The sequence below is a fragment of the Labrus mixtus genome, chromosome 23 (assembly GCF_963584025.1).
Source record: "Labrus mixtus chromosome 23, fLabMix1.1, whole genome shotgun sequence".
Classification (NCBI taxonomy): domain Eukaryota; kingdom Metazoa; phylum Chordata; class Actinopteri; order Labriformes; family Labridae; genus Labrus; species Labrus mixtus.
Window position 1 is genome coordinate 19,155,854 of NC_083634.1, and position 144,179 is coordinate 19,300,032.

Consider the following 144,179-nt stretch of genomic DNA (forward strand, 5'->3'; position numbering starts at 1 on the left):
ATCGTGGATGAAGAGAGGGCCACCGGCTCTGCGTTGAAAATATAGTGGGTCTGAAAGTATTGGCAGCCGGACAGGGTGAGTAACTTAGGGGCAAGCAGACTTCATAGTTCATGGCTCCTTTTATCGTTTTTCAAGCCAGAGTTCTTTCAGAAACTAAAAAAAAAAATTGCTGGTGTAGCTTTCCAACCATAGTTGCAACATTCAGGTATTCTAAACCAGAGAAAGTAATGTTTGTGGAGGCAGTAGGGATTTAGAGCCACTTTGGGTTTTGAGTTTCTTGCTCAAGGACATTTTCGCAACTTTCAGACAAGCGGTCGAGCCAATATGAGGAGGAACTTTTTAATGAAGTCTGCACGAAAATACCCAAAGTCCAATCCTCCCAGATGAGATCTAAACCACATTCATGGGTCAGCTGAAATGTTTTTCAGATTCTATGTATAAAATATATCTCTTTTTGGACTTTAGGGTCTTATTTATTTGGTTTGTAAACCCTACTGTCATCAGTATATTGTAGTGTGAAGTATATATCCTTTTAAAGACGCAGCTAGGCACCATCAGTGTACTAGGTAATAACTGCAGAAAAACAGATATATTAAGATGAAATGCAAGTTTTAGACACCTGCAACCCTCATACAGCTTCCAGGGACACTATTTAAATCGCCACAAACAGCTAATGTCCTACCAGAACTTCCCTTTGGTGATGTTTACATATATCATGGATAATCTTTCCCCTCACACCGCCCCCCCGGTTGAAAGTCTAGAAAAGTACAGACACCTTTATGTATTTTAGATGTGGCTGGGTCAATAATGCGGCCGTTTGGGAAGTTAAGAGCAAGACGTTCTTCATCGTCAAAGCATAGCTGAGTGCTTATTAGCAAACAATTGCTAGCTAACGTAGCCTAATGATAGTTTCGGCATCACTGTCAGCTGTGACTTTCAGTCAGTGTTCTTGGACACTAATGTCAGTTAAAAGGCAGTAAGATTTGGCTCAAGTTATAACTATATTTCATTCTTGTTGTTAAAAACAGATCCCAATCACAAGGAATAGTACTGCCACCCTCTAAAACTAGAGGGACACTGGGACCTATATCTGAAATGCCTCAAGAGAGAATAATGTAAGGAAAATAGAATTGAGTCTTGCATGCAGGAATCCTTAATGGTTATCCAGGGATTATTAAAACAGTATTATGAGGGTCATGGGTCATCCAAACTGGGCTGGTCTTTTAGGAATAGAGTTGATTTTAGTGACCACATTTGAAAACAAGAATCAGTCAGATAGGAAAATGACTCTCCTGTGATCTCAAACCAGCAAGAAAACATGGTTGAGTTCTTAAGAACTACCTTTCCATCCTAGACTAGCCTTTGATATTTTTCTATTCCTGCACTAAAAAAGAGATCACAGTGCTGGAAAGGTGGACAGACATGATCCTCATAATATTTTTATTGATCATTTTACGGTGCACGCCAGGGCTCAGCGATAGACCTGCAACGTTTGATCCGAGTTTCAAGCGCTTGATATTGAAGATTTTCCGCCTTTAAACTGGAGCGGACAACATCTGTGAAATTAATAGGGTTAATATCTGTGGTATCTCTATGAGAATGAAAAAAAAGGAAAGTAAAATGATGTTACAGATACGGTTCTTGGGCTCAACACAAAGAGTGATACTTTTTTTTAAAATGGAGCCAGTGACATTGTCGTTAAAGAGGTTCAATTCTCACGCTAGGTCCAGGCAATCATTTATCGCGGTTTCCAGGGTTTTGATATTAATTTCAAAGAAACCAGAGCCCCCACATCTGCTCAAAACATAGACATTTCAATTCTTTTCCATTTCCACTTGAAGTACCCGATGTCTGGTCCAGAGACACTTACAGCAAGTGAGAAGGCACTGTTGGTTTCGGAAACTTGCTCAAAAGGCACGTGGATGATGGAGGCGGACAACGAATAACAGCCCTGACCTCTCCTTTGTGGGAAAAATTACGAGGGATACAATAACATTTTATTGAAATCAGTGTTTCACAGCAGTTTATGCTTTACTAACCTGCTGTCTAAGGTGCAGCAAGAGCTTTTTGTAATTGAATGTTTGGTAATAATAATAAAGTAATACTCAAAGCTGTAGTCTGTAGTCTCAAAGAGAGTATATTAAAATAGTCTCTTGTCCGTAAAGGAGTTTAAGTGTCTTGTTCACGAGTGATGTTACGATGGCCCTTGAGATTGCGGAAGAAAACGGATGGATGGATGGATGTTTAATTTGCATACTTCTTGGTGTCGTATTTGATAAGGACAACAATGTCCTAAAACTAAATGTGCCAGTTATCATATCTGATGGCAGCAACATGGCTACCAATAAAATGATTAACAATGAAATAAGCGGTTGTCTACAGCAGTGCTCTCAAACATCTATCTCTGAGTTGTGTAACGCATAAAAGTCTGGCTACTTTCCGTAGTAAACAGACCAATAAAGCAGAAACTCTTTGAAACAAGAATGAATGAATCATAGAAAAGGCTCCATGAGCAGCGTTATGAAATTTATTGATCGCACTGGGGATATTACAACATCTTCCAGGGCTTTGATAATCCTCTTTTGTAATTCTATACAGGAGCCGTGCTCATTGTACTTTGATTTTCTTATAGTTTTCACTTCTCCAGACATTTTTGATTCCTTTTTCTTTTGAGTCCTTTTTTGCTTTTTACATCCGATTTTGGCTGATTTTGACTGAGAGTAGAAAGATGGCTCATATGAGGTCCAAGGATAATGGATCCAACTAACTTACTCAGTATGAAAAGTCACATTGTAATGTAATATTATATTATAATGTCTGCATTTGTGATGTATTATAATGTTTATGTATTCCTTCAAGTATGATGCTTTATGTTTTAACCCAATAGATGTTATTATTTCATGCTTTTTACACTGTAAAGCACTTTGGTCAACCTTGGTTGTTTTAAGCATGCTTCTGTTTTAATCCTTACAGCTTAGCCAGAGACAGGTGTTTCAAATTAGCCATGGCTGGAAACCTCTAAAAAGTAGGTCAAAACTTAATATTTGCATTCAAGAAAAAGCAAGATTTTACACCAATACAAATGGTGTCAACTCATAGTTTGTCTATGAAGATGCTCTCTGACTCTATGGACTCTACAGTATCAGTCAGCTCCTGAAAGCTGAAAAAAAAACCACTCACTAGTAAACAGATCCCAGCAGGAAGGTAGAAATGGGGAGGGTAAACCTGGTGTAATAACACAGGTATGAACCTTTAACCTCATCCTGAGCCATCGCCGCCGCCGCCGGCTCCTTGTATTTTCGAAACACAGGAGGAAGCGCCGGAGTGATTTTCCATGGCATTGGCGAGGAGGCGGCACGGCAGCCACTGAATTTGGCCCTCAGGTCTGCAATGTGACGGTAAAACCATGGGAACAGAACTGTAAAACACTGGCCTGGACACACTACTGACAACACACTGCTATTAAAAAGGACCTTACAGGTGTGTGTGTGTGTGTGTGAGAGCATGTGTGTGGACCCTAAAAGGACGGTGGATGAAAATAAAGGAAATTAAAGAGCTAAAAGGTGGAAATATATATGGAGAAGAGCGATTAAGAATGAAGAAAAGTGTGTGTTGGTGTGTGTGTGTTTGTGCGGCTGTAAAACCCTATACAAGGTGCCAACGGCTGTGACCATTGACCTGTTTTGAATGTTGCTGTATGTTGGAATGTATATTAGCAGGATTTGGTGTTCCGGTGCCCCTGAGGGTGTTCAGTATGTGTGTGTGTGTGACCTCAGACATGTGTTCGTGTTAACTGGCACCATTAAGCCTTGAGGGGATCATTAGTGGGCTCTGGGAGCTGCCTTTACTGTACATGGTAGGGGACCTTTTGAACACACTGAAATGCACATGAATGGACTTACACACACTCACAGGCACACATTTGCTTCTTTGAGTCTGCTTGAAAACGTTAAATGCCTGAAATACGCACACAAACACATACACACACTCATAGTTACCAACATGGCTACCTAAGTGTTTCACCATGTTTAGCCAAATTAAGGTGAATTCCATATTTAACAACCATATGGAGTCATAAACATATTATACATTTTTTTTTTTTTCATACTTGGGTTGAAGGCAACCATCATTGCTTCAACTGGACTGGTCACAAACACCTTGATTTCCCATACATTTGGCAAGCTGAGCTCCAACGGTGGTCTGCCAATTGCTGCGGTATCTCAGAGCAGAGACAGGAAAATGTAATGGTCTTGTTTTACAATGGAACAACTGCAAGCAACACTGGAGGGCTCGTCTGAGGACGGAGGAATTACACTACTGACTTAGATGTCTTTGGGTTCATCTCAGTGAGGAGGACCTGGTGGCTCAAGTGGCCACTTGCCACCCTCAGTACAAACACATCAAACCAAGCAAAATGGAAGTGCATTGGAGAAGGTGAAGCAGGCTCCAAAAGCCAAATTACTCGGGTTGCCAAGGGTGAGTGTGAAATAGCATCCAGAAGGATAAGGCTGGCAGGTCAATGCCTGAGACTATAGGGCCCCCAGTCGGTAAGCTGGTGCTGAGGGAGCCAACACATGTGCATCGCCCACATCCCGTATTAACATTTCTAAATGTTCTTCAGGGAGATGTAGGAGCAGAAAGAATTGGCGAGCCAGCCAGGTGCACAGATGATTGGGACAGAAAACAACACTTGATGGCTCGCCTGAGGACGGAGGAATCATACAACCAAATCAGATGTCTTTGGGTTGTAAACATGCTTCAAAGGGGCCAAGGCCAGAAGTCGAACCTACAGCCGATGAGCCGAGGACTGCCTCAAACCTAAACTTGTTGGCGGCTGTGGTTGGTGGGAGAGTCGGTCATCTCTCAATCAGAAGGTCGAGGGTTAGATCCCCAGCTCCTGCAGCCATATTTCTGATGTGTCCTTCGGCAAGACGCTTAACCCTTAATTGCTCCCACTGCTTCGTCGGCGGTGTGTGAAAGTGTATGAATGGATAAGTTTATACTGATGGACATTTTACATAGCAGCTTGTGCCATCAGTGTGTGAATGGTTAGGTGAAACCTGTGGCCTAAAAGCACTTTGAGTTGTAACCTTTAAACCAGAAAAGCGCTAGTCAAGTCCATTTACCATTTACCATTTAATCCAGTGAGAGATCTTGGCGAGTCGCCGTTACACGGTAGGTTAAGGTAATGTGTTTTAAACAGAATCTAAACTTGATAAGACTCTCAAAAGGTCAGAACTCCAGTACAAAGACAGGAGGCGACAAGAGAAGCACAAAGAAGAAGAAGATGGTCCGAGGACGAGTGTTGTAAGAGACAGATGACCGTAATGAGAAGAGGGGGAGGGGAAGGTTAAACACACTTGCAACAGAGACTCCATTTGGGCAATTTTAAGTGGTCTCTTTGTCCTCCTTCATGGTTCTCTTCCCTCCTTCTCTCTCCGTCCTTTCTTTCGGCCTTTTAACAGTAACCAGAGAGGCCAAGAACAACGCTGGGAGAAAGAGAGAGAGATAGACGGAGACATAGGAGAGAGAGGAGGGGGCTTAAAGAGGGGTAGTTAGGAGATAAAAACTGTCTCCTCACTGTAAGAGAATCCCCTCTTTTTGCTCCTCTTTTTCCAGATAAGGGAAAGAGCAGGTTTATCTATTGATGTTCAATTGAGGCTGGAGACCCAGTGTGTGTGTGTGTGTGTGTGTGTGTGTGTGTGTGTGTGTGTCAGAGACAGACGAGTTTCTCAGACCCCTGACGCCTCTCATCTTCTGCTCCTTTTTTTCGCCAATCCATTCATTCACAGTTTCACAAGACAGGGTCAGTCAGGCTCTTTTGGCACACACACACACACACACACACACACACAAACGGGGTCTTCGTCCCTCAGGTAACGTTGTGTGTATGGGAAACAGGCTGCGCAGGGTTCAGTGGAAGGTTGTCAAGCCTGATGCAACATGGACAAGAGTGAGAGCAGAAGAAAGAAAGTGGAAGAGAGAAGAAGACCTGGAGAAAAAAGAAGAAAGTAAAAAAAAAACTACAGAGGTCACTTGGGCTGTGCTCATCCCGGAGTAAACCCTTGAGAATCTGAGCACGCCTCTCCGAATTCCCCCTTTGATTTTCATTTGTCATTTACTCTACTGTTCATTTTACAAGATCTTTTCTGGCTTCTTTCACTTCATTCATGTTATGCACTGCAACCTTGGTTCTCTCGTTGATTTGTTGTCGTTGTGGGTACAGTACTTTAGATCTGTAACTTTCTGTCATCACTTACGAGAAACAGGTCAAATGTGCAAATCAACATTTACCTGTTGTAATGCTTTAGACCGGGTAATGCTCTTACCAGTATAGGGGCATAACCGTCTAATAACTGATCTATTAACCAGTCTTCTACAATTCTACAATTCACTCAGCAGACGCTTTTATCCAAAGCGACGTACATCAGAGAGTAAGTACAACACAAGCAAGGATCTAGAAGAAAGGGAACAATGTCAGTAAGAGCAAACGATCAGCTTTGAGTCTGATTGGACACACAGGTGCTGACAGGAAGTGACCAGAGGCAAAGCACAACATTGAGGGCAGTTCTTGAGAGCTCTAATCAGTATAGAAACCATCTTATAAGTCGTCGTTATCAAACAAAAACCATCGTCATTACCATCATCATCATCAATAATATGGAGACCATCATCATTAAGTTAGTAGGTGTTCATGAAAGAGCTGGGTCTTTAGCTTTTTCTTAAAGGTGCAGAGGGACTCTGCAGATCCAATGGAGTTTGGAAGTTCATTCCACCACCGGGGTCAAATGTCTCTAGACTTTGGGCAGCATAGTAACAACTAGTATCATCAGACGCAGAGAAAGGTGCTACGTTTTGGACCACTTCGTCTTGGTAAAAGTTACTCCTTGATTTATATTTAGTCCTGTTCCATCGTACCAATGGTAAACAATCTACTTAGTACAGATTGATACAACCCACAAACCCACAACACAAGAAAATCTCCAGCCTTCACAGGGTTGCATTGTGGGAAATGAAGGCATGAGGGTATAACAACCAGAATGGTCACTTGGTCACAAACATGTGACAGCAAATTGTTCATGCTTAGATGATGTCAAAGTATATCATAATGTAAGAATTATTTATTATAATGTACAACTTTTTCAGTATTTCACTGAACAGTTGATTCACAGCGATTGTCCAGGAATTCTCGTGCCATCTCTGAGGCCTCTTTTCTCCGTCTTCCCTTTCTCGTCTCCTTCACCACCCTGTCCTCTTCCTCACCTCTCTCTACTGTAGTACACTTTCTGCTGAGTGGGAAGCTCCAGGCTGACCCAGAACCCCCCACTGTTCCCCTCTCCCCTTGCCCCGGTCAGAGCTACTCTCCTGGGACAAACCGAGGCAGCGAGGTGGGCCTCTCTGGCAGTCTGGACCGGGGATCTGGTTAGTAAGGAGGAATGTGTGGAGTGTAAATGAACACACACACCTACAGTAACAACACATACCTGCACACACACACACACACACACACACACAGTCACAGTCACACTACAAATGGACCCACACAAACACTATGGGTGGAAGCAGACAGGCTGATGAGGAGGGATGACACAGCTCCTCTTGTCTGTCAGCGTTCCCTCCTCATCTCTTTTCTCCTCGGCTCATTCACTGCGTTCATCTCCGGGGACGACGGAGGGATGGACTTTCACTGATAGGACACAAGTGAGAAGGTTTTGTTTACCTCGAAAGGAGGGAAGACACACAAAAGGAGAAAGAGGGGGGAGAAATAGGGTACAGTGGAACGAAAGAAAAGAAGAGTGTATGAACTCTTATCTGCGAGTAATGTTAAATCAGCTGATTCGTCAATTTGTTCCATTATAGCGTTGAAAAAAACAACATGCTAGACTCAATAATATGACCAAAAAGCTACCCCCTAAGTGATAATAAATAAGCACCTCTCTGTAACACTTTCAAAATAAATCGTCCCAAGCAGTTCAAGAGACATAAAAGAATCCATGCCATAGCTGTGTTGGACTGCTTTTTCTCCATTTGTTCACTTGATTGGTGTTTGTGTGTATGTGCATGTGTGGCCTCACATCAGGTGAGTGAGTGACTCAGTCCTCTCATTAACCAGTCTACAACCTCTAGCCATTTCCTCAAATTAACCCTGTGAAAGCACTGTGTAAATGTGTGTGTGTGTGTGTGTGTTTTACTTTCAGTGGCAGTCACGCCCTGCGCCCTGCTTGATCGATCGCCAACCCTTCAGAGCAAACATTCTGGTGAAGTTCACTGTTTATGTGTGCAGACACCTGTTCGACATGGCTTTCCTTCATGAGTCAGTGTGTGTGTGTGTGTGTGTGTGTGTGTGTGTGTGTGTGTGTGTGTGTGTGTGTGTGTGTGTGTGTGTGTGTGTGTGTGTGTGTGTGTGTGGGAGTCGTGTTGCAATGGACTTGGAGTCCTTGGGAAGGGATTTTCTGAGTTTGGAATTTGTGGAAGTGAAATAGAGGAAAACAAAGAGAAATTGGTGAGATAGAAAATGATGAATTGATGTCAGAAGAGAATGATGAATCACATGGACAAAGGTAAGCCCAGTGCCGGTGCTAGAGCAGGGTGGGACCCGAAAGGCAAAAATTCCAACCAGTTCAGTTACTTCCACTGACAAACTTTTTTAACGGCAATAATGCAAGAGATGCTGGGAAGTGTAACCACAGTGAGTGCTGTCAGTTTGGAGCCCCTTGGGGACGTTTCCTACTGTCATTGCAAACTTAACACAATTTAAGCCACTGCTGTTGTTAGAAGTTTGTCAGCCATTATGAACCCCCTACTGGCATGGGACCCCATGGGACCCTTGTCAGTTGACCCTTGCCGACTACAGGACATTATAATGTAAAATTAAATATCCAACAATGTGCATATCAGGTGTTCAAATCTCCCTGCCTGGATTCTAGGTCACAAATTCTGCTACTGACGTTGTAGTCAACTTCCTGTTTCAATCTTTCATTGGGCTTCTTAGACTGCTTCAACTCATCGTAGTTGAGTTTGGCCTCCAGCTCCCTCTAGTGGACAAACCGCGAACAAAGGTGAGACGCCCCTCCAGGTATACATCATCGGTTTATCTCATTCCTGCCCAGTGATTAACTGTACACAGAAAAGTAATCACAGAGGCTGTGGCTTCTCATCCAAGTCTTGAATGGTCTGTAAAGGTTTTAAGTGTTTAACATTCTCCAGCTTTACTTTTTTACTACTGCAACAACAAATTGGTTAAAATAAAAGAGTGTTAATGTTTGTGGGAAAGAGTCTGTATGTGTTTTTTTGTTTGTGCATGAGCTGAATTCTGCGTAATTACAGTAATTCTCAGTGATTAGAGCAAAGCTGTAAATATTAAAGAGGGGCGGGGGAAGGGGGGGACAAGCCAGCTACTGTACAGAGCACACACACTCTCACATACACACACCAGCTCCCAGTCTTATAAAACATAAACACAGCCGTATGGTATTTAAGAGACTTATTCATCACCAGGGGTGTGTGTGTTTTAATGTTTTATAGTCCCATCTTGAAGCAGACCAACACTGTGCTCCACGCTCACAGGCATTTTAATGTTCACGTATTAAAACAGGCAGCAGTAAAACACTCGGCAGTGATGGTAGGGAACACACACACACACACAGGCACATACACACACACATTGAATAATTACATTACATTAATACAGAGCACAAAAATTGAGGATAAAGTGGAGAATTAAGGCAGGGAAACAAAAATTAAACACTTTCCCAGAAAATAAAAAGGTTTTTAAAGCTCAGCGATGAAAAGCATCCAGGTATGCGTGGGCGAAGCCGGCCAGCACACCTCTGCAAGCCGAGGAACCCAACTCTCCGGGTCCTTACAGCAAACTCTGAGGAATGTCTTTACTGTTAACAAAAGTCTGGTTCTTCTCGATGTGTCCGCTGTTAAAAGGCAGTTCTTCCTTGCCACTGTTACTTTGCTAAAGGTTGCAAAGTGCTGTGCTCGTGGTGGATAAATATTGGATATTACGATAAAGAGGACAGTCTACACCTGCTCTTTTTTGTGAAGTGTCTTGTGATAACACACGTTGTGAATTTGGCGCTATGCGGTCCAACAATTTGGTTCAAGTGCATCTTTGTCAACCTGTACATACAAAGTTTGAGATTCAGAAGCGGTGTACCATAGTACGGGTTATTAGGCCGAGGTTTAGAGTACAGTTGGTGATTTTAATGAACGTTAGTCCTTTAAGTCGTCCCAGCCATCACCCGACGCCCAGCCACCACAATCTGACTGTGTCGTCCCTCTAAACCAGGAAGTAGTTCCGAGGCTAAAAACAACACTTTACTTGCGGGCAAAACTAAGTGGCAACCTCTAGTGTTTAAAAATTAAGCCGATGCAGTTCCTTGAGTGTCGTTCAAGGCTCAAAGGCCTGCCTCAACTCTACCTACCTTTCGAAAGGTAGGTGTATTCATCATTTCAAAACTCTGAAACTCCCCTTCAGAAACCGATGCGTGATGTCCCTGAGACTACGTCCATTTTTTTATCTACAGACTATGCATCAGATTGAAAAATAAATGATGGTGGTTGTAATGCCATTTTTTTCATAAATCCTGCCCATCTGGCATCTCAGCAGGTTATAAAAAACGATTTAACCATTTGGTTAAAGAGTGAAGGAAGAAAGGTGTGTTAATGACAGATGGAAGAAGACGTGAATAAACTTGTTAAGACTGACCCTGGCGCTCCTTACACATTGAAACCAGCTGGTACCCACTACATGCCCATAGTTACCTGTGTGTTAAGGGGCCCGTAGCTTGAGGGCAAGAGCCTGGTATGTGTGCAGACAGTGTATGTGTGTATCCCTTATGTGTGTTTTTTGCGTTTATATGAAGATGCATGTTTGAGTAACAGGGTTAGAGGGGGTCCTGTTTGGAGTTAAGGCCCGGAGAGGAGGCCTCTCTGCAGGCCACAGTAGCACTGCAGTGCAGCCTCTGTAAAGCGTAAACCTCCAGGCTGTCACAGAGGTCCTGCAGTGCTGCACTGTTTGTAAAAATGAAACAGAAGCACAGACGCTGCCAAAGTTTACCCATTGTCAAATCAAAAACATGGCGTATACAAATACAAATGCAGGAGTTTTAAAGCAGTTGTGGCTTAAAATATTTGAACTTTGGATGATTTGTAAAACTGCAAATCATACAAAGCTGCAGACCCAGTTGCCCATTATTTGGATGCCATGATTCGAAATGGATCTCCTGGCGATATCCTCTGAAGAGAAGGCGGACTTGTTGGTTCGGTTGGACAGTGGTGACTTCTTAGAAACAGTGTCTGAGGGGGCGTTGGCAAGTGTTGAAGGTGCAAGAAAGCCGTTTGACTAGTCAGCAAAACTCCTTGGTTTTCTTCAAAGCTCACAAGGAAGAGAAATTCAGCCCATATGTGTGGACGCCTACCAAGCTTGTCGGAGTTGGCTGGGTTTGGACATTATTCTCACTCATCGGCTAATCAGATTTCTGTGCTTCATTTCCTCCTGACCAACGTGATTCACAGCAGAGTCTCACCAGGAGTTCCGAATCTGTCTCAAGTGATTTGAAGTAATATTTAACCAATTTATCAATAAATCAAATCAATAATAAGGTCAGGGGTCAGTACTTAAAAGAATAATAAAAAAATTTTTACATGTTGAGCAAAAAGGCGGTAGAGCCCTTTGCACGGTAAAGAACTCTCCTATGACGGTTGTTGCTTCTTATAGCCTGTTTTTAGACTTTGTTTTAAACTGCATCATGTGCAATGACATCACAAGAGGGTCAGTGCTTATTACAAAGTGGAATTGTCATTGGATATCTCAAGCTAAGTGCTGAGTTTGTTGAGGACAAATGATGATCAACATCGTAAATATTACCGTCCAAATATCCTCTACCATCGTCACAATGAGCATGCTTAGGTGCTGATGTCAGCATCGAACCCAATGCATTGCTTACAGCTACTAGGATTACCAGCTTGCGTAGCTGTATCTAACGAGTGGTAGCCAATGTTCTACACGACAACATTAATCAATTACACCAATTTACAAGTCATCTAAATCCAACGTTCAAAGCAGAGCAGACAAAGCTGCAGAGAGTGCATGGTAGTGCTTTCTAGGACACCAACTTTTGAGGTTTTATTGTTTTCAAAGTAACATTTTTCTTTCATTATCCTGTCTCACTAACAGAGTTTAAAACCAAGACCCTTCTTGAGTCCATTATAATGGTACGGTTACTGATCCAAAATAAATGAAGAAGTAGTGCTATTGCTAATGTAATAGTACTATTCACCCAAACATTTTTACATACATAAAATCCTAGTCAAGGGCCTTCTTAATGTGTAGCCTCAAATTGCTTTTCATCAATTGATACAATTCCTATGGCAGATACACAAACTAAACAATATCAGCAGCACGAAGCTTACATGTAAATAATTACATTAAAAACGTGTTTTTTTGCCTGATACCTGAGTTTTCTTCATTCTTTTAAACATTCTTTTTGGACTGCCCCCAATGTTGTGTTCTCCCTGCCATCCCTTTGAAATCCAGTATGTTTGGGATTGTGTTTGTCATGAGCAAAGTGGAATCGAATGTGTCGACGTGTCTTCTAAAGCTGAGAGCTGTAGGGTATGACAGTCGAGTCCCATCAAACGGCTCGGACGGATTCAGAGCGAGGCTTCGGCTTTAGCTCTGATGTGGATGAGCGCATGTGGAACACTGCAGGGTCTCCATGGGTAAACAAACATATACTGTATGTTATCAATAATCGGTGGGATTCTACATCAAACGCTTGGCTTCGACCACTCTAACACCCAATCAATTGTGTGTGTGTGTTTGTGAGCTGTGGGAATTCATATTGTGCAAGTGGCATTTGTTTGTGCTTTCTTTCCTATGTTCTTAGAGTGTTAGGGATGCTACCTCACTTTGCTCATTACCAATTACATCATACTTGATTAAATAATTTAGCTTTTTTTTATTGGTAAAGTGCTTTTGATACTTTTGATAGTTCTTTACAAAATAAATAACAAAATAAACAGGCGCTAACAACTATTTATTTCTGATTTTAAAAAAGTTTAAATTATTGCCAGATACTTTTTTTCAGGTGAGCTGAAAAACCTTAACCTTACAATAAAACAAAAAATCCCATCTGATGATGTGTTTTATATTCTGGAATTTTTAGTTAATTAGCTGAAGCTTATATTTGTAAAATATTACATTGAACTTCCTTATCTTTCGTGGTCCAAATCTTTCAGCAGTCAACCGCCACAAAGAATGCCAAAAAACAATTATTTGAATCACTCTGCAAATATAGATGTTGAATTGTAATCATGTCCTGTAACATTTTGTGAAAAAACTTTTTGAAATAGAAATATGTGTTGTTCTGGTGTAGCACATTGTGAGGACTAATGTATAATTACATCTATATGGGGACCGCGTATTAAACTCAGGACAAAAGCTTTGTCCCCATTTGGGAAAAAAATCAGATATTTTTGCCATTGATTACAGTTGTGATTAGAGTTTGAAAATTAGTAAGTATTACAATGAGGGTGCATGTCCTGAAAATGAGTCAAACTCTGTAATGTCCCCAAAAGTCACCTATTTAAGCGTGTGTGTGTGATGAAGACCAGATTTAGATTTTCTGCAGCACATGGTAAGTTTGTTAAAACATAGTTTTTTATCTCCCATCCAACTAAACATCTACCAGCCAAGTATATCCAACCTCAACACACTAACACACACACACACACACACACACACACACACTCGTACACAGGGGAGTTGTGTAACAGAGTGAATCCGAGTGCATCCCTGTTTCCAGATGGAGAGATTTCTCGAACACATTTAAAGGTGATTGTGTCCCCATGTTTGGTTCAGTGACCCCCCAGTGTAACATCACAACATGTTGCTTCAATATTTCATTCATTCACTGTTGGACACAGCCACTGCATTTCCATCCAAACACATTGCAAAAGATAAAACTTGAAATCAAATTAGTAGCGCTGAACAGAATTTTGGAGATTTTTTCAACATGGCTGTCAAGCTTCAACCCTGACCTGATGTTTTTGTATCACCAGAATACTGGAGTTTTCCATTAGTTAATCAAAATAAAAGTGAGATGTGGTTTTGTGATTTTCAGATGCATTTTCTTGGTATTAATAATAAAAAAGGATAGTCATCTCTATTGTCATCTTAAAGTAGGAAACCAAAGAACAATGGAGATTCAGTTATTGGAATAATTGCCCTCTTTACATGCAGCACATTTAGCCTCGTCAGAACAATATTTAAGATTTTTCAATCTAAGAGCTGCTTTTTACGGTAGATTATTACAATTAATATTACAAGGCAAAGTGAAATCCCACTTTGTATTAGTTATATCCAGAAATATCTCACATTGGTCATAAGATTTGGCAAGATGGAGAAAAAAGGAGCCTTCATCCATCTGCTTCGCTTTTCCTCTCTCACAGTCATCTTGGCCAGACATTGCCGGGTGGCTTCTATACCTACTAATAAACTTGTTACCATCACACACACACACACACACACACACACACACACACACACATCAGGAACATAATGTTGGCTTGTTTTAATTTTGGATCATAAAACTCAAACACACTCACCAAAACATACACTTTGAGGGGGCTGTGTTGAGGCTGTGCCAACCTTGTTCTTTGGCATGGAGTATTCTTGTGTGTGTGATTGATATGCCTAGAGTCTCTGTGATACATCCACTAGATCAGTTGCTATGCCAACCACGATCAACAAACAGGCCACAGGCTTTTTCTCTAGATCATATGTCTCCTTGTTCATGCCAATAGAAATCGATAAAGTTTCTACAAAAGCTAAAAAGGGGAAAAAGGGGAGAAGCCATCGACAACTTTATATGTTTCTCATTCTCTTTCTCCTCGTCCAAAGTTGTAAAAGTATGTGAAATGCTGCCCTTAATCATTTTTATTTTTATTTGCGCGAGGACATGAAGAGACCCTCGCTCCAAAATTTAAAAAATAATAATTATGTCCAACAATGGAAAAAGATTCACACCTTCTCACACAAAGAGTCCGCTGGCATGAAGATGAGAACATTGTGGGATATTATTAAGGTTGTGAGTCATCTCATGGGCCTTGGCTTGCAAAAACGTGATGATTTCTGTATGGACTCGTCTGTTGTTTTGAAATATTGAAGGACAAATCTGGGGTACCAGCACCGAGGAGTGAAAGAATCATCAAAAACCCTGTGAAGTATGCCGCTCTTTAACACCAAACTCCTTGAAGAAAACGTGCAAATTTGTGTAATTGCAGCCGTCAGCTGAAAGAAAATCTTTCTCGTCTTACTCGTTCTGAAAAAATCATGTTTCAATTTTAAGTTCATTCCCAACGATAATGAGTCCCTAAGCCGTCCAAGTTTTTTTCTGGGCTTGATTTTCACATTTCGACGGATGCAGACGGACTAAAAGCTTTTTTTTTCCTCATCAAGTGAAGCCATGTTTCAACCGGACATTTCTTCATCCTTGGAGGGGAAAAAATGGCAGCAATGACATGCCAAGAACATCCTCTTACAATTAAAAGAAAACCACCCTGTTTTGTTTGTCATCTTCTTTCATCCTCTTTTTAATATATTCTGATGCTGTCAGAGCCAATTACAACACAGCTGCAGACGGAGGGCGGGACTTTACAGTAATCAGGAAAATTCACAGATACAATGGGCCCCGACTGTCAAAATCAAATGAAACTGTAGCGCAGATTTAAGGCTTGGAAAGTGTTTTTCCTCCTCTGGGTAATAAACACACTCATTATGGTTTGTGTTTAAAAGCTCCAAAATGATTTAGCAGCTGATGGAGTGCTTCCTTATTTTTGCTTCTAAATTTGTTCTTTGGTAGATTTTGTTCGGTACATTTTTGGGAAATGCACTGAAACGTGTGATATCCTGTGAAATGGACCTGCCTTCTTGTAAAGCCTTCATGTGCTTTTCAGGAGTTGTTACAAATAAAGACTGATTCAAACACGGACGTAGTCTCAGTGACACAGTCCATCGGTTTCTGAAGAGGCGTTCTGAGGCCCAATGATGGTGGTCATCTTATTGGATATGCTGATTTTAAATAATATTCAATTAAAACGGTGGTGTTAGTCAATTCGACCACACTCCTAATTATGCATATCAATGCATAGCTTTTAGCTTTAATACTCTGCTGCTCGCTTTACCTGAACTCTCTCATCCAGGTCTACACTCCCTCCCACCCACTACGCCCTGCCAATGAAAGGCGTCCGATCCAACCTTCACAAGTGTGCCCTAAGTCTCTAGCTAGACTCTGGTCTCCTCTGTCGCCCCCTGGTGGAGGAACTAACTACCAAACTCCATTCGATCTGCAGAGTTCCTCTGCACCTTTAAGAAAAAGCCAAAGACCCAGCTCTTTCCTGAACCCCTACACACTTAATGATATTGATGATGACGAAAGTGATGGTGACGATGGTTTAGTTTGAAAATGACAATTTTAGGATGGTTTTGATACTGATTAGAACTCCCAAGAATAGCTGTCGATGTTGTGCTCTGCCTCACTTCCTGTCCTTGTGTTCGATTTAGACAACGTCTGAAGTAAACCGCTTGTGGTTAACTTTTGGTATGGGAACAAGACTTCCTCTGTTTTACTTGAAGACACTCCTCAGATAACCACTTCCTCATCCTGGAACCCCCACCCTGTTTGAGGTTACCATGGTTACATACAAGGTCAGGACCCCAGCGCGTGCCGCAGTTGACCGACCGCTAAGGGCACGGAGCACGATAGCAGTGTGTATATGTGTGCAGTGTGTAACCATGTTCACTCACAGAAGCTCCTTTATGCTGTCCACAGAATAGAAAGAAGTTGTCAGACAGCTGTGTCTACACACACACACACACACACACACACACACACACACACACAGTCTCTCCCAGTAAAGCTGGTTCCCATTGCCTTGGGTGGAGATAGAGACTGCCAGTTGGACATCACCCAAGTGAAACACTGAAAGAGACATAGACCCTATGTGTGTGTGAGTGTGTGCGTATGTACAGTATGTCTGTGTGGATATGTGTTGTACAGGAAAGTGATGGAATTGAACAACAGAAGTTAAGACTGATCATCTCAGTTGTACGATATATTTCATAGATCTGAATACGCAGTGGTTATTTATTCTCATGAATGTCCTGGGCAGGAGGACAGTTCAAATAAAATAAAACCCAGTGAAAAGTGGATCACATAGACTTAAATTGAGCTAATTTGAAAGATAAAACTGGATCAAATTAAGGCAATAACATTAAGACAAAGCAAGCTTCTTTAAACGGTTATCAAGCATGAATTTTTGAGAGCCACAGTCTCTCAAAGATTGGTCCAAAATTCGTCATGAAAATAATTTTTGCTGACATCGGAGTCAGCATCTAAAAGCACAGTCCATTTAGATTTATTTCAATTTTGTGGTGACACAGTGGGTCACATTGGATCGTGGACCAAGCACCAATACAAAGGGAATCGAGGAAGCTGCAAAAATTTGCCTTTCTAACACATGGTTGATGTAAAAAGATTGCAACTGAATTTTGCATCAGCTAAAAGTAGATGGTCGACTTTCCCCTCCCCCCAAAGGCGTTTTGGTACAAAACCATTTTTACCAAGAGTGAATGTAAATGTTGCAATGAATCATTGCCACTTGCAAAATCAAACAACTAGACAATACATCACAAAAGCTAGAGTCTGGCTGCATGGTTTAAGGAAGTAGTCATTAGGCTGAAACATTCAAAAGCAATGCCATGGTACTTTTATGTCTGTCTGTCAATCATGATAAAGAATTCCTTTTTCTGTTGTGCCGTATTTTGAGTTTGACCTGACTTTGGGGAACAATACAAGCCTGTGTCATGGACTCCTTTGGGATTCCCTGTACGTATATAATGTGCATTTTGCTGTCCTGACTTTATGTTTGCCATAAAAATAAAGGCGACACTGAGGCGAGACAAATGACGGAGTACTTTGATGGTAAAGTTTTTTTTATCTTTTTCATGTAACAGTAACGTACATAGAAATGTGAACATCATCTCATGTGGTTGTCGTGGTTCACAGTCAGGGTGTATTTATCTTTAACCATCCACACCGAGACAGGAAGAGACAGCTGGATCCAGACAGAAAAAAAAACACAGAGGGCGAATTGGAAAATAGAGGGGTGAGATAGAGGTTGGAAAAATATACATGAGAAAATGTCTGTTTGACCCGGTTTGATGGACAGATAAAGGACAGAATACACGACTCAGTTTGAAGGGGATTCCTAAACAGTGTTGGGGAAAAAAAACACAATAAAGAGAATCGGGCGAGTCCATCACAAGGATGGATGAAAGTGAAAGAGGAAAGACCAGATGGGGCGATACCTACAGTATAGACAGTTGGAGCAACACCTGCTGAACAGGACCAGATTGTCAAGACTTTACATCAATTGGCATCACATGCAACAATTTCTTCCAACAAAATTACAAAACAGACTCTTTGTTGGTTCCTTACTAGTCGAGACAAAACCCTGACGATCTGGGACTTAGGGTGAAAACAAACCAAAAGTACTCTTCCCAACCTCAAGACTTAACTACCAGCTGACGGTGATAAAGCCTATGGAGGCTTTATAGGCTTTATAGGCTTTATAGGCAGGGTCCTTCAAAGGGATAAGACACACCTTATGTCTACAACCAGGGTGCTATCTGCATTAAGTCATGTATCAGTTGGTTTCCCATAGTTAGACAACAGAAGAGAGGTTACATGATTGGGTTCTGACCAATTTTTTCTGTCTTTTTTGCCCCCCAGATAGACCTCTAGGGTGTCGGACTTGGGACTAAGCATGAAGGCCAACAAATATACTAGAATGAAGAGCTGTTGATGGGGGTAAGTACATATTGTACTAAGTATAAATCAAGAATTGTGTGCTAGGGCCCTGCGAGGACAGCTGACCAGCATACTACTCTCTCAAACGTGATTAGCCAATATTAGTCTGACTACGAGCAGAATCCTATACGCTTCCAATACCAACTTTTTGTCTTTGCCCACAGAAAATGCATTCATATCCAGATGTGCCAAAATGACCTTACCTGAGAGGTAATCATATACTACACTGAGAGATCTTCAAAGTAATCCAGGAGACAGTTGTAAGTCACTGCCATCGTTGTGAAAGTCCAACCTTTCATATGTAGGCCTGATGTTTCCTTGCCTCTCTTGTGTTCCCGTTTTACCTTTCTTACTTGTGGCTTTTGGTTTCTAAAGATGAGTCCAGCGTGGTTCCTCTGGTAGCCAAGACCGGCACGCATGGCTGGAAGAACACAATCGTTCTCATTAACTCTTCTCTCTTTCTCCATCTTAATTTTTCCCTCTCTGTCTCTCTTCAATGATGTGATAAACAGCCACAGATGTCCTCGGAAACCACAAATACACACACACACGCAAACACACACACACACACATAGAGGACAAGTAGCAGCCTGTTGATGTGTTTTGGGGCTCTTTAATTGGGCCATTTATCTTCATGTTAATATAATGTGGTGGAGTTTGTCAATCCTTCGCTGGATTGATTTCATGTAAGCCTTGGGCATCCTTACATGACGCAATCGAATCTGCCATACATGTACACACACCTTGACATTCGTTTTTTATGTTTGTGTTGGCAATGTCTGATGGTTGCACACTATTTCATCACTCTTCACCCGTGTCTTCCATCTCTGCTTGTCCCTGGATAATCTCTCCATCACCGACACTGTGTCTCTATCTTAATAAATGTACAGTTTTTATCTTTAGACCCCTAAGAGCCTTGTAATCTCCACAATCGTCAGGAGGTAACCATGGCAACCCAGAACTTCCACCACGTGTGCATTGCATGTCCGGTACAGCTCTGTGCGCCCTCGTCCGTCTGAAAATATGCAATTCTACGGCGTCCGACTTCCTGTCCTGCTCGATCTGCTCCGTGGTGAATTGATGCGTCGTGCTCCAGAATCCAGCAAAAATAGAAAGCCTTGCGTATCTGCTGCGGAGGGCTCAGGACTGCCGGAGCTTGAACGTTGAAATATCCAACCCTGATACCCAGACACCACAATCGGACTGTGCCATCTCCAGAACCACCGCTGTCCTCATTAATACAAGGCCCGCTCCGACCTCCGTCCTCCGCGGCAAGGAAGTTTGGACAACATGAGAAATCCTTCCTGCATCTTATCCCATCTGCCCCATCCCATTTTTCTTTTGTAACATAACAATGAGTAAGGTCTTTTACCTGCTCTTTTGTAAATTGCCTCAAGATAACATACAAATAATGCTTGATTGATTGATATATAAAGTAAAAGCCCTCCTGCCATGGTGGAGTGGGGATGGACCGAACACATATCAAGTGGAATTTAGCAGTGAGAGAGCGTATTTGTTCTCGTACAAACTCTATGCTTTATTACTAAAACATGATTGTATTTAATTGTTTGATGACAATGGGCATCAAACAAATGGGACAAACAATGGGCTGAAAATGAAAAGCATGGTTTTGTTACTCAACAGATATCTGAGAGAATATATAAAATCAAAAACAAACGCCCACACATTTAATAAGGATGTTAACTTGTGACCTCTCTCAGAGGTTTCTGATCCAAACATTTGGTAGAAACATGGAAGCCCCATGAACTCTTTCTTGTAATAAAAAAATAACGACTCAAAATCCTGATTTGAACCTTTAACCCCCGAGGATCTGAGGATGTGGGAAGAGACGGGGGGATTAAACATGCAAAGCAGTCACTCGTAAACAAGTTGAAATCAGGTCTTGAACTGGTGACCCCTGTGTGTCTGACCATGTGGAAAACAGTTTATGGGTTTGAATCCCAGCAGCTAAACAGAGCCGCTGAGGCCCATATGGATCCAGTTGTCCATCAAAGGCCCAGAGATGGAAAAATAAACACTTTTTATATGATTTCTCTTTCATGACGACTCTGACTCGTAGCTGGAGTATTACTGGCACAAGCGGCTCTGCTGTTTGCTCGTAATGTCGTTCTGCATGTGTGTTTGTGTGTTAAAAGTCTGTGTGTTTGTGCATCCCTTCCTGTGTATCGATCCTGACTGATGTGGCCTCTCCCAAGTGGTGTTTACTTTCTGCTGTAACGAGAACAGAGAGAGATGAAGGAGTAAATGAGAAACACAAGATAGAGAGAGGGGCGATGGAGGAGACAGATGAAAGGAGGAGGAGTACAGGAGATTATTTTGTTTTTGAATTTCTGTTTGAGGTCAGGGACAGTCAGAAAAGCAGAGGTTGGACTTTGGTAAAATGACATGACATTACAATGGAAGGCAACACGCCCACATGCCACAAGTCCTTCCAAGAACCTGCTTTAAATGTCATCCGTGACAGCAACTTTTTACGACTTTGGCATTTTTATGTTGGATCTGTTGAACCAAGTCAAAGATTTTGAGCTTTTTATTCCTTCATTGAGAAACAAGACAGTGAGTAGAGTTGGGAATCAGGGTGATAGAAAGTGGGGAAGGCAAACATCTGTACTCAGAAAGAACACTGAAGCCGTTTTCACATCTGCACTCCTGAAAATATCTAAATCATTTCAGGAGGACTTCTCCGGATATTCACCTGACCTGGCTGTTCACATATACTCCTCACAGCGGGAGACTATCCCTGTCAGACGGGAGGGCGGGAGGGGCGTCTCCTGAGGTAAGATATGACGTAAAAAAAAAAAAAACCTCGGACGTTGCGGACGTAGCAACAGGTTCCGCTAAACGCTGCTATAATGAGAATATTAGCCTTTATATCAATGCGTTGCTCGGTGGAATCATTTACTAACAATGTAGTGCATTGCAGAAACAAGACCTTCACCTAACGTGCATTTTATTTGAAGCCAAAAAGCAAAAGCTGAACTACTACGGTATCATGAATCCAAACAGTTGCAGGTCCCTTCATTGAAATATGCTTACGTCAATTTTTGAGCAACAGCAATTCTAAGAAGACGTTCCCTGGCAGAAAGGAGCGTAACCGGGTAGACTAAGGTCACAAATGGTAAATAAAATAGATTTTCTATAAAAGTTGTGCACCGTAACACCGGCCTAGATTCTTTAAGTATTGTCCCCGATGAAAAAATGCTGTGTATCTCCAGTCGGCCCCACCGAACCGAACAGGCATCCAGCCATCGCAAACAGTAAATGCAGGAAATTTAAAAAAGACGAGGGCAAAAGGACAGCGGGGACTGCGCATACAAACACAGGAAATACCTGCTTTCTCCTGCGAGAGCTCTTCATGCATAAAACATACGTGAAGGTCACAACTGGGTTTGGCCATTTTGCTCGACAACAAGTAAACAGACTGAAACGCATGCAATGTTGGCAACAAGTTCCATTACAAAAGAAAAACTTTCTAGGGCATAGTTACACAAAAGCAAGTAAACAATACAGAGACAGAAACTCGACAGCCACATGGCAGGAAGGAACCCTAAACCTGACCAGAGACGTTAAAATAAAGTTAGTCTTAAGGTCAACTTGACAACCTTTATAGTTGTGTAAAGCACCTTCATGCCTTTTAATACCATTTTGCAGAGTTGTATTCTGGGACAAAGGTGATGTAGTCATTGGGCCTTTGCGCCGCACTTTACTTTCTAATATTTCCAGTTTTAGAGCCAAAATATTATATTTTAAGTGTCATATTTGCTTCCTCCGCTTGCCACCACAGCTTTGCTCGTCAACCATTTGATTTGTACAGCTTTATGTGACAGGTCAATTGAGAACATTGATGTTTATTGTTTGGTTATCGGGACCCCACAAACTAATTTTTGTTGTACTTGTCATTTTGAAATTCTTTAGTTTATAATCTTTTTGAATTCATCTTCAAAGTTGCTCATGTTAATGTATTTTTCTGTCCTGCGACATTATTCAAGCAGTTGATGTTGGCATGTTATTAATTAAATGCTCTGCATACTCTACACCACTAGGTGGAGTCTGTGAGTGAAAAACAGTGACATGCAGGGGTTCGAAGAAGAAGAGTTGTTGTTGTTGTGATGCTCCAGAGTTAGCAAGAAAGTTTTAGTTATGATTCAGCAGCGGAAGAGACTCGTAGGCAGAGTGAATGAAGGTACTGAGTCTTTGTTAAACGCTTCAATAATGTGAAGACAAGTGAAACAACCTTTCAGCGTCCGCCTGAGTTTCTGGCTGCAACATTTATTTAAAAATCAAAAAAAAATCAGAGACTCCCGGTTTACCACAAGAGGGATCCCGCATACCACCAGTCGTACTCGTAATAGTACGTAGAGTAGTACTGCCGCCTACTCGTCTGTGGGCGGCAGTAGCTCAGTCTGTAGGGACTTGGGTTGGGAATCGGAAGGTCGCCGGTTCAAGTCCCGGCACGGACCAAGTCCAGAAATTGGTCTGGTAGCTGGAGAGGTGCCAGGCCACTTCCTGAGCACTGCCGAGGTGCCCTTGAGCAAGGCACCTAACCCCCCCCCCCCCACAAGCTCAGGAGCGCCCGCCGTAGGGCAGCCCCCTCACTCTGAGACCTCTCCATTAGTGCATGTCCACAGGATCCTGTTTGTGCATGTGTGTGTATTTCAGTTCATGTTTGTGTAGCATGTTTACTAGACAGAGTGTAAAAACGAATTTCCCCTCGCGGGATCAATAAAGTATAAAATTCTTAAATTCTTAACACAGTTTGAGAATGAATGATCTACATTAAGGAAGGCGGCTCTAAGACTAGGAAAGATACTTTAATTGCAGCCTGTTGATCATACGGCATGTGGCCTCCTCAGTATATTTAAATTATTTAGGACTTAACTGACCAAATTACACGAGTTTTGAAGATAAGGAACATAATCCAGTAAACACTGATCACTGCGACCATCAATCCAATCCAATGCAAATCTGAAGCATACAACATGTGAGAATAGTTTTTGGTTACGAGCATTGATGTTAAAGCTCATTATCAAAGATTACAGAAGTGACTTGGAGTTCTGCGTTTCATGGATATTTTGAGTCACTGTTCAGCAGAGAAGACATGGCGTGCCTTGGCGTCAGATCTTTCTTATACAAGCATGGTCGCACGTCTTTGGCTCGCGCTGTACTCGCCACGTTCCCTCTTAATGATAAACAAAAACGCCATAAAACTAATCCTCATGAAAAAGCAGCGACATCAAAATGGGCCCAAACAAGCACCGCTGTGTTTTGCCCCGGGTTTGGAATTTTATCCACATGTTCCCATTTGATCCCTGTTATTGCAGTCGCTGGAACACAAATCCCAGCGACATTCCCACAACCACATGACTGGGACTGCCTCGGGGTCAGATAGAGATCATGTTTGCCAGTTTGCATGCATGTATTAGTGTAAGGCTGTTTCTGTGTGTTTCTCTTCTGCTAGATATCCATAAGATCTGGTCAGCAGCAGGGTCAGAGACTTAGCTTCTCAGAGCGCACCCTCTTGGTGGAGGTCAACCCTGTGGACGAGCAGCAGTGGGCCCTCTGGATGAGTTGGTTTTACCTCAGCTCTGGCTCTGTAGAAGAGCTTTGTAAGACGGCAGACAGGTGGGGTTACCACTGCAGGTCTACCTTCAGATACTACACTGAACACTTACCATAAAATCTGGTGTATTAGACGCACTTTTAATTCCTTTTGGCTGAAATAGTAAAAAATTTGGCTTTGTTCTAAAACCGGTGTGACCACTATACCAGTATAGAACGCTGAGACATGAACCGTCATCACTGCAAGAGCTCTAAAGTGACATATATTGTGTATTTCAAGTTGCCGCATCACTGCTCATAGTGTGCAGGGATACATAATGATGCAAACCAGACTGGCAGAGCCATTTTTAAGCAGCTTTTCTCCTTTGTGAGGTCAAAATTCTGCATTTAAAGAAAAGGTGGTATACTGTTTAGTAAATAAACTTTGTGGAGTGCTGGTTTGATTAAGAAGACCCCTCAATTAAAGATTACAAGTGACCAGTGGAGGTGGAAAGCACGACTCGAGGTATGTGGGTCCGCACTTCTCAAAGAGGTGAATGACATGACTGAAGTTCACCATCAGCAAATCCCTCATGATGTTTATGCTAACATTGGAAAATACTGAAGATTTAACTATCAGTTGTCTTGATTGATCACAGTCCAAGTATTGTACCAAGTAGAAGCAAGTGAAAGCTCTTATTGTGAAAACCATCTATGTGAAAAAGTCAAAATGTCCTAAAAAAACAAAGTTCAAGGTGAACTTTAAGTCACCGAGCAAAGCAAAGAGTAATGACCGAACCAAAGCCAAAACACAAATCTCCGTCCAAGGACCAGACCTTCCCGGACCTTGCTGGGCGAGGGTTTGATGGACCCAGCCAGTCGTCTTGCGTAGGCTGCGGTCAAATCCCAGTCCAGCTTATAGTACACAAGGTGACGCACTTCATTGCCCTGTATGCATGTGAGTGTGTGTTTGTGTAGCTGAATCACATTGTGGTTGTGTAGAGACTTCTGACTTCTAACTTTAACTAAATTCGTCATACAGAGTTTGAATGTGCTGACCTGGGTGGGGTACTGAGGTATAATACAAATTAATGTATGAAAAAAGAGCAAGCCATGTCTTTGCAGACATGTAAGACAAATTATCACACTACACGGCTACAGTATATGGACAAACACGTGATTGTTTGACATCTCAGTCCAACACCATTTCCATTAATCTGCGTCCAACAATCTGCTTGACTCTGCTGGTTTTAGGATGTTCACCAGATTTTTGGAAGCAGGATGTCGGGATTTTCTTCATTCAGCCACAAAAGCATTGGAGGGGTCCAACACTGATGTTTGAAGATAAGACCTAGCTTGCAGTCAGTGTTCCAGTTCATTCCAAATGGCGTATTATGTGGTGGGACCAGTCAAGTGCTGCCACACCAAACTGGGTAAACACATTTCTTTATGGTTCAGGCATTTTGGACGGGGTAATGTTTCATGTTAAAACAGGAAACCATTGTAATGGATTGGATAGGTTTGTCTTCATACTTCTGGTAAAATAGTGTATGTTGGCACATAAACATAACCAAACCAAAGATACATCAATGTTGCCTTAAAGTCAACCCAGTGTCAGATGGTTAACTCTAGAATTCATTCTCTTTTTCCTTCTCCCAAGCCTTGAGTTGTCATCTTTCTTTGGCGTCTTTACGTTAAGGCTTGGTAACACAAGTTTTATAAAGGTGAATATTTTAGCCTGCACTCTTCAAAATAGCATTCAAGTAAGCTGTCTTGATCTTGAAGGACTCACCTTTTTGTAAAACAGGGAATCAATGTCCAACATCGAGCGAGTGTCAATGTAGTCTTTGAAACCAAACCTCTTCTCAAAAAGAGGTTTGGTTTCTAGACTGTTATGAGTCATTTGTACTCTACCGTTGAAAATGTATAAACTGTATGAAAGTGTCTCTTTGTGATTAAAAATAGTCGGAACTCATTGGTTCCTAACACTTTAGAGAGCCATCCAACAGGTATTTTGGATCACATCCAATTATCTAGTGCATTTGAAACCTACATTTTATTTTATTATTTTGCAATCAGAACTTGACCTATCAGTATAGTCCTTACACGGGAACTTAGGACCCTAGGGACACTAAGGTGGCCTTTACAGTAGTAAAGCACGAATGAGCCTCATGAGTAGTCTTGAAACCATCAAGCTTCTAAAACAAAGTATTTCACGCATCACTGAATTTTGCTGTTCCATTTCCTGGTGTAACTGGGCTTTGACTCCCTGTGTGTCCCTTTTCCAAGCATTTTTTTTCCCCATCATGGTCTCTCTCTCCCTTTTCCCTCTCTGGCACCTACAGTAAGAAGTCATCATACTCAATTACGTTGACATGACATGACCAACCGCTGCGCACACACAGACACACCCACACACACTTCATCCAAAAAGCATTACAAAATACAAAGGGATATAGCACTCTTTGTGGACTCTCTCAGACTGTCTGTCTCGTGTACAGTATTACGACAAAATACTCAGGCTTGGTTCACACATGTCGCCGTGATAATTGGGGGGTGAATAAAGACTTTTTTATTAGATTTAATGATGTGTTTGCTCGGAGCAGCTCTCTAATAGTGACACAGAACAGAGAGCTGGCACAGAGATCGGCCTTTAGCTCAGTGACTCACACCTACACACACACAGTGTTACAGTAATGCTGACCCTCTCCTGACTGTCTGTCATTATACAAGTGGGAAAAGTCATGTCTCCCACACTGTTAACACGGACTTCACATCCTCTATTCTTACTTTCACACCCTCTTCACAAGATTGTTAAAAGAACATGCATGAAAAGGCGTATAAAATAGAAAGGGGAACCAGAGGAGACCGCTACAGGAACTGTGACAAACTAATTAACCTGTAACAAGAACAAAATCGTTAGTGAACTCAAGAGCAGAGGACACCAATAAAGTACAGAATTTGGCATCTGGCACCATCATGTAGGTTCAGTGCAATAGGTTGTAGGTATATAACAAAAATAGTCAATTACTGGATAGTTCCATGGAAGCAAGGTGACCTCGTTAAAGTCGCTCGTAGTCAAGTGCGACTTTACACTAAACATGGCGTTCGACAGGCAGGAAGAATTGGCAACCATACTTTTTTTTAACTGAAAATTCAAAAAGAAATATTTTATATTTTAAAAAAAGTTCATTCAATTATTTTTTTCTGGAACTAACAAACTAAGGACAAACTTCCTAGTTAAATCCTGTTTACTTTTGTGGTTTTAAGTATTCTAAAAGTCAAAATGTCCCTAAATATACAAAAAGAAACCCTGTTGATACGATTTAGTTTTCTTAATACTTACAAAAGGCAGGTAAGCCTTGCTGGATTTCTAAGCACACACCAGCGCTAATGTGTCTGTCTCGTTAAGTAAGTCGACCATCCCGGGGGTTAAGGAGCCTCTGTGTTGTTTACTTTAAGGTGCCTGGGAAAAGACCCGGGGTTCATGAGCAGTTCATACGGCCTCTCGTAAGATGCTGCTAAGGGGCCCTTAAGGTATTTATAACATGCTACCATAGAGCCCCCCAACTGCTAAAACAAATCATTAGCATCCTGCAAAAAATCTTATATGACTCTGAAGAGGCAATTTTTGAGGAAATGAGAAAACCTGGCTTATTTTCTCATCCACGCTGCTGCATTTTTGACATTTCAGATGGTGCTGTCAAAGGTCAAGCCTTGGCATAGAGTCGTGGGCTTATGAGAACAACTGACTACCATTTTTTTTGTAAAAATGCTTTTCAAGTAGGGTCATGGCGGCTTTGTTCCCGTGAGTGAAATTAATCTTTTTGTAGAAGTTGTTGGGCTGCCTTAAATATTAATTCAGAAAAAATTGCTTCAGAAATTGGTTAATTACCAACAAATAAGATCACCAAAACATTTGCCCCAGGAAATTATCATGTATAAGACATCTAACGGGTCACAAGTAGGTCAGTTTCTTACTGACTGACCACCAAAGAGATTGAACCCATGACCTTGTAGTCACTGCACAGCTTCCAAACCACAAGACCTATCCTCCATGTGTCGTGGTTTGTTGGGTCGATTTTGGTGTCACTTTGGGTGACAGGAGGGCCTTTGTGTGGTTCTGAGGGCCTGCCTGGGAAATCGTAGTTTAAATAGCGCTTGGGGGCTCGTAAGAGCGTCCTTGATGGGCTCTTGGGGAGTTCACTATGTGGTGGAGAGGGTTTGTAATGTAGTGATGAGGGTTCATAAGGCTGGTGTTACGGGCAAAGGAAGGTCAGGAACTCTGCAACAAGCTTACAATGGGTTCCTACTTTTAACCTCTTTCTGACCTTAGCTGAAGTCAGAGCCAGAAGTCTGTTGTTTTACCTTATCCTTGTGCCTTTCATCGACCGTTTGCCCCACTTTGAGTCATTTATGTCAAATAACAACTGCCTGTTATGGTGGCAATCCACTAATGCAAGATTCCTTTGACCTCATTATTTTCTGATTCATCCACTTAACTCCCTCCACGTTTATTTCATCTTGTCATCCCCTGTTCCCCAGCCACTCTCTTTTTTTTTTTCCTTTTCCTTTCCCACATCACCATCCTCTCTCGATGGGAAGTTTGGGGTCAATGTGTTTAACACACCCCCTCCAAAGGGGGGCCCTCTGTTTCGAGTGAGACCTCAACATGCTTGTTAAAGTCCTCCTATAACGTTTTGGTCGCTTTTTTCTAGCACTCTTCTCCCCATTCCCTCTATTTGCGCCATAATTACTTATTTTCTGTCCTTCTAATGGTGTGTACTTTGTATTCTTTCCTCTCATATATGTTCATTGTCGTTTCTATCCCCTCCTTTATTGCTTGTCTTCAGTCCAGCCTTCCAATTCCCATCCCTCTTTAGACCTTACTCGTTGCCCTTTTCACCTCACCAATCCTGGAGGTGAAGAGTGCACAGGGAAAATGCCTCTGACGTTCCTTTTGTCTTGCACTTTCCTTTTCTCATTTCCTTCCACATACTTTCCTCCCATCATGGCCTGCTTCGCAATTTCTCTTCGTTCTGACTTCTCCGCCTAAAAGCCCAGGGGTGAAGAGTGCAGAGGAAAGTGTTTTTTTTTTTTGCTGTGGGAGTCATGGTCATTACTGAGCTATGGACGATCACCAGAGGGAAGGAGGTGCGGCGGCGAAGAATGAGCTTGGGGGGGGGAACTGGACGCTTAAGCTTCATACTGTACGTCCATTCAACTGTCAACCAAACCTATGAGGATAAGTGAGCTTTTGGATTCTTGGTAAAAGGGCACTTTCCATCAACCTGGTTTCAGCAAAGTAGATGTGATGGATTCAAAAATGTTAGGAGAAATAATCCAATTGGTAAGCCAATCAATGCCTACTTTAGACACCTTGTCTCCGGGGTGATAAGTCCTCGAGTTGTAAGCAGGATGACCAAGAATTAAGTCCTTAAGTTTTTGACAAGTCAGGTCTTGGTCAATTTGGTCAAGCCGCAAATATGGAGACGACTTCTGGTTGGACTGCAGAAACATTATCTAAATACTATCATTATGGTATCGCTTGAAGAATCCGTTGTCCTGGCTCTGAGTCCCAGCGATGTGCACTCCACTCACAATATAATGCCCTCTACTGGCCTGAGGCCCCAAGCAGTTCCCTGCCTTGCCTGTTGAAAAGCTGTGCCTGTATAGCTCCACCATTGAGGATATATTCATCTTGAAGTTAGAACTGCCTCCCACTCAGTTATGCCTGAAATGTTTGATGGTGAATATTCTCCATAGACTGCACCTCAATCACACATGAACCCCTAATTCCCTAAAAGTAGTTATTTAATGTATGTATTTGATAATGGAAGCTTCTCTAAATGCTTGTATTCAATGGATATATGTCAAAGTATTGGCAGTATTCTCATGTAGAACCTGGGAGTGCACTCAGAGAGCACAGAACTCCGCCAGGGCTAGTAGTTCCTGGGAATGGATCTGCCTTTATTGCTTGTTCGTGAGTCGGATTCGGATCCAATCCAAAATGTAATGGGTTCTTCCTTGGCCCATGCTACACCCTTCCACCGAGTCTCATGGAACTCGGGCCAGTAGTCTTTCTGTACTTCTGCAAGTGGACTTTGGGAAATGTAATCAAAAGTGGCAAGTAAAGGAATTCAGTAACTACCCCCCAACGTACCAGGCTCTGCTTCATTATAAAATATTTCCACTTTCATTGCAGGTTTTCATCAATAAATCCCCTCCCCCCCTCTTTACCTTCAAGTTTTTAGATTCCCTTTTCTTTTTTTGGATCGCGCTTCATCCCCATTCTTTGTTACTTTTTCGACTCTTCTTCACTGATGGCTTAAGCAGACATCATGAAATGTCTCCACACGCAGAGAGAGAAAGAGGACTCTGAGGGGTGATCATGGTTCAGAGGCCAAACAAATGTTCTGTCAGATTTACGGGCTGAGCGAGGTTGGTGGCGCTTCGGTACACACACACACACACACACATACACACACACAAAAAGAAATCCTGTGGACAGATTTGGACAAACAGATTATGTCATATAATACACCCACACACAGACTGAACCACTCCCCGTATGACCTCACCACAACACGACCTACCTTGACCTTTTACCTCGACTTTAACTTTAAACAACTCCTTCACATTCACAACTGCATGATGTTTACCCCAACCTGAACCTGACCTAAATTCCTCCCTTGACCGGTCCAAAATGACCAATTTCTACTCCTGTGGGGTCACTGCCTTTCCTGGTAATAAGAGAGAAAGAAAACTGTTTAACACGTACTAAAACATAAAGATCGCTACAGCTTGTTTAGCTCAGTAATAGCAGCAGGAACAAAGCTATTTGGTTGTAGCTTTGTGGGACTGAAGACCTCCGTCCAGAGAGAAGAAGCTGAATAGGATTTTGGAAAGGCGGGGGAATCATCGCTTAAAATCCAAACTCCAAAGTACGCAGGGACGCTGGGCAAGGCTGTAGCTCACCAATCAGCCGACTAGACGATGGCGGCCACTATAATGGAAATGCCCTTAAGCCTCCTGGTAATCAGCTAAATCATGCCACTCAAGTCAGCCAGATAAATCAAACCCCTAATTATGCAAATGTATGAAAAACTTTTCGGACCCTTATACAGTTATTACCAATAAATGAATGATCTTTAAAGACTAAAACCATTTGCACACCTGTAATCATGTTTATTTCTGTTGCAAAAATTGATTTGGGGGATTCCTTGGCTTTTGGAGCAAGCCTCAAGTGGACATTTGAGGCACTGCAGTTTTTGCACTTACATCATTTTTAACATCAGAGGTTGCTGCCCAGGATTTTTTGCACAAAATGTAACCGAACCCGAGCAGTTTCAAGAAGCACGATAGCCCGACTGTTTGACCTTCTACATCCAAGCTATCCAATACCTCAGCTGGTACTGTTTAGCACAAGAGGGTGTAGTTAGACCCTGTGACTGATCTTTCAACACCTTTACTGCACACACACACAAACACAGACACACACAAACTCTCTATCGGCTACAAGGCATTCCTGAGACATGTACATGCTGAGGGCATAGGGTCAAGCTGTATGTGTTTGTGTGTGTGTTTCTCTTCAGTATTGAGGCCACAGTTGGAGCAGTTTGTCCCTATAGCATCAGGAGGGAAGAAACAACTCGAGAGGGAACTCTTTTCCATAGACGTCAGAGAGAAAACACACACATTTACGTGCACACACTCGGGAAAGTCATGGGGGGTGTGGGGGGTGGTGCATGTTTGCGGTCGGCTCTGAGGAGTTACCACGGGCTTATTCCGTCATTTGCCGAAAGCTCAGGGGCTAAGGAGGAATAGTTCCACCGAAAAAAACACCAAAAACCACAATAAAGCTGTTTCTTGTCGGCGAGTGAGAGGGGAGGGATGGAGTGGAAAAGGCGGAGAGGCGGAGAGGGGCCGACAAATGACAAAAACACAACCAGAGTCTGACCCTCGAGGACGGACTGATGGGAGGATGGATGGACGGATGCAGGATGGCAAAGAAGGAAGGGTGCGAGCAGTGGCAACTTAGAAGGTGACAACACGACCTCCAGTGGCTGAGCGAGGTAAAGATTCACAAAAAGCAGAAATCACCTTTTTACAGAACATTCGATTGTTTCAGTTCTAATGCATTTGATTTATTCAGACCAAATAAGTAATCAGTTTGCTTTTTCCTTTCTGATCTGTGGCATTATTCATAATTTGAATATAAAGTTTAGTTAAAGACCCAAGACTACACAGAGGATGTGTATGACTACAAATTCAGCTAATTTATACCCAGCAAACCAAATGTGTTTTAGAAGAAGAAGTTCGGTTTGGTCCACACCGGGATTTGAGCCCGCGACTGTCCGGTTCCCAACCAAAGTCCCTACAGACTGTGCGACTGTCTCCCTCCGTTTGTTTACCCGCTGAAAATAAAACAACCTTTCCTAAATTTGGACTGAGTGTTTTCTTACCTTTGAAGTAGTCAGTTTATCGGAATTAAATTTTCTGTTTAAGGTACTAGGAAATGAGTCCCCTAGGAACATCCCTACAGGGTATGTCACTGTCCTGTTAGCCACTATCGATGCACAGTGACTCTCCAGAAAACAAATATTTCATCACATCTACCAACCTATTGACATCCTGGCTACTGACTGCTTAACTTGATCACAAATAACCAGAATAAAATTTGATGGATAATCAGTCTCAAAGTTTAGATAGAGGAGGAAAAAAATGTGTTTTCCCTACTTTAATAGACGCTGTTGAACTCATCTACAAATATTGTCAAAGATTCATATCAGTGGTAAAAAGCATACACAAACAGAGGGGAATAAATGATGGAGAGATATAAAGTGAAGTCATAGAAGTTAAAGGCCTTTCATCAAGCTTTCACTGTCCTGACAACCAGATTTACTAGTTTGAAACGTGTGCCAAAAACCAGGCAAAAGTTCAAGTCGCTGAAGGACATTTGTGTAAAAGTTCAACTGCTACGACAAGGAAGGCAATTCCTGCCTTTCATGCCAGTGTGCGCCCCCACGGAGGGCAGGTTAATAAAGCAAACCGATCATACGTTTGAAAAAAAAAAAAGGGAACAAATTACTTCTCGGACAGGACAATGGATGAGAAAATGTTAAAATGAAGGTGAGGAGAGATGCGTGACACGACGATGAAAGACCTGAGGGAGAGAAAAAAAGACAAGAGAGACGTGAACAAGCTAAGCGGGCATTTTGTCCTCGTCCTCACCTGACAGTCGAGCAGGTTTTGGGGCGAGAAATGAAAGAGGGATGAGAGACAGAAAAGGATGCGAGCCAGGGATGAGTGACGCACTGATTAAAGATGGAGGAATGCGACGATAATGAAAGCATCTGTCCATCGCACCTGACTCCTTAATACCTACTAATGACATCTATCGGTGTGTGCATCCGTCTTTGAATATCCAGAACAAGCCCTCATCCCTCGCAGAATCCGTCAAGTCTTTCAGCATCTTCCTATTTAGACACCTGGGGGACGACAATAACGGGCTGACCACCTGCAGGAAGATTTTAAAGGACGGACTGACGAGGGCAAACAGCATGCTGAGAGATGGACTAACAGGGAGGTATCTGTGGGACAAGAAAGTATCTTTACTTTGGAGCAACTCAGGATCAATCTACATGACAGCCTATCGAAACTAGAAGCGTATCTCCTTGGTGACAACTTTTTTACTTTAATTACTATGAACAGAACCAATGTGCTAATGTTTTGCTGCAGTAATAGACTTTAATTTAAGAGTTCAGAAACTAGATTCCAGCTTTGGCTGATGTTCCACAAAAACTCTCTGCTCCAAAGTAAGAACTTTTTGATGTTTTTGATGAGATTTCCATACTGCAATATTAAGATAATGTAAAACTTGCAGGTGTTAAAGGTCACATATTTTTCAAAATCCACTTCACCATGTTTCTCTAATAATAACATGTGCCTCTAGTCTGTCTACAAACCCCCCAATGGTGAGAAAAGTCCATCCTCTCCGTGTTTCGCCTGCTCCACTTTTCAGAAAATGTGTGCTCAAACAGGCCGTTTGGAGATTTTACCCTTCATGACATCACAAAGGGCAGTAACCCCTCCCCCAGGTGGGTGACACTCCCACAGCTAGGTGTTTGTTCTGCCCTCTGAGAGTCAGCTTAAGGACATGGTGCGAGAAAGCCCAAGCCACCCAAACCTCTCTAAGGGGGCGTGGTCAGACACAGCTCATTTACATATTTAAAGGTACAGACACAGAAACAGCCTGTTCTGAGCAGGGCTGAAATAGAGGGGTTTATAGACATGATCAAATACAGGATCAGAGTGGATTTAGAACAAGAAACTTCACACACATGTTTTGGGGAGCTCTGAGACTTATTTAAACTGAAGAAGAGGAGGAGAATATGAGACCTTGAAGTTTGCTGTAAGGTATCTCTATGAACGTGCATAATTTGGGTAGTAAGCACTCTATGCAGTGCAGCTGGAGACCTCAAAGGATTCCCAGAGTTCTTGCAGATCCTCCACTGGGTAACATGAATCTTTAAACGTCAAACATTAAGTTTAAGATTCTTAATGATCCCTTTCAATTTTTGGTCAATCCGGTTTATCTTGGGTAAAAAAAACAACTCCAACTCCTCCATCTCTGATTATGACATGATTCATCCAGCACGGTTGGAAAAAACAAGTTTATATGACACACCAGACATCATATCACCAACGTTTATCAAACCTCGTCCATGTGTCCAGACTTTTAACAAAATGTGCCAATTAATAAAACGAAGGGTTATAATTACTGGTCTGACTATTAACGTCCCCATAAACCTCATTTAACTTATGTCCGCAGGTCCTGTTTTCCATTCTGAAATATGACGTTGCCTCCTCTTGAGCGCTCAGTAATGGTAGCCGAGGTAATCCCGGGTAATTCTCCGTATATCAACCCTGCAGGCTGAGTTCACTGCCAGTAATTGCACATGTGGCATCAGGTCTCATCTTAAGGGTGAAGAATAGAGACAACGAAAAGAAAATAGGAGAGATTTACTGTAAGGCTGAGGTCAGTCGGGTCTTAACACACACACACACACACACACACACACACACACACACACACACACACACTCACACACTCACACACTATCAAGCCAGACAGATATGACATCATTGCGGTTTGTGATTCAATCGCCACCGGCGGCAACTGCCAGCCAAGCACATGACCACAACCCTCGTATATCAAGACCCCTGCAGTGTGTGTGTGTGTGTGTGTGTGTGTGTGTGTGTGTGTGTGTGTGTGTGTGTGCGTGTGTGTGTGTGTGTGTGTTTGAAGACACTGGTGTGTTCTCTAATGATGGAGAGGAGGAGGAGGAGGAGGAGGGAGATCTGAGGAGGGAGATCGGTCTGTTAGGCTGACAAGCTGACAGCTCCATCCATTTCTCTGTCCACACACTCGTCTGATTAATCTTTTTTTTTTCTTCTGGTTTGATCCGACTTGATCTCCGTCTTTCAAACGTATTTATTAAAAGTCTGTATCTTTTTTATGCCAACATCAATATGTCAATGAATATTCTGGACGGTGAAAATTAAAAGCTATGGAAACTTCAACAAAAGTAATGGCCCTTTTTGTCATCTTACATCTCAGTATAGTTACCCAAAAGTCAAGGTCAAGGTGTTTTGTTATCGTTTTGATTGAGAGCCCCCTGGTGGTGGAATTTACATAATCTGCCTTTAAATCTAAACAACAGTAGCAAAAAACAAACTGCAGGGGTAGAACAGTAGCTCCTGTGTTCTGAGATCAAATGACTATTTATATCAACGGGGTTTGGTAGTTTTCAGGATTTGTTTTCAAAAAATATTTAAATTGTCAAAACAAAACATCTTACTGTCGAACAAAAAGGACTATCTGTGCAGGGATAATTTCTGTAATTTTGTTCGAGTCAGTGTAAAAAGCGAGGAGTCCTTTTAACGGCTGTACTCTGATCAGACACATTTGTATGATGTCATTATGTCCCATTGGCTCTTTGGCCTCTGATGAGCTGTAAATTACACCAACGAGCTCTCCCCGTGTCCCTCTGCCTCTCAAACCGTGCGATGAATCCATCTCATAAATATCAAATATTGAATAATGAAAGCAGACTCCCAGACTCAGGAGCTGACCCCCGACCTCCACTTAGCCTTTAAATGGCTCCGGTTGATCCATTTCTTTCCTTCCAGTTCATTACGGCCCCGCGGCGCCAGAGGTGACACATGCTCTCTGTGAATCTTGTCGCATGGCGTCACCAGACATAAACCGAGAGGCATCTTAAAACATGTTTTAGGAGACAGGCTTTTTATGACTTGTTTATGGCGTGTCACTTCTAATAAAGCAATAAAAAAAGAATATTCAAGACTTTGCATCAATCCACGTATTGACGTAGTGATATAAGTCAGTCATATTTATGGATCGTTCGGCTAAATGACCACGATGATGTTATGCTCTGGACCCGAGACTTTAATGCGTCCTTAAGTGGCAGGTGTGTTCATAAAAACCAGGGAATGGATTGTCAGCAGAAAGATTTTCACACTTCATCGAAAATGTCAATGGAAAATATTACTCTGGTAATGCGGAAGTGTTATTATCAGCGTTACCTCTTCTGTTTCCTTGCCTCAGCCCTTAAGATGGGCGAACTGGCTGTTTTTTTTTAGCTGAATGCTAACTAGCACCTTAAAGTGACCATTTCCATTTTAAGGTGGAAAAGTATCATATCGTTGCTTTAAGGCCTTGACCGCTATTCTACAAGTTACTATAACCCAGGACTTCCACCGGATACTTGTGCATTGCATGTCCGCTCTCATCCGTTAGTTGCCTGCTCCCTCATCTGTCAACACCCACAAAATAATGAGTAAAATATGCAATTTAAACCATTTTACATTTTCTGGAAGGAATCTTGCGACCCCCCACCCTCTCAGTATCTCATGATCCCCCATGGTGTCCGTACCCCACTTTGGGAACTACAGGTCTAGATACCTTCTTCTCATAGTAGTTGCTAACCTTGCAGGCTGTTTTGTGCAAAAAAAAAGATCACATACAGAGGATAAACTCGAGATTAATTGCAGTTAGCAGCTGCCCGCTAGTTGCTGCAAATTCAGTATATCTGAAACGGGAACATACCGTAATTCTGCCAGAACCCAAACAATGAGGTAAAATGACTGCAGCGCTGCGTGTTGATTTATCCTGTTCACTTTACTCCTCTGTGATTTATTGCTTGTATAAAAAAATATTGATTAGTAAAGCATTAGTGAACAAAACAGTAAATCTCTCCCCGCTGCAGGGCGCTGCTCCACAGCTTAACTCTGACGTTTGACCTCTCCTGGATCAGTAAAGTGTCACCTGATTATCAAAAAGTTGGACGATCCCTCGGCTTCAGCCTCTTCGGCTTTTATCAGGTTTCACACCCCGACAGCTGTTGAGTTTGAAACCAGCAGGGCGTCTGTCTGCTGTGAGTGAGTGTGTGTGTGTGTGTGTGTGTGTGTGTGTGTGTGTGTGTGTGTGTGTGAACAGCACCACAGTGTGTTTTACAGCCTGGGAAGGCAGCGTCCTCGGGGCTCGTGTTGTTAGTGAACCACATTCTTCTCTCTTCTCTTAATCACGCACAGACCCAACAGTTCAGCAGCAGGGCAAGGTTTCAAACAGACACACGCCCGCTTTTATCACAGAAACAAAATCTCCTATTGATATCTTTTTCTCATTACTCCAAGACCTTTTCCTGATTAGCATCTTATACTGTTCAATGGGACATTTCTCTGGACACACGATAGACGTATTATGTGTTTTCTTTGTATATATTCAATGAGATGAAAGCCGTATTTTTGAGTGTTGAGGACTGTTTCAAGTTGTTTTCAGGTGATCATTGAACCAGGGAATTAAAATATCTTTAACCCTTACAGCCTGTCATAACATCACGCCCCACAAGCGAGCGTCAGCAACACAATCAGCCGGATTCTACTGTTATCTATTGGAGTGTCCCAACTACCCACGAGCGATGCAGCGCGACGCCCCGTTTCGACTTCTATTTTCCTCTCTGTCGCTCGTGTCGATGGACGAGAAACGAGGAAGAAGGGGGTACAATTCAGCAATTGGATGCTATAATCATCGTTAGCAGATTAAGCTTGTTCCAAAATGAGGGTGAATCTTTAGTTGGCTTTTAACCTCAGACCAAAGTTGGCCTGCATTCTGTTGAACAGACAGGTGCCAAACACCCGCGGTTAGCTGTGTAGCTTGCAGTGGAGGTACAAACAGTGAACGTTCACTTTGTGTGCACTTCTGGGGGTGATGAGCCCAGGAGGAGGGGCCCAAGCTGCAACATAGAACGCTGCATTTAAGCATCATTTTTGCCATCTTGTTTGCATGAATTGGCAAATTAGCACTTTACCTTAATACAGCGGCGGTCTACAGAAATATATTAAACTGCCAAACACATATACATTTACATATTCATGTAAAAATGTTTTACTGAAAGACATTATAAATCCCAAAAACCCCATAATACCACAGTTAGTCTTGTCGGAACAGTTCTCACAACTACATTCAAGAACTTCTTGGAGGATCACTTTCATGTGTTCGTTTTTTTTTTTTCATTCTCTTAAACAAAAGCAGAAAGGAGATGGAGAAAATACTTTTTGGGCTTCTCACCTTTCCATCGTCTCCCTCGCCTGTCGTCTTTTCTGACGCTGTGAACCTGACAGGTGTGAAATTATACCTCTATCCCCTCTTTTCTCCTTCTCCCTCCATCGTGCTCTCCTGACCTCCACACACCCACATCTGGCAGATGGTAAGTGAGAGTAAGAGGGGGGGGGGGGGACTCGTGCAGGACGGCACACTAGGCTGATATTTGTAGGACTGTGTTTGCAGTTTATGGGTTACCAGACCATCGTCTTTTAGATGAATCTGTTTTGTGCTTTTATGGCTTGAATCAGAGATCTGAATGAGAGAGCAGTCAGAGCGGAGAGTTTTCCTATACTTTGCATTGGTCCATTTCTTTCTGGACTACAAACTCAATAGCCGTCACTCACTTCTCCGCTTTCCCCTTTTGATTGACAGTTAATGGGGGATTAAGTGTAGGTCGTCAGCCGTCTAACGTTACTGGATCAAGTGCATAAAATGCATGAGGCTTAGCGAGCGTGGTGTCCAAACTAAACCTGCGCTAACACTCAATCATGACTGCCAGCATGATTCAGCGGGAACCAATCAGAAGAGTGTTTGCGCTTGCATTAGGAAATATTTATGCATTCATGCGTCATTGTATGTGATTATGTGTATATGTGATCCGTGTTTGTGACCGAGTGCGTCATTGAACAAGCGTTGCATGTGTTCCCATCCTGTTTTCGTGGAAGCAAAGCAGGGGAGGATTTTTAAAAAGTTTCTCCGTCCAATCATGCATCAGCCCTCATTTGGTATCCGCTCTAATCGATGCAAAGACACATTTTTTGACTTTTCTTACGTCTTTTCTCTGGATTCTTTCTACCAGCCGCAAAGTTCAACCGCAACTTTTTCCTCCCCTCGTCCTCCCTTTTCCATCCCTTACACTCTCGCCTAGGTCTAATGTCCTTGTGGTTTGTGTTTTAATTTATTCATGGGCTCCATGTGTCGCACAGCTGCACCACAACTTCACCGAATGCTTGGCCCTCGCCTTGATTTTTGCAGCCGGTGGTGTGGACCGGCTTAAAAGATGAATTTTGCACCATATCGTTAAAAATGTGTTGTTTAAGAAAATGCTACAACCAATCACAGCAAAATAAAAACGTGTTATGTAGCCGTAGGCTGCTAAACAAAGTATGAACATCTTATTCACATGGCTTCCATTTCAACATTATACATGGACATTCGATATTACATGATTCAGAAACAAGCACTTATATTTCATCAGTATATCTGAGTTGAAGGCGGACCAAAGCACCTCCCAGAGAGAATTAAACATATGCTTTTGAGTTGTCTTGTTCCACAGCTACACAGAGGAATCACGTTAAAACCAAAAGTAAGAGGACCCAGTACCAAACCTTGGGGAACACCACCAAACAGATTTTTACACGAGGAGAAAAACACTGCTGCACCTCGTTAGGAACTAGTAAAAATGTAAATGATACCTGATCTATACTAAGCGCTTATACTTTTATTTCACAGACACACACCTGGTCTTTTAATTCACGTCTTTCACAAAAACAAAAAAGAGCATTGATGGTCTTCATTCAATTGTGATAGTAGATTAAACACATTTGTGTGAGCCATCTTGATTGCTATCAAGTTGTCCCAGTCATTACTAAAACAATCCTCATATAAGATAATGGATAAGAATTTAATGGAAACTTTTCTAGAAAGATCTGACACTGAAAATATGACACAAGCCTGCAGAAGCTAGTGAAGTGGAAGCGAAGAATAAAACACCTGAAGACAGCAGAACAATTAGAACATACAGTTTGGATTCAAGGGTGAATGAAACAAACTGACAAATATGCACACACAAGGACAACCATTGATGTATAGATGCTAAATATTGTTCAAATAAGTAAAAAAAAAAACATTTATCAGCTGATGCGATTACTGACACAGTGGTGAGTCTGTGATCCCAAGCAAAATGAATTTAGAAAATAACCGACAAACGTAATACTCAAATAATGAAGAGAACTTTTCAGACAAATTGTATTAGTAGAAACACATGGTGAAGACACACACGCTCTCTCAGACACACACACACACACACACACACACACACGGAGTAATAGCCTCAGCTCATAGGCATTAATATCAGGGGTGATATAATGACTCCCGAGGGGCCCGACCTTTATAAGTGGAATGGAAAACAAAGGCACCGCTTACACACACTCACAAACACACACACACACACACACACACCAGTCCAACTTTTCACTATGATTTATTGTGATAAAAAGGGAGAACCGTGGCCTTGGCAGTCGGCGTTACATTTTTACTAAGAAGGTTTTTTTTTTCTGTTCGGTTATTTGTGTTGGTCCTGGAGCAAGACTCGCTGTGTGTTGTGTGAGTGTGTGTGTGTGTGTGTGTGTGTGTGTTTCTGATGGTCCAGACTGGTGTGTTTGTGTAGCCCTCCAACTAAGGAGTTGATAACTTTCCAGCTACTGAAAACATTTATTTATTCTTTCCTCCCGTTTTATACAAATGGTCTTTAGCAGTAAGTGGGAGTGTGTGTGTGTGTGTGTGTGTGTGTGTGTGTGTGTGTGTGTGTGTGTGTGTGTGTGTGTGTGTGTGTGTGTGTGTGTGTGTGTAGCTGTATATTTTCATGCCTTAAGTATAAAATTGATTTTAAATATATACATTTTTTAAGTGTTTTAAGTGTGTATTTGTAAGACATTTCTGGAGCTTTAGGACTGGTGCGGAGACAGCTCATTTATCAATCATTTAAGAAAAATAAACTTACAGAAAGCGAAGAAATAAAGGGCTGAAAGGAACATTTATAACCATTCAATACCCGTTCTAAAACCAACCACTGAGTGATCACAATTTTGAAGAATCTGCAAGAGTTGGAAACAGAAATACAAATCTGAATTTTAAAGTTTTACTTATTAGTCTTCATTTTCCTGGTAGTCGGTTTGAAGGCTAGACCGACCACACAGAGACGCACATGCACACTAGAAACCTCTTATTTGTCAGCTAATCCCTGTGCTTCTAAAAAAAAAAAAAAAAACACCATCAAGGGGGGGAGGGGTAACATTAAATCAAGCGGCAGGACTGTGATGAAGGCTGCAAGTACAAAACACACACACACTCCTTTAATAGCCCTTGAACTTCTTCTTGGCAGAGCTGCAGTGCTGTTATCTTAATGGGTAAATTTGCAGCAGGGTCAGTGAACGCCACACAGAAAAAAAGGCAGCGGCCTCTGCACACACACACACACACACACACACACACACACACACACACACACACTCACAGCAGCCTGTAAAAGCCATGTTAAACTTTGCGCTCCTCATACCTTCAGCTCTTTCTCACTAATTGGCGGAGGTCTGTGATTGGCTGCTGGACGCCTGCCAACAACCAGTGAGAGGCCTCGGTCTGCTCGATCAAACCGAGGCTCCTAAAACAGCGGGAGAACAGGGTTTGTGTGTGTGTGTGTGTGGGAGTGTGTGTGGTCACATTAGGCAAGAGTACAACCTATTACACTGACTGACTGACTGACACACACACACACACACACACACACACACACACACACACACACACACACACACACACACACGCACACACACACCATTACTGTACCATAGGCTGCACGATTACAGCCTACATTAACTATAACATCTTAAATGAATAAAGTATGTGAAACATCCTGTGTGTGCGTCTGTGTGCGTGTGTGTGTGTGTGTGTGTGTGTGTCTCTGCATGTGTGTGTGTGTGTGTGTGTGTGTGTGTGTGTGTGTGTGTGTGTGTGTGTGTGCATGTGTGTGTGTGTGTCTGCAACAAACATGTGTTAGAGTCATAACACTCACAGTAGGAGGTTTCAAACCCACAATGGTCCTTGTACTGTATCAACTGCTGCACTGTGTACATGAAACAGTGGTAACACCTTCATACAAACTCATACACACAGTCAGAAAACTCACAAATTCTTTATTATGAACTAAAGCTGATGAACTTATTCCTTTGTATTTGTTGTATATTAAAGATTTCTACCACTGAGTGTCAAAATAAGCCTGAAAATCATCCAACTTTGGTGTCATTCGTCTTTTTGCTGAGAACTGAGGATGTGCAGCTTGTTACCGTTTGATCTCCATCCTCAATCAGTTTTTTCTCTTAAAGGCAGAAACTGTGACATGTTCCACATAAATATATCATAAATCAAGTCTGTCCTGTGTAAATGTGTCTCTGAGTCATGACTGTCTACAATGAGGGAGAAGCTCGAGTCCCGCTGGCTGTGTTGTTGTCAGAGCCGTGTTTACATGGACGGGACGGCCGGCTCCTCCCCTTGTGTATAAAAGCTGTTTTAGTCAAGAACTAGAGAGAAGAAGAAGAACATACTCACTGATTATTTGGATGTTAGTAAGAGTTTTTAGATCACGCTCATTCTGTGTCAATTTACATGAAATGTGAAGCTACGAGCTAACTAAAGAGCGCTAACATTAGCATGCTAACACAACAATGCAGCTTGAGATGAGGACAGTTTTGTCTGCCGCTTAGCGCTTAATTATGGTGCGTTACAATTTGATAACTCCTTCGTGCAAACGCGAGTGGAGTGGGGGTTGGTGGTGTGTCTCTGGAGGAGAGCGGAGGCTTCAGTATGGAGGAGGCGTCTCCAAACAGCAGTTTGTTTTGGTTTAGTGCTGGTGCTCAAGGGCGACATCTATTACTTTACATTGATCAACAACAATCATAAATAAAGGTTTGCAGCTCATAAAGAGCGGTCTGAGAGTCTAGTTACTCACATTAAGTATTAGTTTGTATCCTTAATCTAAATTGAAATATGATGGAAACTGCACTGCAGCACATTTGCAAGTGGAAAAAACATGCTAATATTCTCATGTGTCACACGTACGCATACATACACACACACACACACACACACACATGCAAACACTTCCACTGAGTAGGTCAGCAGATTAGAGTAGACTAGGCCTATGCTGAAGTAAGGGAAATAGTTGAAATGTTAAGCGGTGGAAACTGAGCCGAGCTGTGAAGCCGAATTAGCGTGGATGTATAGCTCTATTGTAGCAGACGCCTGCGAGCATGCAAACACACACACTCACACTCACACACACACACACACACACACACACACACACACACACACACACACACACACAGGAGTGCAGACAAATGTCATTAAACTTCAGAAACACACACAGAGATGTTAAAAACAGGTCAGTGATTAAAGGTTGAATCTCTGAGCACACACACACACACACACACACACACACACACACATACTTTTGTACACACAACGTCTGCGCTCATTCAGAAACAGAAACAGGACAAAACAAGCGGTAAACTCGCTTAAAATGGATTTATTTTATGAAATCTAATAATCGCAGCAATAAAAACATATTGGAGTAATGTTTGGGCTGTTTCCTCTCTGACGTCCAAGGCCCCTTTTCCTGCTCACATTTACAGGAGGTGAGTGGAAGGATATGAGGCACTGTGTGTGTGTGTGTGTGTGTGTGTGTGTGTGTGTGTGTGTGCATTAACCGGAGGATGCAAAGAAAGAAAGAAAAGAAAGAGTCCAGGTTACATTCAAATAAAACGATATAAGCCAACAGGATATTACATCATGAAGCTGGCCGGCGTCCCAGTCGTTTGATTGGCCGCTTTGAGTTTAAACATACGTCTACATTGATTTAGTTTCTTGCTGCAACCAAGCTTCAGGAATTACACTTAAACGGGAGATTTAATTAAAAGAAATAGGATGGAGGGAAAGATGGAAAGAAGTAAGAGAGGGAGAATAAAGAACAGTATAAAAATGATCAAGGAGCAGGAAGTCATGGCGGGAACGTTCGCTTAACGAATACAAAAAGAGAGTATGAAATGTTTCACATTAAAGGGGGAAGGAAAGCAGACTGGAGGAAGTGAACCTAAAGAATGAAAATGAACAAAAATAGGGTGAAATAAATGGATTTGGGGACTGTTAGGTGGAGGTTGTTTCTGTATTAAATGTTTGAAACAGACTGTGGATCATCTTAGGATTTATTCAACAACACAGAAACAGAACAAACATGGCCGACAAAGTGCGGACCATCGCTGACCAAGATCGTTCAATCGCTGGCAAAGTGTTCATCTACTCAGTGTTATTTATAGTCTGTAATAAGGTACAGCCCACAAATTCATTTCCATCTGGTGAGACTTCCAATAGCGTTTCTGCAGCATTCTGCACAGCATGTCATGTATTGTATGACATCATCAGCGTATATATACAGCAACATGATGCAGAAGGCTAGAAAGAAGACATTGGCTTGACTTGTAAATGTCAGACATAAACATTTCTAATTATTGTCTCTTACCGACAACCTGCCGTCTTGTGTTTTAAAACGAGATCACACACACACACACACACACACACATATACCCTGGGAAAGTGACCACATGATGAGCGGCTCGTACGACGAGGTCTTTGGTGTTCTGGACGGCAGCTAAAGTATTTTAAAAAGTCACCGACACACACTCTTCTTCTCCAAACAGCACCACAGCTTAGCTTGTAGCGAGTTGTTTTTTTAAAGGTCCAGACGAGGACATAAATGTGACCAAAGCAAGCCTCACTTCAAAATTAGACAATGAACAATGAGCAGCTCGAACAAACAGCGTGTGTGTGTGTGTGTGTGTGTGTGTGTGTGTGTGTACTTAGATTTATAGAGCAATCATCACAGTACGAAACTCACTTTACTATCTGTTCTTTCTCACAACAATACAAGAGGGATATTGTGCAACTGTGACCACCAGAAAGAAAGCTCTGGAAAGAAAAAAAACACACACACACACACACACACACACACACACAAACAAGCGGGCGCAAACAAACAAACACGTTGAGTAAAAGTAAGGCGCACAAACGCAGAGTGAGCAAACACAAGACGTTCAAAAAGATACACAACGCAGCACCACCGAGACAAACAAACATTTCACAGCCAAAAAAAAAAACCCCACCAACAACAACAACAGATTACCACAAACCATGAAGGCAATAACACACACTTCATTTCACTTCATCACTGTTTTTTCACTGTCTGACTCGGAGGTCGTTAAGGGCTTGCCTTTAACGAGCGCGCTGCACAAGAAAACCACCGCCGCATTAACGGCCTGAAATCTTATTAGCACTCATGCTAATTTGTAATCATAACATCCCACTGTTTGGGCTAAAAAAACTTTAAAAATAAATAAATAAATAAAAACTCACAGTGTGAGCAAGAGTGTGTTAGTGGGATGAAGGCCACACACACACACACACACACACACACACACACACACACACACACACACACACACACACACAACAATAGAAGTCAAGAAATACCATGCTAAACAAAGACAGGCATTGTTTTAAAGACGGGGGGTGTGAGACAGGACAAAGTTGGAGCTCCCACACTGCACAACACACACACACACGTACATTAATGTTCTTGATGTGTAAAAAGAGAAAAAAGGTGTTTTTGTTTCACTTCCTGACTGTTAGATGTCACAGGACTCGCCTTGACATTTAGGGACCGCCTGCAAGTGTGTTTTTTGTGACCTTGAAGACGCGCTAAGGTCCGCCTGTGACTGCCTCAACACTTACTGTTCTCCACAATGTCGAAAGCCATTTCCTTAAGGAGTCCCGTCAGAATAAAAGGCTGAAGGACGTCCGCCCTTTTGACTCTCACGCTGCTTCTTCCTCCTTTTGCGATCGGCCTCGCCTCACTCGTAACTTGTCGAAGGGAAGGGTCGTTTGAACTACCCGGCGAAGGTCGTGACATCTGAGGGGACGGACGGGTGAAAAAGTTAGAAAAAAAAAAAAAGGAGCGTCTTGGGAAATTTCAGGAATGTGTTTTGACGGTTTCCTGAGTTTATTTCGAGGTGAGGTTTGGTGAGGAAGTCGGGTTTTTTCCAGTAAAATTAAAAGAAGAAATGACACCTCACACTCCTCATACACTCATCCAAGTACATGATGGACCGTACTAAATAGATCTTCAAGTAGTTTTTAATTCTATCAGAGTATGAAATATACAACTCAAAAAATGGCACCCTTGTTTACCATAAGAGTTTGATTAATGGAGTTAAGTGATGTTTGGAGCCAATAAGGGGTTAACTTGCAGAATACTTATGACATGGAATTAAGAACGTGTAGTTCACTTTCCAGATTTCAATTTTTGTTTAAAAAAAATGGTGTTTAACAAATATAAAAGGTCGGTTTGATTATTTTTTGTGAGTGTGACTTTTTGTTTGTTTCATTTGTTTTGAAAGAAATTCTTGGAACAAATTTTGTTCTGATATGTTTTTATAACCAAACTAGTCGTGTCTTAAATAATAAGATTTGTAACAAGGGTAGGTGTAATAAGCTAAAGCTTCAGCCTACACCTTTTCGGTCAAAATGTTTTTGTTTTTTACTTGTGACTGAAATAAATTCTGAAAAAAATATATGTATATATATATATATATATGCTCTCCCTCAGACATTAGCGACATGTTCTGTTGTGTGGTTTAGTTGAGGGTTGATTAGTTTGCTTTTGGGGGGCAGTATCGGGAGAAACTTTAATTATTTCGTCAAGCTTAGTTTACATTTATTGCAGCATATCCAAGCCAGACATTGACTTCAAAAGATGCATAAACAGCATCGTGTACTGTAGTAAAGTAGTCGTTATTACTGATGTTAAATTGTACTTCTGACTGCTCAAAGCGCACCTACACATTCACACACTGAAGCAGAGGCTGCTATGTAAAGAGTCCTTCAGCATTAACTAACCCATTCACACACCGCTGACTCCAGCAGCTGGAGCATGATGGGGTTAAGTGTCTTGCCCAAGGACACATCCACATGTGCATGCAGGAGCTTGGCATTGAACCCTTGACCTGCTGTTTTAGAGACGACCGACTCAACCACTGAGCCACAGCCGCTAAGGGGAGTAATTTCCTTGTCCGTTTAAGCTAAAAAAACATCCAGTGTTTTTAAAGAAAATGGCTCCTTCTGTCTCCATATCACGTTCCCCTCATGTCAGTGAATCATCAAAAAGCAGAAATGTGGAAAAGCTGCAACTGAAACAACAGTCAGATAAAAGTTCAACTTCAGTCTAAAATGCTGCTGAGGTGAGCACTGACAAACATCCCACCAATTGAGCAGGAAAAATGACTTCCTGGTTCTTCTTTTTCTTTCTTCTTTTCTGATTTAAGTTGGGTGGCAACCAGCTTTCAGGTGCATTACTTCCCCCTACTGTGTTGGAGTTTGGACTCTTCCAGGTTGAAAGGTTGTTGATGTTCCTTTAACACATACAGTAATAATAATCAAAACTGGAATCCTGTAAGGTCTAGAAACATTTTTGTTAAATGTATTTTATCTTTTATACAAAACTTGAGTTTAATAAAAGACACTTAAATCTTTAATGAGGTCAATTAAAATGTCTTTGGGAGGAAACATCTGTAATTTGGGAACCGATAAGAACTATACTGTATATATTTTAGTGCCACTTTATTTTCCAAAGTTTAATATGAAGCCCATTGAATTCACAGGCTGTGACCTCACCCTTTGTTTGGTTTGTGGTCGTCCTTTTTGAAGCCTCCAGTTTGAGTTTTGGCTTTCACCATTTTTTCTGATGGAATAATTCAAGTAAGACGCATAGTTGTTTCTCATAGACTTCTATGAAGTTGGATTTCCTTAAGAAACCAATGGAGTCGCCCCCTGCTGGCTACCCAAAATACATGTTAAGACATCTCGGTTACTTATATCTCCAGCATTTCGATGACTACCCTGCTGTTTATTTGAATGTAAGGATGATTCCTTCTACACAATGAAATAAAGTCAATGTCTGAAAATATATTCACTTTTAAATCACATTATGCCAGTTTTCAAAATAAAGGTCAACATTAACAAATCAACCAGTAATTACTGGGTTATGGGCTGTGTGATGAGCTCACTTTCCCCCCAAAATAAGTCTATAAGACCGTCAGATCTCTGGTGTTTCTGTTATAAGACATTCCCCGAGCACCACATCACTGTGCAGCTGTTGGAAACAGACGAGTGTGAGATGAACCAAAGGATGAGGTAAAGAGCAGACCACCCTCTCGTACCTGAGATCTGGACGACGTCACGTGTAGCATGTAGCTAACGGTGACTCAACTCCCCAGCAATTTGATGATTAGCATCTTGTTAAATTATATTGCTTTTTCCACTGAGCTGTTCAACTGCATTCCTAACTGCTAGTTAACACAACGACTAATGAGAGGAGCATGGCGTGTAAAATGACTTTACAGCCGTGTGTTTGTGGTTCATGAAACAACACAGAAAAAAACGTAACTGCAAAGTCACACAATAGAAATGCATTGTAATCCCTAAGAACGGTGCGTGTAAAATACGGTGATTTTGTTCGGTAGAAGTAAATTGTTGCCAGACATGTCGGATTTCCAAAAAACAAACAAAAAAAAAATATATATATATTCACAAGTTGGATTATCTGTATGAACAGACGACCTGCTATTGATGCAGAATTTTAAGATGGTTTGCTATTGTATGATTTATACCCAAATCATTGTGGTTAGATTTATAGGCTGAGTACTATTAACCAGTCATATTTGATTGGGAACTTGTGTTAAATATTGATTAAGATTTTAAACATGTCTAGTGGGTAGCCAGCCTAACCAAGAAGGCGGGATATGAGTTGCATAAGATTAAATGCAGACATTTCCACACAGGTGACCGCATGGTAAAATCCACCATTTTTTGATTGAATTTTGCCGCAAAGTGTCTGTCTTATTAAAAAAGTCCAACAACTTATTTGACCATGTAAGTTGCATGTTCCCACCACCGAATTCAGTCCACAGGAGCATTTCCCTTAACAAGACGATAGCAGGCAACACTTATTTGTGCACAACATGTTTGTACTAGACGGACAAAAAGGTGGACGTTGTGAAGAAGATGAAGTTGGGTTTTGGTTATACAACAAAATAACTTGGTTATGTGCCTGAAAAAGGTCTTGCCCTTGGTAAAAATGGGGTTGCTTTAACTCCATCCAAATACAAACAGTAGAAACGTTGAATTACTTATTTGGGTTTCCTTGCAAAAGTGCTGTGAAATATATACTCTACTCTCCTTCTCTGTCATTTTTGTTTGGACCATCCATCGTCCCTTTGACCATCGACCCATATGGATTTTTCTTCTTTGTTCTACATCACCTAATATTACCCATTTCCCTTAGAAAAGTCTCTTCAGATACTAGTATTCCGTCGCTACCTAAAAACCAAATACGGCCATATTTTTGGTATCAGAAGTCTTAAAAATGTCAGACAGGCCTAGTTTATTCTGAATTTGTAGCATAGAGATATGATTATTGGGGCACTTGAGGTAGAATATCTATTCTGGGTCTTTATCCATTATCAACTTACTAGTGTTCAAAAAGTCGTTGTTTTTCTTCAAACATCTGGACCTGTTTTTTTCAGTTGATCTACTACAGTGGTGTCAATTATTCATTTTCTTTCAAATATTCACCTCAAAAAGTCGTGAAAACTTTGAGTTAGAAGTGAACATCAGCGCTCACTGACAGGCACCTTCATGGAGTCAAACCTGAGGCCTGGATTTACGCTCTGGACGACCTCCGAGGTGTCAGCACAAGCTGTTTATGCACATCTGTACAAATGTGAGTATCCGTGTGTGTGCTGAGTGTTTGTAAGCTGATATCAGTCTGAACTCTGGCAGTGTGAAGGATAAACTCACAGTTACACATGGGACTACTGTGATTTTATTGTCTTCAACTGTTTGATGTTACACTCCTTTTTCGCCGCCATGTATGTGGATGCTTGAGGTGATAATGATACAACTAGAATCCTGTTTGCCAGCCTGCCCTGAAGCCTTTTTCCATCACATCTGGTGAATGAGACACAGTTTGACCTCCACATGTTTCGAGGTTCCCCGGAAAAACACACACACTCCAAGAATGCACCGATGAACGTATGTTAGCTGTAAACAAAATATTTGCAGAGAAACTGCGTTTATTTCATCAGCGAGTAAGAGAAACATAGCCGAGAGATGAGGATGGGAAGACAAAATAAGTGAGAAGGGTTGTTGATGATGATGTCTATGTGATGAAGGGTCAAGGGTCAAGGAGGATGGTGAGGAAGAAGAACAGAAGAGAAATTAAAGGAGCTAATGATTTTATTCCCACCAATATCTCAAGATCATGTTACTTGCCACCTAAAAAAAAACATTCAAAACCTCAAATTAATCTTTTTCCGCTTCCCTTGTCCTCCGTGTCTTTAACCTTAGAGCATGCCAATAGTCAAAGCACAAAACAAAAATGCACTTTTAATTTTGAATTCTCATGTTGAAATCTCAGGAAAAACCAATAACCTACAGTTTTACTTTTTATAAAATATAAATGGATTTCTACAACATTAGAAAAATAAAGGGTCCCTAATATCAATCCCTGTGGAACGCCAGATTGTTACAAAATACTGCTCTACTGATAAATGTTACCCTATTTAAAAATATAAATATTCATTCACTTTTTTGGACTTTCTTGCTCTAAATTAATTTAATTTATTTGCATTTTTTTGCTCAATGTTCGAATCAGCAGCTTCACAGATCCGAAAAAAATGGTTCGATTTCAATGAGAAAGAAATCAGACTGGGACATTTGCAGCTGCAGTGTGAACAAAGCCAAAGAACACAAAACGTGTGACATAGGAAGAGATAAGGAGTGAAACTACTGGAGGAGTTTCAAACAGAGGGAGGTCAGAGCAGGGTGAGGAGGAGAAGACGTGTGTTTGGAGAGGGGGAAGGAAGAGGAGGAAGACAGTGAAGGTCAAAGAAAATGAGAGGGAGCCGGAGGACCACACACACACTCTCTGTGGTCAGAGGTTCACCTGCAGTTCACGTTGACCGTAACAACACCCCTGAGAAAGAGAGGAGAAGGGGGGAATGAAAGAGCAAAAAAGTGAAGGGAAAAAGTGAGAGATTAGGGGATGGGAGAGATGCGGTATCAGGAAGGAAGGACGAGTGGAAGGAGGAGATGGAGGGAGGAAAAGAGGGAGAGGTGGGAAGGCAAAGTAATAATTTAGGGCTGTTGGAGCTCAGGAGAGGAATCGGTCAAATGAAAGTTTTCAGTTTGACTTCTGCAGACGCAGCAGGTTCGCATCAAGGTCAGTGAATGAAGCACACGTATGCTGGACTTTAATTTGATCTTTTCCATTGATAATAAATCTTTAAATAAAAGTGTTATAATGTATGTTTATGTCCTGATTTTACCGATACTGGTTTCCCATTGAGTTTTTAAGTCAAACTGTTTCACATGGTAGCAAGGACTTAAGGGATAAAGTTTGTCTAAGTCATGCTTTGAAGGTTTGTTTCTAGTCATGCCAGTTTTATCTCGTTTTAAAGCTTTTCTTTTTCTTTTTACCTGGTTATGAAACAGATCGGCGCTTGCCGTGGAAACGGGAGCACTGGCTAAAGTGGTAGGAAACGGCGCTGTAGTGGACAGTGCTGACAGACCACGGCGAGAGCTGACTGTGGAAATTGGCAGTAACAGCACACTGGAGAAGCGAAAATATTGGGGCCTGAGGCAAAAAAAAAGTTCACAGGGAGCCCCTAAACCCAGCATTCATCGCCATTATGTTACAAGTAATCCATCAGTAAAATTATAAGACACACCGCTTTGCCCACAGGGGGCGCCAAAATCGGTTCATCACAGGTGCCTACACTTCTTATCATGAGAAGACAAAAACACCACACATCAGAAATGCAGTTTTATTGATAATACTGACCCATAATGCAGTGCACACAGTATTGCTCTTTGATATGAAGAAACAAGTTTAGAATACATTCAGTCTGTATCTTCCACAAAAACAATATCATCTATACTCCCAGTCATGATCAAAAAAAAAAAACATTCACAGAACAAGGGTGGATTTTGAACCAGTTCCACTGAAACAGAGTCTGAACTTTTTTTTTCCAGTCACTGCAGTTTTTTTTTGGCATCTTGAGTTTATTACAGTCAGCAACAGGAGGATACTTGTGTTTAAAGCCGAAGCACAGTGCAGGATAATCCCAGAGAGCAAACCTTTCTACAAGTTTACACACATAAACCAGCGTTGAAGTCGTCCATTTTTTAGATCCCGTAAAGCAGTGGAAGCCCCCCCTTACATGTATCTAAGAAAAGCTGGGACCCCCATGGATCCAATCAGAAAATAAAATCACATGGCGCTGATAAAAATGAAAAACAATTTTAATTGGATTCGAACCCAAGCAGCACACTTCAAGGACAACAGCCTATGTACATAGGATGGACGCTGGACTACTTCTTGACCAATTGCACCGACTTCCTGGAGTCTCTCCTGCTTAATAAATGAATAAAGCCGAGACAGGCAGGCTAGCTCTTGACCAACGTTTCCAGTCTGTATACTAAGCTAAGCTAACTAGCTTCTGGCTAAAGGCGTGTTATGTTTACTGACCGGACTAATAACAGGGAAACAAAGTGCTAAGTTAAAGCTAATACATCTGCAGTATGAAGGCATCTCAAGGCTTTTTTTTGGGAACAATAAAACAAGAACTGAAACATTCATTGACGGTAGGATTGTCTTAATGTTTTTAAGGCCAGTGTGTTTACATCAGCAGGATGGTTAAAGCGCTTTCAAATACATACAACTATTTCAGATACTAACGCAACATATACTACTGATAATAACACAACAAATAATGTATTTTCTAAATCTGTATACACTTTCAAAAAAAATGGTGATGTAGTGATCAACTCTGGCAATAATCCTGAAATAAATCAAAACCATTTCACCATTTTTAAAATATATTTACAATTTGCATGAAGGCCATGGCTACAATGTTAGCATCCTATGCTATCAGGTATGTCCACTTTATTAGTCGTCTGACTAAAAACTAAGGTACAATTTAACAAGGACAATAAGTTTGTCCTGCCGTATTTTCCAGCGTCTTTTCCTTCAGTGCATTATACATATTTCCTGATCAAGCTGAACCATTGTCGAGTCATACTGCCACATATTGGAGGTTTTAAGTGTGACATACATTTTTTTTAATGCAACCTATTGGAGAGGAGTTTTCTTCCTTTTCATTCTCGGAAATTTTAAACAGCAGTTTTAATTCATATTCTGTGACAGGTGAGAAGGAGGTCTCCAAGCAGGGGCGTGTCCACACTTTTTTTTGAGTGGGGTGGCCCAATGGAGGGCACTGACAATGAATATGGCTATAGTTTAGGGTTTATTTTGGGTTGGCACCTGGGGTGGCCAATGAGATTTCAAGGGGGGCCAATGCCACCCCTCTGGACACGCCCCTGCATCCAAGCAAAAATACGCTGGGATTACTTTGGAGAAACAAGGATACACTTCACTGGAATAAAAAAAACGTAAAAATGCAGCGTTTTTATGGGTACAAGGAGACAAACGTTGTCATCTGAAAGTGAGTAACTTCCCCTTCTTCTTAACAAGTTTTTAAAACTCCAAAGGAGCTACGTCGCTGGGGCTAAACCCTCTCTGACCCGGCAGGATTGCAGGTTTGCCAAAACACCGTCCAATAAATGACCAGCCTCTGAGTCCATGAAACTTTTGTGTTAACAGGGCCTGGGTGGTGAATATAATCGGCCGGTGTGAACTCAAAACTCGACTCAAAACGGGACAAAGTCATCCTTTCCACTGTGGTGCGACGCAAAGCAATTGAACTGAACTTGTGAACGCACCGGACAGCAAACTTACAAACTCATGTCTTCAGACTTCAGAGGAAAAAAAGACGATGCTGACATCAGAGTTCAGTATTCATCTCGCTCTCTTTTTTTTCATCCTTTTTTCCGGTTTAGTTTTTGTTTTCTGTCTCACTCAGCACGAGCTACACAAAGATCAAAAGACCTGAACATACACAATGATGACCCCACAAACACATAGTGTACATCAGGAAATCCTGAAGAGTCTGCGTAAACAGATCCCTCTCCTTTTACCTTTCCTGGTCTGACCTTATCACACTTTTTAACGAATGTCTGCACAAATCTTCTCAAACACACACAGAAAAGGAGTACGCACAGGCTAGCATACATGACTCCAGTTTGTTAGGCACAGTGTGTGTGTGTGTGTGTGTGTGTGTGTGTGTGTGTGTGTGTGTGTGTGTGTGTGTGGGTCCTTATCAGCGAACATCGATCTCTCTAAAAACACACTTTGCACTAATAAAGCTCAACATCAACACGAGCAAATCCTCGACTTAACCCGCTGAACCCTGAGAGAGTGCTGAAAGACTGAGGAGCTGGGGGAGAAGTGGGGGGGGGGGGCGCGATCATGAGGCGGAGGAGAATGAAGGGGAAAATAAAGACTACGAGGAGAACAGGAGGAATATAAGTTAGGATGGAGATATACTTTTTTTTTTTAGTCCGATGTGTACGTGCACGACTGACTGCGTCTTGACTGTATTTGACCACATATGTCAATGCATTAGGTGTGATACTGGAGGATACCACTAGAGGGCACACTGGAGAGCTCAGGCCGTATGAAACTAATACGAGAATTCAAACTTAGCTGTGACACTAGTAAAAATTCAACTCTTTGGATACCATCATGACCAAAATAGAAGTCCTATGAAGCCAACATTGAGTCATTCTCTTGTTATTTACTTCTTAAAAGTTGCACAAATGTGTTGGCAATGTTTCGCTTTTGGTTTCAAATAAAGGAAGGGACAAGATGCAGCATTCATGTGCATGCAAATGTGTAGTCAAAGGGAAGTATGTCTCAAAGCTAAAGGGGAAAAACTGAGGACGAAAACAATGATATGCAGGAGGATGTAAAGAACAGAGTGAAGGGGATGAAGGGGAGGGATGGAGAGAGAAGAAAGTAGATCAGGAAAGATGGAGGAAGAGGAGGAAGGACATAATTTAGCTGGGTCAAGGCGGAGAAATAAGAGGAAGGGGTGGAAGGAAAGAAGAGAGGGAGAAAAAAAGAGGAAGAAGAAAAGTGAAGAGCTAGGTGAGAGGAGGGAACGAGACTGCGGAGAAAAGGAGGAAAGAAGGTGGAAAAGTCGAGTGAAGGAGAGGAAAGGAGGAAGGAGAGAAGGAGGCACATACAGGAAAGGACAAAAGTGGAGGAGCTGAGGCTCAGGAGAAAGAGAAGAAGAAGCTCAACAGAAAGAATATCTGAGCCGTGTAACAATCAATCCTGTCTGAAAACATACAGCTAAGATGTCTGATTGCACTTGAACGCAGCACGGCATGATTGTTAACAGTAAAAGGAGAATCAAAGAGAGCAGACTCGTGCTTTTTTTAAAATTCCTTTTCACAGAGTTTTTTAAAGCGATAAAGTTTTGTAAAGCGCTCCCTCACCGCTGCCTGACCCGCTGCAGACACAGCAGGAGGTAAAGAGATCAGACGACAACATCACAACCTTTGATTCCGCGCTCCCCGCTTGTTCCAACATGGCGGCGGTGGGCGTTTGTTATCCTCCCTTCTTCTCTGCATGAGGGCGGACGAGACGGAGAGAGGGATGAAAGGGGTGACGCAGGGATGACGACGAGACGGGCGACAACCTGCTGAGATCTGATGGTGAGTTCATGTTCGCGCTTCGCTACGGTAAAAACAGGAGTTTGTGATGAGTGGAGACGCACAGAGCTGACGGGGAAAGGCACAAAATGGACACAACACACACAAATTTGAGGCGTTTGTGAACCTCGGGCGCCAAAGCGAGTAGACTTATCTTCACACACGCAGTCTGAGGGAGGTCACAAGTTCACCGCTGCGGCAGAGCACTCTGAACGACCTCAGCAGCGTGATGTAAATCATAAAAAAAAAAAAAAAAAAGACTTAAAGGGAGAGTATCGGTTAAATTTGGCCTCGTTTGATTGGTAGAACTCGACGTCATTTGTCTTTTTTTTCAGCTTCTTTTTGGTTTCTTTCCTTCCCCCCGTTTCCTCCGTCATCACTCGGATGCCTTCGCTGGTCCGAATGGTCCGACCATTTTCATGGCTGCGTAGTTCTGTAAGGGTAGAAGAAAGAAAACGTCAGAAAAAATCAAAGAAGAAGACATAATCGAACATTTCATTCCTCTTATATAACATTTCAAACATGCATTTTTCTTTTTTCTTAATCCTTCTCCTCTGACTTTTGTTTTATGACTGATATTGTACTTTCAAAATGATCAGGCCAAACCTTTTCCACTTGTCCAAATCAAAACCTTGCAATTTTTTTTACTTTATTTATTTTGTCATTTTCATTTAACTTTAAGTTTTACACGTTTTAGTCCGCCTTGCACTGTCTTTGCTGCTCCTGTTTTGTTTTTCATGTTACTGCTCTATGTGCCTTTGAAATGCACCTCATAAGTTATTTGAATTTGAAACGTCTTTCTCTGATTTTTAAAGCTTCCAGCTGTTTGATAAACGATAAAATTAATTACTAAACTGTTCATGTAAAATTCCTCTAAAGGCCAAAAATATGCAAACAATAGAAAAGTTAGAAACGTTTAATTGTGGAAGCAAAAAAACAAATAAGTCAATTTTAATCTTTCCCTCCGTCCACACACTGTGGCAGTTTCAAACACACACACACACACGCACACAAAAAGACAAAAACTTGCCGGGAAGGAGTACAGGAAGACGCCGAGGAAGAGGAAGATGAAGAAGAGGATGATGAAGAGGATGATGAACCACTTGAACCTCCTCCACAGGATGAACCGGAGGGTTTTATAAGGAGAGGAGAACCACAGGAAGGAGGTGTCCGGACGTCTGGGAGGACAGAGGAGGGTAAGGAACAGTGTATTTTATGTATATGTGTGTGTGTCTGTGTGTGTTTGTTTGTATGACTTACTGGGGCTCCTCCAGGTGAGGGTTCATGTTGGGTTCGTCTCTGCCGTTTCCAGCCGGTCTCTCCTCATTCTCCTGCTCCGTCACAATCTCCAGAGACATCTCCACTTTGCCCTGAAACACACCAAGAAGAAATCAAATATGAGCTAGAAGTTTGTTGACATTGTGTGTTAGCTGTAAAGCTAACTGCTAATAATACCTCACCAGGAAAGTCTATTTCTAGTCAGTCAGTCGTCTCTCATTGTCACTCTTAACTTTTTGTTGTATAATCCTTGCATTTTATTGAAAATTAAAAGAGCAATATGTAACTGACCCCTAGTGTTTAAAATGGGTACTGCAGTCTAAATTCTAAACATCATAGAGAGCTGTCTCCCCCCCCCCCCCCCCCCCCCCCTCCTCTCTAGAGTCCATGCTCACACAGGTCACCATGTGGTGGACTCTGAAGCTTCAGTGTTTATCCAGCTCTGCATGGGTCTGTAAACCTTTCTGTGTTCTAACCTCTCTCCATTTTTCAAAAGCATCTCCAATATTGATCCTAGTTTGAGCACGTTTCTGCTCGTGGAGCTTATTAGAAACATGCAGAGGCTTTTTAGGTCGGGTACAATCACTTCTATCTGAACCACTTCCCTTGCCTGCTTCTATCTTGGGGGAATTTAACACTTCAAATTAGAGCAGATTTAGACTGTATCTGTTTGTGTGTAAAGCATGTTTGTGTTTCCTCACAGCGATGATCTTCTCTCCGTTCTGCTCACACATGCAGGGCCACCATCCTTTGACCGTCTTCTGTTCAAACAGAGACACCAGCTTGTCCGTCGGCTGATCCAGCAGCTGCAGGGTGCATTTCTCTGGAGACTTGGCTGGACGCAGCATGTGGTTCAGGTCCATCACCAGGTGACCTGGAGACACATTAAGAGAACATTTACACACTGCAGGGTCGTCGGATAAGAAACATGCATTTGTCAGCCACTAAAGTGTAAAGCTTACTGCAAAAAAACAGTTTCTGTATTGATGTATGAGGTTGCGCACCTCAAAGGCAGGGAGGAAGGAGCAGCTGTCTACATCATTTAAGAAATCTCCAACCTTCCTGATCAGCGCCTTGGGGGCCACAACCATGAGCTCAGTTTTAGTGTTGTTTAGCTCAAGAAATTGATTGACATCCAGGGATTGATGTCATTCAGGCAGTTGACCAGGCATGGAAATTAAGACTGTGTTGGAGGAGGATCTGACAGAAGGGGAGTATGTAAATGATGAAGAAGAGGGGTCCAAGCATGGAGCCTTGAGGCACACCATGATGGCTGGGACTGAGGGGGAGCGGGAGTTGCCAATGGCGAAGGACTGATTTCTGTTTGGGGGTTGGGGCAGGTCACTGAAGTGGGAAGGGGCCTGGTTGTTGAAGGACTTTGAAAGTAAGGAGAAGGACTTTGAGTTGTATTTGTTGGAGAACTGGGAGCCAGTGGAGGATCCGGAGGACAGGGGTGATAGTGGTCGCGGGAGTGGATCTGTGTAAGTGAACAAGCAGCAGCGTTTTGGATGGATGGAAGTTTATTGAGGACTTTGGATGATGAACCATGTAGAAGGATGTTGGAGTAGGGGGCTAGGCAGCAGAGAAGCAACAGGTTGAGACTGAATACTAGAGCGGCCATATCAGGCTAAAAGAGGGATTTATTGTAGGTTGTTGAATATTAGTCTTAAGTTACGTTTGGGAAACCCGGTCTAAGTAAAGCAGCATTATGGAGAATCCTGCTGTGAAGTTTGGTGGGTTAAACATTGATCTTTGTTGACATTCAGTATGGACGGGTTGTGTATAAGTGAGAGTCTAAATGTCCACATGAAGTGTTTTTCCAGAGTTTTCCTCAGTCTGACAGTCTGACAGTCTGACGGAAGAAAAAAACGGCTCGTGTCTGACCCAGGAACATTAACAGTCAGCGGTCCGAGCTGACGAGCTGAAGACAGGCAGGAATGGAAGAAATGCTTTGAGGCGGCCACTCGCCCGCCGACTGCACGAGGCGAGAGAAACCCTCGAGGTGAGGGAAAAAAAACGCCGCGGCCGAGCGAGACGGTGACAGACAGGAACGGATCAGAGTCTGGATTCCTCATCTTCCTCCTCCTGCTCTCACACCGCAAGCTGCGAGCCTGCAGACGGTCACCCTCCCGTCATTGGCGAGGAAAGAGAAGGTGAAATGAGGCAGGAGGGGAGAGAAAGAGGAGAGGCGCGGTGAGTTATTTCAGGGGACGAGGCCGGCCGGGGCAGCGTCAGGGGTGAAGGAGAGGCAGAATTTTGACAGCTTGAGCTCAGGAGAAGAAAAAATATAACGGAGCCCTTCCTCTCTCTGAAATGTGCCAACACAGCGGAAATGAAAGAGTGTTAATTCTAAAGATAAATGTTATCGCAGTAGTTTGTCTCGACGCACATCGCACATGTGGTTCTGGATGGATTTACCACCGAAACACAGGCCAAAGTGCAAAGTGAAAAACTGTCTGAGTGTCAGCAACACAGTTGAATTAACTGAATCTCTACACCTAAAGGCTTTTATGTACACCTCTGACTTACTTCAGGAGGTATTAATCTTGGGAAATATGGCTCCATTTCCAGTAAGCCTTTTGTTTCTCCAGTGTAAATTTAGATTGAAGACAGTTCTCTGGGCCTTTTCTGTTGACCTGAACTGTTATTGTAGTAAATTTTATGAAAAGTTTTACATGTTTTTGTTAAAGATTTAACTCGACAGCTCAAACATCTAGTCAAACACGGTCCAAAAAATCTACTTTTATTGTATTTTTCTGGGAAATACTGTAACCAAACCTGTGAAAATACATTTATTAGCCAATGAAATTATCATTGATGTTGTGAGACATTTTCTAACCCCACCAGAGAAGCTGCATTTCTTACCTTAAGAACTGGTCTACACACAGAGTTTTTGAAAAAGTAACATTTTCTGTGCATTTTGGCCTTTTGTACAAAAACTGCGTTTTAGGTCACTGAAAACGTACATTTTAGAAAACTCATTCCAGAGTGACATTTCCAGAGACTCTGTTTGCAACGTCACACTTCTGCGCAGGTATCTCCTCCATTTGACATCATTGTGCGACGCTGTCACTGTTGCTTACTTGAGATTAGTGCGACGGCAGACGTAACCAAACTAGTGCTGGTGCTAACGTTGCTAACTGGAATCTTTACACGCTCACACATACATACACGGTTACTTTCCCACTAAGTTGACGAGCAGAGACGTCTGAATGGACTACAGAGGTCACTGCTGCTTCAAACAACACTCCAACGACAAAAACCCAGCCGCCAACGTTGATGATTTTGGCCGACACCCGCTCTGACTTGGGTTGGGTTGGTCGGAGAACTTCAAAAATTAAAATGGTCATTGCAGAAGAATGGGGAGAAAACCTTCACATGTCAAGGACATTGATGTTGACTTGGCGTGCTCATGACAACAGAGGAGGAAAACCTCCAAACCCTCCAAAAAATACCAGCCTATAGGCCTATGACTGCATGGAGTCAGTGCATTGATTTACCAACACTGTTAAAATGAAGAAAGTAAACGAATGGAAAACTTTACAAGAGTCTAAAGAGACACATCATGAAACACACGCTCGGAGCTCAGTGTTTTACCGAGGTAGTCGTCGAAGGAGAACTTGTCGTTGTCCCAGACCTGGATGGTGAGTCGAGGAGCAACTTTAGTCTCGGCTTTATCCAAACTCCAGAAGTTTTCCTGCAGACACACACAGAGGGAAATAAAAATGATAAATTATAAAATAGAAAAGTTTTGGTTTTGCAGTCTTTCTAGGGGGTCAGCCCTATGTTCCCTCATTGGATATTTGACAATCTTAACAACTCCTAAAAAACAGAAACTATTCCACAAACGAGCACGACCTTTTCGAAATACAAAAGTTATTCCAACGGCAAAAGCCTATGAGGACACAGGCGATGTTGTAGTTCAAGATTTGAGCTAAGATGTTTACCTGCGTTTTATACCGTTTCAGTACCCTCTGAGACTCATGCACATTAACAGGCAACCCATTTGGCCCTGCTGCTTGTGAACCGCTTATCTGACTGACTTTAAACTGGACACTGAGCTCCCTTAGGACATCAGTCAAACACCCACCAAATGCTGAGTCAATCGAGCACTTTAGGGTCTGATACCGTCCTCAAATATGCAGGCAGTGAAAGAGACACAAAAGACGAAAGAGGATCTTAAGATTGTGTTTTGAGTCTCTTCTCAGTGCAGACTTTTACCACTCTGCAGCTGTGTGTGTGTGTGTGTTCGTACACACACATCTATGTAAGTGTAACTGTGTGTGTGTGTGTTAGCCCTATTATCACCTCTGGTAGACTCGCACCAGTTTGGCAGACAGTATCTGATCCTGTCTCACCTCTGTGCTAATGCTCTCTCTCTCTCTCTCTTTCCATTCTCTCACTCGTCCTTTCTATCTTACTGTCACACTCTCCAGCTGCTGTTGTTGCTAAAAATTTAGCGTTTTTTTTTTGGGGGGGGGTGGGGGTTTACACCTGAAATAAAATGGTTTCCCTGGAATTCGTAGCAAATGTCAATAAATCTCTGTAACTTTTCTAGAAACACTTGACGAGGGGATTTTCCACAAGACTAGAAGCTACAAGTCAAACTTCACACCGCAGACGCCTGAATTTCCCTTTTTCTGACTTCTGTGGACGTTGCTTCGAAATCCATCATCACCGCTTCATAAGGAAAGTGAGGAGAGAAAGAACCTTTGGAGACACTTTCAAATGTCTTTTTTGGGGGCGCTGGTGGCGCAGTGGTTAGTGCGCGCACCCCATGTATGGAGGCTGTCGTCTCAAGCGGGCGGCCCGGGCTCACATCCCACCTGTGGCCTCTTTCCCGCATGTCGTTCCCCACTCTCTCTCTTCCTGATTTCCGACTCTATCCACTGTCCTATCTCTCCATTAAAGGCACAAAAAGCCCAAAAATAAATCTTAAAAAAAAAAAAACGTCATTTTTGTTATTACTGCCTTTTCGCTCTACTTCTTCTTCGTTTTTCTTTTAGTGATATCAAAATATCTGCTCATGTCCGTTGGATGAATCTTAAGCGTAGTGATTATTAATCTTGTCTTTTCCTCTTGGGATCGGTCTCATCCATCCATTTCCCAATATTTTCCACCATTTCCACCAAGAGGTCCAGTTCTGTTCAGTTCGGTCCAGTACACGATTATTGGTGTTTCCATTGTCAAAAGTTGGGAATGGTACCATAACAACTGATCCGTAATGTCCTCCTTTGTTGCTACCCTTCTATTGGGGTGCCAAGTCTACCAAACCGACCCTAAAGGGTGGAGCTATGGTATTTTGGCTTCACTTTGGAACAACAGAAGGAGATGGAGTCTCGTTGTCCATCTTTTTGTACACTCAATGATTGGGAGTGAGAACAGACCGATGCTTCATGCGCTGCGTTGTCCTTTTGATGCACCCGAGACTTTTTCCACAGAAGTCTGGGACTCGGTTTTTTCCCGATCTTCCTCTGAATATTGCTTTCAAAACGTCAGTGATATTTGGGGGAACAAAAACTCTTTTCACAGACTGTCAGGTTTGGCTCGACGACACATCACGTTACAACCAAATGACAAACGACTCGTCTCTGTTGTCACCGTTATGACTTCACACCGACTCTCTACATCTGAGTCTAAATCCTCACCATGCTCTCACACTTCATAACAACACACTCAAACAATGACGGTAAACACACAAAACCCTCTGTGTGTGTGTGTGTGTGTGTGTGTGTGTGTGTGTGTGTGTGTGTGTGTGTGTGTGTGTCTGCTAGAGCACGTACACATGTCAGTGAGAGTGTTTCTGGCTCACTTTATCCACAAACTCTGTCCAAGCACATTAAGATATCACTCCACAGCTGTCACAAGCCGGGGCGTGTTAGACGAGTGTGTGCTTATGTGTGTGTGTGTAACCGCTCTCTGTAATATCTAACGACATCAATCAGCTTCCTTTTTGTTGCCAGCGTGCTAAGTAGAGAGTCCTGTTCGGTCCTCTACTTCATTTCCTCCCTCCCTCCCTTACTCACTCCAGAGGCGTTGCTGCTTGGGCCCCCAGGCCAGTACGGGCCCCCCCCCCCCCCCCCCCCCCCCCCAAAAGGCTGACAAACCTTATACCACAGCATGGGCTCAAACAGCGAGCGGGTTCCTGGTTCGATTCCCCGTCTGACAGGAGACATGCTCGTTAGGTTAACTGGTGACTCTACAATACCCGTTGGTGTAAAAGTGAGTGTGGCTGGTTGTCTGTCTCTATTAGCCCTCTGATTGGCTGGTGAACAGTCAAGGGTGTGACCACGCCTCTCGCCCAATGACAGCTGGGATCGGCTCCCGCAACCCCCGAACGAGAAAAGTGGTATGGAAGATGGATGGATGCTCTGAACTTGCTTTTAAAAATCTTCTGTCTGATCTTCCGAGCTGGTTACGAGTTGGTGTCAAAATAACAAAAAAATGGAGCCCAAAGAAAGTGAAAATAATTCCTCAAAAGTTTTCAAAATGATGGTTTCCAAACCCTGAGATGCCTTTTATTTTTTTTTATAAAATATGTACGAATACGCCTAAAAAAACACGACTGTCTGAGGATCAAAGTAAGAAGAAAAGTAAAAGCATCATTAAAATAAAAAAGAAGACGTCTGAATTCTGGGCTGGATCCAAACCAATAAAGACAACAAGTGCGAGTGTTGATAGAGCCGTTGATCAGTCGCTGCCGTGACTCAGTCATTATATCACCAACCACGAAGTCTTCTGGCGTCATAAACTCCGTATCTGGCCGCTGCTCTGTGCTGGGAGAGAAACTTCTCCGCCCGGCAGCAGAAGTTTTTATTTTATTTTTTTAATTTAAAACTCCCCCTCGTCTTCTTTCGGCCGCTCGCTGATTGAGGATGCTGCTACGAGGAGCGGGACGCCGTCGTAAAACATGTCGGCCGCAGGCGGCTAAAGAGGCCCGCTTTCACGCCAAGGAAAGCAAATGACAGCCGTGTTGTTATTCCAGTTTTCTTCGGCGTGATGTTGTTTTATGGTTCTTCACATCAGACTGAGGGAAATTAAAAACAACCCGTGCACTCCTCTTCCCTGTAAAAACTTCACTTCTCTTTTTTTTTTTTTTGGTTAATCGCCGCTGTAGATCAGTCTCCCGACGTCTTTATTCTCTCTACTCTCTGACATGATCTGTTCATTTAGAAATCAATATTTTACTCCAGGAATAAGAGACGCATGCTAAATGACATTCGGTTTATAAACCGGCAGCTTTTATATAATAATTATCTGTGTGTTGATTTGAGGGATTGAAGGGTTTGAGTCAAAGACAATGGAGCACATTTTGTGGGGTGCAATGAAGAGTGTTTTTAAAGTCAGGGTTGGTCATTTTCCTCCAGATCTGCTTTCTAAGATTTTGGTTGAAGTTGTCTTTAGGTCCTGACAGAAATTAATAACTCAGGTTCTCTGAAAAAGGAACAAAGAGAATCCATCATCTGTATCAGTTGTAAGTCTGAAAAAACTTCCACCAATGTCTGCCACGAGGTAGCAATCTGATGAACCAATCAGACGCCTCCCTGTCTCCCTGCTCGCTCTCTACCTCTTAGCGTGCACTAGCTCACACTCGTCACCGATGACTTTAGGAGTTTATACTGTGAGGTTACTGACCGCTGAATGAGACATGAGACGACGTAGTTTCTACACAATGCAAGCGATGAGCCGAGGTCCACTTCCGGAGCGACGGCGCTCGTGCATGTGAGTGAGGGGGCGTGGCTTTAGAGGGAGCACAGAGGGGATTGGGGTGCAGACGGAGCACTGAGGGAATGCTGCTTTTAAAAATCATGCTAGTTTTCGAAAATGACCAACCCTGCCTTTAAGGCTCTGAAGTTCCCTAAATATCTGAAAATTAAGTATTTTTAAAAGGGGGACTATTTTTAGCGGCGGATTAATGCAGCTAACATATTGAGGAGCAGGATCATTTATTTGTGTGTGAGATTTAAAGTAAGTATAGTGTCTGGGTTTGATGACACACATGGCAACATCTTGTGCTGAAAAAAAAAATATTTACGTTGCAGTTCCTAAATAGGCCACTAGAGGCTGGCTCCCAAAAGGAGTCAATCCCCATAGAGTTCCATGTTGAAGTGTTTAACTTTAAGAGCAGATTTAAACATGCTGAAAAACTGCTTCGGCCCATTTCGGTTATTTTTCTTTTCATTACAATTACAGGGTTGATTTCTGATATAACAAACCCATCGAAGACTTCTCGACGCAAATGTCTTGCGAGGCTCAAATTAGCAACCCACCGCACCGGCGCCCGACCCATTAATTGAGAAAGGCAGCCAGCCTTAGCTCCATGTTGCTGCTGTAGAGTTACTGATCGTGTACGTATCCTCACCTTCCTGTCGACCACACAGAGCTGCTCGGCTGGTAAATAGTGGAACGGGAACAGGAATCTGTAGTTGAAGTTTCCCTCGCCGCCCAGCGAGCGGTAGTGGACGTCCGTCTTCAGCTTGTTGTGTTCGTGTCCGTCGAGCCATCTGACAGAGTTTCAAATTCAAACAAGACACTCAGGTTTCTTTGCTCTGCGTCAAAGCACCAGTCATGAGAATCAAGCTGCTCGTACCCTTTCACGTAGATGTCGCTCATTTTCTCGCCGGTGATGCTGACGTCGTCCAGGATGACATCACTGGTGTTCCAGATGATGCAGCGCAGGAAGAACCTGAACGAGAATATTCATCACTGCTTTTGATGATTGATGTTTATTTTAATGATTCATCGCACGGGATTATTATCTGTCGTCGTACTTCTTAGCTTTGCGCGGTGTGACGTTGAACGGGGGTCCCGGCGGTCCCAGGGACTTGGGGAACAGGTCCACCCACATCATCAGACGCCCCTGACGGACAGCAAGAACAACCAATCAGAAGGCAGAAATGTAGACAGAAGAAAATCAACCTAAAAAGTGCTTAAAAACTTCTCTTTTGTTTATGTGTATGTTACCTGCTCTATTTCCGGCTGCAGAGGGCTGTACAGAGTTCTGGTCTCAACGTGTTCAGGTACTAATCCTGTTTTCCTCAAGATGTGGAGCGACAGACGCTCCTTGATGGGACCGAGGTGACGCTTGCAAACGTTTTTGTCCTCTGAAAACACACAGAGACACACACCGACGGAGGTTTTAGTGAAGGTCAGAAAACGTTTAAATGACTCAAAGCTGAGAGAGTGAAGGATGGAGGACTACTGGGTGGACTGGGAGGAGAATACACAGGAATCATTTATTATTCACACACACACACACACACACACACACACACACACACACACACACACACACACACACACACACACACACACACACACTCACACACTCACACACACACTGTAAACTGCTCATTGATCTCTGCATAACATCTGAGTGAGGAAAATCAATATACCTGTGAGAGGAGAGGAAGAGGAGTGGAGGGTAAGACTTAGGGAGAAGGAAAAGGAGGAGAGGAGGGAAGGGAGAGACTTAGGAGAGGAGGAAAGGAGGAGAGGAGGGAAGGGGAAGATGTAGGAGATGAGGAAAGGAGGAGAGGAGGGAAGGGGAAGATGTAGGAGATGAGGAAAGGAGGAGAGGAGGGAAGGGGAAGATGTAGGAAATGAGGAAAGGAGGAGAGGAGGGAAGGGGAAGATGTAGGAGATGAGGAAAATGAGGAGAGGAGGGAAAGGGAAGATGTAGGAGATGAGGAAAATGATAAGAGGAGGGAAAGGGAAGATGTAGGAGATGAGGAAAAGGAGGAGAGGAGGGAAGGGGAAGATGTAGGAGATGAGGAAAAGGAGGAGAGGGAGACTTAGGAGAGGAGGAAAGGAGGAGAGGACGGGAGGGTAACACTTAGGAAGGTGGAAAAGGAGGAGAGGAGGGGAGAGGAAGATGTAGGAGATAAGGAAAAGGAGGAGAGGAGGGGAGAGGGAGACTTAGGAGAGGAGGAAAGGAGGAGAGGAGGGAAGGGGAACATGTAGGAGAGGAGGAAAAGGAGGAGAGGAGGGAAGGGGAAGATGTAGGAGATGAGGAAAAGGAGGAGAGGAGGGAAGGGGAAGATGTAGGAGATGAGGGAAAGGAGGAGAGGAGGGAAGGGGAACATGTAGGAGAGGAGGAAAAGGAGGAGAGGAGGGAAGGGGAAGATGTAGGAGATTAGGAAAAGGAGGAGAGGAGGGAAGGGGAAGATGTAGGAGATGAGGAAAAGGAGGAGAGGAGGGAAGGGGCAGATGTAGGAGATGAGGAAAAGGAGGAGAGGAGGGGAGAGGGAGACTTAGGAGAGGAGGAGAGGAGGGAAGGGGAAGATGTAGGAGATGAGGAAAAGGAGGAGAGGAGGGGAGAGGGAGACTTAGGAGAGGAGGAAAGGAGGAGAGGAGGGAAGGGGAAGATGTAGGAGATGAGGAAAAGGAGGAGAGATGGGGAGGGGAAGAATTGGGGAGGAGGTAAGGAGGGAGGGAAATTAGAGAATGAAAGAGGAAAGAGGTGAAGGCAAAGAGAGGTGAGGAGATAAAGAAGGAGCGAGGAGTGAGGAAGAGATGAGGGAGAGATTGGAAAAAAGAGAGAGTGGCTATAAAGAAGAGAATACAGAAAGGATCAAACATACATTCAGAGAAACTAAAGAAGAGGAAGATATAGGAAAAAGGAGAGAGGAGCAGAAGATACAAGTCGAGGAGGCTGATTGAAAGAAGGGAGAGAAGGGAAAGCAGAAAGAGACAAAAAGAGGAGAAAAGAAGAAGGGAGAGAAAAAACTCAGAGATAGAGGAGAAAACTTGGAGGTAGAGGAGGAAGAGGAGCGTGTCCTCTCGGCCAATTAGCATCCTTGTTTTGACGGACAGCGTGGCTGACGCATGGTAACCGCGGCAACTGTGGAAAGAGAACGCTGCAGTGCTTCACGCTGAGCGAGAAGGCGACCACGATGTTGACGTTGGCTCGCACATACGCACATACACACATAAAGTCTTTTAAAAGGACAACTATGACCTTCATCTACGGAACATATCTGTGTGTGTGTGTGTGTGTGTGTGTGTGTGTGTGTGTGTGTGTGTGTGTGTGTGTGTGTGTGTGTGTGTGTGTGTGTGTGTGAATCTTTTCAGGGTGTCCTGAAGTTCAACTCGCTTTTTAGGTCGGGTACAATCACTTCTATCTGAACCACTTCTCTTGCCCGCTTCCATCGCTGCAACACCTGTTGACCTGATAACTGCTCTCATATCTGACAAACCGAGGGGCGTCCAAAACGGCCGTGTGGGGGGTCGCCTTAAAACCGCCTACCTTCTCTGGTCCAAACAAATCCAGAGCATTCAGGAGCAGAATCTAAAGTTAGAAGGAGGACATACTGGCTGCTGCATTGTGCTTTACAGGTGAGCTTTTCAAGGAATGTTTTACCTACCCCCCCCCCCCCCCCCCCCCCCCCCCCCCCCCTCCACCCCCCTAAACCCCAACCATCTGTCACTCACCGAGGTCTGCAGCGGTGTACTGGTCTCCTCTGAAGTGAACCACGTCTTCCTGGTAGACAGGCTTTGGCAGGTTTCTCCGCTCACACACTCTCATCAGCAGCTGTCGAGGTGTCAGCTGGTCTCTCCACTGGTTTACTCCGGATCTGATGGGCGAGCGACATAGAAAGAGAGTGTGAGAGAGAGAGAGGGACTTCAGTACTCAGAAAACTGGTTTAACTTGCTAACTAAGTAGAAACAAGTTGAATTTGTTTCCAACATAAAAAAACATACTTTTGAGGGAGCACAGAGGGGAGGGGGTGCAGACGGAGCACTGAGGGAATGCTACTTTCAAAAAATCATGCTAGTTTTCCAAAATGACCAACCCTGCCTTTTAAGGCTCTGTAGTTCCCTAAATATCTGAAAATTAAGTATTTTTAAAAGGGGGACTATTTTTAGCGGCGGATTAATGCAGCTAACATATTGAGGAGCAGGATCATTTATTTGTGTGTGAGATTTAAAGTAAGTATAGTGTCTGGGTTTGATGACACACACAAAAAAGAATATGTGCAGAAAATGTGCAATTTCTCAATAGGCCACTAGAGGCTGGCTCCCAAAAGGAGTCAATCCCCATAGAGTTCCATGTTGAAGTGTTTAACTTTAAGAGCAGATTTAAACATGCTGAAAAACTGGTTTAACTTGCTAACTAAGTAGAAACAAGTTGAATTTGTTTCCAACATAAAAAAACATACTTAAAACAATATTATAATATTATATAAGTGTAAGCCACTCCTCCATCTGATGCAATGTTTGGAATAATTGAACCGTCATAAACAGGATACATAGTAGGATTTATGTTTAAATATTTTACTGACACGCAGTAGGACTGCGGCAGGCCACACATGGATCCATATTTGGACAGGAAGCGGTTCTCCAGGTCGATGATCGTCTCGCCGATCTTCTCGTCTTTGGACAGCATGTCGTGGTCGTACAGCATCACCCGGAGGTCCTTCTCCAGAGGGAGGGAGCAGGAGAGCTCGAACATCCTGGAGAACACAAAAGAAAATACAACAAAAAGAGGCCAAAAACGTCAGAGATCTGGCCCAACATTTCAGCGATCCCATCCGGCATCTGACTGTCTTTAAAGGAGCAACATGTAACTCTGACACCTAGTGTTTAGAATGGGGTACTGTAGTTAAAAAGTTTAAAAACATTAGAGAGAGCTGAGGAGCACACAGAAGAAACAGAAGACAAGAAACACAAGGACAACATCAAGAGTCCCAAGAGTCAGCCTCTAGTTGGACACTTTAATGCTAACCTCAATTATTTAAATTGCACCTTTAATGTTTGCACTGACTGTTATTTAATGTCTGTTTTTTGATCATTTTCTTCTTTTTAAACATTGCTAAAAAATGTTTGATTCATCTAGGGGGTATTCTTAAATATTTTTTTGTCAGGTTAATATATATGTATGGGAGGGGCCATGGTTAATTTGTAACAAATGTTTCATGTCATGTTCGTCTTTGTAACCTGCTACTGGATGCTTTGAATTTCCCTCGGGATCATTAAAGTATCTATCTATCTATCTATCATAAAACATAAACAAAAATGAATTTAAAAAATCAGACAGCACAACAAAATATAAATCAATTTAAACACAATAAAACGTCACAATAAAGTCAGTCAAGAAAGGGGAATTCCTACCAAGTTATTAAAGTGCAACCTGTATATGGCTATATAGTGAAGTTCTATGCAATAACCTTTAATTACACAGCAGGTCTCGATGAAAGACTTTTGATTTTGATGTCTAAAAATTGAACTCAACCAAAAACAACAGGTCAGGTCAAAGGAGTACTCTATGGAGAAGCTGCTCCAAACAGCTTGTTCAGCTCTGTACAGCATGCAGCCCCCCCCCCTCTCTCTCTCTCTCTCTCTCTCTCTCTCTCTCTGTGCTGCTGTGATTCGTGTGAGTGCAGCGCCCCCTACTGGTGTGAAAACAAAAAAGGGGCTCACAGAGAAAGAAAGACAAAAGAAACAACAATGAAGAGAACAAAAAGGAAAACAATCAGAAGCCTTTTAGAGACTGAATATTAGTCAGGTAAATATTTGAATTCAATGAATGAGTGTAATTTAATGTTTATTTAGCTGAACCATCAGCACTTGCACTTGTTTCTTGTTGTTTCTCTGTTTGTCTCTGGTTGTGGCCGTCCTCAGTTCTCCTAATCTGCTCTACTTCCTGAATGAGTCACCTGTCTCTCATCAAGTCATCAGTCTTTAATCGTCAGATCATTTCAGTCGGCTTCAGCTCAGCTCAGATTCTGGATCATCAGTTCAGCCGCTCTCCACCCCGGCCCACCTCTCATTCTTCCCCTCGTCACTTAAATGAAACTATCATTCATTTACGATACTTCAACCTTTTACACTGCGTCTGTGTTTCTCCACTTTGGGTCGAGGAGAAAGGGAAACTACCTTTGGCTTAACTGACCCGGCTCGGGGAGGATGATACGTACTTTCCAAAGACCGGCTCCAGAGTGCAGGGGATGTAGTTGTCACTGTCGTTGATTGTCTTTTTCCCCAAAGTGATCTTCATGTAGGGGTCACACTGAAAACACAAAGCAGGAAATACACTTTACTGTAACTAAATGGTATAAAAGAAGTAAATGTGTCGCACTCTTCGCACCTTCCCGTTGGTGTCTTTGGGCTGCAAGCTGTGAGCCTGGATGACGTAGACTCGGACCAAACACTCCTCGATGCCGTTTGAAGGAAGCTTTCTGAACTGTCTGGGAGGAGGCGGGACGGAGGGGTCGTCCGGCAGAGGGTAGATCTTAAACATACCCTGATTAAGAAAAGTAAGGACGGGAAGCAGACAGGACACAAAGAAAGAGGTGAGCATCGATGATGTCGCTTCACTGCACATGAAGACGAACTTCAAGATCTTTAGGATTTTAACAAAAACAGACGGGCTAGTGGTCGTTGTAGTAATCATTTATTTCAGTCACAAGAAAAAAACAAAAACATTTTGACAGAAAAGGTGTAGGCTGAAGCTTTAGCTTATTACACCTACCCTTGTTACAAATCTCATTATTTAAGACACTACACTACAAAACAAAACTAATGAAACAAACAGAAGTCACACTCACAAAAAAATAATCAAACCGACCTTTTATATTTGTTAAACACCATTTTTTTAAACCAAAAATTAAAATCTGGAAAGTGAACTACACATTCTTAATTCCATGGTGTAAGTATTCCACAAGTTAACCCCTTTTACTGAAATACACCTGTTCTTTATGTTTGTCCTTACCTTTGGTTTTTTTTTATACACACCTGTTCCCCTTAGTTCATACCGGCTCTCTCTAGTTTAAAAAAAACCCTCTGAATACTGTTGGGAAGCAAATGATTGTGTGCCTTGTACATTATCTGAGCAGTTTTTAGATCTACTGGATCGCTGTATTTTAAAGCGTGTATGTTAATAAAAAGTTGAAAAAGAACGAAACAAAGCTGCAGCTGAACAGCGTCAAAATAAAAGTCAGTATGAGAAGTAATGTGATGTTTGTAAAGCTTACCTTGAACTCTCCCACCACTGAAGGGTCCTCTCCTGCATCCTGAGACTTCCCCCTGTACAGCTTAAAGGTCTGACAGAAGTCTGAGAGACCCTCGACGCCCTCGACCTTCTCCAGCTCACGATCATACACCTGAGGGGGAAAAAACGATATCACATATGAAGATGTTTTCAATAGAGAAAATCTTTTTTATAGACAACTAATTCCTCTTCATTTTTCTTGCGGGTTACTTTCATTGATAAACTTTGTTTTCATGGTTATAATGCATGCAACACCCAGCAGGAGTGAGTGCTGTCAGATGGGGCACCCTTAGGGGGGTTTTCTACTGTCATTGCAAAATTTGGACATTTTGGGGCCACTGCTTTCGGTTTAAGTTTGTCAGCCCTCAAGGGGCCCCCTACTGGTCTGGGGCCCGCCTCTGCATGGATCAACTTTACTCCAAGTTACGTGTTGTGTTCAGAGGAGTTTAATCTTCACACAGAAAACACGCAAACTGCTTTATATATGCGTCACGATCATCTTTATTTTTAACAGCTTCTATCACGGTCGCCAACATAACACACACACATTTATACTACATGGCATCATAGCTGAGGGTCAGGGCCAGGGTCTGATTCCACTGGTACTGAAGCTAAACTGGAGCCAAAAGCTACTCAACACACTTTATTACACTCACACGACAGGGGCTGGCATGAGGCTGTGTGTGTGTGTGTGTGTGTGTGTGTGTGTGTGTGTGTGTCAAAGTGTGCAGTCTGTATCTGGGCAGGGACGTTTATGTGTCAAAAGCACAAAAAGATTCATTCGTTTTCATTAGTGGTGTTTGTTTACATCAGCCACACAGGGATATGCATACACACACACACACACACACACACACACACACACACACACACACACACACACATTCTCTTTTTTCCTTTGCCTATCGCAGAAGGATGACAGCTCTGCCGGTCGCTGAAAGGGCGAACTGAACGAGCTGGAAACAGTTGTTCAATTTAGCAAAAACCCAGTAGCAAAAAAGCAGCGCTTTCAAGAAAAATGGAAGCTGATTTGGACGGATGTTTTATTGGACGTGTTAATGTTTGTTTTTGTAAATCGGACAAACGGGTATAGATTTGGTTCTTTTGGTCCCTTAAAAATGTGTTTTGTTCAAGCGCCAACCTCCGGTCTTGATTAATGAAGCCAATGCGGAAGTGCAAGATTCTGCAGTACATCGAGTGTCCACTAGAGGCCGGCTCCAGGAACACAGGAAGTCACATACACACAACAGGCAAAAAAGCAATTTTTACATTATAAATAAACATGTTTACAGCCTGGTACAAAAAAAACAAATAGGTCTGATGTCATTTGTCATCACTGGCACACAGTACAGGGGTTGAATATTTTTTAAACGGCTCCATCTTGATTTTATGAACAATACGTGTTATCCATCCAGGCACGTATCCGACATGATTGACAGGTGGGAGCAATGTAACGTTTCGTCAAGACGCTTAAATCTCTCCTCACTATCAGGAAAAAGGTCCGCTCACTGTTGATCTCTCGAAAGACAATCGAAACGTTGCCCTGGTTTAAGAAGATCGCCCATTGGGAGCTGAACAGTGAGCAGACCTTTTACCTTTTTCTGTTTTGCCTCTTCACAAGTTCCTAAATTTCTTTCAAAATAAAAGCAGGTTTGTGTCAAAACAGGAAGTAAAGTATCTTTAGTTTAACTTTGGGAAATGCAAAATACTGTTATTTCAAACAAGTGATTAACATTGCATTTAATCAAGATGAACTATTGAATTTCAGCTTTTAATTGTGATTTTAAAAAATGTAATTGTTTGACAGCCTGAGTGATAAGTTGTTCTTTGGCAGAATCAGCCGACATGCAAGGAAGGGTGCAACACCCGACACAGCTCAGCCTCAGGGTGTAAAGTTGGGTTTTTCTCGCATGGCCTTCTAAGGGAAAACAGTCATGAGATCAGCGACATAAATAATTCTTGACACAAGCACGGCACATTTATTTGCTGATTAATTTGATTATTTTGCCAATGAAAACTTGGTTCCAATAATTGATTTTATTGAATTTGATAAGCTGCTTTATCGTCATTGTCCAGAAGTAGTCGATGTCAATTGCTGCAATTTAAGTCATTCATTTCACATAATTTTGCAACGCATTCATTTCTTATATGATGTACAGTTTGTGGGTTTTGTAAGTTATGCATAGCAGGGAAACTCGCTTGCAAAGCAGTTACATGTTGCGTCTACTTTAACTTGTTTTTAATTAAAAAAACAAAGAGGTTTGTGGGGAAAGAAAAGGGAGGAGGAGGGAGATGAGTGGATGAAGGGTATATGGTCTAAGTTTTGGGTGGAGAAGGGGTGAAAGGGTTGGAAAAGCAAGGGGGAGGGTGGGGGGGAGGGGAGGAACAGGACAAAGAGAGAGTGATGAAGGGGATGATGTAAACCAAAGCGAGGTCTGGAAACAGCGGTTCATTGCACTTTGTGAACACCAAACCCAGTACCAGGGGAGAGGGGAGATGGAGAGGGAGGGGAAGAGGCTTTAGACAAAACATGACGGGTTGTAGAGTTGATAGATGCGAGTCCTTGACAATCACAATGATGATTTTTAAACGCTAAATGGGCTGCACTTAAATGGTGTTTTTCTTGTCTTTCGACCACTTAAACCAACCATTCCCCCATTTACACGCTAATGGCAAAGACTGCTTTGGAAGGTACTCAACAGTCCATATTATTAACCACACTGACACACCAACATGGGGTATCTTGCCAAAGGGCACTTCAACATATTGACTACAGGAGCTGGACCACCGTTTGATTGAGCGATGAGCCACTCTACCAATGAGCCACAGGAGTCCCAAAAAAACCACACATTTAAAAGAAACCATAGACCGACATAATTAGTAGATGCCAGTGTGTTAGTGTATGGACTTTGATAAAGAAGCCTCAATAATGGAATTTTGGAACTTGATTAAGTCGTGATATTTGGAGCCAGATATTACCAATGTTTTTGACAATTGAATGGATGCACATTGCAATTACTTCCAACCTTATTGTTAGATTCCTGGGTTGCAACTTGTCAACACATGTTTCATCAACGACGGTCAATTCTAACACTGTCATGCATATACAATGGAAACTAGAAAGCAGCTTATAGAAAGCAATTTTTTATTACATTCAGTGAATTACCCCATGAACGTTTGACAAGAATGATCATTAAAAAATTGCTAATCTAAATGATTCCTGCTCTGATTCAACTAGAACGAGAAAAGGTACAACAGACACCCAAAAAAATAAATATCCCATTTGTCTAGGGGTTGGGGTTAAGGTGTGAAATCCCTAAGGGAAAGCTGAAGATGATGAAAATTAAAGACAAGTCTGGAAACACTGGCTCACTGGAATACAGCACATCCCAATCCTGCACCAAACCCACTACCAGGGGAGAAGGTTAAAAGAGGGACGAGGGGGAAGGCGGTGAAAAAGGGAAAGCATGAGGTGAACCAAATCAAAACAAGGATGGAAACAGCAGCTTCTTTGTGGCAGATGCAAAACTGACCAATTCCACTGTGAAGGAAGAGGAGAGAGAAACTGAAGGGGGAAAGAAAGAAGAGAGATGAGTATGGGTGCGTGTGGAAGGAAAAGGGTGAGCCAAGGATAGAGTGCTTCTGACTTAAATGACAAGAAAACAAGACACTGAAAACCTATTCTGGCAGTCGTTTTGAAGTTTTTAAAGTTTCCTGGCATGTTTTAAACTTATAAATATTTCTATGATACATCCAATCAATGTCACACTAAGATCATTTTTGATAGTTAAAAACGGATGGCCTCAATATAGCATCTAGCTTACAGCAAAAGGCTGCAAAAGGAAATGTTTTGCTTTGTAATGGCAAGCCTCAATGAAGGGTTCCGCCAACAAAATTAACCAAGGTAGAAAAACAAAACAGTTTTGGCTAGCTAGCAAATGTGTGTATCAACATTTCACCAATAATGTCTACTTAAAATTGGAACTCAAAATCATCACAGTTTTTATATTTCTATGGAGTTGTCCAGTGCATGAGGTTGCATGCTGTGATTAAGGTACACAGTGGTGTTTATCTTGAGGGGACGTTAACAGTGTTAGACTTTAAATACCCTTGTTCTGAACCAATAAAAGCTACTGGCTGTTTTAACAGTAAACATGACATTTTCTTGACTTTGCACATGAATTTGCATTCACTTGGATTCTTACTAAAATAAGTTACTGTCGTCCTATGTGCTCGATGTGTCCTGGAGGTTTTTTCTGTTTCCAGAGAACTCTCATTTGCCTAAGTGGCCATGACATGTTTAGCCATTTTCTTAGCTAATTTCAACCTCTGTGGTGGCACCAGAGGAGAGTGCTACATTGCTGATTCAACAGGTTTGTGGAATCAGGAGGCGATGGAAACAAAAACAGAAAGGTGACAGAAAAAAAGAGAGGGGGACCACAGAGCGGTGGCTGAGAAGAAAGGTGAGAATATTAACTAGTTGACTTTGGGTCATTGTAAGGAAAACTGTTAGTAGCCACACTAAGACTGTCAAAGGGCAGAGGAAACAGGAGAGGTAGGAGGGTAAAGAGAAAGTAGGTGGCAGCATGGGGTTAGAGGAAGGTAAAGGAGGTTTGGAAAGGTTGGAAAGAGCGGCTCATTTCCTTGTGACAGTAGCAGATCTGACTGGAGGGGTTGTCAAAGAAAAGAAAGGAACAGGATACTTAAGGAAAGAGAGGAATAAATGAAGGGGGCATTGGCAACAAGTAGGTGGAGGGGTAAAGGTGAAACCGAGGCAAAAGTGATGATGGAACCAGAGGCTCATTGGTCATTTTGCTAGTTTCCATCCAACTGTCAAGAGAATTTTGAACAAAGTTTTGATATGTCGCAAAAACTTAACGGCAACTTGGATACGTTTCCATCGACTAGGGTGAAACCATTTAATGGGCTTCCTGAATGAAAAAAAATCTACCCACTAGATGGTTTAATGGAAAGAGCCTTTCAAGGGTCAATGACTATTGGGCAAGCTGTTATTGTTCTCTATTGTACCATTTAGTTTTAGTCGTATTTCAGTGTTTTCGATCCAAGGGAAAATCCAAAGAAATGTACTTTTACATGGGAGTGCATGGCATTGATTTTCTGGAACATTTCTCAAAATAAAACGCTAACATTTGAGCGCTTTTGCATGGTATTGGTCCATGAGTTGGCCTCTAAATTGATGAGATAAGTTTTCTGTAAACGCTTTTTCAAGTTCTTCTATAACTGACAAATCTCCTGCTAAACATAGCAAAAGCTTAATGAAGGAAGAAAAATACACAGAAGAAATGGAGGACACGGTCAAAGCTGTGTGAAGTGATGTGAAATGGCTTTCAAGGGAGAGGTTAGAGGTCTAACTTCAGAGTAATAAAAAGGCCAAATTCTGACATGATTAGTCATTTGTTTGGGGATCAGACAAGAAGACTGACGTGTTATTTGAGTCCCTGTGGATGAAAAGGTCTGCGTCTGGGCCAAGAGAATCGGGATAAGGGTTGAACAGAGCGTGGGTGACGGCTGAAGGGCTCCTGGGATGGCGGCTGAACTGTGGCAGACTGAAGACTGAACGAGAACTAAAGATTGACGAGATCCTAATTTTGGACCTGCCAATATCGGAGAGCGGCCTTTTCCCTGATTCCGTCCCACTGCTGTGATCCCGAAGCGAATTCAACACGGATGAGTCATCCCACTTGTTCGGAAAATGGCTAAAATGTCACGGCGCCCCGCTTCGAAGACGGGGCATGAGAAAACAGGAGGAGGATAAAAGGGACGGACTGATGGAGGAAACTGGCAGGAGGGTAAAAATGTGATTTAAATGCTGAAGTTCGATTTAACGAGCAAAATGTTTCAAGTAAATGGAACAAAGGGCTCCACTGTCTTCATCTTCTTTATGTATTCCTTGAATATTCCCTTTAGTCTTTAGTAAACAGTAGGGGTCTCTGTCAGGTCCAGATGTCCTTGATGTAAGCAGATATTCATTTGTTTTATTCCCATTTTCGTCGATTCCCCTTCTGAAGACAAGCTGTGTTTTTTACAATATTTGAAACTGGACGTGGTCGGGTGGAAAAGTTCCAACAATGCGTAGTGCGTACCCTCTGTTGACTAATTGACTATTTCTGAATGGTATTCGTATTTTGGTCCATCCACATCAATAAAAAACACTAAACTAACATTTAAAGATAATTCTTTTACAACATATATTAGAAACATGTTTAAACTGAACTTTTCGCCCATCTGCTTTATGTATTAAACACTCTCTCTCCCTCTCTTACCTTCAGTGTGTCGAATCCTCTCTCCAGGTAAGTCCCGTACTTGTTTTTCTCTCCAGTTGAGGCGTAGAATTTGCTCCACCAATCCATGAACTCCTCTTCCTGTTGGTCAAATACAGTAGGCAGAGGTCAGAGATGCTACATGGAGCAACAAAATCTTGTAAAATAAGAAGAGGTTTCACTTTGATTTTCCAAAATTCAGGGCATCAGTTGTGATACATTCAGCTGAGTGTTGTTTGAATGTTTTCACTTGAATCTATGTTTATTATCATCTCAATGAAGAAAGCCGACATCAAAGTTCACCTCCTCCCCCACTAAAACTTCTCTTATTATTGAAAATGGACCCAAAAACCGTGATAGCCACGATTTTGCTTAACATCTTGACTCCTGTAGTGACCTTTAAAAAGACATGAAAAGCTGTGGTGAGTGCTGTTTGCCTTTGCAGAGCAGCCCACCTCCGTGCTCAGGAATAATTCTCGTTTCATGATTTTTTCCAATGATCCCAGAGCAACGTGAGGTTTGCCAACTCACGTCAACACATGTAAAAACCTGCCTCTGGTGGCTCTGTGGCATTAAGGTCACGGTATATGGGCGTTCTGAGGCAATGGAAACGGGTAACGTTAAGATGGGAACAGGCACAAAGTGAACGAAACCAACATGGGCATCAAAAGAGAAAACCTATAGCGGCAGAAAAATAAAAAGCAGCTGCAAAATGTATATTTATATACGAATGAAAGGAATCCCTCTGCGGCTTCGCTTCAAACTCTTTTCTCTGTTGCACTTCAATAATCTGCTACCATCGACTGATATCATATTTTCATCTTTTTATATCCACATCAAACATGGGCTGGTTGGACAAAAGCCTAATATATCTCTCAGAGGTACTCAGGTAGGGTCATGCCTAGACTAAATTTATCAACTGCCTTCAAATTAAACCCAATGTCCTTAAATGTTACCAGATTATTGCCCTGTTTTGTCAGTGGGTGCATGGTACTTGTGGTAAGACCAGTCGAAAGCCAAGTCAAAACCAACAACTCCACATAACAAACTCTGTTCCCAGCTTAAGGGAAGTCACCAGTCACTGGTGTGACATCAAAGTTGTTTGAATCTATTGGACTTGAGATTCAAGTTCCAACCTCTGAAATCGAGCTCTGAGAAATTCAAAGAACTTTGTCGTTTCCGGTGTGGGAAAATTTAAATTTGATTGACATTTGTAATAACCCTTATAACAACTAATCCAGCATTTGAAAGGGGGTTTATCTATCAGCATGTCATTGAGAACATGATCATCAGCCCTATGTTCCCTCAACCCTATGATCCCTCAGCCCTATGTTCCCTTAGTCCTATGATCCCTTAGTCCTATGTTCCCTTAGTCCTATGATCCCTTAATCCTATGTTTCCTCAGCCCAATGTTCCCTTAGTCCTATGATCCCTCAAGCATATGTTCCCTAAACCATATGTTCCCTCAGCCCAATGTTCCCTCAGTCCTATGTTCCCTCGGCCTTATGTTCCCTAAACCCTGTGTTCCTTCAGATTATTACTTGCCTCATTTGCGCCTCCTACATGTTCGGTTGAGTTGAACATTTTCAATTTGAGCACAATAATTTGTGGTTCAATTCAGGGTGCAACAAGACACTGTGTGCATTATAGAAGGGCCAGCCCTGATGCTGGGTGAATGTAGGTCTGAGGGGACATATGGTCTAATTTGGGGGGAAAACCATGAGGCCTAATTTCAAAGAAATTAGGGAACATAGGGATGCCCCTCCCCCCGTTACTGTGTCCGTAACATATGACATTCTTTTAATATTCAACAAACTTGCTGAAAAACTTACCCATTGTAACATCTAGTGTCCGCGTTAACAGTTAGAGAGAGGTCAGACAGAAATCACACACACTTCACACTCAATCAGTACAGACATGTAAAAATGAAACCACACACTGAAACAACAGGTTTAAAAACATTTAAAGAGGCTTTTTAAGTACATTTCTGGATACTTGTGCATCACACATAATGGGTTTCACTCCAACATAACACATAAACCCTTTGGAAAAAAATAAAAATAAATGCGTTTATTACAAAATGACTGCTGGCATAAAAGAAAAGGCCATTTAAGTCTTACTGTTACAGCCGTGAGTCATCCTGAGGCCGGCACTTACAATGTCGTTCTGTTTTGCAGCATAAAATATCTTTGTTTTTCAAATGTTAACTGATGGCTTTTTGCGGTTTTGGATATGAGTCATTTTGATTTATATCATGTGATTTTTGGGGGGAATATATGACATCTGAGTGAAACCCTGTTATGTGTTTCTATCAAGGACTTTCATATCCTTAAGTATGAAGCAGTGACATCCATCAAATTTACTTAAAGTCTGTTCACATTGGCAACGTCGAGCGGTCTATTCAAACATTTATTTTAGAGTATTTTCTCCCAGATGGAGTTTGTGTGTGTGTTGACGGCAGCCATGACGCAACAAGGAAACATCGACTACAAAGACGGGGGATATCAAGGGACAGATCAGACTACCAGCCCCCTTCACTCACACACATTTGAGCTCGAACCCGACCCCGCCCAGCAACCTTCAACCCTCCGAGGAACACTCGAGACTAAAACACACTCATGACGCATGTACCACTTTTTCCCTTTGTGTGTGTTTCACTGTATGTGCAGGCATGAGTGCAGAACACAAGTGCTCTTATTGCACTCAATCGGGAGTGGAATCCCCTTTCTCCATGCTTCCCACGGATTCAAAGAAACTCACAAATCAAGACGGGGAAAACGATGGAATTCCTCATTATTGCAAAGTGGCAGCATGGCATGGAAAAGGGCAGCACGTGGAGCTTAACTGGGACATGGCGCGGTGTGTCTGAGCCGTGAAGTGTCTGCTGTGTGTTAATGTGCCCTCTGTGTGCAGTCGGTGCCAAGCATTGATGACAGGGGCGCCAGATTGTGTGTGTGTGAGTTCCCACTGTAGTGTGTGTAAAGGTGTGTTCCCTCAAGTTCCAACGACTCCTGATTCAGACTGATTAGGGTCGCCAGTGGAGCGTTCCAGACTGCGACGGGTATTTAGTACACACTTAAGAGACCGAACGCACACACATACACATGCAGTGGTCTGTTCAGGGTGTCATTGTGGTTTGCAGCCTATCATTACGCCCTGGAGGGAAAGCCAGGCTAACCAAACCAGACTGGCACTGCCAAGAACTGTGAGAGCCGGGAGGCTGGATTTACATAAGAGCTCTGAGCTGCTTCATAAATGCTTCTAGTGGGGAAATCCCTTCCACAGCCATGTAGGAGGTCAGAAGTCAACGCAGCAAACCTGAAGCTGGAAAATACTCTACAGCCGCCACCTTAACAGCCTCTTAGAGACCAACACTCGGAGATCATTCATGAGCTTTTTGTAGCTCTAAAACAGCCTGGAGTGGAGACCATTGATGGTCTGTGACAGCTTCCAGGATGCTTAAGCTTATGGAATAATTAGTGTGGTAGCCGACTGGGCTTCAACAGCGTTACTTCTGAGCTCTTGGTAAATATAAGTGGCAGAGAAATTTAACGAAAACCACCGTTGGTGTCTTAGAAAGATGATGGGCCACCACAAACCTTATCTACAATTCTACAATTCTACAATTCACTGAGCAGACGCTTTCACCCAAAGCGACGTACATCAGAGAGTAAGAACAACACAAACAAGGATCTAGAAAAAAAGGGAACAATGTCAGTAAGAGCAAACGATCAGCTTTGAGTCTGATTGGACACACAGGTGCTGACAGGAAGTGACCAGAGGCAAAGCACAACATTGAGGGCAGTTCTTGAGAGCTCTAATCAGTATAGAAACCATCTTATAAGTCGTCGTTATCAAACAAAAACCATCGTCATTACCATCATCATCATCAATAATATGGAGACCATCATCATTAAGTTAGTAGGTATTCATGAAAGAGCTGGGTCTTTAGCTTTTTCTTAAAGGTGCAGAGGGACTCTGCAGATCACATGGAGTTTGGAAGTTCATTCCACCACCGGGGGGCGACAGAGGAGAAGAGTCTAGTCAGCGTCTTAGGACCCTGTTGTGAAGGTTGGATCAGACGCCTTTCATTGGCAGAGCGTAGTGGGGGGGGGGGGGGGGGGGGGGGGGGGAGTGTAGACCTGGATGAGAGAGTTATAATGAAGAGAGCAATAATGAACATCTTTATTGCTCCTTGCCATAGATTGTCCTTGTGTGGAAGTCTGCTGTGGGACACTGGTTATGCTGAAGACGTTTGCATATTTGGTGAATTGATAATCAAGTCTACAACTAATTAGAAGGGTTTTACTAGAATTTTAAGACTGCAAATGTCAAAATTGATCATCCTGGTATAATGTAAGTGGCAGTTACAGCCTTTGCAGCCTTGTCTGGTAGCAGCTAAGATAACATATTCTGCCTAGCTTGCTTAAAATTGAACAGCTCATCCCGAAAACTTCAGGAGTTTAGTGTGTATAAGGCTATAGACTGAGATTACCAGTACCCAATGACGTCTGCTTTTGTGGGCCCGTTAATTCTGAAGTATCAGTTTTTGCAGAGGTCTGGCTTGAAATGCTTATGGTAGACTTGTAAAAGCAATACACCCATGTCATCCAGTCGTGCATGGACAAATTTGGATGTCATTCCAGGGCAGCAAATATGTGCAGTACTCAGATACAGGAGGCGTGCAGCAGCTTACATAAAGTCTGCAGCTGTAATTAGCATAACAAGAAAAACAGTAATGATTTACAAAGCTATTTTGACATCTTGTTCCTGGTTAGATTGTCATTATAGGGCCATAAATGTGCGTTCCATAAACCCCCAAATAATACCGCAAAGTCACCTGGCAGGAAGCCACGTCAGTTAGTTTGTCTGGTTTTGAAGCAGCCAGAAGGATTTATGAAACTAGAGGCAAACTACATCGATTTGAGAGCGGTATTATGAGCAGACTTGACTGATATTTGGCGCCACACTGGAAAACTTTGGAGGACAAGAAATGGTCGAGGAGACGTGCAGTACAAGCACATTTTTTTAGAGTGGCATAATGAATGAAAAAAAAACTTCACCTCTGGAAAACATTGACACAAAAGCAGATACCTTCACTAGCAAAAGAGGCTGATGTGATCCAAAAAATACTTTCATCAGAGCTAAAGGCTGCGAATGAAATGGGTCACAAAATGTTCATTTTCCATCTAACCAATGTTTGATCTCGACAATCCTGAAGGGGGTTCAGGGGTTTGAGGAGCCATGACGCTACTGACAGCCGTTGTTCTTGAACTTTTCCAACTCTGAAACTAAATCTGTCTGATCCGCCTTGGTAGTCACTCCACGTATCGTACACTCAACTGCAAGTAATCTGGTAATTATCAGACAAACCCCCATGACCCGTGTTTTGGTCGCAACCCAGAGATTAAGAAGCCAGGACATTGAGCACATTGGATTTTCTTTTTCTGGTGCCATGAGATACCAGTCGTCCTCCTTTAAGTCAAACCTCTTTCCTTTCTCTCTCCCTCTTTAACTGTCTGCTTACAGAGAGTTGTGGTGTAGAGGATCTGTAGCAGCTCTGTTGACTTTGGCCCCAGCCAGACAGAAAACCCGAGCCTTTAATTTGACTGGTTTCAATATCTGACCCTTAATAAAACAAATATCTTTGTTTGGAGAGAAAGAAATCACCCCCAATTACTGTCGAGCAAAGACGGAGCGAGCACTACTGGATGTGTGTATTTGCAGTCTGGTCCGGGTCAGGCTAAGTCTTCCAATTGACCTGGCTTGGGTAAATAAGATGGAAGAATGTATCGAGGAGCGTGTTCCTCGCATTCAAATCTGGGATCACATGTCTCCTTAAAACCGCACAGTTTGGTGAACAGTTTTTTGTATAACCCTGATTTCTTCAGCAGAAAGTATTTTTCTGAGCACCACCAGTAAAAATTGAAAAAACAAGACTCGAGGAAACCTTCCCTATAATGAACTTTATCAATAGATAAAGCTTTTACTTTTAAAGGACATCTCTGCTTCCATTAAACGTCTCGCATTGCCAATTTTGGAGGAGAGGTGAAACGTCTTCAAGATCTTCAACTAAGTTCAGTTGCCTTTGGATCAGGCTTCGATTAAGTTTACATAGATATAGCTAGCTATTTCATTTGTTAAGCATTTCTTGCTGGGACCTTTCAGGAATAACGAGAGTGTTTGCATGACTATACAAAGCTATCGTAATGTGCTTGTTGCCATTGTGAACAGATCTGGAACAAGTATTAATTCTAATGTCTCAAAAACAGCATTAATATGAAAATTGATGATTATGTCAAATTCCAAAAAGTCAGAAAGTTATGACAAAGAAGAATTGTTTTGAATCTGTAAGTTTGATGGATAGAAACATATCAAGAACTAAAGCAGATAAGTTGACAGTACATAGTTAACACTTTGAGTTACATGAATGGTTTGGAGATGAATGGACGCAATGTGTTAATGATGAGTTTGTTACCTACATGAAGGCTGCTACTAGAGGTGGAAAGGTTAATGATAGCCGAGCTGGCTCCATCTGCAAACTATGAGACAAATGCACACACCCAAACACACAAAAAAACACACACACAGATAACAAGAAAGACACATTTTCAGGTTAGCTCGTTAGGGTTAGCAACAATATTAGCGTCAAATCTTAGAGAACAAGTGTCAATTTCAATTAGTTCACATATTAATCATTGAAGATGTAGGTTTGCAATGTTAGTAACACATTAAACACACTGTAATCATTAAAGGAGCAGTATGTAACTCTGACCCCTAGTGTTTAAAATGGGTACTGCAGCCCGATATCAAACATCATAGAGAGCTGTCCCCCCCCCTCCTCTCTAGAGTCCATGCTCACTCAGGTCACCATGTGGTGGACTCTGAAGCTTCAGTGTTTATCCAGCTCTGCATGGGTCTGTAAACCTTTCTGTGTTCTAACCTCTCTCCATTTTTCAAAAGCATCTCCAATATTGATCCTAGTTTGAGCACGTTTCTGCTCGTGGAGCTTATTAGAAACATGCAGAGGCTTTTTAGGTCGGGTACAATCACTTCTATCTGAACCACTTCTCTTGACCCGCTTCCATCACTGCAACACCTGTTGACCTGATAACTGCTCTCATATCTGACAAACCGAGGGGCGTCCAAAGCGGCCGTGTGGGGGGTCGCCTTAAAACCGCCTACCTTCTCTGGTCCAAACAAATCCAGAGCATTCAGGAGCAGAATCTAAAGTTAGAAGGAGGACATACTGACTGCTGCATTGTTGTCAGAGAAGCCAGCACTTCAACATGTTTCCTTAATGTCTGATCATATGGTAAGGTCACTTTATCATCTCACTCATTACACATCTTACTGATTGGACCTTAAATGTTTATCATTTTTAGTCACCCAACTCCGAGATAAAAACCTTAAAAGTGACTCAAGCAAAGACATGTTCTCATAAACCCCATGTTTTCTCCAAGAAGAGAAACGATGAATCAGAAATTGAAGTCAGAAAGCTGGAGCCTTCACATAACTCTGCATGTTGTTGGAGCTGCTTTCTTGGAGGTTGTTGACAAAGCGACGCACTTCTTCATCAACAATTGTTCTCCGTCAGATGATTTATCGATCATCTCTGGTTACAATCAGCTGCTCTGCAAGCGTGCAAAACCTTCAGCCAAAACCACAATCATACCCACTGGTTGCATCACCGGTTATGTTTGCACGCACAGCTGTTTTCATGTCAAAGCTTTCTTATTTGGATGGGGGACGTTGAGGTCAGGGTGGGTACACTAATTCCAACACCCAATCGTGGAAATACACACACATACACAGTGATTAGCATTAGCTGCAAGAGATTGGATGTTAATGCGTGTTTCCGTTTGTGTGTTGTGGCGCCTGTGGATTAAGGGGGGACACACACAAAGGAATTAGAAGACAGAAAAGAAACCGAGGAGGATTAAAGGATGATGGGAAGATCACAGTGGGGATGAGAAGAAGACGAACCACAAAAATGAAGGGAGAGCAAGAAAGAAAAGAGGAGGACGATGTGCCCTTTAATGAACTCTACCCATTAAAATGACAACCAAAAGAGAAGGACAGAAGGGACGGAGGTGAAGAAGGACAAGAGGAGAGGGAGAAGTAGAAAGAGAGGAGAGGGGTAGAAAGGAAAGAGGCACAAATGGGATGTTAAGAAATGGAGATGGACCAGTGGAATATGTGAAGACTCGGGATGGGAAGAGAGGAAGCAAGGATCAGGGAAGAGAATAAGGAAGGAGCAAATAAGATAGAATGAGAAGGAAAGGAAAAGAAGAAGAGGGGAGATGTCTGTGTATGTTCCTCAGTCATTCAGGTCATGGTAAATCCAAAGCTTGATCTAAAGGCAACTGGACTTGGTTCAAGATCTTCAACCAAGTCCAGTTGCCTTTGGATGAAGCTTCAAAAGATGAGGAGCGGGGGAGTAATGAAAGACTGATGTTCAAAAAAAGGGGCAGAAAAAAGTGACAGTTGAGAAAATGAAAAAAGAGAGAAGAAAAAAGTTAACAGCTGACAGGAGAGGGGGAAAGAAGAGTGAAGGAGTCCAGAACAGAAGTCTTGAATCATCGTATCCACACGGAGGAGGTCGACGGGAATCACGAGCCGGGAATTCTTTCCCTGAAAAATCAGAACCTTCTGCTCAGATTCACCGTCTTTTAAATGTTCAAATTTAATATCTTCAAATGGGCCAAATGGTGGTTTTTCCATGTTGTAGCTCATTAACTTCAGATTTCTAAACACTGAAACATTACCGCACGACTTTTTCCAGCCTCTATCGTAATGCCTTTGTTGGTTTCTTTGAGCGTCTTTTAACCGGTTCTGAAACTCTCTCAATTTACTTTGGATGCCTATGTTACTATGTGACTTACAAAACAGCAGCTGGATGGCTACGTCTATAAGGAATCTTTGAGTGCACGTCCTGGGTTCTGAATCCCGACAAAATCAGAAGAACATAGAGCCAAGACTCAACAAGTACTTCATAGGTGTCAAGTAAACTGGGGTCCAAACATGGCTGATCTGATCTGCACAGCAAAACCAAAACTCGGCCTCTTTCATTCAAACTATCTGAGCTAATGCAACAACAACATTAAACACACAATAATGGGCTTGTTTTTCTTTATGTTTGTTTAATGGACTACAGGGACCACAGTTTGATGACGGTGCATTCCTGAGCTAACCCGGCTCCCTGAGGTCCCTATTGGCTCTGCCGTGATTTACACAGGGATAGCTTCAGTCTCTCAGTGCATGGTGTGTGTTTACATTATTTATGTTTTCCCCCTCTTTAAAGAGTGTGTGACAGCCTTATGTGGTCTTTGCCTTACCAAATAACACCAAATGATGTTGTCTCCTGATTTTTCACATTCCTACAATCACTAATATAAACAAAGAAAAACAATTTAAAGGACCACAACAGTGTTTGTGTGTGTCTCAGGGGGAATGGTGGTTATTTTGTAAGTTGGCATTTCTCCATTGACAAATACTTCCTGCAGTCTACGTGCTCCTCAGAGATGCATGTCATATATCCTTCGTTGACATATTTGCAAAATATTTAATTATCATACTGAAGAAAACATTTTTTTTTTAATCTTTCATCAAGCTTCAAGCAACTTTCGTTATAGGACCAATATGTTAGATATCTACTGACTGAAATGATAAAGGTATCTTACTATCTGATCATTAAGGAAACATGTTGAAGTGCTGGCTTCTCTGACAACAATGCAGCAGCCAGTATGTCCTCCTTCTAACTTTAGATTCTGCTCCTGAATGATCTGGATTTGTTTGGACCAGAGAAGGTAGGTGGTCTTAAGGCGACCCCCCACACGGCCGTTTTGGACGCCCCTCGGTTTGCCAGATATGAGAACAGTTATCAGGTCAACAGGTGTTGCAGTGATGGAAGCGGGCAAGAGAAGTGGTTCAGATAGAAGTGATTGTACCCGACCTAAAAAGCCTCTGCATGTTTCTAATAAGCTCCACGAGCAGTTTTTGGACAATAGAACAAATTTCCAAACTCCCTTGGGTGTCCTTAGAGGTATACAGTTTCAGTAAAACAGCACATGGTTTGTTGACTGTATTAGCTCAAGCATGCAGAATTGTTTTAAGACTTTTTGTGTTAATGTGTCCTTGAACATATCTGTAGTCATGTCGGTGGGTTTGGGTAAGTGTTTTTTCAAATGTGTGTGTTTATAAAAAAAAAAAAAGAGACATTTTAGCCGGGATTTCCAAGTTTCCTCGACCTAGCAGTGGAAGAAAGTGTAAAAGAGAGAAGAGAAAAGACTGAGGGCAAGAGAGCCAGAACGTTAATGATTGGTGACGAGCGCGGGTTTCGTGGTCACCACGGTAACCACCGACCACAGAACCACAGAGACGGTTGCCATGTCACCGTGTCAGAAAGTGTTTATTTGTGCTGCTGGTATACCACTGAACACACGCACACAAATTTAGACTACACTTCTATTCTGAACATAGAAGTTTACAAATGTCATAATGCACATACACACACGTGTGCAGATGTTCCCTTTGGCAAGACGAGTGTTTTCATACTTGGCCTTCACTTCCTTGTTGGTTATCCGCCAAAATGCACAATTCACAGATTTGATAAAAATGATAAAGACTGGATTTGTTGGAGGTGATAGACTGCATAAAGACGTTAAAAACAAAGTGAAAGACCAACACCAAGACCAACATTACCGTAAACTTTCAATTAATAATCCAGGTTTTTTACCTGGTCAGGCACAAGCGGCTCCTCGTCGTCGATGTCAATAAAGACCTCCCCACCGGTTGAATGGGGCCGCTCACCTGCATAAGAAAAACATGGCAGGACGACTTTTTTCACAGCCATTGATTAATCTGGGGGGGTTTTATTCATTGCATGTTTCTTTCCATCCATGTCTTACGTCTCCATCCCTGGTCCTCCTCGTCTTCCCCGGTTGCTCGCTCCTCCTCTGGGACGCATCGGAACTCCTCCAGGGAACGGATGGTGCACTGACCGACCACCGGCTTCCTCCCAAACTGGCGGTTGTCGATGACTTTGATGACGATGGGCGGCATGTAGAGCTCCTCGCAGGGAAGTCTCTGGAGGGAAGGAAGACAATATACTTTCAGTAAAAAACATCATATCCCCTGATCTGTGATTACACCACGCTTCCTAATGCCAGACTCTAATTGGTTATGCCACCTGCCTGCCTGATGCTTATTGGCTATGGCTGCTGACTGTCTGGAGCTGATTGGACACGCCCTGGTGACAGTCCAATCAGGTCATCAACTTTAGACACGTAGAACGTTTTAGATCTACATTTGTGTAGCAGACATTTAACTGAATAACTTCTATGTGAAGCCCAAATTTAAAACTAATTTTAAAACGATTGTATTCAGTGGAGGTCTGTCATCCCTCTTGTAGGGAGAGGTTGGACGGTGCACTGGCGCCCTCTATTGATCAGCCGCGTTAGGTTGCTTACGATGACTAAACGACATGTCTGAAATCACGGAGGGGATTTCTGTTGAGTCGTGTGGACTTCATATGAAGCAGCTCGATCAGACCTGAATGTCAAAAATGTTTACCCAGCCAAAACCTTTAAATCTTTGGTTACCATGGCATCGATAACCCGTCATTTCACTCAAGTGTAGGTGAAGTTGAGAGCGATGGCTTTTGGTGACATGGTTAATCCATTAGACCAGGGGTTCCCAAACTTTTCAGCCTGCGACCACCAAAAACAACAGTGCGAGGGACTGGGGACCCCCACTGTCCCTGACACAGTTACAGCAATCTCAAGGCTTTCTGGCATCGGTCGTTATGATGACAAGCAAACACTTCCTTGAATCTCCCTTGAACCTTCAACGTGCGCAACACAATATTTATTCCACCAGCCCAAACCAGTTACTCGTCTTGTGTTTCATACATCTCAGAAAGTGTATCACTGACTGCTTTGGTTATAAAAGGAGGGGCTTTAGAAGACAAACAGACCATCACTTCACTGAGTAATGTCTGACTGCCGCTCCTCATATAGGTGTTAGCTGGCAAACTAGAGCCTGCAGAGAGCTTGAGCAGGATCTGTACTACAATGGAGAGAAGAACTATGGTTGAATATTCAACTTTACAAGAAAACGATATCCCTAAAACACGCTTACTGAAGCCATGTCTGTAAATGTAATGAATTCTGACCCATCTGTATTTAGAAAAACTGATTCATTAGGGCATATGATGCTAAACACGTCCAATAAATGGGGAAGAAATGAGGGGACATTTTCTTATACCCTCCCACGGTGTACAAAAACACTTAGGCATTCATCTTAAGACCTTAATATTGTTAACATGAAATGCTTGGACTCAGTTCAGGGGGTTGGATTTTAAGGGAAAAACATGTGCACATTTCCAGAGTACAGAGGAGGCTGTCATACGTTTGTGGTGGTCAACACGAAAACCTTAATCTTGTTAACATTAAACCGCCGGAGTCAAAGCGAGGGGGAGGGGGGAAATATGTGGATATTTCCAAACTCCAGTTAAAGCTGTCATAATAAAACGGAGAGGTGATCAACCTCAGACCTTAATAGTGTTAACATTTAACTCTCCGAGCTGGCGTGCGGAAAATAATGTCATATTTCCATATTTCAGTTTCTATATTAAAACACAGGCTGAATGTAAAGGAACTGATGTGGAGTTGGTTGAAATATTAATGGTACAGTTTTGCTTATGGAGAATAAATGACGACGCCATTTTTTCTTTAAACATTGTGGTTTGTGTTGATTATAATAAATGACTGAAGTGGAGAAACTTTCTTCATTAAACCCAACATTGGTTTAATGAAGAAAGGTTCACTTCTATGTGAACCGGTTTGTTTGACCGCTTCCATCGCTGCAACACCTGTTGGTTTGACCTGATAACTGCTCTCATATCTGGCAAACTGAGGGGCGTCCAAAACGGCCATGTGGGGGGTCGCCTTAAAACTGCCTACCTTCTTTGGTCCAAACAAATCCAGAGCATTCAGGAGCAGAATCTAAAGTTAGAAGGAGGACATACTGGCTGCTGCATTGTTGTCAGAGAAGCCAGCACTTCAACATGTTTCATTAATTTCCTTAATAGTAAGGTCATTTTATAATTTAATTCAGTATATATCTAACATATTGCTCCTTTCATTCATGATTTATATCTCCAATTTGCTTTTATCCAGGTTTAGTACTAAATGTTTACAGTAGAAGCCACGGCAGGAGTCCTCCGCCCTTCATCTTACCGACTCTAAACTGCAGAAAGTTTCTCTTTAAATGGAAAGACAAACTATTTCCACATTCAGACTCTCTGTTTTTAATCTAACGGAAGATTTCTCCTCGTTTAGAAGCAGAGAAGAAAGAGTAGAGTCGATTATTGTGGTTATCCTGATGAAGATTAATGACGTGAACAAACCACATCCCAGCAGGACGCTCATTAGCCATGAAAGCATTGAGCCTCAGCACTGATTACATCTGTGTTACGTGTGTGTAATACAGTGTGTTTTCCGTGTTCTCACCACATCAAGGATGAGCTTATTCACATCAAAGTTGGGTTTCTTCTTCATGCTGCGGATGACGCAGCTCTGGATCATGATGCCTCCACACTCCACCTGCAGGCTGGGAGAGGTGATGCTGGACAGCTGGAAGCTTTTCAGGTTACGAACGCCCCACGCTAAGATCTGACACACGGGACAGAACAGAGGTGAGACTCCTTATTGTCAATAACCACGGCCGGGATCCTCCACACAGGTTCAAGCTACAAACTAACTAAAAAGTGTTGCTACTAACAAAGTGGACAGATATAATGTCCATATATATATATAATTTGTATAAGATAGGAATACCTCGATGGCAGTTCTTTGCAGAACAGGTTTGATTCCCTGAGGAACCACAAACACGTTGGTTTCTCTCTGAGGCGGGGGATGGGGAAGGTCCGACTCCTCCGGCTGCACAGGACAGTGATGGGTCAGTGACGGGATATCAACAGGACACAAACAAGAAAACACCAAAGAACAAGCCATGCTGTTTACTACGAGGCCAATTTAGTCGTTTTATTTCATAATGTAATGTTTTGTATGTTTAATGATGTTAAATCAAGTTAAGACAAATTCAGGTTTTTGGTTAAACTCAGTCATTCGAAAAGTTATTTGCTGGTAGAATTTGTGTTGAAAGGCTGGAGAGGACATTTGTCTGCTTGCTTCTGATTATTTATCTTTCAAACAGTAAATAACTTTTCAAAGAATGACTTGTGGTAAGCAAGGACACGAGTGGTTAGAAGAGGACACATATATGAGGGCTGGTGTGTTAGACATAACTAAATGAACAGGTTTGTTTTAGTATTTATATATGTTCTTTTGTTCAGGGCTTTGTTCACATTGTACCCATTGCTGCAGGTTTTCAGAGAGGAATCCTGGAAACATCAACTGAGGAAGCAACATTGAAGAGAGATAAAAGAGAACAGTTGCAGCAAAACGTAAAAGCACATTTGAAGATATGGACATTAATTTGACACATTTACACAATTTTGGTTTCATTTTGAAGCAAGATTCCTGTATTGAAAAGTTTTGTTTCTTCTGAATTATTTATTATCCAATGTGTGGGCTTTACCTCGTCTAGAACATTGGTGGATGTCAGGATGTCTCCCTGTAGGTCAGAAACAGACACGTCTTAACTTAAAGACTGAAAGTGTTTTGGACAGCGGGTTGAAGAGATAAAAATCCAGGAAAAAGGTTTAGGGTAAAAATAAAAAGATAAAGAGATGAAAAACTAACCTCTTGTCCTGGAAGATGGTGAACTGCTGGCTGTAGACACCAAAATAATGACAGTACTTTATTGAATGAATGCAACATGCATTTTTCTTATCGATATATGAACAGTTGAAAAGGATAACAACAAAGAGAGAACAGAAATACAAGCAGAAGATTAAGAAAGTTTTGATAACGTTGGAAGGGTTGACCTCTGACCTTTTCTCTGCGTATGAGCTCAAAGGCGGCCAGCAGCTCGCCAGCGTTCTTGTCCCCTAAAAGAATTGGGAACCAAGCCAGACGAGGGGCGGACGTAAGGGAGGGCTGACACACACAGCGGCCCATGAACTCATCGGCATTCTGGACATGGAAACCACACAGATATATATTGTTATATATACACAATAAAATATATAACGTTCTTTTTCCCGGACATATCTGAAAAATGTGAACTAACGGCATGAAATTAATATAAAATTCAGCGTTATCGCACACTCACGTATGTGTCTGAGTCGTAAAGCTCCACTACAACGTTGGGTGGAGTTGCCATGGTGACCTCAGGGTCGCCAAAAATCTCCACCTCATAGAAGATGAGTGTCTGGTCCCAGGTGGGGTTTAGAGTGTTACGTACAGTCACTGTCTTCTGGGACTGATGCAGGAATGACACGATGGCGTAGGAGTCTGGAGAGAGAAAACAACCATACCTCAATGACCAGGAACATTTTCACACTTTAGATCTACCATGGCTACTTATTTATGACATCTCTGGCACTTTGATTCTGGCCCTTTACCTTGTTATTCATTTCTGCATTGAGTGTAATGTGGCTGTTTTTTTTTTTTTTTTCTTCATAGGGACTATTTGTAGATGTGAAAAAGGCATAATGTAACGTCTGCTTAGTGTGTGTGTTTGTGTGTTCTTATATTTCTGTCTTTCTAGGGACAGTTGCTAATTTCAGAAAAGAAAATGGAGGACATTGGCTGATCATGAATATTCTTTCGTTTACTGTAAAATCTCGTAAAATTGTAAAATGTTGTTCTCTTTGGTTTTATCCTATGTTAACACAGAAGCTTCAAACATTGATGATGTGAAAGTCTTTCTTTTGGAGTATATAGTCTGTGTGAAGATCCTCACAAGTACAACAGAGTGAACGTTATATGCATGCCCAAACTATCCCAGCAGCATCCAAAACAGTGACATCAGTAACTTGGGAATGCCGCGCTAGAGACTGAGAGCTGGGAACGCTGCTCGGAGAAGTTTGTTATTCCAGGTCACAACCACTCTCCTCCATGTTAACACAAACACACACAGCTCACAGTTTGGACACATGCATAAAGACACACATAAATGTACAGTTACACACACACACACACACACACACACACACACACACACAAAGTGAATAGTTTGTTATTTCAGACCGAGTAAAGAGTCTCTGTGGAGCCGTTAGCAAAAGAGTAAACAGAAGCTAAGTTGCATTTTCCCACCAGCCCTCAATTAACCTTGGGACTGACACACAAACACACAAAAATACTGTACACACACACACACACACACACGTAATCTTCAGACACACCACCTATGGTGACCCATTCAATTATCGTCTATTCCCAGCAGCCCATTAGCTCATATAAACAGCAATACAAACAGCCCAGGGGGTTATGTAAGTTTCTGAGTAGCCGTAGTTTGGACCCCAGCAGGAGCCACAAAGTACACAAACACAATGAAGACTGAGAAAAGAACGGTGAAGAGATGGCAAAAGATGGAGATGGGGGAGGGGGTAAGCAAAAGAGAGAGAGAGAGAGACAGAAAGATAGGTGATAGAAATGCCATTGAGGAAAGAAGGAAGAGATGGAAGGAAGAAGTATCTGAATGTGGGAATATGGATCATCGCCAAAATATTTTCAAAAATAGGCAAATGGAAAAAAAGCAGGCAAGAAAATGCGATGACAAACAAATATGAGGGCTTGTGCAGTGATCAGGCTTGAGATGGCAACCAAGAAACCAATCAATGCTGTTTCTGCTATCTGACTTTTGTCCCACCTTTTTTTTGTGGCCAAAAGGTAACTAATAATAGATAGATGAAGTTCTGTCAATCATTATGTGACTATGAATAGAGAAGAATCCACATTTAACAAACAAGTCTTACTGAGCATCCAAAACTTGACAGTATTTGACAGTTTTTTTTTGTTTTCTGAATGAAGCTAATTTGTTACACTTTTAAAGCACATTATCGCAGCGACAGCATTTCAGCAACTGATGCGAGGAGAAGCTCTCACTCTTACATTTCGTGCCTTCAAATATGTGGTGTTTCCAGTGTTTTGTTAACAACGAATCCACAGCCACGTAAGTTGAAGAAAACCTACAATAGTTTGCTGAGGTCGTCTTATATAGCATAGGTCATTTTCTTTGGATGTTATGTTTAAGAGGATTTTCTTAGTAATGTCATACGGCAAAGAAAATGTTGAATTCACCAACGGCCTCACCCAAACCTGAACTCTGCATTAGCCTTCATCCCCTAGCTAGCTGAATTAAATGTTAGCCTCTGTGGCTCAACAACGCTGAGAATTAAATTCATTTATGGGATCATGCTGCTGTGGACAAGCAGCAGTGTTTTCATGATATGTACGTCTTTAATATCACACTGTGCACATGATGTCTCCTATAAAAACCAGAAGCCAACGCGTTTATTTTAAGGCAGCAACATTTGTGTTAACCATCGCTGACGCACAAAAAAATAGGCTGACAAGTTGACACATGAAGTGTCTTGAGATAACATTTGTTACGACCTGGCACTTCACAATGTTGACTGATTAATTGACAAATTTCAGAGCAGGGAAAGAAAGGCAGCAGGTCCGATGAACGCGGAGAGACGAGGGAAGAGAAAGAGAGAAACGGAAGTCTTTGATACTTTACTCAGTCTTTAATCATGACTGACCAGACACCGGATTAACACACAACTCGAGCCCATCCATCAACTCTATTCATCCATTACACTGTGTATGTATGTGTGTGTGCGTTTCCTCCGAACCCTCTCTTTGACCAGCCTTTCTCTGTCATCTATCATTCCTCTCTTCCTCTGTCTATTCATCCTTCTGTTTTTTAAAGCTTCGTCTCTGTTTTCACATCTGAGTCTGCGGTTGGTTTCTGATTAACGCACACACAGAAGCTGTAGTTTCCATGACCTTCTTCAAATAAAAGAAAAACATTTTCCTTTTTTCCCCCCCCTCTCTTTCTGTGTCAACCTTTATTTTTATAACCTTACTTTCCCCTGGTCTGTCCCTCAGTCTTTCACTTTGCTAGGGAGAGCAGTACCACCAAGGCCCATCCGTAATTTCATCTTTTTTAATACAAGCGCGTGTTAATGATTCAAGTCTTGCTCTTTGTCTCTGTTACTTAAAATAAAAGAGGTAAAACACAGCTTGGTTTAAAGCAACAATATGTAGAAATTCTGTTTGGTGGGCTTTGAACTGAAGATCTCTGAGTGCCCCCCCCCCCCCCTCTTAGAAAACGAGTTAACGTTCAGAGAGTGGTGAAGCCCGTAGATACATTATTAAAAACCAAGCAAAAAATCGGGAATTTCTGTTGAAAGGTTCAGTAATGTTATGACTCTGCTAGTATCTTCAGACTGTTGTTTGCATATAGAGTATGTGTATGTGTGTTACTCTGTTAGCATAATGGCTAATTGGCTACATTAGAGAGGGTGATTTATTTTATGCTAGCTGAAATAGGTTTGTAAGATTCCAAACCTTTAAAGCTTACTTTAAGATCGACAAGGACAGAGACAACTTTTGTTACAAGATGGACTTATTACTACTTAAGATAAATATTTTGGTGATGAAAATGTCTCTGAACAATACCTGAGAAGCTGTCTTTGTCCATGGCTATCAGGTCTCTGGCTTGGTAGAGGTAGCAGCGCAGGTGGTAGCGGGTCCCGCCTAGACACAAATACATACACACAAGCACATGTAGTTAAATAGATAATAAAAAGAGGAAGGGTTAGAAATAATGAGAAAGAAGGGCAACGATGATGAGAGGGGGAGGGGGAGGGGGAAGGAATACATATTGCGTATCTTACGGTCAAAGAAACAAGAAATAGTCGGTCTGTTGACCCCGAACGTGGTTGTTACCGACTTGTCATCATTTTTGTCCTCGATGCTGCTCTGTGGACGGGAAGGGGAGATTGAGATCTCATTTAGAAAGACAGGAACAGCCAAACACGAGTTGAAAACCACAGGAGTACACTGCCTACAGCATGGGGCCTTCAAAGTAAAAGACTCGATCTCAAGGTTTTGAAAAGTCTGAACGTACACGACGAAGAGTTTTTCATATTTTGGGCTCCTGAGTTCTGATGAATTCTTCGGCACATACAAGTATATTTTAGACGAAAAAGTGTGTTTTTACTTTTGTGTCTCCTTCCTGATTAAACATGACAATGACCCCTTATACACAGAGCCAGATCCATGAAGAAATGACTGGAAGAGTCCGACCTGCTCAGAGCAGATCCAACACTTTCTAATAAACAACAATTCAAATGTAAACTAGGCGTTACTATCAAAGTTCAGGTTGTGCAGGTGTCCATGTCATAATCAGATGCCATAATGCCATAATTTTATTTTTATAAGTGTATACTGAGAGTCTGTTTCTTTCCCGTACCAGAGAACACTCCAGAGCAAAGATGGCCGCCGGTCCAGTCTTCTCCAGCGGCTCCATGCGGTACCTCCACCTGCGCCTCCTGAAGCTGTCCGTCTTCCTCGGCTTCAGGTGGAACTTCCAGCCAAACAGGGAGGCGTACTCCCAGCCCTCCCGCTCTGTGTCGTCTGGACGCTGCTGTGAGAGAGCACGCACACACACACACACACACACACACACACGCACACACACACACACAAACCATCTTAACCTCTGAGAGTTTCAGATTTTCTGTGAATCATTTGTGCAACTATGTCACCATCTAGAGGCTTGTCGAGGAAACTTCGACTGATGCCATTAGAGGATGAGCCTTCAGTTACTGGAGGGATGTTCAGGTCAAAAGCGATACATTTTAATACAATTAATTAACACAAGAGCACAAGAAACGGTGGCAAAAAACAACTTTCAACTGATGAAAAGTATTCCTTTTGAAATGTGTCTCTGTCTTTGTTTCTACCTTTCTGAGTGCCTCCATCTTTTGCTGGTCCCGCCTTCTCAGTCGCGTCCACCTTCTCCTCCGGTTGGTGTGGTACATCTTCTCGGCTGTCACCCACGACTTGGGTCGGCGGTCTGGAGGGATGGTTATGCCATACTCCCAACCTGGAAACACACATACGCAGTAACAGAATTGGAAATATAGGCGCTGGATATCATTTAGCTCCAACTGGAAAGTTTTGTTTTTTCTTGCGTTAGTGTGTAGTCACCCTGTTCATCTACGGCCCTGTTGAGATCTTCACTCCACTCAACCTCCTCCCAAACCCAACCTGGAGGACACTCCACCTCATCTTTAGGCACCGCCTTCTCTCCATTCTGACACACATACAGTTTTATGGATTAACCAGACATGGGAGAAGTCACAAAAATGTAGAAACACCAACACCAACGAGTACAATATTTACATATACGTACCACATCAGTGTAGCCCTCCGGCATGCCGATCCACTGTCCACCTGGAAGCCTCATCTGGTTTTCAAACACTTCCTCTGTGAAGGTCATGTGACCAGCGTCCACATCAAACAGCAGTCTGAGGGACACAAACAGCACACAACATTATATTGGATAACTTGTTGACTTTGCCCATGAGTTCATTTGAAAACAATGTTCTTATTTGCCAGTAAGCAGTAAAAGTATCTTTAGGATTAATTGTTTAGGATAAAATTTCAACAAAATGGGCCAGTGCATCACTTCATATCAGCACTTCTCAAAGTCTGCATTTCAAAAAAGTGAGATATGGAATTATAAGAATAATGACAGGGTTAATGATTGCACACTTACGTCTTCTCGGGGCTGATGAACCAGTCCCCGGCCCAGGTCCAACCAGGTGAGGGTTTGAAGCTCTCTTTGGGCAGTTTGACTCTTCCAGTGATATCACTGAACTTCGGGTAGGTCAGACCTGTAGTTCCCCAGCTGCCCACCAGGGCGAGTCGGGTCTGGTTCTCATACTGCGCAGAGAGATGTAGAGGTAGTTTGAAATCATTTGATGACACTTTAAGAACAGAAGGTTTTGTCGCCCCCTAGTGTTGAATCATAAAGGTGTCATGCAAATGATATAGGAATACGTGCAAAATCTGCAAAGTTCTAATAATTGAGATCCTACAAGTTATAATAGGATAAGGAAAATTAGCATGACCTAAGTTTATTTTTAAACACCTCCGCTATCAGCTGTATATACTTAACTGCAAGTTTATGTTTTGTTGTGTAAAAATGTATTATTTATGTGTAGTCCTTTAAGCTTGTTGGGGTCGACATACTAAAGAAACAAAGCCTTAAAACACAGGCAAGAAAAGAGCCTAACAAATTGGTAACAAACTACATAATTATGACTTGTAGGGTTTATTAAAGTTAATTTCTTGCAAAATAAGTTAAGCTTTTATCTTTTGAATGTAACCATATAGTTTAAAAAAATGTGGAAAATCTCTCACCCTAATTTTCTGTTCAGTATCTGTGTATCAGTAGCTGTGGAAACACTACAATTTTACTTACACTAACAAAGAAGGGGGCGGGGCTTACGAAACAGTTGTAAGATTGAGTTTATGTGGCACTTTGGATTTATCGACACATCTTCACTCACAGCAGTAAGACTTTACTTCTTACCGATTCAGCAAACACCGACAGCTTTCCTTCAGCGTATTGGTTGAAATGTTTGGCATCAGCAGCCAATCCAAACCAGACTTTAACCCTCAGTTGACCAGGAAGTTTGGCTTCTGCCCCGCTGCTCTGTGGATACTGCCGAACACATAAAAGCAGGGCAGTGGGAACTTAATTTTAGATGACATTATGTAATTTACCGAATGTGTGTGTGTGGTGTGTTTGTCTAGGTATCCTTTTGGGGACACATGATTAAGTCTAGTTCATTGGGGACCGCTTTAAGTCAGTGATAAAGAAGACCCCAGAAAATGAATGAAAGTGAATGTAAAGAAAATCTAAACATGTTTGTGTGTTTACCTTGAGAAAGACGGTCTGCAGCTGTCCGCAGTGTTTCCCACAGTGCTCCTGGGAGAAGATCACAGTGTGAGCTGGGATGCGGTGGTACGCCACCCTGCGGTCGCCCTGTAGCATCCATATCACTATGTCTGGAAGACTGTTCTGGGGCTGAGATGAGAAACATAAAAAACAGAGAAAAATAAACAGATATAGAGAGAGAGAGATGAGAGAAGGTACTAACTCAACTCTATCTATTTAAAATCTGAAAAAACATGCAGCAGAAAAGTGCTGAACATAGGAGGAAAAAATAATAATTAATCTGACAAAAATGATCACCAACATTTTTGTTCCTTTCAATATTTCAGAGAATGAGATAGAAATATAAAATACAATTAACAGAAAGTGTTAAATATTTTTAGTTTGTGTCCGAGTACTTGTTCCAATTGCAAATGGAAAACTCTCATGAATAGTCATCCCAAAGATAAGTCCATGAAGTCTACAACATTCCTTCAAACTTTATTAACCAGTCTTCAATGATTATCATAAACAACCTACCTCCTCTGCCATGTTCCTCAGCCTGCTGGCCCAGTCCTCTGCCTGTTCCAGCACTGTTGAGAGTTCGGTGGCAGGTCCGTGCTTTAGAGCCAGCGCCCCCGCAACTATCTGCTGCAGGTGGAGAGTGCGGATGTGCCTCAGAGAGCGATCCAGAGGGGTCGCACATTGCCACTGGTCAAGGGAGGGCAGCTCTTCACTGGACAAAGAGAGAGAGACAGACAAAGACAGGAAGTTACAGAAGTGTTGCATCTATTTGCAGTGTGACGTTTTGTGATTTAATAGGGAAGAACGCAACAGTACATTAACAGCGTTGGACATCATCATTACCAGTTCTAAAACAACTATATCCAAACCCAAAGTACACTGGTCTTCGTTGGAAAATAGACAGTGTTTACCTGCAGTCTATGATGATCTGATCCAACATCTCAACCACTCGGAGCTCCACCTCCTCCAGGTCACCGCCTGCCTTCACTTCCAGGTTCACCCGCTGCAGGTTTGCCTCCTAAACAAACACAAACACACGTTTGGATGTTTACTGCTCTGTGTGTATGTTAAGAAAATAATTAATTAAATAAAAAGTTTTCTCAATTTGATGTCCTATCACTCACTCTGAGACCTCTCCATTAGTGCATGTCCACATGATCCTGTTTGTGCATGTGTGTGTATTTCAGTTCATGTTTGTGTAGCATGTTTACTAGACAGAGTGTAAAAAACGAATTTCCCCTCGCGGGATCAATAAAGTATAAATTCTTCTTCTTCTTCTTCTATCACACGAGAATAAATGCAACACCCACCAGTCTGTCTATGACAGCAAGAAGCCTGTTGAGAGCCTCAATTCTTGGTTGGATATCTTCCCACTCTGAAGACAGAACCACCACTGGCTTGATGTTTCCCCAGGGAAGGTAGTAGTAGTGGCATCCTAGAACACAAACATGATACTGTTTGACACAACACAACCATGTTCATCGAAAAACTATAAATTAAAAAATACATTTACAACTAAACCAGAAGAACAGATAACTAATTGTAGAAAATTAAATAGCAGTAAAAATGTAATGGAGTGAGACCTTCTGAACCAGTGATACCACCATTATCTTCACCTTTTGAAGTGACAAACATTAGTATGAGTTGGAACTTAAAAGCCAAAGCTGGTACAAAAATAGGCAACTTTTATTGCAAACCTAGTTTAGCTGTTTTGTCAGGCAAATACAGAAAATTATTCTGGTGCTTGTATATCTATTTGAATGTCTTTTGACACTGCACAAAATACAGACGATTTTGACCTACCGTCAAAAACGGCTCTGCTGAACTGGGTGGTGGAGGCCAGAGGGAGGCAGGTGTAGTCAAACTTGTTGCCGTAGTTACCAATGCTGACCTCAAACTGAATTGCATCATCGACGTCCTGGAGGAGAGTGGCTGAATAAAAAGCCACAAAGAGAGAGAACTTCCTCTTCCTGAGAAATTTCTGTTAGAAACATAAGGGAAGGATGGGTGGGAGAATGGCGATACCTCGTGACAGTTTTTCAAGCGCTATTACTGATAAGAGTTTGTAAAATCTATTTTATTCCTTCTTACCTCGACCACCAGCAGGTCATCTGATGAAATATCTCCAGTTCTCTGCTCTGGCTTGTCAGCCAGTTTTGTTGTTAGTTCCATTAAAACTCGACCTCGGTATGCCACACCCTCTCCCTGACACAAAAAGGGTAAAACATTCATTAAAATGTCAATGCCTTATTATCTGGTTTCTCCAAAGTTATTTATTCCAGCTTTGATTTGATAAGATGACTTATTATATTTTTAAGTGAAAAATATACTTTTCCAAGGTTTAGTGATTCGTGTGGATCGTTGAAGGCTGTGAACTCTCTGGGGCTGCCGTACAGGTTGACAAAACATGGACCAAATGTTGGCAGGAAACCAAGACTGTCGTCAACTGGAATGACACAAAATGGTCAACAGATTTGAAACGGGGAACGAAGAAAATTATGAAGAGAATGATTGTCTTATTGAGGAAATGCTGAAAATGATATGCACTTGACAAAAACTGATTTCAGAGAGTTTCATCAGAATTAAACAAAGATAGGAAAAGTTATGCGTTGAAAGAGGGGAAAATATACATCACAAAATATAGTAAGTGAAACAGTGGCGATGACAACTGATCTGTGTCAGACAAAGAAAAGGAGGATGATGGACGTACTGCCAGAGTGGACGGTCCGTTGAGACAAGTCATCTGAATGCGTAGAAAGGAAGGATGGTTCAGAATCACAGATAGATGATGTTCAGTGTTAAAGAGGAAACACCACTCAAACCCAAACAAATGCATTGGTAGACAAACTCAAGAGAATGCTGAATGCCCATACTTTCCCTGGTCATTCATATTCATTGGAAGTCTTGAAAAATGTGAAAACTCAATAAAGAATCATCTGACTTGTTTGCAAGTAAGTCACTTGAAACAATAACTCCCCATGAAGTGAGTGGAGTTGTTAAATCTTTCCACCATGGAAGGGCAATAAACATCACCATCCCTTCCCACTCACTTTAAGTGAGGTCTCCTTATTTTTTCAGGAGTTTTGTGCAGGTGTGAACAAGGCTTTTAGTCTTAAGTAAACCCGTCAGTGAATCCATCAGTAACTGTTTTTTATTAAAAACATGACTTTTATTAGGTGATCAACAGAGAAAGAGGTGTAGAACTCATGCAGGTCTTCTTGCTCCAAGGACGGAAAAACCAAGCAAGGAATGTGTTCAAGGGACAATCATTTGAGTGGATGGTTAGTTAGTCCTCATGCATCTTAATGCAAAATACTCCATGCTTTGTTATAGTCACGTACTACAGTTACAGGTGGTCCAAAACTTGATTTATTTTATCAAAACTGAAGATTAATTATTACAATAAACTACAGAGCAAACCCTGAAATTACGACGCTTCTTATGAATGTGTGGAATATATTATTTAATCCTTTAACACAATGATTCAAATATGGAATTAGTGATCTTGGTAAAACTGGCCGGTCTGTATACCGGTTCAGTCACCAGTTAGCCAGAAATCTGCAGAATTTCTAGCTAGTGCCTGCTACTGAAAAGGGATAGAACCACTGGCCAACTCGACTTAACAGTTTACTTTCTAAGTACTGTCAAAGTTAGAGGTACATCAGCCCCAACCTTGAGTGTAAACATTTTATTCATAATTCCTCCAAATTGTTTTAAGGCAGTCTGAAGTGCACTCATCCTTGGACCTTACGATGACTGAGCCAAACCAGACAAGTTAAGTAGCAAAAGACAACGCCAGGGCATTTCAGCCTAAAACACTCCAAACCAGACTGGCAGGGTCCAGTCCAGCGTAGACCAGTTTTAGACTTGACTTACTTGACTTTCTTAAGATGCTTACTCACCATCAATCTCTCCACCAGGAGCCGAAATCTTAGACATGCAGAGATGGGTGGAGCCGATGACATCGTTGTGACTGGCTCTGTCCCTGGAAGGAGATAAAGAAGAATCCGAAGCTCTGACACAAGCTTTTAAAAAAAAAAAAAAAACCTGCCAAGATATTCTCAAACATACTCAACGGTCAAGTTGTGGCCCAGTGAATAACAGACATGTCAAATATTTCAAGTTATATGCAAAATTCCTGCTATTATGAAGACATCAATCAAAAAGAAACCATAAATAAAGTCTATATATCATTTGGGATTCACCAGTCGAGAATTCTGATCCTCATCTTCTCACACATGGAGGGAAACTAGGAAAGAAAAAACAAGAACATACTAAATTGCAATTCTGCTTGGCTCATGTGTCTTGGTAGCATAATCATTTGGGTTTTGGTTTCTTACCCTAATAGGCATAGTGAGGCTCTGGTTCCATTGTGGATTGGCGTTCTTCTCCAGAATCTTAGTGCAGATCTTAAACAGAAGGAAATCCAAAACACCTTAAATGACTGGATTCTGAATGTAATGTTGGGACTAAAACTTTTGTGTGGATTGGATGTCTTTGACGCTTGTTAAAGGATGTCATACCGTTTTTCCAGCAAAGTGGATTTCCACCAGAGGATCCACAAGGTTCTTCCTGTTGCTGTCAAACCCAAAAACCTGCCTCATCCCATCCATGAAGGCATCGTCCACTGCAGAAAGTAGAGCAGAAAGACATTGTAAATCTAAATTTCTAACTTAGATGACTGAGTAATAAATAACGCAGGCTAACTTTGTGGCAGGTCTTCAGCTCGGAAGATCCTCAGAGTGAAAGTGGCTCCTCTCAGAGACAGACCGGCCGGTCTCAGCAGGTTTCCTTCAATATCTTCTTTGTCATCCACACACTCACGTTTATCAGCCTGCCGGATACAGAGATGCAAATTTCCACACATTTTCCACAACTTAACATAGCTTTAGTACATAACAACAATTGGACAATTATTAGTTTGAGAGTTATTTTGTTTCAAACCATTCACGTCACTCACCGGGGGCTCGTCTCCAGCAGCCAAAACCAACAAGCTGACCTTCAGGTAACCTTTGACTCCAGCAGAGAGGTCATCAGGGTCACACAGCAGCAGCCATTTCCTCAAGAAGCAGTGTCCTTAAGAGAGAGAGACTTAGAAACTTAAAACTGACTCAATATATACAACGGTTAATGTTTAAAACACAAACTAAGAATGTGAAATACCCTAAAAATGAATGTGTAGTTTTGGTCGGTATATACGTATACTCACTGTGCTCATTGTAGACAGTGCCGACATCTAACTGTAGGAACAAAATAACTACAGTTTAGATGTTTTTGCATTTGCCTTCTGTTTTTCTAAGCTGAATTTGCCAAACTAAAAAAGAAACACCATCACAGAGCAAACCCTCCATCAGATATATTTTTCATTCCAATGTCATTTGAAACAGTCAAAAGTTGGAAAGGTGAAAGTTTACCTTGAATTCACCAATCACAGCATCAGTTCGGAGTGAGCGAGAGTCACATACCTGGTGGTTAGAAAAAAAAAGCTTTATCTCGATGAAAAGGGTTCAAGATTTTCAGTGGTCCAAAATACAATATGGCACTTCTGAATCCATCCTCCTCTGGAAGGAATACACATTTTAGAGCAAAGATGTACTCACGGTGATAAAGATGGGCTCATCAAACAGATCTGTCGGAGTCTCAAAGAAGTTCATAAAGAACGTCTGTGGAGAGGAAAACACTTAAATGACTGAGAAAGGGATGCAATGTTTGAATAAGAGGCTGACAGTATTTGTAACTTTTCTAAATTCCTGGTTACCTCATCAAAGGTCGGGTTGTTGCCTTTTCTAATGCGGGTCCTCTTGGTTTGCCCGGCAACCATGACATTGACAACAGGCTTGATGTTGATGCCCGGCAACTGTCGGCCTTCGATGATCCGCACACGAACCTGAAAATAAAAATAAGGACAATAACAACTAAATGAAGTAAAAGCAGTTGCCTTCTGCACATGTCTGTTCATTAAAAATGTTATATATTCACTGGTCTAGACCTACAAATTTGTCCAACACCAGCAATTAAAGCCCCAAAACAAAATTTGCAACGGTATGAACTTAGTGAGTGCAGCTCATGACTTGATATAGAGGTGCTGGCAAGGCAGGCAAGTGCTTGGAGCCTCAGGCCAGTAGGGGGCCACAGAGAGCTGACAATCTTCAAACCACAGCAGAGGCTCAAAATGTGCAAAACGTCCCTAAGGGGCCCCATCTGACAGCATCACTCTGGTTGCACTAGCCAGCTTCTCTTGTAATATTGCTGTGCAAAAAGATTGTCAATGGAAGTAACTGAAGGAAAATGAAGACTAATTATATGACTATGTATAGCAGAGATGAACCTGGCGGTACAAACCTGTAAGTCTTGTGGTTTGTTGGGCAGCGGTTTGGACTGACTGCTTCCTCCTCTCCTCCTCTTCCTCAGACCTCCGTGGGTGTTGTAGGACGGTGGTGAGCGTTTTGGTATCTGGGCAGCGGGGGACTCGTGGCCTGAAGGCCCCTGAGGGCCGACAATAATCATGGATCGTCCGTCGTCCTGACCTTGGTCCTCAGGCGGCTCCACCATTATCATACTCTCTGTGTCCTCCTCGCCCAAAGTGTCCAGAGAAATCACTGCAGAGACAGACAAAAGGAACACCAAAGACCATGGCCATGGATTCCCTTAATGTCCCAAAGGTTATAAAACAGTGATTTTCTTACTTGTGACGGTGTCTAGCTCCACATTGGGGTTGTTATGTGAAAAGCTCTCAGGCTGGTGAGGAGGCTGGAAGATTGGAGCCAATCCTGGAGGAGGAATGTAGGAAACCTGCAGGGTCAGCGTGGCCTGGGGGAAGAAGAAGGCATACAGATAATTACAGTATGATATAAGTGGACCTCGACTTCTATGGAACAATTATTTGGTTTCATAAAGGAATGTAAGGGATGAGACTATTGGGCTTGGGTTTGAAAAGAGTGATGAATCAAACCATAACTTGAAAAGCTCAAACTGTTGTTGAATGACATACAATTGTCGACACTATTTTTGCAATAATATGAAATTGCGTCACACTTGAAATGAAAAAAAGAGACAGCTAGAGGTAAGGTTGTTTTTCTGACTAAGGGATGTCTTTCTTTATTTTAAGATCCAGACAGGAAGCTCAGAGTGATTTACGATTCGTCACTGTTCCGTGGTACAATGAGACTGTAAATAAATCTGGATGTGCTTTACAGTGTGTGTGTGTGTGTGTGTGTGTGTGTGTGTGTGTGTGTGTGTGTGTGTGTGTGTGTGCGTGTGTGCCCACCCCTGTGTTGTTTCTTTTGGTGTCCAGCAGTGAGATGGTGAAGGAGGCGGCCAGGTTCGGAGAGTTGAGCACATCCCTGAGGGCCAGCCGGCTTTCCCCCAGAAACCTTAAACCGACAAACACACAATTAAAATGTCTCCAAGTGTGGTATGTAATACACAGCTAGCCTTACATTGACCTAAGCTATTTAAATGCTAAAAAGTGAGAATGCACAGGTTGGATAAAATAATTGAATCCAGCTCAAATTTTATGAGACTGTGATTGTGAAGTATAGATTCAGCCAAGTGCAGAAAAACTGTTAAATAACCTTTATTTATAATGAATTTTCCTAACTCTAAATTTCAAAGTGCTTCTGAAAAGCAGCAAATAAAACCAACAAGTGCGTGTATTAGGCTGACTTGTATGGCAAATAACCAAATGAGCAACAGGCTTAAGAAATAATTGAGGTAAAAACAATCAGAAGCATCTTTTTAAAGTCTTTCTGGGATTGCTTCACTTCTTCTTCATCGCTACGTCAAAGTGAATTTTCTGCAACTAGATTGTCCAGAGTTCCCACTCGGTTCTGAATGTAGCACAGGCGGTTGATGAATGGACCAGTAAATCAAACAACATAGCAGCCTGTGAATGAGTGGAAACAGGAGTGAATAAATACTCAATGATCACAATGAGAGGATGACCCGACTCCTTCATGGCTGGCCCTCCCCCCTCTGAATGAAATCCATAACACTTGACATCTTGAAGAAGTGGATCAGTCCAAAAATAACCATCTGAAGGGGTGTTTTCAATAAACAAACAAGTCTGGACCAGGACCCACACCCTGACCATTCCCTGCATGAGTTTTGTCCAGTTCATCTACCACACTTGATTGATCCGTGTTCATTTTGCTTCTGATATGTCTTGTAGGATATGGCAAACACAAGAAAGTGATGTTTAAAAGGTTAATAAGTTGATTGTCATTGGAGTTGGCATCTTCAGAAAAGGGCATTGGACATCCGATAACATCTTTGACAAAGTACCATACCATTCAGGCAGAGGCTATTCTAAAATAATCTCATTATACCATTAATAGAATAACACAAGTACTTTATCTAACCACTGTTAGTGTCCAGTGGTTGCTATGGTCACCAAGTGAACAACATGCTGAAAAGGTTTTTATATAGATACCTGCCTGGTTACATACTGTATGGACTACACTGCCATAAAAAAAAACAATAAGTACCTGTTCCTCCCCATCTTCTCATGGTCTTTGACAACACAGTGCAGCTCAGCTCCAGAGTCCAGAGGAATCCCCTTCAAATCCCACTCAAAACCCTAACAGGACAGGAAACATGTGGAATGTGAAAGGAAGTTTGTACATTGGGTGTTTTGGATGGGCGGCTGGAGAAATGTTTTTAGCAGTTTGAATATTTTTTAATGAAATTAATGAAAACTTTCTCCTGAAGCTGTAATAGAACCACCATCCACCATTTGAAAAATGACAAGCAAGTTGTTCTCAGCACATTTATCATAGCTTTACATCAGGGCGTACCTCATTCCAGACAGGGTTAGGGTTGTTCTTGATGACCTTGGTTTTCTTCTTGGAACCTGAAGCCAACCAAGAAATGGGAACGTTAAAGCATAGCATAAGAGATGGTCAATTTAACATTTTGGATCCAGACTGTAAGATCCCATGACACTGCTAATGTTGCTTTCTTACGTCTAAAGCCCAAAACATTTGGAGGTACCTGAGAAAACGTTGTCACGGCTACGAAGTGATCAGCCAAGACACTTTAGATATCTAACAATGTATTGACCTGAATTACTTCCCAAAGATGGTCTCTTCAATGCATGGCTTCTTTAATAAGCTTTAGTCTGACTCTGCAGATTATTAAAGAAGCCACGCACTGAAGAGACCATCAATGGGAAGTAAAACATGACACAATGCTAAAAACTTTCCAACCATTTGACCTTTCAGACGAACACAAACAGTGTTGCAAACAAATGTTGTGGTTTCCTGCAACATAGAGTTCAGAGCTATGATTTCCTGTCTGCTGGGCAGGAAGTAAGATGATAAACTGACCAAAGGGTTATTGTGGTTTCTTTATTGGACTACTATAAAACCTCTTTGCATTACTTTAAAAACAACAAGGTTGTGGAACGACTAAAACACAAGTTAACTCTTCAGCCAGAACACCAACCACATGCAATGTAGTTGTCCTATTGATACAAAGAGATGTTGATTAAGCCAAATTTCCTCCATCTTTTCAAGCTTGTCGCACAACTGATTGCCTATTTGGATTTACACTTGCATTCTTATTCTGCATACACACACATACAGGCATTCTTTCTCTCCTAACACACACCCAGAGAATGGCTGTTTTCTTTCCTGTTTTGTCCACGGTCATCACCCCATGTGAGAACACACAAACATGAACCTTATTACGCACTAACACCCACACAAATACCTACGCAAGTGTACCTCCGCTCGGGGAATAAATCTTCAAAAACACCTCCACCCTTCCACGTAGGGGTCAAGAGGGCACTTCATGTTTGTGTGCGTGCGCGCATGTGTGTGAACTGTGTAAGCCTCCCAAGAGCTGAAATCTGAGCGAGCATCTCGGAGACAGGAAGTGGCACAGCACTGACTTCCTGGTTGGTATTGCTTGGCACCGTTTCTGTCATGAGCTGAGAATAGAACAAGCTTTGACCCACGGCGCTGTTAAATACGTAAGGGACAGCTATGTTTAGACATAGACTGAGTGTGTGTTTGTGTTAGTGTTTGTCTCGTTCAGAAGTTAAGAGCTTGAGGTCAAGAAATGAAGCAGACGTCTAAAATCTTGGTATTCTGGTTTCTCAATCACTGCTCATATCGCAAATATTAGCAAAGACCAAGTAGAAGACTTGCCAGAGATTTCATTCTGATTTTGATTGAAAACACTGATAGGTCCGATAAAAGCACTTTGTCTGGAAACCCGTCAGTCAGCATACAAACACAATTACACTTCCACATTTTATCGCAGGCACACTTGCACAGTTATGAAGATGCAGATGCATTGACTTAAAAATAACGTCCAGGTGAAGAAATACATCCAGGAGATTATTCTATACTTCGCAATACTAACATCTTCATTTGAAGCAAGAACTTGCACGCTGAAGCAACAGCGCCACAGGTGGTGAGCATTGCAAGAGTTCTTTTAAATCCGTAGAGATCGATAATTATTGCAAAGTTCATGCAAGATTTCTGCAGAAATAGTCAAATCATCGTGGACAAATCAAATAGTAGGATGTCTAAGGTTATGTTCTCCATTGGATTGGATGAAATTGCTGCTAAAATCTGTTCAAGAACAAAGAAAGTCAAACCCAACCCTTCATTTTTTATTAATTGTTTTCCTTTCTTCCACTGTAGAGCTAGGACAGTGAACAGATTCAGATATCAGGGAGAGAAATGTTTTGAATTCTTGGATTCTCTCTCTCTCTCTCTTTTCTTTTTCCGGTCTCAGCTTCCTGACTTTTTAAACTCAACTGTTATTTCTATAAATGGACATGGTATCTGTTCACTGCACAAATGGGACCCTCTCTCTCTTTCTCCATTTGCTCTAAATTCTTGAAGTTGTTACAACCCAGAAACACTTGACTTGACAGTTACCCATAAGGCTATATTAAACTTTTGACTACAAAGATGTAAATAAAGCCTTCTCCTCAGCAACCAAAACAGTTCATAGTACTGCAATAAAATACAAATGGTTTCTGGATTTAAAAACTTTGCAATCAAACTGTTTCCATTCAGTTTCTGTTTGTGCCTTTTGCTCCAATAGGAATTCAAGCATGTGTGTGATGGCACCAGGAAACAGAGTCAAGACAAAGGCAGGAAGTTAACTGCAGCGCTCACCTCGTTAAGAAGGCAGACACTGACTCGTGATACAAGTACAACAACAAACGGATGGAAAACCAGACCAGGTAGCCAAGTCACCTTCAACCTCCTGCCATTTGGCATGTCCACCTTAATGTGACTTCCAACAAGCTCACTCGCTCACTGCAGTCAGATATATTCATCATTGGTTTGAGATGTGCTGGAGAAATACCAACGCAAGATTTTACTTTTGTTAAACTTATAATGAGGTTAGTCCACATGAAGAAACCCAAAAGGAAGGCAAAAAATAGCTACATTACTTTTCAGGTGTTTCTCAAACCTGATTTGGATTTTCACTCAATGAGACTTGATTCTCCTACAATTAGAAGTTTGACTTTCAAGAAGTCAACCTAACCCTAAAGGAAAACCCAACAAGTGAACATAAAAACAAAAAATGGACAGCGCTAGACTGCATGATTACTCGCATTTGGATTCTCTAGACCCAACCTTGATTTCCTGTCAATATTTTGAGACTTGGCAATTCCTTTGACACACCTATCACTTCTTGCATGATTGAATGGAAGACCTGGTTTCAATGGTGCTGGCAGGACAAAGGTTCTCGCCAACCAGAACTAATTCTGCAGTGTCCGGGGTGCACATGGCACGATTGCAGCTTGTCCTCCAACAATGCAGCCAAATACCTAGGTTGCCCCCCCCCCCCCCCCCCCCCCCCCCCCCAATCTCTGACAGGACCAACAACAGGAGGATTCCCTTCTTTAGTGCCTCAACTGATGGCAGGAAACAGGTACTCATACTTTCCCATTTGTACCAGACACATTTTGTGAATTTGATTTTGGTATGATCTAGGACCAAAACAAGACTTTTAGTGTAGTAAAAAGTTTGTGATTTGGTTTAAATTAGTACTCAAGTCAATTCGAGTACCCTGTCACACAACAAATGTCACATTACGTATGCAAGTGCCATTTTCTTGTCTTGATGAATTTTCCCATTAATCCCCGACTATCATAGGATGAAAGTCCAATGTTATTTGATCTACAGCCATCTGCCGACAGAGCAAAGTTGGTTGGGCTAACCCTCAGTCCTACACAAGGATCATAGTGCTTTAGCTTTTACAACAATGCCTGATGAGTCTACCGGACAGTACTGCCGTCATTTATCTTGCAGATCCCCCGAGTCTACAATGGTCCTCTTACCTCTGAAGCTGACACTAGCCAGGGGGTTGGAGTGTCTCAGGTTGTAGGCTTGCTGGAGAACGCAACGCAACATGGCTGAAACTTTGGCTGAGTCCTGAAACCAATGATGCTTGTCAAAACCAAGCTTGGAAAGGAAGAAATGAGGTCTGACTGGGAGGTGATTCAGCCGCCAATGTGAGAGGCATCCAGGGCTGATGGGACGGTGGGTTACATGGCCCAGTAGGTTTCGAGATTGAAAATAACCAGAGTGCTACACCACCAAAAGTAACCAAAAAAAAAAGACAAACTAAAGGCAAAAAGGGAGAACATAAAAATTAAACCGCCAACGAAAAAGCCCTTAGTTAAATGAAAATGTTTTCCAAAGAAGGTATCCGCGTCCAACACTTCCACTTGCAACAAAATCCAGAATCGCACCAACAAGATGTGCGATTCTGCTCTGTCCTACAGAATAGGAAATAAAATCTCAAAAGTGTTGTCGTCCTCACATGTTCAGCTTGTCTTTACTGCCTCTCCCTGACACACTTACTGGGAAAGAGGGCAACAACTGAGCCTTTTTCGGGAAAAGCCACACACCTCACATCCAGAGGAAATCTCAACATTTCCTGTTCTCTTTTCCTCTCTTGTCTCCTGGTTGTGTCCCTATCTTTGGCCACATCTTTGACGCTCCATTGGTCGGAACATTCTCCACAGTTATTTATATCTGTCCTCTGATATCTCTATCTTAAAAAAGTAAATCTTTGTTTGGGCTTTTCCTGGATTTATTTCAATCTCGGGTTTTCAGTAAACTGTCAAAGTCTATTAAACCCTGTGCCATCAAGAAAAATGACATTTAGTTACATTCCATTGTAAAAAATGGACACATAAACAGCAAAGGTTATGAATGATAAATCAATGCTTATTAAACATGAAATTCTTTTGGAAGTGCAGATGGAACCAACAAGTTCTAAAGAGAAACTTGTTAACTAGATGAGGGATCCAACATTCGACTTAGACGATAAATTCAAGGACCATAAGTGTTCTAATGATCTCATGTTGCACAAATTGAGGGATTCAAAACAGCTTTGATCAAAGTCAAAATGATCTCAAGGCACAGTTTGTCCATTGAGGTCAGGCCAGGGCTAGAAATCCCAAGATTCTTTGGCGTCAGGGATCTGAATTTCTTAACCAAACTGAAAGACTACTTTCAGTGAATTAACTTACAATTCAAGCCCTTTTATAAACCTGTCAGCGATCCTTTTCCGATGCCTCAGATCTTATCCAAAACATGAATACACAAATACAATAGTCAACAATGGAGGGTGGGAAAGAAAGCAACAGACAGATGCATGAACAACTTGCGCCACCTGCAGACAGAAATCAGGGCAACACACACACTGTCTCACTTGTAGTAAGGGGATTGTCTGAAACACAGGACAAATTAGTACCATTGGCTCGACAGGTATCAAAAATCTTCTCTGTCTTTGTCTATATTACAAATCTATAAATAAACTCTTTAAAAAAGGGAGTTTGATTAAGATTGTTTTTCGGCCCTATTCTTGCTTTTTTGCAATTTTGCAATCCCATTCTTCTGATGTCAACCACGGTTTAAAAGTTCACTGAGTCTGTACTCCGTGTGCTACTTAGAAAGACATTTGTAGAAAATGGATTCCTTTGAGGATTCAGTCCGGGTCTCATATCTGTGCTTCAGGGTTTATAAACAATTATCTCACTGTCGACTACAGGCAGCATGAAGATATTTCATGCAAATCATGTTCAGTGTATCATGTGGAGCTTTGAACCTATGTGCTCCAGATGAAAATAGATAAAGTGATTTTAAATCTCTTAGCCGTCTGCAGTGACACAACGCTCTTTCTGCAGAATGAAAGTTGTTTACAGGGTGGGAGTATAGTTCAGTTTTTAGTTTAGTTTTTTATTTTATTATTGTGTCATACATACATCCATATGCCCAGCCCACATGGGCTCCCGGATCAGAGTGCGCTAGGTAAGCTATATTCATCGTCAGGAAACAAAAAGAGAAAGCAAGAAGTCAAACTAATCAAACAGAATATCCTGTCTTCTTTTCCAAGCTTTTTGAAACAAAATTAGCAAGATTAAACACATCAAACTTAAACAGCCATTCCACTTTCTGCACATCTGTCCGCCCCGATATTTCAGATTTTAGTTCATGAAACAATAATTCTCTTAAATCATCAGATTTTGTACAATGCAAAAGAAAATGGGACTCTGTTTCAACTTCGTCCAACTCACACATCTGACAGAGTCTGTTTTCTACTGGAATATTTTTGAATCGACCGACTTCAACAGCCAGACGGAGAATACCAGATCTTAACTGTGTATGTAACTTAGTATATGTGAGAAAATATGAATTTGTTGTAGTCTTTAAGTTGATACTTTATTTCCCTTGTGGTCAACAGGATACGAGTGGTTTAGGTGTGATTGGAACAGCAAATGTCACAGACACAGTACAATATATTTTACATTACAATGGAACCATCAATAAAACCTTCAATGTCAGTGACAAAGCAGATGTTCTTTCAAAAAGACCAATGACTTCACATGAACTGTCTGAGAAATGGCTGTTTTAATGCAGGGAATGCAGCGATGTTTAAAGAGAGCCAAGAGCATGATGGAGCAATTTAAAGGTCTATATGTGAGTCAGGGCAGAGGCAGCAGGCCAGATGCCTTTTACATGTAATCTTTTGTATTTTATTTGAGAGATCTTCTCGAACAACCTTTGGAGGTATAGCGCACTCTGAACGGAAGAAATGATTCAGCAGATTTTTCAGAGCAGCTCCCAGCAGACGTATTAACACAGATTAAATATCAGATATCATCCAGAGAGGAGAGGCTGAGTAAACCTGCAGATAATATTCAGTTTTTCTTTGATGCCGTCATGGTGTATTACAGATCATCGTCGCCATAAACACTGGAAATGGACGGCTATACGCCTTGACATTTAAACTGAATGCTAACCTATTTGAAATTCCCTCGATATTTACCTTTATTCTAGTCAGCATCAATCAGTAAAGGGAAAAGAAAACATGAAGACAGAGGGGGGTTGATGTGTTATACAAGTCCGTTATGCGATGTCCGTTAGTCTGTCCTTACTGTGCTGTTCTTTATGTTTTTAACGATTGTAAAGTGTCTGAGTTTTTAAAAGCACTTATAAATAAAAATGTATTAAGTCCCTGAATGGAATCTAGGAATTAGGACACTTCAAGGTTTAAAATGTCTTACCTCTTCACATTTGTTATTTTGTTTAAAGGCTTTATATGTGATTTTCACACTTAAATATAAATCAAGTATCTCCTCTGAAAATAACTCTGTGAGTCATGACTGTCTACAATGGGTGTAACACCCGAGTCCCACTGTCTGTGATGTTTTCAGAGTTTTCAGAGTCCTATCTTCACTTTGTTTACATCGCCTGGACGGCCGGCTGACTCCTCCCCTCGTGTATAAAAGTTGTTTAATTGAGGGACTAGAGAAAAGAAGAATAACATACTGTACTCACTGCTTAACTGTGTTTCTAGATCACGCTCATTTCAGGTAAATTTACATGCAGTGTGAAGATACGAGCAGAATAAAGATCGCTAGCATTAGCATGCTAACACAACAATGCAGCGCGAGTTGTTTTGGTTTCATGCTGGTGCTCAAGGGCGACATCTGCTGCATCAAAAAATTGCATATAAAGCCTTTAACTGTCGGTGGCGATTCTAGATCCGTTTGGGACCCGAGGCAAATATTCACAAGGGGCCCCTCCAACACATAATCATACGGCAATATTGGGATTTATGCGTCAGACATTGTTTTAGTGTAATTTAGACAGTTTTGCATTTTTTGATGACTGAGTTCTTCTCTGACACGCCTGTCTTATGAACGGCAAATCGTTTTTTTTTATCAAGCTTTGGTACTTTGGTAACTTTTGATACCATCAATCATTGAAATACAGAGAGTATTCTCTTAAAATGTGTGATATCAAGCAGCACTGACGGTGGACACGTTTGACAACTTTCATTTAAACCTTTTAATGGTTTATTGGTAGTTATAGTAATGTCTGAGGGGGGGCTTGGGGCTGTGGTGAAGGGGCCCAATGTGCAGTGTCGATTATAGAGTCCACTGGGGCCCAAGGCAAAAATCAGTTAGGGGGCCCTACAACCAGCTTTCAGCAGGGCAATGAGAGTGAATGCTGTCAGATTGGGGCCCCTTAGGAAGGTTTCCTACTGTCATTACTAAAAATTTTACACATTATGGTTCATTGCTTTAGTTAACATTTTGTCAACCCTTTGTGGCCCCCTACTGGTCTGCGGGCCCCAAGCAGTTGCCTGCCTTGCCTGTTGACAAGCAGCGCCTCTGCCGATGTGAGATCTAGTTCTCATGAAGGCCCAGATATCCTGGAGACGCCCCTGGACCCAAGTGTAAAAAAAATGGTATTATTTGTAATCTTAAGAAGAGAAAAATCTGTTAAATTATCGTTGGAATTTGTGGAGACACACTTCAGGCACTGCTCTATATTTCACAGGGAAACTTTTTGTGCTGCCTCAGTGTCACGAGTTTATAACACACTGACTGTGTCAGAAAACCCCGGCTCTGTTTTCTACTGCACACATTACTTTCAGTTTACCTCTGGCGTTCCTTAAGTGGGTTACCGGATTTTCCCCCAGATCTTTACAATAACACAATGACAAAATATGTGACTATACATAAAGAAGGGTTGTTTTCTTTCTGTGACAAAACTTCTAAAGAGACACAAAATACTCTTGGGGGGGGGGGGGGAGAATTGGAAGAAAAATATTTGCAAATTGGGATCAGGTTTTTACCCTAACTTTCTGGGAGATGCAGGGTTTCTGTAGTAAATGTTAAATCGGCATGTTTTCTGAAGTTTCATAGTCGAAGACAAATCAGCATTTTGCACATTTTTTACTTTTTCATCAATATTAATTCAATTACCGGTAAACTTTTTCTCAAGTGATGTCACATTAGGGGTTAAATTATGCAGAAAATGTTTAAGGACAAAAGAATAATTATTGGACCATTTTTTTTTTTTAAACAAAATGAAGGGAGGGTGTGAATACTTTGCCTCATTCTGCCTACTTTTTGGTATAAATCGCCACGTTGTAGCACTTGGATCAAATTTGTTATGAAGTTTATAAGTTAGCCGACATTTCTAGTTGAGGAAGTTTAGCACAGGACTGAATCTGCATGCAGGATTTTGTTTATTTTTCATGCACATGTTGGAAGAACAAGGAGATGAACAATAATAGAAACATTTAGCTGAATAATAAGATTGACAAGCAGCTGAGTGGCTTGCTCCATGCTTATTGGATTCTCTTTGTAACTGCATCCTCCTCTGTTTCCACATCATCCCCCCTTGTGCTCTCTGTCTCTCTCTCTCTCTCTCTCTCTCTTTGCCCCACCCCGAACAGACTGGAAGCCATGAAACTAGACTGCCAGAGGCTTTTCCAATAATAACCTCAGCTGTCATAGAGAAGTTTTTAAACTGTATCTACTTATCTCCATTTCTTTCTTTCTCCTGTTAAATCTTAGCCTCTCTCTCTCTCTCTCTATCTCTCTCTTCCTCACACAAACACACACATCAACACTCACACCACCCCTACCTTCATAGGTGACGGTGCAGTAGGAATCGCTGACGTCGTCGTCCGGCGTTTGCAGTCGCTCGGCACACAGAATAAACACGCGCAGCATGGCTCAAAGACACATACATACACACGGGACAGCAGAGATGTGTCAAATCACACCAACAATCACAGGTAAGCCCATATATGGGCGTTGATTCCTCCCAAAAAGAATATCCTCAAAATGAGATAATGTCCATAAAAGCAGGAGAGAGGAAAAGGTTGACAAGAGACACTGAGGACAGATAGAGACTGAGACAGCCACCGTTAGAGCTGCAGCTCTCAGCTGTCTCGCTCAACCCCCCCACTCTCCCTCTCTCTAACACACACACACACACACACACATTCACCACACCACACACAGCAAGCATGGTGCACCGGCTGACTCATGCACTCACACACGCTCTATCACAAACACACTGTCCCTTCAATCACAGCCAGCTTAAAGGGCCAGCAACACACACACACAGACAGACACACACACACACACACACAGACAGACACACACACACACACACACACACACACACACACACACACACACACACACACACACACACACACACACACAAAGGCCTTTATTTTCAGTGCACATGTGCATGCAGACAATCATCAATACAAACTCTGCCAACTTAAACCAACACATAGGAGGGTGATACACACACACACAAACACACACACACACACACACACACACACACACACACACACACACACACAGAAAAAGGTCAGGAGTGTGAGCACGCAACAGAATGTGCTTGTTGATGCAGATTGTTGCAGCTACAGAAAGAGAATGACACAAGATAAGAAGTTATAGTTTAATATTTGAGGTGAGGTTAAAATTGGAAAATATGAACGAATTAATCACAAGTTGGGGGAAAAAAATCACTGATGACGCGTGGTGACTAAGGGCGTGGTCACACACTTGTCGCCATGAAGAGGTGCTGCTTGTCAACAGTTGAGGAAGGCAGCTTGGCGTACCTGGAATTTGAGTTTGAGAAAAAAGTATTTGATGTTGAAGTCTGACTCTTGTCCCATCTGTTGACATGGAAGAGGAGGAGCTTATGGCCATTACTGCAGGCAGGCAGTAGAGGGAGCTCCAACTGTTTTGGCTTCAGTTTTTGAAGCTGTCATGTTGTCCGTCTTTATATACAGTCAGTGCAAAAACCAAAAACACAGATTCTTACATGATCTTCATCGTTAAAAAAAAGAAAACGATGTTGAAGATAAAATGATTTGTTTGGGATAAGTCACACATGTTCAGTAACAGGGCCAGGCTGTGAGCTGACAGAGTAGGGGGTTTCTGTTGCTGATCTATTTATAGTGCGACCCACTGGGCTTCAGTCGTGTCATCTGCATAATTAGTGGGAGTCAGTGTGTGAATGTGTGTGTGCAGGGTTTACGGGAAGTATGCTAAGTTTAGGACTCGCTGTGGGTGGGAGAGATTAAAGTGAGGCGGGGGACCTGATTTATTTTTAATGTGGGTTAGTCAGTGCAGACTTTATGTCCGAACTCGAAAGAGCTAAAGTGTTAAAACATAACAAAGTTCACAAGTAGAGTTAGGGTGCACTCACACTAGGAATCCGTACCCTGCCCAATCACGTTTGACCCCTAAAGTCAAGTTTGTTTGACTAGTGTGAGTCGTCCGATCCGAACACTTCCTTGGCCCTGGCACAGTTGGAGGAAGGAGGTCTGCTTCGGTACCGTACAGTTACTCATGCACAAGCACAAGCACGGGTACAAAACGTAAACATGACGTAAGATCGATCCCCGCCTCCATTATCGAGAAATCCCAATCATTGGGCGATCGTTCTTCAGCACAGTATGGGACAACTTTTCCTCGTGTGAGTACGCACTAAGAGTTTCAAAATAAAGCCAAGCCAGCGAGCTAGTTATTAAGCCAACATGGAAATGGAAAGGCCTTTATCAGCTAGCTAACATTGGTCAGCTTGTGTATGGTAAGACAAAGGTTTGCTTTAGCTAGCTTACGAAGAGGGTTACGGTAAATCAGAGATTGTATAAAACATGGACGTAGTGTCAGTGACTTTACTGAAGAAGCGTTTTGAAGCCAGATGACGCTGCCCGCCATTTTGGAAATGCTGACTCGACCGAAACTCTTGGTCAGAATAGACACAGACACATTTAGTTAGCCTTAATAATAGCCTTGGTGTTCACTAATAAAGAGCTATCTGTATCACATACATTTTTTGAACCAGGCTGGTGAGCATATAAGAGTATGAAGCTGCTTTATTACGTGCACAGAGATCGCACAGGTACCTCACTGGTCACATGGTATAAATGTCATCACCCCTACCTGCTTGCTTGCTGTGAATTTTAGTATTTCCCGACTTCAACAGGAAGTTTCACTAGAGGGGCGGCTGGAATAGGTCTTGGTAAAGTCAGTGTGCTGTTTGCATTCACACATTCAGCTCACCCTGAGCTGTGTGCATGTTTGCAAACACTATGATACTTGTTACTTTACAAATGAAGCTTTTACACAAGTGCATCATGCATCGTGGACTCGTGGAGCTTATTAGAAACATGCAGAGGCTTTTTAGGTCGGGTACAATCTAGGGGTGCAAACGAACGCATTCATTAAATAATAATCGGTTACAAAAAAAATGTAATCGATAATCGTTTTGTAGTCCACATTTTTGTAAATGTTTCTTGTTGCATTGTGGGTTCTTCTAGGATAGGCCTAATTCAAAACAGAGAAAAAGGAGCACACTCAAACAGAAATAAAACTTCAGGAGCACGAGCGCAAAAAGGAAATAGATGACAAACAAAGCGCTGATAAAGGCTCTGTGCTGAAACGCATCCGTTGTTGATCCGTACGCTGCTACCCTGACAAAAATATCCCTTTAATTAACCACTTTATGAATTCACAATGAACAAAAAGTCCCAAACAAACGAAATATGCAACATGATCTACGGAAGTTCAGTTCAAATTGTCTTTTTAGTCCACAGAAAAAGAAGGACTTTCACTTTGCGATTACCGCTTTACTCCACCAAACCAACAACGTTTGATCATCCAGGACAGAGCAGCATAACTAGATGTTTTCTTATATTTTGGAATTTTAGATGATTATTCTTTTAATAACTACAAAACGGAACAACCTTATAGGGAGAAATAGCTCATAGCGGACAGAGGAGCGAGATTGAGCGAGTGTGTGATTACACACAGAGCAGAAAGATGAAACAGTTCACCTGTTCTATTGTAACTTCATTTACCAGAGTAAAGTGTGCTCTACGCTGCAGACTGTATAAAGTGCGCTCTACCCTACAGACTGTATAAAGTGTGCTCTACACTGCAGACTGTATAAAGTGTGCTCTACACAGCAGACTGTATAAAGTGTGCTCTACACTGCAGACTGTATAAAGTGTGCTCTACACTGCAGACTGTATAAAGTGTGCTCTACACTGCAGACTGTATAAAGTGCGCTCTACACTGCAGACTGTATAAAGTGCGCTCTACACTGCAGACTGTATAAAGTGCGCTCTACACTGCAGACTGTATAAAGTGTGCTCTACACTGCAGACTGTATAAAGTGAGCTCTACACTGCAGACTGTATAAAGTGTGCTCTACACTGCTACACTGCAGACTGTATAAAGTGCGCTCTACACTGCAGACTGTATAAAGTGTGCTCTACACTGCAGACTGTATAAAGTGCGCTCTACACTGCAGACTGTATAAAGTGCGCTCTACACTGCAGACTGTATAAAGTGTGCTCTACACTGCTACACTGCAGACTGTATAAAGTGCGCTCTACACTGCAGACTGTATAAAGTGCGCTCTACACTGCAGACTGTATAAAGTGTGCTCTACACTGCTACACTGCAGACTGTATAAAGTGCGCTCTACACTGCAGACTGCATAAAGTGTGCTCTACACTGCAGACTGTATAAAGTGCGCTCTACACTGCAGACTGTATAAAGTGCGCTCTACACTGCAGACTGTATAAAGTGCGCTCTACACTGCAGACTGTATAAAGTGCGCTCTACACTGCAGACTGTATAAAGTGCGCTCTACACTGCAGACTGTATAAAGTGTGCTCTACACTGCTACACTGCAGACTGTATAAAGTGCGCTCTACACTGCAGACTGCATAAAGTGCGCTCTACACTGCAGACTGTATAAAGTGTGCTCTACACTGCAGACTGTATAAAGTGTGCTCTACACTGCAGACTGTATAAAGTGCGCTCTACGCCGCAGACTGTATAAAGTGCGCTCTACCCTACAGACTGTATAAAGTGTGCTCTACACTGCAGACTGTATAAAGTGCGCTCTACGCCGCAGACTGTATAAAGTGTGCTCTACACTGCAGACTGTATAAAGTGCGCTCTACGCCGCAGACTGTATAAAGTGCGCTCTACCCTACAGACTGTATAAAGTGCGCTCTACACTGCAGACTGTATAAAGTGTGCTCTGCACTGCAGACTGTATAAAGTGCGCTCTACACTGCAGACTGTATAAAGTGCGCTCTACACTGCAGACTGTATAAAGTGCGCTCTACACTGCAGACTGTATAAAGTGAGCTCTACACTGCAGACTGTATAAAGTGTGCTCTACACTGCAGACTGTATAAAGTGGGCTCTACACTGCAGACTGTATAAAGTGTGCTCTACACTGCAGACTGTATAAAGTGCGCTCTACACTGCTACACTGCAGACTGTATAAAGTGTGCTCTACACTGCAGACTGTATAAAGTGTGCTCTACACTGCAGACTGTATAAAGTGCGCTCTACACTGCAGACTGTATAAAGTGCGCTCTACACTGCAGACTGTATAAAGTGCGCTCTACACTGCAGACTGTATAAAGTGCGCTCTACACTGCAGACTGTATAAAGTGCGCTCTACACTGCAGACTGTATAAAGTGCGCTCTACACTGCAGACTGTATAAAGTGCGCTCCACACTGCAGACTGTAGTCTTTGTTAACAGAATGTTTCTGTCAAAACAGCTTCAACGTGTGATGAGTGCGCATTGATGTCTGCACGTCCGCTCGCCACACTCACTGCTCTAATTATAATAAAGTGTTAAAACGGTCATAACACGTCTGTGTGAAGTTTTATTTGAGGTTTGCTGTCTGTTGAAGTAAGACATTTCATATTTGAATGTTAATACAAAGTAGGCCTTTTACTAACAATTATTAAAATCCAGAAGATTCAAATTAATCAATAGATACAGTCGGCATCGCGTCATATTTGGGGGCGGGGCCTCACGTGGGGGAAAAGAATCACAGAAAAAAAAAAGAACTACAAAACGATTACTCGAGTGTTCGCTTTAACAAAGGGAAGAGTAATCGATTAGAGAACATTTTGCATTTCTGCACCCCTAGTACAATCACTTCCATCTGAACCACTTCTCTTGACCCGCTTCCATCGCTGCAACACCTGTTGACCTGATAACTGCTCTCATATCTGGCAAACTGAGGGGTGTCCAAAACAGCCGTGTGGAGGGGGGGTGTCTTAAAACCGCCTACCTTCTCTGGTCCAAACAAATCCAGAGCATTCAGGAGCAGAATCTAAAGTTAGAAGGAGGACATACTGGCTGCTGCATTGTTGTCAGAGAAGCCAGCACTTCAACATGTTTCCTTAATGATCAGATAGTAAGATACCTTTATCATTCCACGATGATCAGAAACAGTCAAAAAAGTCACACTTCGCCCCAAATCTTGTGACAAAAGTAAATGAAAATAATGTAGCCCAAGAGCATGTCCATGGGTGTCCATGAATGACGACTTAGGACGACAACATCACTTGGACTTTTCACAATAAGTGTGTCATCACAGATGCCTGCACTAATCTTAAACCAGGATACTAGTATTTATCATGTAAACAGAGATGTGAATAACCTGGTTTCTCAGTGTGCATGTTAGTGCCATATCCCGAATATGATCATAATCGGGATACTTAAGTCCATTCAAACGCACTCAATATGTATCACTCTTGGAGTTCTGAATACTTCACATTTATAGCTGAGGAGACTCTTATTTCATGATCAAATTATGATGGTATAACATACTAAAATAATCTGTTTTACTGTGGACTCTTGCCTCAGTGGATAGCAGGTCTAATATCGATTTAAGAAAGGAGGATCATAGCGGTTATAAATGAATGTTTGCTTTGAATGATTCTATATGATGTGATTTGTTTGACGATTTATTTATGTCTGATTTGAACAATAACTTGGCAGGAAGAAATGTTCAGCAGGACCTGCTCCTACGGTATGAAAGCTTAAAGTGAAGTCTGATGAGAAGTGTTTCTTAATCTCTGTTGGCGTCTCGCAGGCGGATAGAGGTGGGGTCGGAGGGATGGTTACTCCCCCATTACTGTGATCGGCTCCAACCCCCCTGCAACCCCGAACAGGAAAAAGATAATGGGTGGATGAGAACTTTGCAATCTGGGAAATAAATTCTTTAGACCAAACAAAGACCATGCACCAGCTTGTTTTGATGCTTAAGACTTTTAATTGAGCACAGAAACAAAGAACTGTTAACTCTCCAGAATGAAGATTTTGCAAAATGCATTCCTTCCACAACACATCGATCCTGCTCCTATTAGAGGCATAAAACCAAAGAGACAGTCCAGCTACTGTTTGAATTACTTGACACTTCATTCCTTAAATAGCGTTACAGCGATAGTAAGAAAAAAACAGAGTTATGAGATAAGATATAGAGCCTTCAGATTAAATATGAGACTGATGAGTTGGAGTTCTTGACATGCTCGTCAGCCAAGGCAGGATTCAAGAGTCTTTGAACAGACGAATGGGTGTTGGTGATAACACTGCAAATCATCCCATCTTTTTTGATCTGTAAATGTCAAAAACAAAAGATATGTCTTCTTATTCCGTACACCAACATCACTACACACATTACAAATACTGTTTCTGTGATTCCAAAGAAACTGTCAGTTACTGTCAAAACACAGATAATCTGTACTGTCAATTATGAAATGCTTATTTTAGTTTATTATGGAAATTGTTAAGTACTTTAGTGTTATTATTGTTGTTGTCTGAATAGTGCGATCACATCTGTATCACAGCTGTTTTAAGTTGAAAATAAGATGAAGTGAACATAACATTTCCCATTGCTGTTGTTTCACTAAAAAGGACTGTGTGCCTTTTATTGTGAGTCAGTCACACATGATGCATACTAATCCATTGCATCGACAGGCTAATCATAGTTTTCTTATTTTTTAAGAATTAGCAACTTTGCCCAATGATCCAGTAGATGTCGCCGTTGAGCACCAGCATGAAACCAAAACAAACTGCTGTTTGGCCACACCTCCGCTATTCCGAAGCCTCCGCTCTCCTCCAGAGACACACCTCCAACCCCCCTCTCTACTCGACTTGAAGCTAAAATAACATAGTTTGACTTACCAGCAAAGTTCATCACCAAACAGTGCTGATAGTGATGTTGGTTGTCAGGCTGTCCTGGATACCAGTTCACATAGCTGAAACGTGATCCATCACTCCACAGCCAAGTACCCTCCTATCCCACACACACACACACACACACACACACACACACACACACACACACACACACACACACACACACATTTATAACTTTGCTCTGTCACTTTGAGATGTAGATTTTGTGTAATCATTAAGATACCTGTTGTGCATCTGAGCCTCCAAGCCATGTAGATGGATACATTCCAGTCTGCCTCAATATTATTCCCTGAATAAAGTGATACTCATCAAAGCTGTGCACTGATGCAAGGCGTCCACCTCGAGCCTGACAATTTATCTGCAGAAATGAGGGACAAAAAAGTAGCACTGTGTGAAGGCCAATAATGTGACATTATAAAATAAGTAATACAAAGAGGAAACATTTTGAAAAATATTCCAGTTAACAACATGTGCAAGCCAAAGACCAATGCCTTTATACTCCCAACTCTTAAAATATTGGTTTAACGTTACCCTACCCTACCCTCCTCTAATCCACCAGCAACCAGACCACTTTCCAAACTGTGGTCCGTACCCGTACATGATCCAGCTAGCCTCCTGTTCACAACCCAAGTTGCTAAGGACTGAGCGATTGCCTCCCCTTTTTTTTTTTAAAGATTTATTTTTGGGCTTTTTATGCCTTTAATGGAGAGACAGGACAGTGGATAGAGTCAGAAATCAGAGAGAGAGAGTGGGGAACGACATGCGGGAAGGAGGCCACAGGTGGGATGTGAAGCCGGGCCGCCCGCTACAGCCTCCATACATGGGGCGTGCGCACTACCTCAGCATTAGTCCAAGTCATTGATGTTCTAACGAAGAGGAAACAGCGATTGTAGTGTTGAATCCAACCACTGGGACAAGCGCTTGATCTTTGGACAGTGTGACCATCATCTGCAAACAAAGTTAAGAAAGAACTGAATGTAGAAGGCACAAAAGTGAAACCTCATTTGTGCACCTAAGCTAGACAATGCTTTGAATGTTTGCATTTTTATCAGAGCCTTTGCACTGATAAACTAGTTGTAACACCAACTCACCATCTTCCATAGATGCTCCCACTGCCATTACATCAGGCTGTGCTTCTGGAACAGCTGGAGATTCAACACAGCAGTCAATATTTAAAAAAACCAGACGGGTCCTAAATACCACACTGAATGGCAGAACTATGCCCTGCACACCACATTAATTTAAATAAACAAACAAAGAACAAATTTTAAATGTTAATTGTTTGCAAACTGCAAACAGCTCGGAGCAGCAACGCCGGACAGCCGGAGTCGCTAAACTAAGGACCAAGGACCAATTACCCATGATAATTACAGAATCACCCCACAACAGCGCAAGATAATACGATGTATTAGGTATAAAACCGCTATAAACACAACAACAAACATACTTAGGGAAAGAGTGGACTTGCTTGGATTTGTCTCTCTTTTTTGTGCTTCTACCAGCTAAGTAAGTATTATGACGGTTTGTTAATGTAGTACAGAGAAATACAATCTAGTGGAGTGTTTTATTCTGAAAATTAACTGGATTTAATGTTGTTTCAGTGTCCGACTTCCTGGCCGGCCCACTCGATCTGCAATTTGGTAAAGTGATGCGCCACGCTCCGGCCTCTGGCAAAAATAGAAGCCTTGCGTATCTTCTGCAGAGGGCATCTGGTGGAATTTAGCAGTTAAGTCCCCAACGTTCAAATTTAAAGGGAACTTAAAACAGGACAAATAAAAGTGCTCCTCTTAACACAGGACGTGTTAAGTTGTTGTTTTTGTTGTTGTAGAAAAATAGGACACCAACTCACCTTCTTGGTTGGATGCTCCCACTGCCATTTCTTCTGCTCCTGAACCAGCTGGAGGTTAAACACAGAAGTCAGTGACTCGCTTCTTCTTATTTTTGCCATGCAACACAATCATGATTTGATGATACTTTTCAGTCGCTTTGTGTCCTCGTCATTCTTCAAGAAACAACAACTATGGAAGGAACTCAACTCACTAATGAACCAGATGTATATTCTGCTTTATAAAACTGTATTTCTCTGTTTGCTCAACAGAGCATTTGCACTGAGACAAAATGAAAATCTGAAGTCATTGTTTGTTCAAAAACAGGAACAAACACAAACTCACCTTCTTGAATGGATGGTTCTTCTTGAATGGATGGTTCTTCTTGAATGGATGGTTCTTTTTGAATGGATGGTTCTTCTTGAATGGATGGTTCTTTTTGAATGGATGGTTCTTCTTGAATGGATGGTTCTTTTTGAATGGATGGTTCTTTTTGAATGGATGGTTCCTCCATCATGCGATCAGGCTGTGCTTCTGGAAAAGATGTGAGGTTAAATACACCATTTAACTGACATCTGCTGTTTCTTCATTTCATGAACAAAACGTGCATACTGATGCTCTATTCTGTTTAGGTCTTGATTTGTCTGTTAACACTCACCAGCAGCATTAGTCAGGGCCATCGTGGCACAGACAAGTAGCAACCCGGTCAGCAGCTTCATGGCTGAGTTGATGCAGATACTTAAAGTGATGAATGGATTAGGATGTCTTCTTTCTTCTCAGCTCTCTCTTGTAGCTTCAGCTTTCCTGTGTGGAGATGAAGAACAGGTCAGCTCTTATATACAGTTACTTATCTGTTATGTAATTGTTTTTTATTTCCTCAGTACCTTATCAAATTTAGGGCATAAACAACTTTAGAGGCCGACCAAAGATCAAGTGACAAGGAAATACAATTCTTATCATTGAGATGGGCTTGAACTAATAAATCAGGGCAGTGAGGCAACAAGTGACCTGCGAACGTGTACAGGATTAACTGGTCAGACGAGGTCCACATTTAATACCCTTCATATTAATGTAAGGCCTCATTATATGTTTACATTTTAGTATTTATCCCACAGGTCACTTTTTTTTCACCTGAAGAGCTATCTCTCTCTTTCTGTCTCTCAGAAGTTGTTAAAAAATGATTGAAAGAATAATCCTCTAGTCCAAAATCTAGAGGCCATGACACACCAGTGCTAAATTCCCCGATACTTAGAAACCCATAGAAAGCTAAAAAAACAACAACAATCCAATAGGGAATCAACGTAAGGAGAAAAACAACCATGTCTTAAGGTTGAGAGCATTGAGTGCAGCATGGGAAGAGTAATTGGGAGTCTGTTGTCGCTATTAGAAGGGGCAACTTTGGAAATACCTTTTAGCAGCAGTTTGATGGCCGGATTGGAAAATAGGCTGGGAAAAGAAGGATTGGAACATCTAGCGTTAAATTGAATGCCTGCTACAAGACCTCTTATATACGGAGGCTTGAAATGGCGTACGTCCATACAATGACAAATGAAAGCGCAAACGACATTAACAGTAACGGGCTTTAGTGGCACATTCAATATAAACAAAACATAGCAAACATTCTCCAAGCAAAATCATATAACTTAATAGTTAGAATATAATTACTTTATTGATCCCAAACTGGGAAATTGTGGAAATTGATGCGACCAAACCCTTCCTCATGTAAAATCTGACTGTAACTAAATAAGACTCAAGTATGGGCTGACTTAATACAGGGCCAATGACTCTAGAGGTGGAACTGTTACTGGTGAGGAGCTGGCTTCTGGGCAAAGACTCCTGAAAACCTGGAAATTAAAACGGGATAAAGAATCAGCAATAGTGTTGAAGTGACCTGGCACATGACGGGCAGTGATAATAAAGTTTTTTTCTGAACAGAAAGCCAAGTTATGCATCGCATGAATGACATGATTTTTGGACAGGCAGAGCGGCCTTTGTTTATGATACCAACTACTGCTTCATTGTCACACTGAACTGCGATGCGTTTGCGGCTCCAGGAATTCCCCCACACGTAGCAGGCTACTGCTATGGGATAAATCTCGCACAGCGCAGAGGAGGAAACAAGATTAGGGAAAGAATAAGGCCATTTGCTGGCAAACCACTGGCCTTGAAAATACCCTCCAAAACCTACGAAGGGAGCTGTGTCCGTAAAAAACTTGATGGAGTCAGAGGAATACACCAGATCGTCATAAAAAAAACATCACCCCGTTCCAATGGGTCAGTAGACTTGCCCAAAATCTCAGATCGGAGCGGCACCCTTCATCTACCTGAATGACGTCATGCAGATTTGCCCACAGAAGAATCCATAGTCAGCAGTCTTGAAATGAACAAGCGGCCCTGGGGAATAACGCGCATCGCGAAATTGAAGAGGCCGAGGAGAGAGAGCATTTGCTGTTTCGTGACCTCTTTTGTCAAAGCTTAAGAGGTAAAATTAAGAGTTAGTGGCTAAATGATGATTTTGTGAGCAAGAGGACAAACCTTCATAGTTACGCTTTATTAAGTAACATGTAGCTGTAACTCCACAACGAGTAGTGTATCTACTAATTTAGATTCAATAATGCCTCTACAATTACAGATATTTAAGCTACATGATATCATGGTTTATTGACATTGATTCAACGGTTGAGGCACATCAGCTCTCTCCTTGGAGAATGAATAACGTACGCAGTAAACAAGTAAATATGATTATTCAGGCATGAGCTTTCGGTCTTGGAAATACTGTACCTCTTTGTAGCTATTTTGCATGATTTCGGCAGTTTTGCGCCTCTTTATGGTAACATTGTAAATCTTTGATGTCATCGAAGGATCTATTGAAGGTCAAGGAATAAAGGCAGTAATATTTTGATTGGCTACAATAACTTTTATAATAGCTCCATTTAAGCTGCTGATAAAAGCTTGGCGGGCTGCATGAGGATTGAAAATGAAGAATTAAAAACAATGACCTTCATGACTTGAGACAACAAGGAGTGCAGAGCAATACAAGACGAGCGCTGCTCAACAGTTCTTTTGTAGTTTTATAGCAATGACAATAAAGATCTGTTCTATCTATTCAATACACTTGGCCTGTTATTTATTCAGGACCTGTGTGCAACGTGTGGAGCTAATTGTTACATCTTTATTGACTATGACTTTGCTCTGAAGCCATACAGTGTAAGTAACTTTAATATGACCCTCTACAATTTGCCTACCAGTCACACCTGGGAGTGGACAAAGCCATCATCTACCTGCTGCAGCGTGCTCACTCACATCTGGAGGGAAACGGCTGCACTGTGAGAATCACCTTTTTTGATTTCTCCAGTGCATTCAACACCATCCAGCCACAACTGCTGGAAGAGAAGCTGCAGTTGATGGGTGTGGACTCATCCATCATCTCCTGGATTACCGACTACCTGACAGACAGACCACAGTTTGTCCGACTTGGCAGTGTTCAGTCTGGAATGGTGGAGAGTAGTACAGGAGCTCCACAGGGGACTGTGCTGTCTCCTTTCCTTTTCACCTTGTACACCTCTGACTTTCAGTACAACTCCAGGTCATGCCACTTGCAGAAGTTTTCTGATGACTGTGCGGTGGTGGGGTGTATAAGTGATGGGCAAGAGGGGGAGTACAGAGAACTGGTGGATAACTTTGTGGAGTGGACAGGAAGAAATCACCTGATTCTGAACTTGGATAAGACCAGGGAGATGGTGATCGACTTCAGAAGGAAGAGGACAGAGCCACCACCACTGTGCATCCTGGGAGAGGATGTGTCTGTGGTGGTACCTGGGTGTCAACATAGACAACAAACTGAACTGGAAGGCCAACACTCAGGCTGTGTACAAGAAGGGGATGAGCCGACTCTACTTTCTGAGGAAGCTGAGATCCTTCAACGTGTGCAACAAGATGTTGGAGATCTTCTATCAGTCTGTTATGGACAGTGCACTGTTCTCTGCTGTGGTCTGCTGGGGGAGCAGCATTGGAGCTGGTGACACTAAGAGACTGGACAAACTCATCAAGAAGACCTGCTCTGTGACAGGCTGCAAGCTGGACTCTTTTGTAGTGGTGACAGAGAGGAGGACTCTGAACAAACTGTTATCCATTATGGATAATCCTGATCACCCTCTGCACACCCTACTGGACAAACAGCGGAGCAGCTTCTTCAACAGACTGATACAACTCCGCTGTCACAAGGACAGACACAAGAAATCTTTCTTACTGAAGGCCATAACTCTGTACAACAGCTCACCTCATGCGAGCAGAGAACTGTCATCATGACAATATCTGTCTCTCCATACTGTCATCTGTTCTGCACATGTTAAATTTACAAATGATCCCTGCACTCATGTTCACTTCATTTGTCTGTCTACTCGCCGTTATATTGAATAGTTTCTGCTGATAATATGTCTACACTCCTGCACTTTAACTTATGTCAATACTGTCCATTTACTACTCTGTTTTTACATATTTATATTTAATCTTTCATATTTAAGAACTAGTAACGCTTAGTTAAATCCTGGTTGTATATATTCACATTCTTAGTTTTTATATTTTTAGTGCTTATTTACTTTGTATTTAATATTATATTATGTTTAGATTTGCTAACATTGTGTTTTTTACTCATATTGTGTGTTTGGACAACCTGCTGCTGTAACGCCACAATTTCCCAGATTGTGATCAATAAAGTCATTCTACTCTATGTGAGGAGATAATTGATACCTATTAGAACACAGACAAAAAGGGTGTGGCGATCATCTGATTATTTCATGATTAGATATCCACAGATGAATACTGAGTTTAACTTTTTCTGGTTTCTCTTTGGCGTTCCACTAACAGAATTTGGTTCCATACAGGAAAATAGTTATTTTAGGGGTACAAGAGGCAGAATTCACAGCACCAAATATAATCTTGGAACATTCCAGGTATCGTCTGACACAATTTTGCTCTGTACTATGTTGTAGTTTTTTGTTGTTGAATATATAATAATATTCACTGCAGCATAACAAGGTTATTAATGCATTTATTGTTAGCTAACTAACCAGCTAGCTATAGCCTGCTAGCAAAACTATCCGTTCGCATTTGGGGGTGGGAAACATCTCCATGGTAACAGCAAGTGTTACGCCGCTACACAAACCCACAGCTAAATGCTATCCTTGAGCCTGACTCTAAGGCCAGTGAGCCCGTAACTTAATGCCTCTCCTTACGCGTTGCGTAAACGTGAAGGTGTATCCTGCCTTACCTGAGTGTGTGTGCAACTGTCCTGTCTGTTTGAGGGGTGCGTGTAGGTGAGTCACCGCTAAGATCCTCACGTCACTTGGGTACAATCTACTCCGCCAGCCCTCTCTTTCATATCAGTTTAGTTCATGTGCAAAAAGAACCCGTGAAGTGTTGAAACAAAAACAAACGTTACTTCAAATTCAGTCTCTCAGGTGTCTTGCGTCCTCGTGTCTCCCTCGTGGCGACTCTTCGACTCAAAACCAATTTCGCCGGCTCCTCCGCAGGTGCTGCTAATGAAGGTTACAGAGACAGAGCCACTACACCCCCCTCAGGTGTGTCATCAGTACTGACCCTGCTTCTCCTCCTACCAACCACACCTACCGCTTGTCATGATTTGGTCTTTTTTAGTTTTGTTTTTCAGTGTTTAGTGTTTCTTCATGTTCTAGTGTGTTTTGTTCATTCTTGAGTTCTGTGTGTCTTCACTGTGACTAATCCAAAAATTTCGAACATGGATGTGTTCAGGGCGGGCCCCGTATCATGTATGAAAAATTTGGATATGATTAAACACTGCATGTGCAAACATATAAGCATTTACTTTTTTGGCAAGTTGCCAAAGTGCACATCAAAATATGCATGCACACCACGGCCACGCCCTTTGATAAAATAACATGCAGAGCACAACGGGATGTGTTGAACATGTCTTGAACACACTTGACACTGTGTTTGCGTCGAACGGATGAATGCTTTCGGACTAGCTTTATTTTTCGCTTCTGCCAGTCTTTAATTTTATACATCTGTTTATGTATTTCAGTTTTACTTAAACTGTATTTCTGTTTTCTTTTCTTTCTTCAAAAACAGCATTTCATCCATATTTCAACACAATATGCACAGAAAAATACATAAACTTATAGTTGTCTTATGCAAAAGTTCTCAACACTACAAAATAAACATTTCTGTGTGTTATTATTCTTTTCACAAATATAAAATAATTTGGTTCTGCTACTTAGGAGCTTTGTATCAATGCAATACAGTTACAAACAGGTTTCCAGTTTATCCTCGCTTAGCATTATGCTAACAAATAACATGGGAAATCCCATAGAGAAACAGCGAAGCTAGCGGAGTTAGCGCTACACTTTTTACATGAATATAAGTACAAAATAAGAAAACGAACAGTCTTCATGAACCCAAGGTTACTTTAAGAGATATGCAGGAGCTTTACAAAACTAGCAAAAGAGCATGGGAGCTAGGGACAAGCCATGACAGACATAGGCTATATGAACGTGGCGATGAGCTAAGCTAGCGCTCATGAGCATCATAGCTAAAGTACCTTAAAACCTTCAAAACAAATTTAAAACACATCCTGACACACACTAAACGATGGCGTTACCTTCCACATGCTATAGAAGAATATATAGACCACATGTAGCCTTTGTGATTTGTGACATTTACTCACCTGTAAATAACAGGGAAATAATAGCAACAGGTGTGTTTCCTTACCTGCTTCTGCTACCGAGCACACTAAGCTGTCTCACTTGGAGGTTACGCCTCCTTGTGGAACAAATTGGAACCACACTCTAAATTAAAATATTTCAATCATGGATAGTCACCACAAGATGGCAGCATTGCCTTAATTTTAGACAGGCTCTGTATCATGCATGAGAAATTTTAAACTACCTTGACTTGAGAGCGTTATTAACCCCTTTTCCCATTGTTTGGTACCAATGGATGCAGTATTTCATGCAGTTTCCTTTGATACCTCTATATCCCCTCTAGCTTTAAAATTGATCCTGCGACGCCGTCCGGAAAATAGTAACATTTATTTCGGCTGAGGACACACTAACATTAGACAACAAGTTAACCGTTAGCGATAGCTAGCTAACGAAATGACTGCTAGCTAACTGGTAAACCGTTAGCGCAAGCTATTCTGTGAAATTGCTTGGTTGACTAATGTAACGTAAGGGGGAGGGGGGGGGATTGAGCTACCGTGTAGCAATGGCAAATGCTAATTGAGTAGAAGTAACTTCCTGTTGTCAACAGGTGGCGCTGTGACTTATTTGAAAATTTCAAACATGGATGTGTTCAGGGCAGGTCCCGTATCATGCATGAGAAATTGTAAAAAGATTGAACACTGCATAGCTGAGATATAAGCATTTACTTTTTTGGCAAGTTGCCAAAACGCACAAAAAAGTTCAAATGCATGCCATGGCCACGCCTTTTGACAAAATAACGTGCAGCGCACAACGAGATATGTTGAGCCTGTCTAGAACGCACTGACACTGAGTTTGCGGCAATCGGATGGGCACCCACAGACAAGTTCGTTCAAATAGGAAGGCTGAAATCACGATTTTGGGCCATTATTGTGAAATTCAACTTCAATTTGTGGACTTCCTGTTGGGTTTTTTGAAATGCTGCAAGAGGAATTGTTGTCCGTCCTGACAAGCTTAATATGTGTAACAATTTTCATTAATGTATGTGAAAAAACCCTCTATGGGGAGGCCATTTTGAAAATTTGAAGGGGGCGCCACTGAGCCATTAAGCCACGCCCACTTTCTTAAACGATATAAGATGTTTGAGTTTAGTACCAGGATTATATGTATGAAGTTTGGGGTCTGTACGACTTAGCTAGCAAGAGTTACAGCCACTTCCTGTTTATGGCGATGTGATGTGTGGACTTCCTGTTGGATATTGAGCATGGGTGCAAGAGAGTTTATTGTAGGTGTTGTCAAGATGGATAAGCATAGCAAAACTCAGAATTGTAGGTTCAACATGCTGCGGGGGTTGAATGTTTTAAATATTGTAGGGGGCGCCACTGAGTCATTAAGCCACGATCACTCATTTAAACGGTGTCAAATGTTTGACTTTACCACCAGGATCATATGTATGAAGTTTCGGGTCTGTACGACTATGTTAAGCCCGTGAAAAAACTACTTCCTCTTTGATAGCGAACAACGCGTCCTTAAGGGAACAGCTTTTCACGCAGGACTTTGTGCTTGTAAAGGTCGTATGGTCAAGGTCTTCGGATGGTCAACAGTGATTTTGAGGGAGATACAAGCAACTGTGTAGCAATGGCTAGTGCAAAGGAAACAGTGCTCAGACGGAGTGACCTCCTGTTGTCAACAGGTGGCGCTGAGACTAATTAAAAAAATTAAATCATGGATGTGTTCAGGGCGGGCTCTTTGTCATGCATTACATTTTTTGGTGATGATTGAACACTGCATAGTACAGTTATAAGCATTTACTGTTTTTGGCGTGATGCGAAAACGACATCAAACTTTGACATCACGCCACGGCCACGCCTTATTTCGAAACCTCGTGATTTGAGCACAACTTTTATTTTTCAACTTGTCTACTTTCATTTGACACCAAACTTGAATTGATCAGATAAACGCTCTCGGGCGGATGCTTTCAAACAGGTACCCTGTCAATGGTGAAAATACAGACTTTTTAGACATTCAAAAAATCATAGTGGACTTTTAAATAAATTCTGTTATAATTTAAGAGAGCAGTTGTTTGTGATTACTGGTGTATTTGCATTGTGATATAAGCTGGATTCGAGGGCTTTGTGTACGGATTTCACACCTACAATTTATTAAATACAGTTATTAATTATTAATAATATTAGTAATTAAGTAACTAATTTAAGACTGATTTTAGTGTTATTTTGGTTATTTTTCCCTATTTTCAGGGTGGTGCCCCGGAGTCAATTGAACTTAGTTTAATAACATTGTTATTTATATTAATAAATAATTAAATATATTTAACGGACATCGTCTCTTTCTTCATTACGTGAACAACTGTTGCATGCTGACGCTCTAACTAAAGCACAAAAATCTAGGGTAACATCTCGTAATGCTGCTCTGTCTGACAAAATGATAATTAGAACCCGGTATCGGCCAATATTAGCATATCCAGTGACTATCGGTATCGGCTCATTTTATGTGAAATATGTGTTAATATTACTAGATTTATTCACCAGTCAGATATAATTTAATTTGAGTATTGTTGTATTATACTAGTAGTTCTATTAAATCTGTCAACAGCAGAGGGTGCAATATGGATTACAACAAGCATTACCACTCTCCAGAGTGTCAACCGGTGACCCATGTACATGCACAGTTACTTTCCAGTTCAGTGTATCATAGTGTCAACGTTACACTGTATATCTTTTCCTCAGGAAAGGTCTATCTGTGAATAGCAAAATCAAAACTACATTCACCATCAACAGAGGGACGGCAGAATAATTCTCAGAGACTGAAATTAATCTCTGGGGTTTATATCCATAAGATTCACATCTGTCTCTTTTGGGGGGCGTTAGGTTGACCGTCTTCTTTTGGGCCAATGGAGAAATTATTGAGTTTATGCCACGTGTGCTGATTTTTAACTGAACTCTTTCATCTTCTTTTATTAATTACATGGATGAACAAAGGTTGAATGATAATCGTCACGTAGTTATCTTAATGATTGAAAGTTCCTTCTCTGGAAATTTGACTAAACTCAACATTTTGACATTTTCAAAAGTTAGATAAGAGAGCTGTGAGTCAGAAGAAATGTAAAAAAACAAAACAAAGGAGTGTTATTCATGATAGTTATTGATTAACGGTATGCCACAAGGAGCAGGATCAGCCTAACTTGGCCTTTAAAATGTTTTTTACCAGGAACTTTGGGGGGGGTAACAAAAGTTAAAAGAGTTTCTCAGTGTGCATATTAGTGCCATATCCCGAATATGATCATAATCGGGATACTTAAGTCCATTCAAACGCACTCAATATGTATCACTCTTGGAGTTCTGAATACTTCACATTTATAGCTGAGGAGACTCTTATTTCACTGGTTTCATGATCAAATTATGATGGTATAATATACTAAAATAATCTGTTTTACTGTGGACTCTTGCCTCAGTGGATAGCAGGTCTAATATCGATTAAGAAAGGAGGATCATAGCGGTTATAAATGAATGTTTGCTTTGAATGATTCTATATGATGCGATTTGTTTGACGATTTATTTATGTCTGATTTGAACAATAACTTGGCAGGAAGAAATGTTCAGCAGGACCTGCTCCTACGGTATGAAAGCTTAAAGTGAAGTCTGATGAGAAGTGTTTCTTAATCTCTGTTGGCGTCTCGCAGGCGGATAGAGGTGGGGTCGGAGGGATGATTACTCCCCCATTACTGTGATCGGCTCCAACCCCCCTGCAACCCCGAACAGGAAAAAGATAATGGGTGGATGAGAACTTTGCAATCTGGGAAATAAATTCTTTAGACCAAACAAAGACCATGCACCAGCTTGTTTTGATGCTTAAGACTTTTAATTGAGCACAGAAACAAAGAACTGTTAACTCTCCAGAATGAAGATTTTGCAAAAAGCATTCCTTCCACAACACATCGATCCTGCTCCTATTAGAGGCATAAAACCAAAGAGACAGTCCAGCTACTGTTTGAATTACTTGACACTTCATTCCTTAAATAGCGTTACAGCGATAGTAAGAAAAAAACAGAGTTATGAGATAAGATATAGAGCCTTCAGATTAAATATGAGACTGATGAGTTGGAGTTCTTGACACGCTCGTCAGCCAAGGCAGGATTCAAGAGTCTTTGAACAGACGAATGGGCGTTGGTAATAACACTGCAAATCATCCCATCTTTTTTGATCTGTAAATGTCAAAAACAAAAGATATGTCTTCTTATTCCGTACACCAACATCACTACACACATTACAAATACTGTTTCTGTGATTCCAAAGAAACTGTCAGTTACTGTCAAAACACAGATAATCTGTACTGTCAATTATGAAATGCTTATTTTAGTTTATTATGGAAATTGTTAAGTACTTTAGTGTTATTATTGTTGTTGTCTGAATAGTGCGATCACATCTGTATCACAGCTGTTTTAAGTTGAAAATAAGATGAAGTGAACATAACATTTCCCATTGCTGTTGTTTCACTAAAAAGGACTGTGTGCCTTTTATTGTGAGTCAGTCACACATGATGCATACTAATCCATTGCATCGACAGGCTAATCATAGTTTTCTTATTTTTTAAGAATTAGCAACTTTGCCCAATGATCCAGTAGATGTCGCCGTTGAGCACCAGCATGAAACCAAAACAAACTGCTGTTTGGCCACACCTCCGCTATTCCGAAGCCTCCGCTCTCCTCCAGAGACACACCTCCAACCCCCCTCTCTACTCGAGTTTGCACAAAGGAGTCAAGCACAAGCAGCGGACAAACTTGTCCTTGGCTTGAGCTGCAATGTGTTAGCAGGCTAATGTTAGCGCTCTTTAGTTAGCTCGTAGCTTCACATCGCATGTAAACTGACACAGAATGACAGTGAGTATGTTCCTCTTCTTCTCTCTAGTTCTTGACTAAAACAGCTTTTATACACAAGGGGAGGAGCCAGCCGTCCCGTCCATGTAAACACGGCTCTGACAACAACACAGCCAGCGGGACTCGAGCTTCTCCCTCATTGTAGACAGTCATGACTCAGAGACACGTTTACACAGGACAGACTTTATGATTTATTTATGTGACATTCTGTCTTTACGATAACAGGAGTTTTATTTGGGTTGGTTAGTCTTCTCTAGCTTCACAATGGTTAATTTAATTAAAAAACAACCTTAAGTTAAACCAAAAGTTTTACTTGAAGTTAAAATAACATATAGTTTGACTTACCACCAAAGTTCATCACCAAACAGTGCTGATTGCCATATTGGTTGTTAGGCTCTCCTGGACACCAGTACCCATAGTTATAATATGAACCATCAATCCACAGCCAAGTTCTCTCCTAGCCAAGACACACACACACACACACACACACACACACACACACACACACACACACACACACACACACAAATGTCTTTATAACTTTGCTCTGTCACTTTGAGATGTAGATTTTGTGTAATCATTAAGATACCTGTTGTGCATCTGAGCCTCCAAGCCATGTAGATGGATACATTCCAGTCTGCCTCAATATCATTCCCTGAATAGTGTAATACTCATCAAAGCTGTGCACTGATGCAAGGCGTCCACCTCGAGCCTGACAATTCATCTGCAGAAATGAGGGACAAAAAAGTAGCACTGTGTGAAGGCCAATAATGTGACATTATAAAATAAGTAATACAAAGAGGAAACATTTTGAAAAATATTCCAGTTAACAACATGTGCAAGCCAAAGACCAATGCCTTTATACTCCCAACTCTTAAAATATTGGTTTAGGGTTACCCTACCCTACCCTACTCTAATCTAGTGAGGGGGAAAGCAGTTCTTTTCAGTGTACTGAATCAGTTCAGTAAAGTGATTCGTTCAAAAGATTCGTTCACTGAATCGTTCAGTACTTCTCCGCAGCTCTGTCTGCGAATCAGAATTTCATAAACTGAAACACGGCCGAACGTTTAGTTCTGCTCGCGATCGTACTGAGAACAGCCGGTGGTGAATAATAAACCAATGAGCTGAGAATTTAGTTGGATAAAGTTACAGTTTGCAAACTGAAAGCTGCTAAAACAATCACATTAATTTTCCCCGACCGTTCTGTTCAGTACGTTCAGTTCAAGAAGCGGAAGAGAGTGACTCGGAGGAGGAGCTCTCGTTCAGTTCGTTCAATGAACGAGTTCAGTGAACGAAACACTGACTGAACGTGAACGAGCGAGACTGCGAGTCACCAGCCTCAGTCACACACACACACACACACACACACACACACACACACACACACACACACACACACACACACTGTACTGACTGAAACACGATGGTTAGTGGATGTTAAAACAGTCAGCTGAGTGAAATTAAGTTGGATATAAAAGCCGTTTGCAAACCGACAGCAGATATAAAAAGCACAGACATTTTGGTGACACCTAAATGTTCAATAATATATTTTTCTACTTCCTCAATTTTGGAGACATGAGAGAGAGAAGTAGGGGCGGGCTTTAGTGACACAGAGCTCCTGACCGACTCCGTCCTGTTGGTTCAGTCAGTACGTATCACTGACATGAAGAGAGAGGGAGGGCGGGCTTTGAGCGACTCTTACGGTCTGGAGAGAGAGAGACACGAGACGGGAGAGAGGAGAGAGAGACAGGAGACGGGAGAGAGGAGAGAGAGAGAGAGACAGGAGACGGGAGAGAGGAGAGAGAGACAGGAGACGGGAGAGAGGAGAGAGAGAGAGAGAGACAGGAGACGGGAGAGAGGAGAGAGAGACACGAGACGGGAGAGAGGAGAGAGAGACACGAGACGGGAGAGAGGAGAGAGAGACAGGAGACGGGAGAGAAGAGAGAGAGACAGGAGACGGGAGAGAGGAGAGAGAGACAGGAGACGGGAGAGAGGAGAGAGAGAGAGAGAGACAGGAGACGGGAGAGAGGAGAGAGAGACAGGAGACGGGAGAGAGGAGAGAGAGAGAGAGAGACAGGAGACGGGAGAGAGGAGAGAGAGACACGAGACGGGAGAGAGGAGAGAGAGACACGAGACGGGAGAGAAGAGAGAGAGACAGGAGACGGGAGAGAGGAGAGAGAGACAGGAGACGGGAGAGAGGAGAGAGAGAGAGAGAGACAGGAGACGGGAGAGAGGAGAGAGAGACAGGAGACGGGAGAGAGGAGAGAGAGAGAGAGAGACAGGAGACGGGAGAGAGGAGAGAGAGACAGGAGACGGGAGAGAGGAGAGAGAGACACGAGACGGGAGAGAGGAGAGAGAGACAGGAGACGGGAGAGAAGAGAGAGAGACAGGAGACGGGAGAGAGGAGAGCGCAACTGAAGTCGAGAAATGAACGACTCTTTTCAGTAAGTGATTCAGTTCAGTTCGTTCACCCAGATGATTCGTTCATTTTGAACGAATCGTTCACGAACTACACATCACTACTCTAATCCACCAGCAACCAGACCACTTTCCAAACTGTGGTCCGTACCCGTACATGATCCAGCTAGCCTCCTGTTCACAACCCAAATCGCCAAGGACCGAGCGATTGCCTCCCCTTTAAGCTTCCTGCAACCCTATTGTTGTCATCACAGAGGTTCAAATTCCTGAGAAAATTAAGTGTGCTGGTGTGTAAAGCCATGCAAATATGCAGTGGTAGTACTAGTATGCTAGTATCTGTTGGGGCCCCAGTCAAAAATTTATTGGGGGCCCCTCCAACCAGCATCCATCCCCTTTATGTCTACCAGTTCCGCATACTCTTCTTCCTCTTTCTTTTTTCACTCCCAGATGGATAATTCCTCTCCATTTCCCTTCGGTGACTATTATCACTTTGGTGCATGCATGCCACGCTTAGCAGGGCAACGAGAGGTAGTGCTGTCATATGGGGCCCCCTTAGGGAGGTGTCCTACTGTCATTGCAAAATTTGCACATTTTGAGCCACGGCTGTGGTTTAAAGTTTTCGAGGATGAGGTTTGGGTAAAATGTTGCACATTCTTCCTTTAAGTTGGCAACAATACATATACAACTTCTGGTTACATGATCAAAAAACAGGTAGGTGTTGACATGTTTTAATTTAAAACATTTTGATAGCAAATATTCACATTTTATGACCTTTAGACCTTCAATATTTTTGATACAAGTTGTCATCTTTGCAGGACCAAAACTTCTTGACTAGTGTCAGGGGAAAATATCATGTTATGGTTTTAATCAAAGGCTGCTTAGAAAAAATGGAGGTAGACTCTTGTTTCAAAGGGGAAGCCAAAAAGGAGTGATTTAAACCTGCATCTTTTTAAATGGCCAACAGGAGGAGTCATAACTCTGTGTACTCTGACAGTCTTCCTTTCATTGGCCCTCATTTCCCCTTCAAGTAGTCTTCATACAGTGTGACCGGACCAAACATGCAAAGATTAACTAGAGAATGTGTTCAGAAATGACGACGGAGGGTTCTCAATGACCAAGCTGCAGTATAAAGAGACTGGGAGCATTCAGTGTTGAGGAGCTCTGTACTGGATCCAAATCAATAATTACCTCAGCATCAGCCCAACGCATTGGTATTCCAACGAAGAGGAAACAGTGATTGTAGTGTTGAAGCCAACCACTGGGACAAGTGCTTGATCTTTGGACAGTGTGACCATCATCTGCAAACAAAGTTAAGAAAGAACTGAATGCAGAATGCACCAAAGTGAAAGCTCACTGATGCACCTAAGCTAGACAATGCTTTGAATGTTTGCATTTTTATCAGAGCCTTTGCACTGATAAACTAGATATAACATTAACTCACCATCTTCCATAGATGCTCCCACTGCCATTACATCAGGCTGTGCTTCTGGAACAGCTGGAGATTCAACACAGCAGTCGGTGACTCATTTCATCTGCACTTTACAGGCACAATATCTCTCATTTTAGTTTTTCTTTTTTTGACAAAATTGGGAAAAATCTCCAACTCACCATCTTGAACGGATGGTTCTCCTATCATTTCATCAGGCTTTGCTTCTAGGAAAGGTTGAAGGGTTAAACACAACAGTCAGCGACTCGCTTCGTCTATTTTTGTCACTTTTCGTCACAATAAAAACTTACTTACAGTCGCTTTGTGTCCTCATCATTCTTCAAGAAACAACAACTTTGGAAGGAACTCAACTCACTAATGAACCAGATGTGTATTCCGCTTTATAAAACGGTATGTCTTGGTTGCTCATCAGAGCATAAAACAAAAATCTGAAGCCATTGTTTGTACAAAAACTGGAACAAACACCAACTCACCTTCTTGAATGGATGGTTCTTTTTGAACA

At 42.0% G+C, this 144,179-nt stretch overlaps 3 protein-coding genes and 1 long non-coding RNA gene across 8 annotated transcripts in view; 1 reads left to right on the forward strand and 3 right to left on the reverse strand.

The window, feature by feature from the left end:
• Window positions 1-52,827: 52,827 nt before the first annotated feature.
• dysf (dysferlin, limb girdle muscular dystrophy 2B (autosomal recessive)) lies at window positions 52,828-119,296 on the reverse strand. Its single transcript, XM_061031910.1, has 57 exons — window positions 119,005-119,296; window positions 109,875-109,930; window positions 109,566-109,657; window positions 108,347-108,452; window positions 107,766-107,889; window positions 107,422-107,678; window positions 106,838-106,966; window positions 106,680-106,742; window positions 106,494-106,544; window positions 106,289-106,319; window positions 106,040-106,155; window positions 105,787-105,913; window positions 105,603-105,706; window positions 105,420-105,488; window positions 105,285-105,328; window positions 104,982-105,064; window positions 103,790-103,822; window positions 103,410-103,525; window positions 103,171-103,284; window positions 102,883-103,060; window positions 102,390-102,514; window positions 101,991-102,097; window positions 101,596-101,791; window positions 101,062-101,208; window positions 100,711-100,842; window positions 99,892-100,058; window positions 99,526-99,640; window positions 99,321-99,426; window positions 99,074-99,216; window positions 98,581-98,754; window positions 98,003-98,087; window positions 97,785-97,862; window positions 94,426-94,607; window positions 94,146-94,286; window positions 93,954-93,983; window positions 93,790-93,825; window positions 93,564-93,605; window positions 93,027-93,128; window positions 92,700-92,861; window positions 90,096-90,273; window positions 89,924-89,997; window positions 85,668-85,727; window positions 79,189-79,287; window positions 72,888-73,016; window positions 72,002-72,157; window positions 71,832-71,923; window positions 70,197-70,367; window positions 69,346-69,488; window positions 66,877-67,016; window positions 66,684-66,772; window positions 66,503-66,598; window positions 66,275-66,416; window positions 61,510-61,609; window positions 58,614-58,786; window positions 57,895-58,004; window positions 57,665-57,812; window positions 52,828-57,067 (listed from the first exon to the last, which is right to left on the reverse strand). The coding sequence occupies exons 1-57, from the start codon at window positions 119,090-119,092 to the stop codon at window positions 57,011-57,013; spliced, it is 6,408 nt and encodes a 2,135-aa protein (XP_060887893.1). The 5' UTR covers window positions 119,093-119,296; the 3' UTR covers window positions 52,828-57,010.
• A 6,370-nt stretch (window positions 119,297-125,666) lies between these two features.
• On the reverse strand, window positions 125,667-129,043 carry LOC132958835 (ladderlectin-like). 5 transcript variants are annotated; one of them, XM_061031905.1, is made up of 7 exons: window positions 128,906-128,989; window positions 128,590-128,712; window positions 127,510-127,563; window positions 127,257-127,366; window positions 126,642-126,776; window positions 126,404-126,515; window positions 125,667-125,834 (listed from the first exon to the last, which is right to left on the reverse strand). In XM_061031905.1, exons 1-7 carry the CDS (start codon window positions 128,961-128,963, stop codon window positions 125,752-125,754), a joined length of 675 nt encoding a protein of 224 aa, XP_060887888.1. In that variant the 5' UTR covers window positions 128,964-128,989; the 3' UTR covers window positions 125,667-125,751. The 5 variants fall into 5 exon arrangements, with proteins under 5 accessions (XP_060887888.1, XP_060887889.1, XP_060887891.1 ...); XM_061031906.1 differs by lacking the exon at window positions 127,510-127,563 and adding an exon at window positions 128,268-128,315; XM_061031908.1 differs by having other exon boundaries at window positions 128,590-128,640; window positions 128,906-128,964.
• LOC132958837 (uncharacterized) lies at window positions 128,501-129,009 on the forward strand. Its single transcript, XR_009666842.1, has 2 exons — window positions 128,501-128,640; window positions 128,906-129,009. It is a non-coding gene; the product is annotated as an uncharacterized LOC132958837 (long non-coding RNA).
• Window positions 129,044-138,967: 9,924 nt separating the features above from the next.
• LOC132958891 (ladderlectin-like) overlaps window positions 138,968-144,179 on the reverse strand; it is an 8,063-nt gene continuing 2,851 nt past the window's right edge. The window contains exons 4-9 of the mRNA XM_061031976.1: window positions 144,151-144,179; window positions 143,672-143,725; window positions 143,419-143,528; window positions 140,402-140,536; window positions 140,158-140,269; window positions 138,968-139,140 (exon numbers count right to left, since the gene is read on the reverse strand). The exon at window positions 144,151-144,179 is cut by the window's right edge and continues 38 nt beyond it. Of these exons, the coding sequence (XP_060887959.1) occupies window positions 139,058-139,140; window positions 140,158-140,269; window positions 140,402-140,536; window positions 143,419-143,528; window positions 143,672-143,725; window positions 144,151-144,179 (523 nt within the window). The 3' untranslated portion in view covers window positions 138,968-139,057. The remainder of the gene's footprint in view (window positions 139,141-140,157; window positions 140,270-140,401; window positions 140,537-143,418; window positions 143,529-143,671; window positions 143,726-144,150) is intronic.

Excerpts from the sequence above, each read along its gene's own strand:
- dysf (XM_061031910.1), bottom strand. The coding sequence starts at position 119,092 with ATGCTGCGCGTGTTTATTCTGTGTGCCGAGCGACTGCAAACGCCGGAC. Across the intron at positions 98,088-98,580 it reads TTGCTCTGGAGTGTTCTCTG|AGCAGCATCGAGGACAAAAA; the intron begins GTACGGGAAAGA and ends TCCCGTCCACAG. Across the intron at positions 58,787-61,509 it reads CTCCTTCGACGACTACCTCG|GTCACCTGGTGATGGACCTG; the intron begins GTAAAACACTGA and ends ATGTGTCTCCAG.
- LOC132958835 (XM_061031905.1), bottom strand. The coding sequence starts at position 128,963 with ATGAAGCTGCTGACCGGGTTGCTACTTGTCTGTGCCACGATGGCCCTG. Across the intron at positions 128,713-128,905 it reads GATGGCCCTGACTAATGCTG|CATCCATTCAAGAAGAACCA; the intron begins CTGGTGAGTGTT and ends TTCAAAAAGAAC. Across the intron at positions 126,516-126,641 it reads GAGGCTCAGATGCACAACAG|GAGGGTACTTGGCTGTGGAG; the intron begins GTATCTTAATGA and ends TGTGTGGGATAG.